Source organism: Oncorhynchus mykiss, chromosome 8, assembly GCF_057628025.1.
Source record: "Oncorhynchus mykiss isolate SJ-2025 chromosome 8, ASM5762802v1, whole genome shotgun sequence".
Taxonomy (NCBI): domain Eukaryota; kingdom Metazoa; phylum Chordata; class Actinopteri; order Salmoniformes; family Salmonidae; genus Oncorhynchus; species Oncorhynchus mykiss.
This window is the reverse complement of record NC_143029.1, coordinates 77,220,765-77,332,112: the sequence shown is the minus strand read 5'-3', so window position 1 is coordinate 77,332,112 and position 111,348 is coordinate 77,220,765. Positions and strand designations below refer to the sequence as shown.

Genomic DNA, 111,348 nt, shown 5'->3' with positions numbered 1-111,348 from the left:
ACCAGGACCAGCTTGCTTAGTTGACTCTTCTCCAGGTTCATCTCTCTGTAGGTGATGGCTTTGTTATGGAAGGTTTGGGAATCGCTTCCTTTAAGTTGGTTGTAGAATTTAACGTCTCTTTTCTGTATTTGGATATCGGCCTAATTCTGCTCTGCATGCATTATTCGGTGTTTTACGTTGTACACACAGGATATTTTTGCATAATTCTGTATGCAGAGTCTCAATTTGGTGTTTGCCCCATTTTGTGAATTCTTGGTTGGTGAGCGGACCCCAGACCTCACAACCATAAAGGGCAATGGGTTCTATAACTGATTCAAGTATTTTTTAGCCAGATCCTAATTGGTATGTCAAATTTTGTGTTCCTTTTTATGGCATAGTAGGCCCTTCTTGCCTTGTCTTTCAGATCGTTGACAAATTTGTGGAAGTTACCTGTGGTGATGATGTTTAGGCCGAGGTATGTTTTGTGTGCTCTGGGGCTATGCTGTCTAAATGGAATTTGTATTTGTGGAGCTGACGACTGGACCTTTTTTGGACAGGCATTTCCTCTGGGAGCTAACATGAGTCTGCAGGTCTCAGCCAAGGTTAGTTTACTCATCACATGAACAACTGTTTACTGAACCACCTCCAACACACTCACTACACCCCAGGGATAATTAACAAGAGCCCCAGTTACTCCTTGTGGTCAATTGTTACACACTTATGGGCCTGATAAAGCAATGTCCTGTGTCTGTCTATCTCTTTGTCTGTCTGGGCCCAAGCCTCAGTAGCAGTGGCAGCTAGAGCGGGGCAGCATGTTATGACTGATGCAGACTGAATGGGGACTGAAATATAACAAAACCGTTTGAAATAGAAACATTGGATTTTCTGCAGTTTAAAATAAAAAATAACAAATACAATTCCACCCATGAGGCCACTAGAGGGTGATTTGGTCATTTGACTGCAGGAAGTACTGAAGTCTCAACAGTACATCAGAGCGAGCATCGTGTATGTGTGTGCGTGTGAATCACAGTGCAGGCAGATCACTGAGATAACTGCATTCATTAACAGCAAGCTCAGCCTGACAAAATGCTTCCTGCTCCTCATGTGAATAGGTTGATTGATTAACAATAGTGTGCAGGATCTTTCCGGCTGAAATAGGTTAGAGGGGTCAAGTGGCAAATAGGGCAGATTTCTGTTTTTCTCAGAGTGCGTTTTCAGACTAGTCATTGAACATTTGGAAGTAAGTGTTCCATGTCATTGCGTTGTTAGATTACACTGGGTTTTGAACGTGCTCTCTCAAACTAAATTTGAGTGCAACTGAAACACACACACACACAAACACCCGCACACACATACGCGCTCAGCCTGATGCAAAACAACTGATTATATAATCAATCTCGGGCTCAAGTAATTCCCACCATACCAATGAATTTTAAATACCACTTTTGCTGTCTCTAAATATGAATTACCTCGCATTCAAATCCAATTATCCTACTTTAGAGAGTCTGCTTGTCAAACCATGCCATTTTAAAAACATGGGATGCTCTTTACTATAATATTACAGAGTCAGACCCAAGTATAGAGATTTGATTGGTCATTCCTTGTTAAAATGACATCTCCCTCTATTCATCAATGTGCTCCTATTGTCCCTGTCCAAGTTATTTTGTCCAACCCCCAGATAAAAACAAGCAATTCTCTATTAACAGTATAAGTCAAGGAACGTCTTTCATCAACGTTACACGGCTGTTGAAGGAGATTATGTCGACTGAAGGCCTAACAAATAGCATATATGACCAGCCAGGTCACTCGAGATCCAAGGTGACATTTGACATTCTTCCACGTCCCTAGGATGTCGGGAGATGCCTTCAAAACCGGTCACTCGCGGTAACAGCGAACGCGGCTTGCTAGGGCGTTGTGGACAAGGATGGTGGATGGGGGTAAACCGCAAGCTTGTTCAATCCCAGCACTAGGCACTATTTTTTTTACCCTACCCCAAACATTAACCCTTACCTTAATCCGTGGTAGAAAAGGTACCCAATTGTCATAGTTGAGTAAAAGTATAGTATACCTTAATAGAAAGTTACTCAAGTAAAAGTGAAAGTCACACAGTAAAATACTAAAAGTGTAAAAGTATTTGGTTTTTATATACTTAAGTATCAAAAGTAAATGTAATTGATAAAATATTCTTAAGTATCAAAAGTAGAAGTAAAAGTATAAAGAATTTTATATTCCTTATATTAATCAAAGCAGACGGCACCATTTTCTTGTTTAAAAAATGTACACATAGCCAGGGGCACACTCCAACGCTCCAACACTCCAACGCTCCAACACTCCAACGCTCCAACACTCCAACGCTCCAACACTCCAACGCTCCAACACTCCAACGCTCCAACGCTCCAACGCTCCAACGCTCCAACACTCCAACGCTCCAACGCTCCAACGCTCCAACGCTCCAACGCTCCAACACTCCAACGCTCCAACACTCCAACACTCCAACGCTCCAACACTCCAACGCTCCAACACTCCAACGCTCCAACGCTCCAACACTCCAACGCTCCAACACTCCAACACTCCAACGCTCCAACACTCCAACGCTCCAACACTCCAACGCTCCAACACTCCAACGCTCCAACAATATTTATAAAAGATGCATTTATGTTTTGTGAGTCCGCCAGATCAGAAGCAGTAGGGATGACCCTACTGTCCTGCTTAGCATTCAAAATGTAACTAAGTACTAAGTACTTTTGGTTGTCAGGAAAATTGTATGGAATAAAAAGTACAATATTTTCTATAGGAATGTAGTGAAGTAAAAGTAAAATTTGTCAAAAATATAAATAGTCAAGTAAAGTACAGATACCCCAAAAAACTACTTTAGTACTTTAAAGTATTTTTACTTAAGTACTTTACACCACTGACCTTAATCATTCGAAATCTACATTTGATGTTTAAACCCCCCATGACAAACGTTGAATACAGAAGTCAAACTGTGTCAAACCATGAGATATTGTTGATATGACATGCTGTGCGATCTGAATGGGTGTGTGTTATCAAGTAATTTTCACTTGAAGGCTTTGACAAGGTTGTACATCTGATGTGCAAAAAGTCCCTTCCCTTGTAGTTTAGAATTCAGTTCATTCATGAAATGATTGCCTCGCCTGGTTCACCAACTACTTCTCTGATAGAGTTTAGTGTGTCAAATCGGAGGGCCTGTTGTCCGGTCCTCTGGCAGTCTATATGGGGGTGCCACAGGGTTCAATTCTCGGGCTGACTCTCTTCTCTGTGTACATCAATGATGTCGCTCTTGCTGCTGGTGATTCTTTAATCCACCTCTACACAGACGACACCATTCTGTATACCTTTGGCCCTTCTTTGGACACTGTGTTAACTAACCTCCAGACGAGCTTCAATGCCATACAACTCTCCTTCCGTGGCCTCCAACTGCTCTTAAATGCAAGTAAAACTAAATGCATGCTCTTCAACCGATCGCTGCCCGCACCTGCCAACCCATCCAGCATCACTACTCTGGGCGGTTCTGACTTAGAATATGTGGACAACAACAAATAACTAGGTGTCTAGTTAGAAGGTAAGGGTTCATGTTTGGGGTAGGGTAAAACTTTTTTTTTAAAACATGAGTGCCTAACGCTGGGATTGAACAAGCTTGCGGTTTACCCCCATCCGCCATCCTTGTCTGTAAACTCTCCTTCCAGACTCACATTAAACATCTCCAATACAAAATTAAATCTAGAATCTGCTTCCTATTTTACAACAAAGCATCCTTCACTCATGCTGCCAAACATACCCTCGTAAAACTGACCATCCTACCGATCCTCGACTTCGGCGATGTCATTTACAAAATACCCTCCAACCCTCTACTCAACAAATTGGATGCAGTCTATTACAGTGCCATCTGTTTTGTCACCAAAGCCCCATATACTACCCACCACTGCAACCTGTATGCTCTCGTTGGCTGGCTCTCGCTTCAAACTCGACGCCAAATCCACTGGTTACAGGTCATCTACAAGTCTCTGCTAGATAAAGCCCCACCTTATCTCAGCTCACTGGTCACCATAGCAGCACCCACCCATAGCATGCGCTCCAGCAGGCATATCTCACTGGTCACACCCAAAGCCAATTCTTCCTTTGGCCTCCTTTCCTTCCAGTTCTCTGCTGCCAATGACTGGAACAAACTGCAAAAATCACTGAATCTGGAGACTCTTACCTCCCTCACTAGCTTTAAGCACCAGCTGTCAGAGCAGCTCACAGATCACTGCACCTGTACATAGCTCATCTGCAAATAGCCCATCCAATCTACCTCATTCCCATACTGTATTTATTTATTTATCTTGCTCCTTTGCACCCCAGTATCTCTACTTGCACATTCATCTTCTGCACATTCTACCATGCCAGTGTTTAACGGCTATATTGTAATTCATTCGCCACCATGGCCTATTTATTGACTTACCTCCCTTATCCTACCTCATTTGTGCATACTGTATATAGACTTTTTCTACTGTATTATTGACTGTATGTTTGTTTATTTAATGTGTCACTCTGTGTTGTTGTATGTGTCGAACTGCTTTGCTTTATCTTGGCCAGGTCGCAGTTGTAAATGAGAACTTGTTCTCAACTGGCCTACCTGGTTAAATAAAGGTGAGATGAAAAATAAAAAAGGGCCATGATGTCCACGGGGGAAAGCAAAATCAGCCAACCATTCTTTATCTTGCAGTTCAGGGAAATCCACATATTTTCCTTTCATTTGCAAAAACGTAGCAATCTCTGACTTCAGGTCCCTCACCCTTTAAAGCACCTTCCCCAAACAGCCATCTCACGTTTGTGTGGTATGCATGACCCAACTGTTTCTTCCAACAGTGAGACAAACTGCCTGTGGTTAACATATTTTGCTCTTATGAAGTTTACCACTTTAGTGACTGTATCCACGTGGTTCATTTTCAGAACACATTAACAGAGCACCTCTTGATGAATGCAGGAACATACTTTTCTGATCTGGGTTCAGCTCAGCTACTTGATGTTGTATCCTTTTCAAAAGGCCAACATTTTGTCCTGTCAAGTTTGGTCACCCATCAGTGGTCACACTGGATAACTTTTCAAAACTCAGTCCCAGCTTTGCCACACACTTATTAACCTCCTATAATAAATATTTCCCTGTGGTTGTGCCCTTCATTGACTGCACTGAAGCAAGCTCCTATGTAATTTAAAAGTCTGGGGTTATGCCTCGTAAGAATATCAACAACTGTACTGTGTCACGTTCATCACTGCTCTCATCCAGGGCCAAGGAGAAATAGGTGAAATCCTTTACCTTGTCTTTCAACTGTTGTTCCATATTCTCTGTGATGTCCTCAACACGCTGTGTCACTGTTCGTCTTGACAGGGAAACATTTTCAAACAGCTCTTCCTTGTCGGGGCAAAGTATTGCTGCAGAGTCAATTAAACATTCTTTGATGAATTTGACCTCAGCGAATGGCTTGATATGTTTAGCAATTTTGTTTGACAGTACATAGCTAGCTCTCGCAATTCTGTTGTTCGCTGAATGCAGTTTTGTGAAAAGTCTCTGCTGGTTTTGCAACTGAGAACGAAACTCTTTCAATGCACTTGCCCTCTTGTCACGCGGGACCAGGTGTGTGAGGAGGAATCAGGCGCAGAGAGTTCCACAGGGAAAAGTGCACTTTAATGTGACACAAAAAGCAAGGCCCACAACACAGTGCGCGGAAATAAACAGACCCCCCCAAAACACAGGGTACCAGGTCTAGAACACGAAAACACCTAAATAACGCACACACAAGAATAATCCCGCACAAAACAAGGGCGGGTAAACGTACTTTAAATAAGGAAGCCCATCAAGCACACAAATAGACACAGGTGCAACTAATAAGACAAAACAAACAGACAACGAAAAAGGGATCGGTGGCGGCTAGTAGGCCGATGACGACGACCGCCGACCACCGCCCGAACAGGGAGCCAACTTCGGCGGAAGTCGTGACACCTCTGCTCAGAAGACATATTCCTATATTTCTCTGCATGCTTCATCTGGAAGTGTCGGGACAAGTTGTAGTCTTTCAATACAGCAATGCTCTCTTTGCACGTTAAGCACACAGCTTTCCCTGATACCTGAATAAAGACATATTTCGATGTCCACTCTATCTGGAACACCCTGCATTCATTGTCTATGTTGTGAGCTTAGAAAAACTTAGCTTTGACATTTTTTTTGCACAATTTCTAGCTAGCTACTATTTGTAACTGTGACGTGTGTCAGCCTGTCCAGTTACTGTCTGTCCTCATACAGTTGTTATTTATACGTGCCTTCAAAATAAATGTCCTACAAACGGTGGGAGTTAAATCATTACACAAAGGCGAGTATTCATTGGGCTTTTAATTTGAATAACAAATATGTTTTTCAAAACTTTACTATCGCAAATTCTTTATGTGATCTAAGCATGATTCCACAGGCCAAATTGAGTCAGGTCGCAGGCTGCATGCAGCCCCCAGGGCCGACCTTACGCTAAAAGGGCATTGTCATACTTTGCGCAATTTCACAGTATTTTTTCAATCTCAGTGTGTAAATATATATAAAACACAGAAAAAATATGTTTTTGGCTGCACTGGGCCTTTAAGATTATGCACAGCATGCAAGTTAGTTAGATGAAGGATCAATGGTATGTCCACTTATATCAGTATTCTTCATGATTGTTTGTATTATTGGTTTGGGAGGCTACTAACTGTGTTGTTCAATGATGGCATAAATGGTTCTCACCTGTCAATCATGTTGTTGTCTTCTCTGTGAGAGAAACACTAACAATATATTTCATGCCCTTCTACCTTCATTACTGTCATTTCATTCCACACACACACTTTACCACTTGATCAGCCCCCTGAATTACGCTCTCTTCATTTTTTTCATCCTCTCCCTCTCTCTGCCAGGCCCCCTACCTAGCCTCTCCTCCCTGTGTGAGGAGTCTGAGTTGCTAAGTGACAATTGCAACGTGATTGGAAATCTAAGATTCTAAGACTCTGCATTTATGACACATCACATTTATGATGCTTTAACTCTTCTGTTTAAAGTGTCTCAAACACACACACAGTGGCTAAAAGGTATCGCCTGTTAGAAGAAAAGTAATTGTGCCACAAACTGTGTAAGCATGTATGTAATCAAAATCGGTTGTGTAATTGCATTGTGTGTGTGTATGTGCTCATCTCACTGCATCAGCCTGAGAGGCAAGGTGTGCCGGGAGGAAAACGTGGTGGCATCGCTGGGGTGATACGTGGGTGCAGGCTTCCCAAGCATTTCCTCTGACGGTAGGAGGGCATGGAGCTGACGCACCGCTGGGCAAGACAACAGGAAGGAGAGGGGTGGGTTTCAGCAGGGCGCTAAACACACCAACATGATGTCCGACAGAGACGCCACCTCCCAGAGTAGAGACTCCTATGTGTCGGGGAAGCAGACGAGTTGAGGTAGGAAAAGGGCAACGGGAGACCCCTTCACGCCTGAATGATTGTTGGCTGATAGGCGAGGCAGCAGAGCTGACGTTGACGAATTCCAGGCTGTATTAAGGCAGCCAGATGATGGCGAAGAAGAGCGTAGAGAGGATCAGGAGCGCTGTGGCCTTCTTGTTGCGGCGGTCTGCAGTCATCGTGCCCCGGCAGCAAATGAGGTTGTTGATGATGAGTCCAGAGTTGAGGGCAATGCAAAGGAGTGGAGCCACGTAGTAGACCAGGAAGGCTGGCACCAGGAAACCCAGCCACAGACTACATACACCCACCGTAAAAATGGATATAGGTGGGGAATAGCCATGGTGACAGAGACTAGCGAGATCACAGAGACTAGCGAGATGCCGGCACCAGAAGAGCAGGAGAGAGGAGAATATATAGCGGAGGTGGGTACAACTGAGTGTAGATGAGTAGTGTAATTCCATAATTCCTATACTTCCACTTCAGTGGGGCTGGTGGGTGTTCTAGCAGGTGGGGCCACTATGCGGTACCTGAACATCGACAAGGTTTCCAGACTAAATATAAAATATAAATACTGTATATGCACTCCGGCCGTCAGGGAGGTGATGAAGCGCGGCAGCACACAGATACGGTCCCCTAGCTCCTAGTCCTGGAAGCTGTCGCTTAGAGGGACGCAGGGCAGGGTAAGCAGGGTGCCCAGGTTGGCCAGGCTCAGGTTGAGGAGCAGCACAGAGCTGGGCTTGGAGCGTCGCCGTGGGTTACACATCAGCACCAGCCACATAAGCAGATGACCCCCGACCCCCACCAGGAAGGAGAGCACTCTGACCAGGAGCAGCACCAGGGAGAAGGAGATGGTGGTGTTGGTGAACATGGTGTTGAAGAGCAGGTTCATTATGGCCGGCATGGTGGTGGGAGACACTGCAGTATAGAGGAGGGGTGATAGGAATGGTGGAAGGAAAGGTTATAGGAGGGGTGGAAGGAAGGGTGATAGGAGGGGTGGAAGGAAGGGTGATAGGAGGGGTGGAAGGAAGGGTGATAGGAGGGGTGGAAGGAAGGGTGATAGGAGGGGTGGAAGGAAGGGTTACATCTCAAGGAGGATCAATGGAAACAGGATGCACCTGAGTCCAATTTCAAGTCTCATAGCAAAGGGTCTGGATAATGATGTAAGTAAGGTATTTCTGATTAGATTTTTTATCTATAAACCTTGCTTTGTCATTATGGGGTATTGTGTGTAGATTGATGAGGAACATTTTTATAAAATCCATTTTAGAATAAGGCTGTAACGTAACAAAATATGGAAAAATGGAAGGTGTCTGAATACTTTCTGAATGCACTGTAGATACAGAATCTTGTTGAGAAATTTCATTTGGAATGGGAAATGTCCTGGAATTAGTCTCTCCGCCTTACAACATCCCAAAAGGTTTGGAGGGCTCTCTTTACCCTTCTTTAAACTCTACTATTAGCCAATCCAGCTGAGGTCACTGGCTATTTGTCTTGACTCTTCATCTGATATGTCTTAGTGGAAAATAAAGGAAGTCAAGTCACATCCAATTAAAATTTAGGACCTTCCTTCTTCTGGGATAAAGCAAAAAAACGTCCTAATCTTTTATGGGATCTATTATAAAAAACTGTTTGGTACCAAATCAATAATTATCTGGGCACAACTTGCAATTTAATGAGTCATCACCTTTTTGGAACAACAATTTTATTTTATCTGGCTTAATGCCCTTTACATTCCCTCATGATCTCAGCAAGGTAGTGAAGGTCATCTTCAACATGCAAGGGCTTCTTTCCTTTCAAGATCTGAAAGTCATATTCTCTCCCTGGTTCTTCCTGTTTTTTGTGTTATGTTTTTTTATTATCTCAGACTCCGTACAGCATTGAAAACCTACGGTGTGCCATGGGACACCAAACCAAACTCCCAATCTTTATTGAATTCACTTTCATGTCCAGTGGTGTCCTCATTGTATGATAGGTTAGTAACTCATAATATAAAACATCTATTTGTTATGGAGAAGGACCTACAAAGTGCAGGGTTTGAATGGGATTGGACCACGATATGGGGCAATATCTTTACCTCTTGTAAGAGACTTGCCTATCAACTTATTAATTTCAAATTTACTCAAAGGTTTTATTTTACCCAGAGCCAAGGCTCAAAACGAAGCTTGTGGATAATGATTTATGTAATACATGTGCCCAATCTGAAGTGGGCAATTAAATGCAAATGTTTTGGAGCTATGTACAGGTCAAGTCTCTTTGGGTTCATTTTGTTATTGTTTTAAATTATATTCTTGGCAGGATCCTACCGGTTTGCCCATCCCTCCTCCTGCTGGATTGTAGCCCTAGCATTTCCTTATCTTATCAAGAGAGGCAGATTGTTATGGCTGCATTAACAGCATGCAAATAAACTATTCTAAGGAGTTGGTTTGAACCGGATATTGCCCTTTGCAGATGTTGGTTGCTTATGTACTTGGACATTGCGCAGCTGGAAAGATCCACTGCCAGACTGCGTGGGGCCAAGCCCAAAACTCTGGTCAATTTGTCACATGCTATCTCCCACTGGCAAGAGCTAATTTAACAACAATGTGAGTTAGCATTACCCTGCTCTGTCTTTTTCTCAGTTTACCTATGCAGATTTGGGTTGGTTGGGAATTCAATTTAAATTGACTTTTTTAATTGGGAAATACTGAAAACTATTTGTTTTCAATCTATTTTGTTTAGTTGTTTTTCATTTGCATGTTGTTTTTACATTTGTTTGTTTGTTTTCCTTTATTGAACTGTACATTGTTCAAACATTAGAAAGGCACACAAATTGATTTGAGGGAAGAATCAGACATTTTTTAATAATTGATATTATTATCACATTTATTATTCATCTATTTATAGTTTTTGTTTGTCTGGTGCAGGTTGGCTGCAACCTATTATAGCATCTCTCAACTGAATCACATCACAACATAGGCCAGTACACATCATCACACAAGCACAAAAAGACATCACATCTGCTCTCAGGGAAAGCAGCAGTGCAGCAGCACAGCACAACACAGACTGTTTAGACTACCCCTCAGCCATAACAGCATTATGTGTCTGAATGAGATTCAGGCTGAGGAAGGGAACAGGAACAAGCTGACCACTGGGAACCGACTGTTACTGTGGTAAACAACCTCCAGTTTTACCTTGTCAGCTTTTGTTGAATGGCGATGTAGGTAATGGTTGCCGTTTTACGGTCTCCGAACAACTTGTGCTATTTTGTGTGTTTTTTTCGCATTATTTGTAACTTATTTTGTACATAATGTTGATGCTACCGTCTTTTATGACTGTAAAGAGATTCTGGATATCAGAACAGCGATTACTCACCTCAAACTGGACAAAGATTATTTCTTTAATGAGTCTGACACGAAGGATATAATCTTGCTCCCAGACACAGCCCAAATCCCTGTCCTTCACACGAAGAAAAGGAAATACAGGGGGCGCAGATTTTGCTGGTGAGTGGGTAACCCGACTCTACCAACCGTTCTATTAGCCAACGTGCAGCTGTATGTCAGCTAATATTTAGGTAATCTTGAGGTATTGCTCGCCTGAGGTAGAGTACCTCATGATAAGCTGTAGACAACACTATCTACCAAGACAGTTATCTATATTTTTCGTAGCCGTATATTTACCATCACAAACCGATGCTGACACTAAGACCGCTCTCAACGAGCTGTATAAGGCCATAAACAAACCAAAAAATGCTCAAGCCGCACTCTTAGTGGCCGGGGGCTTTATTGCAGATAAACTTAAATCGGTTTTACCTAATTTCTATCAGCATGTCACATGTGCAACCAGAGGAAAAAAACTCCAGACCACCTTTCAATGCCATGCAACACTCCTTCCGTGGCCTCCAACTGCTCTTAAACGCTATTAAAACCAAATGTATGCTTTTCAACCGTTCGCTGCCTGCACCCGCACGCCCGACTAGCATCACCACCCTGGATGGTTCTGACCTAGAACATGTGGACATCTATAAGTACCTAGGTGTCTGGCTAGACTGTAAACTCTCCTTCCAGACTCATATCAAACATCTCCAATCTAAAATAAAATCTAGAATCGGCTTTCTATTCCGCAACAAAGCCTCCTTCACTCACGCCGCCAAACTTACCCTAGTAAAACTGACTATCCTACCTATCCTCGACTTCGGCGATGTCATCTACAAAATAGCTTCCAATACTCTACTCAGCAAACTGGATGCAGTTTATCACAGTGCCATCCGTTTTGTTACTAAAGCACCTTATACCACCCACCACTGCGACCTGTATGCTCTAGTCGGCTGGCCCTCGCTACATATTCGTCGCCAGACCCACTGGCTCCAGGTCATCTACAAGTCCATGCTAGGTAAAGCTCCGCCTTATCTCAGTTCACTGGTCACGATGGCAACACCCATCCGTAGCACGCGCTCCAGCAGGTGTATCTCACTGATCATCCCTAAAGCCAACACCTCATTTGGCCGCCTTTCGTTCCAGTTCTCTGCTGCCTGTGACTGGAATGAATTGCAAAAATCGCTGAAGTTGGAGACTTTTATCTCCCTTACCAACTTCAAACATCTGCTATCTGAGCAGCTAACCGATCGCTGCAGCTGTACATAGTCTATCGGTAAATAGCCCACCCAATTTTACCTACCTCATCCCCATACTGTTTATATTTATTTACTTTTCTGCTCTTTTGCACACCAATATACCAATACCTGTACATGACCATCTGATCAATTATTCGCCTACCTCCTCATGCCTTTTGCACACAATGCATATAGACTCTCTTTTTTTTCTACTGTGTTATTGACTTGTTAATTGTTTACTCCATGTGTAACTCTGTGTTGTCTGTTCACACTGCTATGCTTTATCTTGGCCAGGTCGCAGTTGCAAATGAGAACTTGTTCTCAACTAGCCTACCTGGTTAAATAAAGGTGAAATTTAAAAAAATAAAAAAAAATAAAAAATCCACACACAGAGACGTGTACAAAGCTCTCCCTTGCCCTCCATTTGGAAAATTGGACCATAATTCTATCCTCCTGATTCCTGCTTACAAGCAAAAGCTAAAGCAGGAAGCACCAGTGACTCACTCAATAGGGAAGTGGTTAGATGACGCGAATGCTACGCTACAGAACTGTTTTGCTAGCACAGACTGGAATATGTTCCAGGAATCATCCAATGGTATTGAGCAGTAGACCACCTCAGTCACCGGCTTCATCAATAAGTGCATCGATGATGTCATCTCCACAGTGACCGTACATACATATCCAAACCAGAAGCCATAGATTACAGGCAACAACCGCACCGTGCTAAAGGCGAGAGCTGCGGCTGTCAAGGAGAGGGACACTAATCCGGAAGCTTATAAGAAATCGCTATGCCCTCAGATGAACCATCAAACAGGCAAAGCGTCAACACAGGATAAAGATGGAATCCTACTACACCAGCTCTGACGTTCGTTGGATGTGGCAGGGCTTGCAAACTATTACGGACTACAAAGGGAAACCCAGCTGCGTGCTGCCCAGTGACGCGAGCCTACCAGATGAGCTAAATGCCTTTTATGCTCGCTTCTAGGCAAGCAAAACTGAAGCATGCATGAGAGCACCAGCTGTTCCAGACGACTGTGTGATCACGCTCTCCATAGCCGATGTGAGCAAGACCTTTAAACAGGTCAACATTCACAAGGTCGCGGGGCCAGACGGATTACAAGTATGTGTACTCAAAGCATGCGCGGACCAACTGGCAAGTGTCTTCACTGACATTTTCAACCTCTCCCTGACCGAGTCTGTAATACCTACATAATACCCCAAGCCATAAGACTGCTGAACAATTAATCAAATGGCCACCCAGACTATTTTCATTGACCCCCACCCCCTCCACCAACCTGTAACCCCACACATTGACTTGTATCGGTAGAGGGGGTAAATATTTTCTTAATTCCATTTTCTTAAAACTGCATTGCTGGTTAAGGGCTTGTAAGTAAGCATTTCACTGTAAGGTCTACACCTGTGTGACAAATAAAAGTTGATTTAATTTGATGAATGGAACATCAAACATATGGAAACCACGTTTGACTCCATTCCATTTACTCTATTCCAGCCATCCCATAGCTCCTCCTCACCAGCCTCCTCTGCTAGAAATACACTGGACAAAATTATGTGGATAACTGCTCTTCAAGCATCTCATTCCAAAATCATGGGCATTAATATGGAGTTGGTCCCCCCTTTGCTGCTATAACAGCCTCCACTCTTCTGGTAAGGCTTTCCACTAGATTTTGTAACATTGCTGTGGGGACTTGCTTCCATTCAGACACAAGCACATTAGTGAGGTCGGGCACTGATGTTGGGCGATTAGGCCTGGCTCATAGTCAGCATTCTAATTCATCCCAACGCTATTCGATGGGGTTGAGGTCAGGGCTCTGTGCAGGCCAGTCAAGTTCTTCCACACTGATCTCGACAAACCATTTCTGTATGGACCTCACTTTGTGCATGGGGCATTGTCATTCTTAAACAGGAAAGGGCCTTCCCCAAACTGTTTCAACAAAGTTGGAAGCACAGAATCATCTATAATGGCATTGTATGCTGTAGCATTAAGATTTCCCTTCACTGGAACTAAGGGGCCTAGCCCGTACCATGAAAAACAACCCCAGACCATTATTCCCCCTCCAACATACTTTACAGTTGGCACTATGCATTCGAGCAGGTAGCGTTCGCCTTTCATCCCCCAAACCCAGATTCGTCTGACGGACTGCCAGATGGTGAAGCGTGATTCTTCACTCCAAATGAACGTGTTTCCACTGCTCCAGAGTCCAATGGCGGAGCGCTTTACACCACTCCAGCTGATACTTTGCATTGTGCATGGTGACTTTAGGCTTGTGTGCAGTTACTCGGCCAAGAAAACCCATTTCATCAAGCTCCCAAAGAACAGTTCTTGTACGGAAGGACGTTGCTTCCAGAGGCAGTTTGGAAGTCAGTGTTGCAACCAAGGACAGACAATTTTTACGTGCTACGCTCTTCAGCACTCAGCGGTCCTGTTCTGTGAGCTTGTGTGGCCTTCCACTTCGTGGCTGAGCTGTTGTTGCTCATAGACGTTTCTACTTCACAATAACAGCACTTACAGTTGACTGGGACAGCTCTAGCAGGGCAGAAATGTTATGAACTCACTTGTTGGAAAGGTGGCGTCCTATGACAGTGCCACGTTGAAAGTCACTGAGCTCTTCAGTAAGGCCATTCTACAGCCAATGTTTGTCTATGGAGATTGCATGTCTGTGTGCTTTATTTTGTACACCTGTCAGTAATGGGTGTGCCTGAAATAGCTTAATCCACTTATTTGAACAGGTGTCCACATACTTTTGTATATATTCTGTACATTGGGCCTAAATTGATTTGTTCCACATATCGGTACATTGAAATAAAATCCATTCTCCATTATGTACATTTAATAATAATAGTAATAATAATATTACTAGGGTAGCCTAGTGGTTAGTGTTGGACTAATAACCGAAAGGTTGCAAGTTCAAATCCCCGAGCTGACAAGGTACAAATCTGTCGTTCTGCCCCTGAACAGGCAGTTAACCCACTGTTCCTAGGCCGTCATTGAAAATAAGAAATTGTTCTTAACTGACTTGCCTAGTTTAATAAAGGTAAAATAAAAATAAATAAAAATCCCGTAGGCAGACCAATGCATACAGATATGTTATATCTCTAGTTCCCCAGCAAAAAAATTTAAACATTGTCACTAACAGAAAGGGGAACAAATAAAGAGTCACTGACCATAAACAAAACAAACAGGTGGGTTTATATGCTCCCGAGCGGCGCAGCAGTCTAAGCCACTGCATCTCAGTACAAGAGGCATCACTACAATCCCTGGTTTGAACCCAGGCTGTATCACATCAGGTCGTGATTGAGAGTCCTATAGGGCGGCGCACAATTGATCAAGCGTCATCCGGGTTTGGTCGGGGCAGGCCCTCATTGTAAATAAGAACTTGTTATTAACAGACTTGCCTAGTTAAATAAAGGTTAAATAAAATAAATAAACATATAGGAGGGATTCTGAAAGACACTCATGCGGGTGTCCACTGCAAGTTGACTAGAAACCACAACTGGGACCTAAAAGACACACACCATGAGCACCCATTAAATTTGCCAAAGAACAGGAAAACAAAATTAAAACTCACTCCAAACTTAAAGACAGGAAGCAAATCACAAAGTGGAGCAAAACAACAGGGAAGATCAGATAAATGATTGTTTGCCTAAAAATCAAATACGGAGAACAAACTAAAGATGCTAACCCTCCACATCACTCAAGACAACTGGAGCACTGGGCCAGCCACTCTTCAATAGCACCTGGGCCAGCGCAGGTGAAATGCCTAACCAGTAACAAGATGCCAAACCAGCACAGGTGTAACACATACTGACTAACAAGGTGACACCAATCGGTGTGCACGATGTGCTGACGTCCAAACTCTAAATATAAAAGGATAAACCAAAGCCTGTAACTAGTTGAATGTTACAGTACCAGTCAAAAGTTTGGACACACCTACATATTCAAGGGTTTTTCTTTCTTTGACTATTTTCTACATTGTAGAATGATAGTGAGGACATCAAAACTATGAAATAACACATATGGAATCATGTCATCACAAGAAAAGTGTTAATCAAATCAAAATATATTTTATATTATTCAAAGTAGCCACCCTTTGCCTTGATGACAGCTTAGCACACTTTTGGCATTCTATCAACCAGCTTCACCTGGAATGCTTTTCCAACAGTCTTGAAGGAGTTCCCACATATGCTGAGAACTATTTGGCTGCTTTTCCTTCACTCATAAATAGCCCTTACACAGCCTGGAGGTGTGTTGTGTCATTGTTGAAAAATAAATTATAGTCCCACTAAGCGCAAACCAGATGGGATGGGGAATCGCTGCAGAATGCTGTGGTAGCCATGCTGGTTAAGTGGTGCCTTGAATTCTAAATAAATAACTGACAGTGTAACCAGCAAAGCACCCCCACACCATAATATCTCCTCATCCATGCTTCACAGTGTGAACAACACATGTGGAGAGCATCCGTTCATCTCCTCTGCTTCTCACTCTCACAAAAACATGGCGGTTGGAACCAAACATCTAAAATTTAGACTCAGACCAAAGGACAGATTTCCACCGGTCTAATGTCCATGTCTTGTGTTTTTTGGCCTAAGTAAGTCTTTTCAACTTATTGGTGTCCTTTAGTAGTGGTTTCTTGGCAGCAATTTGACCATGAAGGCCTGATTCATGCAGTCTCCTCTGAACAGTTGATGTTGAATGTTGAGATGTGTCTGTTACTTGAACTCGGTAAAGCATTTATTTTGGCTGACATTTCTGAGAGTGGCAACTATAATGAACTTATCCTCTGCAGCAGAGGATCTTCCTGGGTCTTCCTTTCCTGTGGCGGTCCTCATGAGAAAGAGTTTCATCATAGCACTTGACAGTTTTTGCGACTGCACTTGAAGAAATGTTCAAAGTTATTGAAATTTTGCGGATTGTCTGACTTTCTTGTATTAAAGTAATGATTTGGACTGTCATTTCTCTTTGCTTATTTGAGATGTTCTTGCCATAATATTGACTTGGTCTTTAACCAAATAGGGCTATCTTCTGTATACCACCCCTACCTTGTCACAACACAACTGATTGGCTCAAACGCATTAAGAAAGAAAGAAATTCCACAAATGTACTTTTAACAAGGCACACCTGTTAATATAAATGCATTCCAGGTGACTACTTCATGAAGCTGGTTGAGCGAATGCCAAGAGTGTGCAAAGCTGTCATCAAGGCAAAGGGTGGCTACTTTTTGCTTCCTACATGATTCCATTTGTGTTATTTCATAGTTTTGATGTCTTCACTATTAGTAAAAATAAAGAAACACCCTGGAATGAGTAGGTATGTCCAAACTTTTGAATGGTACTGTATATATTGATGTATTGTAGCTGCTGACAAATATACTGAGAATGTGTTTTTATCATATTTAAAATGTTAACCCTCTAAACAAATGTGTGAAACACACAGCAAAAATTAAAGACTGAGTGAAAGTAGGAGAGACAAAAGTGTTAAAATATAGAACAGAGACATGGAACGAGGTGAAAAGAGGGATGAAGAAGGGTGAGGAATACAGATTAATGGAAAACAGACAGCTAAACTAGTTGTGCATAGTTTTAGACACATTGACCTCCGGCTGAACTGAATTACAACAATTTATGGCCACTCTTAAATCACCTCTTGAACTTCACCGTGTTCATCATTTTGTACGTTTAACCAGGATAGTTTATTTAACACTTTTCAGTGATAATCCAAGGGGAATTCACTCTTATTCTATCCCATAACCATCACATGACATTATATAACTATGACTTCAATCATTATAACATACAGTTGAAGTCGGAAGTTTACATACACCTCAGCCAAATACATTAAACTCAGTTTTTCACAAGTCCTGACATTTAATCCTAGTAAAAATTCCCTGTTGTAGGTCAGTTAGGATCACCACTTTATTTCAAGAATGTGAAATGTCAGAATAATAGCAGAGAGAATTATTTATTTCAGCTTTTATTTCTTTCATCACATTCTCAGTGGGTCAGAAGTTTACATACACTCAATTAGTATTTGGTAGCATTGCCTTTAAATAGTTTAAACGTTTTGGCTAGACTTCCACAAGCTTCCCACAATAAGTTGGGTGCATTTTGGCCCATTCCTCCTGACAGAGCTGGTGTAACTGAGTCAGGTTTGTAGGCCTCCTTGCTCGCGCACGCTTTTTCAGTTCTGCCCACAAATGTTCTATAGGATTGAGGTCAGGGATTTGTGATGGCCACTCCAATACCTTGACTTTGTTGTCCTTAAGCCATTTTGCCACAACTGTGGAAGTATGCTTAGGGTCATTGTCCATTTGGAAGACCCATTTGCGACCAAACTTCCTGACTGATGTCTTGAGATGTTGCTTCAATATATCAACATCATTTTCCTGCCACATGATGCCATCTATTTGTGAAGTTCATCTGTGTCTCCTGCAGCAAATCACCCCACGACATGATGCTGCCACCCCCGTGCTTCACGGTTGGGATGGTGTTCTTTGGCTTGCAAGCATCCCCATTTTCCTCCGAACATAGCGATGGTCATTATGGCCAAACAGTTCTATTTTTGTTTTATTCAGACTAGAGGACATTTCTCCAAAAAGTATGATCTTTGTCCCCATGTGCAGTTGCAAACCATAGTCTGGCTTTTTTTATGGCAGTTTTGGAGCAGTGGCTTCTTCCTTGCTGAGTGGCCTTTCAGGTTATGTCGATATAGGACTCGTTTTACTGTGGATATAGATACTTTTGTACCTGTTTCCTCCAGCATCTTCACAAGGTCTTTTGCTGTTGTTCTGGGATTGATTTGCACTTTTTGCACCAAAATACGTTCATCTCTAGGAGACAGAACGCGTCTCATTCCTGAGCGGTATGACGGCTGCATGGTCCCATGGTGTTTATACTTGCGTACTATTGTATGTACAGATGAACATGGTACCTTCAGGCGTTTGGAAATTGCTCCCAAGGATGAACCAGACTTGTGGAGATCTACTATTTTTTCCTGAGGTCTTGGCTGATTTCTTTTGATTTTCCCGTGATGTCAAGCAAAGAGGCAGAAGGAAGGTATGCCTTGAAATACATCCACAGGTACACCTCCAATTGACTCAAATGATGTCAATTAGCCTATTAGAAGCTTCTAAAGCCATGACATCATTTTCTGGAATTTTCCAAGCTGTTTAAAAGCACAGTCAACTTAGTGTATGTAAACTTCTGACCCACTGGAATTGTGATACAGTGAATTATAAGATAATTAATCTGTCTGTAAACAATTGTTGGAAAAATTACATGTGTCATGCACAAAGTAAATGTCCTAACCAACTTGCCAAAACTATAGTTTGTTAACAAGAAATTTGTGGAGTGGTTGTCACGCCCTGACCTTAGAGAGCTGTTTTATTTCTCTATTTGGTTAGGTCAGGGTGTGATGTGGGGTGGGCATTCTATGTTCTATTTTCTATGTTTTGTATTTTTGTTATGGCCGGGTATGGTTCTCAATCAGGGACAGCTGTCTATTGTTGTCTCTGATTGGGAACCATACTTAGGCAGCCCTTTTCCCACCTGGCTTTGTGGGTAGTTAACTTTGTTTGTGGCACTAATGCCTTGTAAGCTTCATGGTTGTTTTTCATTTGTTGATGACATTTTGAAATAAAAAAGTAAAATGGACGCTCACCACGCTACACTTTGGTCTTCTTACAGCAACAGCCGTGACCATGGTTGAAAACCGAGTTTTAATGATTCCAACCTAAGTGTATGTAAATTTCCGACTTCAACTGTAATTGGTGGAACCATACATGAATATAAAGACAAGAGTGTGCATACTGAAATAACAGTAGGACGATTGATAGACTGAAGGACTGTAGCAGAAGGCAGAGAAATCAGGTTGTTTATAGATGTGTCACACTCACCGTGACCAGGGTCCTGCTCAAGGGAAAATCCATCCTTTCACCATCAGAGGCTTTGCTGCATACAAAGAGAGAGAAGAGGGCACACACCTGTGTCCTTCCCTATATTGTCCCTCACTTGCCTCCCACCCTCTCACATACACTGCACGTACACACACACACACACAGTGTATTTCAGAGGTAATGAGCTGAGCCTCAAAGGCAGAGGTCTTAATCTGGTGTACAGTATTTTTCTGTCTGACCACTCAATAAAATTATTATATCAAATCAAACTGTATTTGTCACATGCGCCGAATACAACAGTGAAATGCTTACTTACAAGCCCTTAACAAACAGTGCAGTTGAAGAAAGAGTTAAGAAGAATAAAAAATATCACAATAAAATAATAACAATGCTATATACAGGGGGTACCGGTACTGAGTCAATGTGCGGGTGTACAGGTTAGTCAAGGTAATTTGTACATGTAGGTAGGGGTGAAATGACTATGCATAGATAATAAACAGCGAATAGCAGCAGAGTTCAAAACAAATGGAGGCGGGGTGTCAATGTAAATAATTCGGTGGCCATTTGATTAATTGTTCAAGAGTCTTATGGCTTGGGGTTAGAAGCTGTTACTGAGCCTTTTGGACCTAGACTTGGCACTCCAGTACCGCTTGACGTGCGGTCGCAGAGATAACAGTCTATGACTTGGGAGACTGGAGTCTTTGACATTTTTTTTGGGCTTCCTCTGACACCGCCTAGTGTATAGGTCCTGGATGGCAGGAAGCTTGGCCCCAGTGCTGTACTGGGCCGTACGCACTACCCTCTGTAGCGCCTTACGGTCAATAATGTATTAATTTATAGTTATTAAAGGAGTCCTCCATCTTCATCTCCTATTTTCACGTTGTCCAACTCTTTTCCCCTGTTCTTTCTCTATCTCTTCTCCCTTTTCCCCAAACCCTCCCTCTTCCCCCACATGCTGACATTTATATCTCTCTGTCTATCTCCCATCTCCCTCTCTCTTCCCCGGCATATGTTTCACTTCTGTTATTTTCTCCCTCTGTCCCCCCTCCTGCTGCTGACCTTTCTTTCTCTCAGACTCCCTCCATCTTCCTCCCTCCCTCCCTCCCTCCCTCCCTCCCTCCCTCCCTCCCTCCCTCCCTCCCTCCCTCCCTCCCTCCCTCCCTCCCTCCCTCCCTCCCTCCTCTGTTTGGTCCTCTAACCCAGTGGCAGTCTGACATAAGAAATCCACCTTTTGTTAAGTAAACACTTAACACAACACAAACAAAACATCCAGGTGTGGATGAGAGAGGAAGAGAGTGATAGATAGAGAGGGAAAAATAAGGAACATATTATACAGTAATATACAGTATGCTCACCGTACTGTCAAAAACATCCATTTGATACAGTATATGTCAAGAAACGACATATACTGTGGGAGACAGCAAGGCAAGTGTGTCACCTAAACAATATTTATTTATGTCATAAATTAAAGAACGGAAGTTAAGCTAGCTTCCCCACATGTATGTGTGTCTCAGACAGAAGCACTATGGCACTCTGTGGTACACAGGGTCATTTAAACTCATTATGAGCCTTCCGCTGTTTACACACCATTGTCAAGTGCATCGCCAATATAACCTATCTGCCACTATCACTTTCCTCTGCTGCTCAGGTGTGTGTGTGTGTGTGTGTGTGTGTGTGTGTGTGTGTGTGTGTGTGTGTGTGTGTGTGTGTGTGTGTGTGTGTGTGTGTGTGTGTGTGTGTGTGTGTGTGTGTGTGTGTGTGTGTGTGCAAATCTATGGGTGGTTGTGATTATTAAATGTTTCTACTTAACTTGACAGGAAGCATAATGGTTTAGAATTATAGCTACTATTCTTCACAAAATATCCAAGTGTAAAATGAACACACTCATATCTTCACTGGTTCCCCAAACCTAAATTGAGCTTTGTTCTGGCCTGAAAACTATTTCAATTGAGCTTTTCCATTAAGAATAATGATTTTTCATCAAGGACTAGGCTAAATGTAGCCAGTATCTTATCTCCAATTCTAAATGCTTGCCATGTATTGAGGTATAAATGCCAAAAGCAACTTGTGTGTGGTGAGTACAACTCACATTGATAAAGAGCACCACCAACTGGTGGTGGTCTCCAAAAGTGGCGCTGTATTTTTCCACAATATTCCATCTCCACACGCCTTCCAGCTGTAAGTCACAATCTTATTGATCAGTAAACACAAATCCCAAACTAAGTGACTTTCTGCCAAGCCTGTTAAGGGTCATAACAATAACCAGATAGTGATGCACTGAGACAGAGATTCATTGATAGCAGACCAATAGTGGAAGCCATTGTTTCAACAGATAATGCTTCTACAGAAAAAGTGATGAAATATGGGGCATGCATGTTCTACCCTGATGAACGCATTGACATTTTAATATTAAATCTGTCAAGGTCATACAGAGATTTTATGATTTATTTGTGGCATGTAAGTTATTATTGCATGGCCCTACTGAAGGGAATTCATCTCATGTCTGTGCATCTTGAGGGGACATTCATATCAGGCTTCACTAGAATGACAACTCACTGTTTGAAGACAGATCACTGGAGTGTAAATTAAAGTTCAAGTAGTTTATTTGCCATTTGCAGGTATTAAAAGCAACAGATACATGTACATTGGAATTCTTTGTTGTATCGATATATAATATAGACTATACACTGTGTTCTTCAATTGGTAATTTTGACAAGACATTTATGGTCAAGAACAACTTTGGTCTTGACATGCCTTCAGAAAATTACAAACCCCTTTACTTTTTCCCCATTTTGTTGTGTTACAGCCTCCCCCCTCCCAAAAAAGCAGACATTGAATATCCCTTTGAACATGGTGAAGGTATTAATTACACTTAGGATAGTGTATCAATAAACCCAGTCAATACAAAGACACAGGCGTCCTTCCTAACTCAGTTGCCGTAACGGAAGGAAACTGCTCAGGGATTTCACCATGGTGGCCAATTGTGACTTTAAAACAGTTAGAGTTTAATGGCTGTGATAGGAGAAAACTGAGGATGGATCAACAACATTGTAGTTACTCCACAATAACAACCTAAATGACAGAGTGAAAAGAAGGAAGCCAGTACAGAATACAAATATTCCAAAACATGCATCCTGTTTGCAAAAAGGCACTAAAATAATACTGCAAAACAATGTGTCAAGAACAGAATAGAGCTAAGCACAGGCAAAATCCTAGAGGAAAACCTGCTTCCGTCTGCTTTCCAACAGAACCTGGAAGACAATTTCACCTTTCAGCAGGACAATAACCTAAAACACAAGGCCAAATCTACACTGGAGTTGCTTACCAAGACGGCATTGAATCCTCCTGAGTGGCTTAGTTACAGTTGACTTAAATAAGATTGAAAATGTATGGCAATATTTTGCAAATGGCTGTCTATCAACGATCAACAACCCACTTAACAGAGCTCGAAGAACTTTTAAAAGAATAATCTGCAAATATTGTACAATCCAGGTGTGCAAAGCTCTTAGAGACTTACCCAGAAAAACTTAGCTGTAATCGTTGATAAACGTGATTGTAATACGCATTGACTGAAGGGTGTGAATACGTGTGCCTTGTTTCTATCAAGACTTTAAGTAAAGATCTGGATGTACTCTTACCTCTGCTTGCTGTTTCTCTGAGACAGGGTTCGAGTTCATATAAGCATCAGTGTAACATTATGTATGTATGAACAGTACCAGTCAAAAGTTTGGACACACATACTCCTTCCAGGGTTTTTCTTTATTTTTACTATTTTCTACATCGTAGAATAATAGTGAAGACATCAAAACTATGAAATAACACATATTGAATCATGTAGACACAAAAAAAGTGGGATCGGTGTTTGCGTGTGTGTCCCCTTAAATGGGCAGAAAGCTTAAACTATTATTAATACCAGCTGCACTGTCGAATTTACAGTAGCTATTACAGTGAAAAAATACTATGCTATTGTTTGAGGAGAGTGCACAACAACAACAAAAACTTTATCACTCCTCCCTCCATAATTTAGGATATTCCTGGGAGTATGTAAATTTAAAAAAATGTATTACCATATCATGTTCTCTTTAGTTATGTTTATTTTATTTAACCTTTATTTAAGTAGGCAAGTCAGTTAAGAACAAAATCTTATTTACAATGACGGCCTCGGAACAGTGGGTTAACAACAGATTTTTACCTTGTCAGCTCCGGGATTTGATCCACCTTTCGGATACTGGCCCAACGCTCTAACCACTAGGCTACCTGTCACCCATGAACTTGAAAATGTATCAATTGACCAATTCGGCAAATTTGGGCAGACTTGATACAACATTTTGAACAGTAATGCAAGGGTTCATTGGATCAGTGTAAAACTTTGCACACACACTGCTAAAATCTAGTTGCCAAAATGTAAATTTTGCCTAGACTCCGAAGTGATATACTGGCCTTTCTCTTGCATTTCAAAGATGAAAAAAGTATATCCTACATTAATTTCACATTTCCACAAACTTCGGAATGGTTCCTTTCAATTGGTACCAAGAAAATGCATATCCTTACTTCAGGTCCTGAGCTACAGGCAGTTAGATTTGGGTATGTCATTTTAGGCGAAAATTGAAAAAAAGGGTCCGATCCTTACTTAAACTTCACTAGGGTAGGGGGCACATGAAAGCGTGCCCAAAGTAAACTGCCTGCTTCTCATGCCCAGAAGCTAGGATATGCATATAATTGGTATACAGTGCCTTGCGAAAGTATTCGGCCCCCTTGAACTTTGCGACCTTTTGCCACATTTCAGGCTTCAAACATAAAGATATAAAACTGTATTTTTTTGTGAAGAATCAACAACAAGTGGGACACAATCATGAAGTGGAACGACATTTATTGGATATTTCAAACTTTTTTAACAAATCAAAAACTGAAAAATTGGGCGTGCAAAATTATTCAGCCCCTTTACTTTCAGTGCAGCAAACTCTCTCCAGAAGTTCAGTGAGGATCTCTGAATGATCCAATGTTGACCTAAATGACTAATGATGATAAATACAATCCACCTGTGTGTAATCAAGTCTCCGTATAAATGCACCTGCACTGTGATAGTCTCAGAGGTCCGTTAAAAGCGCAGAGAGCATCATGAAGAACAAGGAACACACCAGGCAGGTCCGAGATACTGTTGTGAAGAAGTTTAAAGCCGGATTTGGATACAAAAAATATTCCCAAGCTTTAAACATAACCAAGGAGCACTGTGCAAGCGATAATATTGAAATGGAAGGAGTATCAGACCACTGCAAATCTACCAAGACCTGGCCGTCCCTCTAAACTTTCAGCTCATACAAGGAGAAGACTGATCAGAGATGCAGCCAAGAGGCCCATGATCACTCTGGATGAACTGCAGAGATCTACAGCTGAGGTGGGAGACTCTGTCCATAAGACAACAATCAGTCAGTCGTATATTGCACAAATCTGGCCTTTATGGAAGAGTGGCAAGAAGAAAGCCATTTCTTAAAGATATCCATAAAAAGTGTAGTTTAAAGTTTGCCACAAGCCACCTGGCGACTTACAGCTGTAATCGCAGCAAAAGGTGGCGCTACAAAGTATTAACTTAAGGGGGCTGAATAATTTTGCACGCCCAATTTTTCAGTTTTTGATTTGTTAAAAAAGTTTGAAATATCCAATAAATGTCGTTCCACTTCATGATTGTGTCCCACTTGTTCTTGATTCTTCACAAAAAAATAAAATTTTATATCTTTATGTTTGAAGCCTGAAATGTGGCAAAGGGTCGCAAAGTTCAAGGGGGCCGAATACTTTCGCAAGGCACTGTATTTGGATAGAAAACACTCTAAAGTTTCCAGGACTGTTAAAATAATGTCTAAGTATAACAGAACTGATTTGACAGGCGAAAACCTCAGAAAAATCCATCCAGGATGTGTTATTTTTTTATGTTTGTGGTTTTCTATTGAATGCCATTACAGTTTCCATTGACTTAGGACTCAAATTACACCTATGGCTTCCATTAGATGTCAACAGTCTTTAGAAATTGTTTCAGGCTTGTATTCTGAAAAATTAGAGAGTAAGACCACTCTGAATGAGTGGATCCTACACTGACCCAGATATTTTTCATGCGGATACTGTTTGGAATTTTCATCTGCCTGTTGTGGCTGCGTTTGAGCCTGTGGATTACTGAACAAAACGCGCAAACAAAACTGAGGTTTTTGGATATAAACAGGGACTTTATCGAACAAAACAAACATTTATTGAGTAAATGGGAGTCTTGTGAGTGCAACCATATGAAGATCATCAAAGGTAAGTGATTCATTTTATCTCTATTTCTGAATTGTGTAACTCCTCTACTTGGCTGGTAACTGTTTGTAATGATTTGCTGGGCGCTGTTCTCAGATAATCGCAAGGTATGCTTTCGCCATAAAGCCTTTTTAAAATCTGACCGTGGTTGGATTAACAGGAAGTTAATCTTTAACTTAATCTTTAAACCGATGTGTAACACTTGTATGTTTCATGAATTTTTATAATGAGTATTTCTGTTTTTGAATTTGGCCCACTGCAATTTCACTGGATGTTGGCTAGGTGGGACGCTAGCGTTTTAAGGTTGGTGTCAAATGGTGACTTGGTCTTCTACCAAATAGGGTAATCTTCTGTATACCAACCCTACCATGTCACAACACAACTGATTGGCTCAAACGCATTAAGGAGGAAAGAAATTGCACAAATTAACTTTTAACAATGCACACATGTTAATTGAAATGCATTCCAGGTGACTACCTCATGAAGCTAGTTGAGAGAATGTCAAGATTGCGCAAACCTGTCATTAAGGCAAAGGTTGGCTACTTTGAAGAATCTATATAAAATATAGTAAAAAAACAATTAACACTTTTTTTGGTTACTACATGATTCCATATGTGTTATTTCATAGTTTTGATGTCTTAACCATTATTCTACAATGTAGAAAATAGTAAAAAGAAAAAACCTTGAATGAGTAGGGGTGCCCAAACTTTTGACTGTATATATATATATACACACACACACACACACACACACACACACACAGTGCATTCGGAAAGTATTCAGACCCCTTAACTTTTTCCACGTTTTGTTACGTTACAGCCTAAATCTAAAATGGATTAAATATATTTTTCCTCGTCAATCTACACACAATACCCCATGATGACAATTTTTTAAATGCATTTTTAATGTAAATGCATTAAAATAAAATGCATAAAAAATGCAAATGAGTAAAAACATGTTTTTCATTTACATAAGTATTATTAAAGTGACTAGTAATCCATTTATTAAAGTGGCCAATGATTTCGAGTCTGTATGTAGGCAGAAGCCTCTCTGTGTTAGTGATGGCTGCTTAACAGTCTGATGGCCTTGAGATAGAAGCTGTTTTTCAGTCTCTTGGTCCCAGTTTTGATGCACCTGTACTGACCTTGCCTTCTGGATGGTAGCGGGGAGAACAGGCAGTGGCTCAGATGGTTGTTGTCCTTGATATTTTTGGCAATCCTGTGACATCGAGTGCTGTAGGTGTCCTGGAGGGCAGGTAGTTTGTCCCCGGTGAAACGTTGTGCAGACCGCACAACCCTCTGGAGAACCCTGTGGTTGCGGGCGATGCAGTTGCCGTACCAGGCAGTGATATAGGCGACAGGATGCTCTCAATTGTGCTGTAAAAGTTTGTGAGGGTTTTAGGTGACAAGCCAAATTTCTTCAGCCTCCTGAGGTTGAAGAGGCGCTGTTGCGCATTCTTCACCACACTGTCTGTGTGGGTGGACCATTTCAGTTTGTCAGTGATGTGTACGCCGAGGAACTTAAACATGTCCACCTTCTCCACTGCTGTCCCGTTAATGTGGATAGGGGGGTGCTCCCTCTGCTCTTTTCTGAAGTTCACAATCATCTCCTTTGTTTTGTTTACGTTGAGTGAGAGGTTGTTTTCCTGACACCAAACTCTGAGTGCCCCCACCTCCTCCATGTAGGCTGTCTTGTTGTTGTTGGTAATCAAGCCCGCTACTGTTGTGTTGTCTGCAAACTTGATGATTGAGTTGGAGGCGTGCATGGACACGCAGTCATGGGTGAACAGAGAGTACAGTAGAGGGCTGAGCACACACCCTTGTGTGGCCCCAGTGTTGAGGACCAGCGAAGTGGAGATATTGTTTCCTACTGTCACCACCTGGAGGCGGCCCGTCAAATATTCCAGGACCCAATTGCACAGGGCAGGGTTGAGACCCAGGGCCTCCAGATTAATGATGAGCTTGGAGGCTACTATGGTGTTGAATGCTGATCTGTAGTCAATTAACAGCATTCTTACATACTGTAGGTATTCTACTTGTCCAGATGAAATAGGGCAGTGTGATGGTGATTGCATCGTCTGTGGACCTATTGGGGCGGTATGCAAATATGTCTCGTGTCTGAGCAATTTCGACTCCACTCTGTCCCTATACCGACATTTCACTTGTTTGATTGCTTTGCGGAGGGAATAACTACACGGTTTATATTCTGCCATATTCCCAGTCATCTTTCCATGGTTAAATGCGGTGGTTCGCACTTTCAGTTTTGCTCGAATGCGCCATCTATCCATGGTTTCTTGTTTGGGTAGGATTTTAAGTAAGTTAGTTTTAAGTTAGTCACAGTGGGTACAACATCTCCAATGCACTTCCTTATAAACCCACTCACCGAATCAGTGTATAAATCAATGTTATTCTCTGAGATGCCAGGAAACATTTCCCAGTCCGGGTGATCAAAACAATCTTGAAGCATGGATTCCGATTGGTCAGACCAGCGTTGAATAGTTCTTGTCATGGGCACATCCTGTTTGAGTTTCTGCCTATAAGATGGTAGTAGCAAAATGGAGTTGTGGTCGGATTTGCCGAAGGGAGGGCGGGGGAGGGCCTTGTATGCATCGCGGAAGTTAGAGTAGCAGTAATCCAGTGTATTGCCCGCACAAGTCCTACAATCAATATGCTGGTATAATTTAGGTAGCCTTGTTTTCAGTTTGCATAGAGTCCAATGAAGTTTCTTGAGGGCTATCGTGGTATCGACCTGAGCGGGGATATACACGGCTGTGACAATCACCTACGAGAATTCTCTTGGGAGATAATATGGTCGGGATTTGGGTACGACACTAAGCTTGAAACACCTGTATTTGGGGAGTTTCTCCCATACTTCTCTGCAGATCCTCTCAAACTCTGTCAGGTTGGATCGGAAGCATCGTTGCACAGCTATTTTCACGTCTCCACAAATATGTTAAATCGGGTTCAAGTCCGGGCTCTGGCTGGGCCACTCAAGGACATTCAGAGACTTGTCCCGAAGCCACTCCTGTGTTGTTTTGACTTTGGGCTTAGGGTCGTTGTCCTGTTGGAAGATGAACCTTCTTCACAGTCTGAAGTCCTGAGCGCTCTGGAGCAGGTTTTCATCAAGGATCTCTCTGTGCTTTGCTCCGTTCATCTTTCCCTCGATCCTGACTAGTCTCCCAGTCCCTACGGCTGAAAAACATCCCCACTGCATGATGCTGCAATCACCATGCTTCACCGTAGGGATTGTGCCAGGTTTCCTCCAGACGTGAAGCTTGGTATTCAGGCCAAAGAGTTCAGTCTTGGTTTCATCAGACCAGAGAATCTTGTTTCTCGTGGTTTGAGAGTCTTTAGGTGCCTTTTAGCAAACTCCAAGCGGGCTGCGATGTGCCTTTTACTGAGGAGTGGCTTCCGTCTGGTCGCTTTACCAGCCCTGATTGGTGGAGTGCTGCAGAGATGGTTGTCCTTCTGGAAGGTTCTCCCATCTCCACAGAGGAACTCTAGAGCTCTTGTAGAGTGACCATCGGATTCTTGGTCACCTCCCTGACCAAGGCCCTGCTAAGTCTGGCCAGCTCTAGGAAGAGTCTTGGTGGTTCCAAACTTCTTCCATTTAAGAATGATGTAGGCCACTGTGTTCTTGGGAACCTTCAATGCTGCAGTGCCTCGACACAATCCTGTCTCTGAGCTCTACGAACAATTCCTTCCACCTCATGGCTTGGTTTTTGCTCTGAAATGTATTGTCAACTGTGGGACCTTATATAGACAGGTGTGTGCCTTTCCAAATCATGTACAATCAATAGAATATTCCACAGGTGGACTCCAATCAAGATGTAGATACATCTCAAGGATGATCAATGGAAACAGGATGGACCTGAAGTCAATTTCAAGTCTCGTAGCAAAAGTAAATTTGCCCTAATTTGCTCCATGGGCGCCGTACTGCTATGACTGACCATTTAAGACAACACATTTCACTGCACCTGTGTGTGACAATAAAACATATATATTTTGTTTTTGCTATGACAATCTAAATATCTTCTGAAAGAAGCCAAAATGCAATTGATTTCATTGTCCCATTATATTGTACTTTTCTGTTCCCCAGGTGGATTTTCGTTACAAGAATACCCTTGATGGTTGTGAGTACTACGATCCCTAAATATGTTTCTCAGGGAACTGTGGGTATTTAACCAGAAATTTGAGTCCCAATTGACAGCAGCACCAATGGGAGGAGTTGGAGGAACAACTGGTGTGAACAGGAAACTGTCATGACCAGAAATGTTCCCAGTGATAGTCCTTTTCAAATGAGGCGAGTTAATAATTCATTTTCTAGTTTGTAGTATTAAAGATGTAGATGTTTGAGTCCAATTGTCCTTGTAGCAGTCAATACAGCTGCTGTTGGATCAGCACAGTAAACAGCATGAGAAATTGGAGACTACTGACACAGGTGGATCTGGGAATAAGATCTGATATGGGTGGACCCAACAGATCTCCAGTCACAGGCGTTCTTCCTTTCATACGGTAACTAACAACATTTAAACTCCCTTTGATGACTTCAGAAACCACTTACCTCATCTGATCAGGTTGCTCCATGATTAATGTTATACTTCTCAGAATAATTAATTATTTAGAAAATATACATTATTTTAGTTGCTTAGGTTACTTTCCTAACTCGCTTGGATTTTTGTTATTTTGGATTCTACCTAATTAATCTGCTGTATATATTACTTATTTTCATGTAATTGAAGTGTTTCCCAGAACTGTCCGAGGTCCAACAACAAGCTTCTCCCTGGACCAGGTTAGTTTTTGCAACGTCATGGGTTGTGCTGACCTGTCACTAAGATCAACTAACTAATATCCATTCAATCTATATGTGAAGAATAATGTCTTAGGTTTCAGGCAACTGAAACATTTGTGTTATGACTTCTTCGATCTATAGGGCTCTTGCACTTTACAATATGGCAACACCTCGATGGCTGGTGTCTACAGGTTTGAGCTAGTTGTGGAAGACTTCCCCAACCAACACATCACCCTGTCTTACGCAGATGACTCTAGGTCCTCCAGGGCTCCACTCTATGCAGGAAGACATCAACGCGCTGCCATCTACCAAGCAATAACCACAGGGACAACCACCATCACCTGACCCACCACCACCTAGCCCACCACCACCACCAAAAATATCTAAATGAGGCAACAAAAAAAAAGGAATAATCGCACCCCCTGTCTTTCCGTGGTCCCTGAGTAACGTGCGCAGGTAGCCTATATTTGCATTGTGTGACCCCCTCAACCCTCTTTTTACGCTGTTGCTACTCTCTGTTTATCATATATGCACATTCATGTACATACTACCTCAATTGGGCCGATCAACCAGTGCTCCCACACATTGGATAACCGGTGCCATCTGCATTGTGTCCCACCCACCACCTGCCAACCCCTCTTTTACGTTACTGCTACTCTCTGTTCATCATATATGCATAGTCACTTTAACCATATCTACATGCACATACTACCTCAATCAGCCTGACTAACCGGTGTCTGTATGTAGCCTCGCTACTGTATATAGCCTGTCTTTTTACTGTTGTTTTATTTCTTTACTTACCTATTATTCACCTAATACCTTTTTTGCACTATTGGTTAGAGCCTGTAAGTAAGCATTTCACTGTAAGGTCTACAACTGTTGTATTCGGCGCATGTGACAAATAAACTTTGATTTGATTTATATGAGCCTTTTGAAGTAGCTTAATTGTTTGACAGTCAGATGAAAACATAATGACTGGTTGTGTTTATGCCACGTTAAAAGGTAGGCTAATATATGTAAAAATTTAAACAACAAATGTTTACTATTAGATCCTTAGAGATCCTATTAAATGAATACGGATTCTATAGGCCTATGTAATTCATAAAAAAGCACGTGCACACATAGGAGGTCCCTGTACCAGGATGAAATGTAATCTACTTTCACCCATGCTTAAATCATTTCAGATCTAGCATCTATCAATCTGAGATGAGATGTGTCCTAGTGGAGGTCGGACGTACAAATGAATGATATGAATAAAACCCAAAAGTACTCGTTACATGTTGAAAGCTTAGCAGGACAAGAAAATGGTCCAATTCATGCACTTACTAAGAGAACATCGCTGGTCATCCCTACCTCCTCATGATTCCTGTAATGACTGTGTCTGCCCTGCCCCTGTGCCATCTCTGGGGCATGCTGATGTGAAGGGCGAGCCACTTTCTTCTCCACCCATGCGGTCGAGAGAAATGCATTCCGATCATATACTGTGACATTTCAAAATGCAATTGAGGGAAAACACTGCTTTGGATGCTTTGTCCACTTGTCCCTGCCGAAGAGAGGGGGCTCTCAGCTTACTGTAGGACATACAAATGGTGGGTATAGATTATTCTATGATCATGAATGATATGAATGACACCCAAAAGTACTCGTTACATGTTGAAAGCTTAGCAGGACAGGGAAATGGTCAAATTCATGCACTTATTAAGAGAACATCCCTGGTCATCCCAACCGCCTCTAATCTGGCTGGCTCACTAAACACAACAACTTTGTTTGTAAATGAGTGTTGGAGTGTGCCCCTGGCTATCCGTAAATAAAAAACAAGAAAATTGTGTCATCTGGTTTGCTTAACATAAGGAATTTGAAATGATTAATAATTTGACTTTTGATAATTAAGTATATGTAAAAGCAAATACTTTTAGACTTTTACTCAAGTATTATTTTACTGGGTGACTTTCACTTTTACTTGAGACATTTTCTATTAAGGTATCTTAACATCTACTCAAGTATGACAATTGGGTACTTTTTCCTCCATTGGTTTTTGATCACATTGTTTTCAATAAGACTGGTATGTTGTGCAATAACAAGATATGTCCACATTCTCCTGTGACAGTCAAAGCCAAAGTGGTTTGCCAAGAGACCACTATGACAGTGGAAGTGGAAAAGTCCTCTATCCCTGGAGTACATGAGGGCCATCTCCGCCTCAGTGATCCCAGTAACTCTGCCTGCGACCTGCAACGCCTCTCCAACAGCATCCACATCATCGGAGTCATCCCCCTCGATGCCTGTGGGACTCAGATAGAGGTAAGACCTCTGAAATGTCAAATATTATAGTGTGATGATATGTGGAAATCTATTTGGGTGTGAGACCCATTCACTCCTGGGTGATTGTCTATGTTATTCATACTGAACCTGGTCCGAGTGCATATTCACCCCAAGGGACAAATTAGGCTGAATCGTTTGATGTTTCTCACTGGGCAGCAGAAGCCCTCCCTTTCACCAAAACCCTACATATTTACCCTTTCTCTGAGGCAACCCTTTCTAAATCATTCAGCCTAATGATATAGAAAGGGTTGCCTCAGAGAAAGGGTCAAGATGTAGGGTTTTGGTGAGGGATGGCTTATGCTGCCCGGTGAGAAACATCAAAGGATACACCAACATGCTTGCTCATAACCCGAAGAGTTGCACAGCAATATAGAAATGATCTACAGTACCAGTCAAAAGTTTGGACACACTTATTCAGGTTTTTCATTATTTTCTACATTGTAGAATAATAGTGAACACATCAAAACTAATAACAAATATGGAATCATATATTAACCAAAAAATGGTTAAACAAATCAACATTTATTTGGGATTCTTCAAAGTAGCCACCCTTTGCCTTGATGACAGCTTTTGGCATTCTCTCAACCAGCTTCATAAGGTAGTCACCTGGAATGCATTTCAATTAAGAGGTGTGCTTTGTTAAAAGTGAATTTGTGGAATTGATTTCCTTAATACGTTTGAGCCAATCAGTTGTGACAAGGTAGGGGTGGTATACAGAAGATAGCCCTATTTGGTAAAAGACCAAGTCCATATTATGGCAAGAACAGCTCAAATAAGCAAAGAGAAACAACAATCCGTCATTAACTTAAGACATGAATCTGATCATCCGGAAAATTTCAAGACTTCAAGTGCAGTCTCAAAAACCATCAAGCGCTATGATGAAACTGGCTGTCATGAGGACCGCCACAGGAAAGTTAGACCCAGAGTTACCTCTGCTACAGAGGATGTTCATTAGATTTAACTGAAAATAAAAATGCTTCACAGAGTTCAAGCAACAGAGACATCTCAACATCAACTGTTCAAAGGAGAATGTGTGAATCAGGCCTTCATGGTTGAATTGCTGCAAAGAAACCACTACTGAAGGATATCAATAAGAAGAAGAGACTTGCTTGGGCCAAGAAACACGAGCAATGAACATTAGACCTGTGGAAATATGTCCTTTAGTCTGATGAGTCCAAATTTGAGGTTTTTGGTTCCAACCGCTGTGTCTTTGTGAGATGCAGAGTAGGTGAACGGATGATCTCTGCATGTGTGGTTCCCATTGCGAAGCATGGAGGAGGAGGCGTGATTGTGTGGGGGTGCTTTGCTGGTGACACTGTTTGATTTATTTAGAATTCAAGGCACACTTAACCAGCATGGCTACCACAGCATTCTGTAGCGATACACCATCCTATCTGGTTTGGGCTTAGTGGGACTATCATTTGTTTTTCAACAGGACAATGACACAACCAGGCTGTGTAAGGGCTATTTGACCAAGAAGGAGAGTGATGGAATGCTGCAACAGATGAGCTGGCCTCCACAATCCCCCGACCTCAACCCAATTGAGATGGTTTGGGATGAATAGGACCACACAGTGAAGGAAAATCAGCCAACAAGTGCTCCGCGTATGTGGGAACTCCTTCAAGACTGTTGGAAAAGCATTCCAGGTGAAGCTGGTTGAGAGAATGCCAATAGTGTGCAAAGCTGTCAAGGCAAAGGGTGGCTACTTTGAAGAATTACTAACTGATTCTATGTGTTATTTCATCGTTTTGATGTCTTCACTATTATTCTACAATGTAGAAAATAGTAAAAATAAAGAAACACCCTTGAATGAGTAGGTGTGTCCAAACCTTTGACTGGTACTGTACATCTTGGGTGTTTTCAAGAGTTCAGTGCTGGCAGTGCCCACAAATGTAGCTATCTAGATGATTTCCCTCTCCATTTCTCTGAATTCAGGAGGATGATGACAACCTCCTCTTCAAGAACAAAATCACCACCTTCGACAACCCCAATGACATCATCACCAGGCACCACCAGGTGGAGATCCAGTTCTACTGCCAGTACGCCAAACGTGGCAATGTGAGCCTGGGCTTCAGCGCACACAGGGACAGCGTCACAGTCGTGGAGAAAGGCTTCGGTATGTTCACCTACCAGTTTGAGTTCTACTAGACGAGTGACTACCCATTAGACGTGGTGGTGAAGCAGATGATCTACATGGACATCGAGGCCACAACCACCGTGAACAACACAGAGATCTTCGTGGAGTCTTGCAGAGTGGCGCCATACGACAACGTCAACTACCACCCCACCTACGCCATCATAGAAAACGGGTGAGACTCAGAACACAAAGGCATCCATCCATCATCGTCATAATGGCACTAGTCACTGTAATATTAACGTTTTATTGAATACGAGATACGCCATTAACAGATTTTTCTGAATGAAAGAAACATGACCATTAATGCTGTAATATCACGTTTTATTTTACCAGGTGCAATGTGGACCTGACTGTTCAAATCTTCTCACCCCGTCACAAGAGACATTTCCGGTTCAGAATGGAAGCTATCAAATTCATCGGACTGCACGACCTGGTAAATAGGAACAGGTTGCTGGATTATTCAAGGGTCATATTTACATTTGACATTTTATTCATGTAGCACTCTTATCCAGAGCTGAAAGTAAGCATTTTGTTGGACAATGTACAACATACCATGCGTATCCCGTACATACGACTAATAAAACTTTAAACTTACAGGAGCAATTAGGGTTAGGCGCGTTGCTCAAGGGCACATTGACAGATATTTTTACCTAGTTTGTTTAGGTATTTGAACCAGCGATCTTTCAGTTACTGTGCCAATGTTTTTAACCACTGGGCTACCCAGTATGATATCATCTCAGTTAAGTGACCTTTGATCTCTCTGGCTGTAGGTGTACATCAGCTGTTCAGTGATTTTGTGTGAGGCTGGGAACCCCAACACCCGGTGCGCCCAGGGCTGCATCAACTCCACCTCACCCCAGTCTGCTGATCACCACCACCGTAAGAGAGATGCCTCCATGCAAATGGCCAAGCATCACATTTCCCAGGGTCCTTTGCGCCTGATAAAGACTTCTGAGAGCGCAGGTAACACTTACCTTGAGGGTAATTAGCTCAGGACAAGCAAAAAATCTAATGTTGTACTTTGAGTTGAAGTTTTAAAGGACCTCTGCAGTCAAGTCCTCAAGATACATCTCTGGATGGGAGGGTATTTTGGTGTGTTTTGGTGAAAAAAGTGTTGACTTGTTTTCTTGTCTTTTCAGTGACCAACATGAACATGGTGTTCATGGCTGGATGTTTTCTAGCAGCCATTGCCATGGTGTGTGGCTTTGTCCTCTACAAGGCCAAAGCATCAGGGGTCAAATATCAGCCCCTGCCAACATTTGAAACTTAGTCAGATGGGAGCTATCCTTTCACATGTAGCCTGCGCTATGTAAATATCTATTTGAGCATGGTAAAGTTTTTAATTACACTTTGGAAGGTGTATCAATACACCCAGTCACTACAAAGTTACGTGTCCTTCCTAACTCTGTTACCGGAGAGAAAGGAAATCGCTCAGGGATTTCAGCATGATGCCAATGTTGACTTTAAAACAGTTGCAGATTTGATTAGCTGTGATAGGAGAAAAAATAAGATGTATCAACAACATTGTACTTAGTCCACAAAAAATAAAAAGATTTCCTGAAGAAGATCTCTGGTTAACTTTTTTAGGATAGGGGACAGCATTCTGAATTTTGGATGAAAAGCGTGCCCAAAGTAAACTGCCTGCTACTCAGGCCCAGAAGCTATGATATGCATATTGGTAGATTTCGATAGAAAACACTTTAAAGTTTCCAAAACTGTTAAAATAATGTCTGTGAGTTTAACAGAACTGAAATGGCATTCGAAAACCTGAGGAAAATCCATCCAGGAAGTGCTATGGGTGTTTTTCCATTGAAAGCCTATCCACCATTTAAAGGGATAGGACCCATATTCTGTTCCCTATGGCTTCCACTAGCTGTGAACAAACTTTAGACATTGTTTCAGGCCTTTATTCTGAAAAATTAGGGAGAATGAGCAGTTTCAATGAGAGGCCAGTGGAAAGTCCCCAAACCTGTTTGGTGCGCAATCCCGAGAGCGCGCCTTTCGTTGTTTTTCTTTTATATTGACGACGCTATTGTCCGGTTGAAATATTATTGATTATTTAGGCTAAAAACAACCTGAGGATTGATTATAAACATCGTTTGACATGTTTCTACGAACTTTACGGATACTATTTGGAATTTACGTCTGCCTCTTGTGACCGCATTTGAGCCATTGGATTACTGAACAAAATGCCCCAACAAAATGTAGGTTTTTGGATATAAAGAGGGACTTTATCAAACAAAACAAACATTGATTGTGTAATTGGGAGTCTTGTGAGTGCAACCATACGAAGTTCATAAAAGGTAAATGATTAATTGTATTTCTATTTCAATCTTTCGTGACTAATCTACTTGGCTGCTAACTGCTTGTAATGTTTTGTGCGCTGAGCGCTGTCCTCAGTGACTGGGTTTGCTTTCCCCGTAAAGCCTTTTTGAAATCTGACACGGCGGCTGGATTAACAACAAGTTAAGCTATTTTGATGTATTACACTTGTGATTTCATGAAAGTTAAATATTTATATTCATTAAATCACAAGTGAAATATAGTGAAACACAGCTTAGCCTTTTGTTAATCACCCTGTCATCTCAGATTGTGAAATTATGCTTTACAGCCAAAGCAAGATAAGCATTTGTGTAAGTTTATCGATAGCCTAGCCTAGCATTATGTCCAGCAAGCAGCAGGAAGCTTGGTCATGAAAATCAGAAAAGCAATCAAATTAAATCGTTTACCTTTGATGAGCTTCGGATGTCTCACGAGACTCCCAGTTAGACAGCAAATGTTCATTTTGTTCCATAAAGATTATTTTTATAGCCGAAAAACCTCATTTTCTTGTTCACGTTTTGTTGAGAAATCCACCGGTCACGACAACGGCAAAACAAATTACAAATTAGATCCATAATATCGACAGAAACATGGCAAACGTTTTTTATAATCAATCCTCAAGGTGTTTTTCAAATATCTATTCGATAATATATCAACCGGGACAGCGCAACAACGCACCCAAAAATGAGAAAATAACTACATTATTGTTTAACTGTGCAACCATTGAAAATAATGTTATATGATGATACATAAGGGTTCAATATTATACATATTTGTAAGTGCATTTACAAATGGTTAATAGCTGGATGTAAATAGTGGCTCACTATTTGACAAGCACTGACAGGCTATCACACTATTTTGACCAATTTGTTATAACCCATTTGATGTTTTATAATGCATTTACAAATGATTAAATTACCATTAATAACATCGTTGCAAACCCTTTATAAACCCTTTACAAATTAATGAATGTTGACTTTTTACACAGCAAATTTAATCCTTGCCTAATTCATTTCTTCTTGGACCCTCTTTCAGTAGAAGGCTACCTCAAGCAAATCGATGCCTCCAATTCTATGAAAAAATCATTTTTACAGACACTGCTCACATATAGTTTGTGTGGCTAACACGGAACCCAAACCGGCTGCGCGCATGCTCCATCGTGCATACATTTATTTTGTCCCCCTACACCAAACGCTATCATGACATGCAGGTTAAAATATCAAAACAAACTCTGAACCAATTACATTAATTTGGGAACAAGTCAAAAAGCATTAAACATTTATGGCAATTTAGCTATTTAGGCTAGCTAATTTGTCCTGGGATATAAACATTGAGTTGTTATTTTACCTGAAATGCACAAGGTCCTCTCCTCTGACAATTAATCCACATATAAAACGGTCAACCGAATCATTTCTAGTCATCTCTCCTACTTCCAGACTTTTTCATCTTTGAACTTATATGGTGATTGGCATCTAAACGTTCAGAGTATTACTACACCGACCGGCAACACAGTTCGTCTTTCAATCACCCACATGGGTATAACCAATGAGGAGATGGCACATGGGTACCTGCTTCTATAAACCAATGAGGAGATGGGAAAGGCAGGACTTGCTGCGAGATCTGCGTCAGAAATCTAACTGATTTCTATTTTAGCCCTTGGCAACGCAGACGCTCGTGAGCAGTGTGGGTGCAATAATTGAATAACATAGGTTTCTAAATTTATTTTGCAACGCTTGCGCACGCGACGCGAGCGGTGTGGTCAGCCTATTACACTTCAGCTCCACTATAAGCGTCCTGTGCATCATTTCAATGTGACGTTCTACCTGCAACACGGAGAGTGTAGAGGACCAGAGGGGAAGAACATCTTTATTCTATTTCCCCTACTGTACTGTACCATATTCATTGATTATGGGTATGTACAATAGCTTTGGTTCAGTTTTTCACAAGTACTCTCAAATTGTTGCTAGTGATCCTCTAATCACACGTTGCTTTTGTTTACATTGTGAACATAGCCAATGTAGATACCGTTTCTGCTAGCTAGTAGCTTATTGACTTCATAAATCTTAGTAAAATAACCAGTGGTGTCGAATTGAGGCCATTTGCAACCAAAATCAACTTTATTTCTCATTATTTACAATTCACAAGATATAATGAACATAAGTATCAGCAGTCAAATTGAACCTCTGCGATTCTTAAGCTTGGACGCGAGTGCAACACGGGCAGCATAGCAGCTTTCATTGATTTCAAAGGAAGCATTCCCTCAACGGCTTATGTCTGGCTGCAATGCTGGATGCCCAATGGCTGTAGTGTAGAAGGGCAGTTCGGCTGCTTTAACACAATTCTGTTATTTTTTCACTAATTGGTATTTTGACCAATCACATCAGCTCTGAAAAGTATCTGATGTGATTGGTCAAAAGACCAATTAGTGTAAAAAAAATAAATAATCAGAATTGGGCTACTTGTCTAAACTCAGCCTGACTAACTTGTTTCGTCCAAGTAATGGTTTCATCACTCAGCTGAAAGTATTTGGCCACCTCTGCTGGCACTACATAGCACTGCTCCAAAACCCATGGATGCAATTTTCCTAGTGGGCCAGATCTCACACACCAAAAAAATATGGAAGAGTTCCCGATGCAGAAGTCAGGTTGGGGTGTTTTTTGTCCCCAAGAGAGAGTGCATCATCAGTTTGGTTCCTTTGGTAAAATCATTTTTTATTGATTGTTTAATCATATATGGATTTTTTGAAAATATACTAATTTCAGTCCTGTAAAATGTATTTAAAACAGATTTAAACAAACTGCAATTATGTTCCATTGATCAACTAATAGATATAATGATAAACAATACATGTCATCGTCTAAATCTTCACTTATCATACACCATAGGAAAAACATCCTTAAAACATCCGATCATATTCATTATAACCTTATTGTAAATAAAAACATGAAGTTACCTGTTACCATGTAATGACTTAGTAATAACAATGGTTAGTGCAGTTAAAAAAAAAACATATATTCAATATTGACATAATACTGGTTTAGAATAAATACCAACTCATTCTTACAGTAGCAGTGTCACAAATTGTCAATGAAAGAAAGACGAGGGAGAATGAGAAATATGATCAAAGATTTTTGTACAACAAGAAGTGCAAGAAATACCAGCATGAGAATACCAGAGGGCCCTCAGACACCTGTGTGTGTGTGTGTCCTCTGTAAAGGAATGAAAGCAAGTGCAACTGAGTATGAGAAAGGGAAAAAATCATGCATGTTTAGCCAATATGAGAGAAATTACTACTGTATATGAGGATAACCACAGTTGGGTCTATGGTGACCAAGTTCATAACTTCCCTTTTCTATCTATCTGTCTCGCGCTCTCTTCACGTCTCACGCTCTCTTCACATCTCCCGACAGCTGTCCTGAACATTGTCTTTGCCTCCTGACGTTTGTTGTCATGACGTCTCACCGTTGCCGGTGCCGGGCTCGGGACATTCAGGACCTAGACAGCACACAGACAGAGTTGAATGTCAGGGTCCTGGTTTGGTCTAATCTAATCTGCCATTAAAAGGATAATTCAACATTTTGGCAAATAGGCCCTTTTTTTCTACTTAGATGCTCCTGTAGACTTCCAATCATTGCGCTAATGCTAGTTAGAAATGGCTCCAGAAATGACATTTAACTTTCTTAATCTGACTCTGGTTAAGTAGAAAAAAGGGCTTAATTGACAAAATGTCAACATTTGAGTCATTTAGCAGACGTTCTTATCCAGAGCGATTTCAGGAGAAATTAGGGTTAAGTGCCTCGTTTAAGGGCACAGACAGATTTTTCTCCTAGTCAGCTCGAGGATTTGAACCAGCAACCTTTCAGTTACTTGCCGAACGCTCTTAACCGCTAGACTACCTGCCGCTAAGAATCTCCCCAAACACTCATCCTGTCTGGAATTTTTCAACTAGATTTGAATGCCCATCATGGCCCAGTATCTGGGACACAGTCAACTAGATGTTAATGGCCCAGTGTTTCCTGACCATGTGACACATTGGGTTAGGGTTAGACTGTCATGACATGTCAATTCTCTTTCACCACTGAGCCATGAAAAGAAGGCTTTGAACAGGCTCGCACACACAAACAAACTACAGAATGACCATTCAGACATACACATGCGGTATGGCACAGAGCGTGGTCCAGAGACACAGATACATACACCCAGTGTCCAGAGATCTGTTTCTGTTCTGGGGGAGTCTGGGTTTTTTCACAGGGGATTCGCGATCTGAGAACCCCCTCTCCAGATCGTTGGGACTGTCCGGTTCCATGCCTGAAGGAAAATGATATGAGACACACACACAGGGCCACACAGAGGGTGACTGGGTCACACAGGGGCATGTTGCAGGAATGTAGCAGTCATGATAAACATCCTAAGAGATCTACTGGAATGTCCATGGCAGAGCAATGGACCAAGTATATAACAGAGACAATGAGACTGCATTCAATGACTGAAATAACAAGCATATAAATGCATAAAATCAGAAACCCAAATTGAAAATCTATCATAAGACAAGCACATTCCTGCAAACATCTGTAGACAAACATGCATGTACAGCACACATTCACACATGCAGTGAACCCGCTAACACACACACACACACACTCGCTCACGGTCACACACATACCTGCGTCACATGAGTTTGCTTTCCTGTTGCGATGTGCCTTCAGTGGAAAACCATTTGTTCCTCCCTCATCTGATTGAATTGTCAAAATGTCAACCTTAGCCATCATCAACAACATTTTCTTAGCCATGAATGATTTGTTGGTCAAGAAAGGAACCAATTATCATTACAATTAATAATAATTTCTTAAAACCATCTTCAATGGTATTTCATCACAGTGGTACCTTGACAACCAGCAGGTGGTAGACCTGCGTCTACCACCGGCTTGGTAGACGCAGGTGGCACAGGAGGCAGGCTTTTCATCTCATTAGTTCCTCCATCTTGAGTGACAGAAGGACCAGACAAATCAAAAGTGGGCTTGGTAGAGGCAGTTGGAACAGGAGGCGGGGTTCTCTCATTGGCTGTTTCCTCAGGTGGAGTGACAGCAGACGGTGTCTTTGGAGAAGTCTTATCTTTACCAGGCTGTGGAGAGAGAATGTACACGTAGTTAGATACAGACTACCGTACACAAACAATGATACAAGCAATTAGGGGACACACACCCACCTTTTCAGGAATGGGAGGACGCTGTCCTTCTGCTCCTCTGTCTTTCTTTTCATTCTTCTCCTCTTCTAACCCGTCTCTATCTATCCATCCTACACCATCTGTTGATTTATCTTAAAAAGGAAGAAAGTGTGAAACAAGTTAAATTGTAATTTTGTTACAACTCTACATCCATGGCACATGCAGCACCCGGAGCCATAAAAGCATCTAGATATTTATGTTGCAGTACCGGAACTCCCCTGCAGGTGTCTCTGTCTCATGCTGGCCAGACTGGGCTTGCTGCTCTGAGAAGGGGGTTCTGATTTCTGTCCACAGGGGGCTCCCTCCTGCCTATCCAACGACTCTGTCACCTTTGTCCCTCTGTCCACCTCCTTCTGTGTGTCTGTCTGAGTGCTGGGCATTGGCAGGTCCTGACTGACTGGCTCTGTCTGTCTGTCAGGCTGTCTGTCAGGCTGTCTGTCTGTCAGAGAAGCGGAGGACATTGCATGTCCATTGGCATGGGTCTCTGTCTGGATGTCTGATGTAGTCGATCTGTCAGTGTCTCTGTCCACTGGTCTGGTCTCAAAGCTACTGTCGGAGTCCTCATCTTCTGCTCCGATACAACTGTACACCATGCTGACCAGGTCTGAAGGCTGGAAGGTGGGAGAGAGAGGGAGAGAGCGAGGGAAAGAGAGAGAGAAAATTGTAAGGCTTAGACTGTGTCGTATGCAGTAGATAACATAGAAAGTAAAAGCATACATGCTGTACTATGATAATGAGTGGAATAAACCAGGAGATGACTAGTCAGGTCAAGTAAAACTCTTGGCCCTATTCATGAGCTAGGGACAGATCTACAGTGGTATGTTCCTACCTGTCTCTGTGTGAGACAGTGGGGGCTGGGGCTGGCCCCCCTCATCCCAGGCAGTGGTACGCTCTGGATGGGCCTGGGGGACGGCATCATCCTCCCATTGGCCCCCACCTCAATCATGGCCTCCACCTTCCCAGGATCCTTAGGGTGCTGAATCATAGAGTACACATTCTCTGAGCCACTACATAGAGAGACAGAGGACAGAGGACAGAGGACAGAGGACAGAGGACAGAGGACAGACAGACAGACAGACAGACAGACAGACAGACAGACAGACAGACAGACAGACAGACAGACAGACAGACAGAGAGAGAGAGAGTTGATCCGTTTATTAAATAGTTGTTGGTAACAATTAATGAACCATTTATAACAAGGACATGTAATCATGTGAATGACTTTTCATGACTCCCTCCGTACTCCGTTTCCTGATTGGAGATGGTGGAATTGCGATTCTTGCGGAACCCAGAGAAGATTGACAGCACACTGCGTCTCTTCTTCCTCCTCAGGGACTGAGCATGATGAAGTGATGACAGCTGACTGGTGGGGAGAGATACAGATATGGGTACCGGGTCAGTCAGAGCACTAGTGTGTGTGTGTGTGTATTGTGTAAATCCTACCTGTCAGTCAGGACTCTCTTGGTGTAGAAATCAGGCAGTCCATCCTCCAGCAGGTTGACTCCTCCGTTCTCTGAACAGTGCTGAGAGGACAAAGATAACAGGCTTCCAATACAGCCAAACAAACACACACACACACACACACACACACACACACACACACACTACAGCCACCAACAACATGTTTCTGTCTTACTGAAACTACTGCAGTGCTGACACAGCCAATTATAATTTACAATGACTGGCTGTAGGACTATTCCCTATATAGATCACTACTTTTGACTAGGTTCCATAAGGCTCTGGTCAAAAGAAGTGCAATATATAGACAAAATGGGTGCCATTTGGGATGCAGCCGAGGAATCTGATAGCCTGCCAATAGAGAGCTCTATTCAGAGCTCAACATGATTCCACATGACTAGATCACTAACCTGTTTTAACCGATTAAGAAACGCTTCTAACAACGACAAAAAACAAAACAAATTGACAAACGTTGCCTCGCGGATTGAAGAATGTCATAAACAATGTGGCATGAAAAAAAAACTGGATGACAAATTTGAGCATAAAAGGAAAGTGGATTTTAACTGTGGTAAATAGAAAATAAAGTAAACCCTGTTTGACTCAGATGCTAGGTCCAGCACCCACCCCTCATCCATACCCCCTATGCACTTGAAGATATGAGAAGGTTGGACAGGTACAGTATTGTAGAAGCAATATGGTAGAAAGTCATAGAGGTTGCTATGAGCAAAGGTGACTCACTGTGTCCAGAGGGACTTGTCCTCGGCTGTGCCTTCGAGGGGGCCGCGGCCTGGCGTGCGTCACGTGGTGCAGTGGTGCACCATGGGTAGGCAATGAGGATAGACACTCCCATGATGCTGAGCGGGACAGGGGGGCAGAGTGAGACAGGGCCGAGGGTGGAGGAGAGGAGGTGGGATCATCTCCCAGACCTGAGAGAGGGAAAGAGGGGTGGGTCAAATCAAATCACTTTGTGGGTAAGGCGGAGTCAGGCGCAGGACACAGAGATGAGTAATAATAGTAACTTTACTAAAAAAATAATAACAAGGAGAACGAAAATCCAAAATCACATAAATGAGACAACTCACAACAATAAACACGCACAAAACCATGATGGCTCCAGAGGGTTAAATAGGGAAATAATGAAAACGTAATGGGAACCAGGTGTGTACAATACAGACAAAACAAATGGAAAAAGAAATGTAGATCGGTGGAGGCTAGAAAGTCGGCGACGTCGACCGCCCCCCGAACAAGGAGAGGCACCAACTTCGGCAGAAGTTGTGACACATGCGCCCTGAATACAACACGTGTAGACTTTACCGTGAAATGCTTACGTACGGGCCCTTTCCCAACAATGCAGACTTAAAAAGTAAAAGAAATGTGCGAAATAAAAAAGGAAATAGTAACACAATAAAATAACAATAGCGAGGCTATATACAAGGAGTACCAGTACCGAGTCAATGTGCAGGGATACGAGGTAGTTGAGGTAAAATGTACATATATGTAGGGGTAAAAGTGACTAGGCAATCAGGATAGATAATGAACAGAGTAGCAGCAGCGTATGTGAAGGGTGTGAAAGTGTGTGTGTGTGTGTGTGTGTGTGTGTGTGTGAGGGTATATAGTGTGAGTAAATAGTCTGGGTAACAACTCGAATAACTGTTCAGCAGTATTATGGCTTGGGGGTATATAGCGTGAGTAAATAGTCTGGGTAACAACTCAAATAACTGTTCAGCAGTATTATGGCTTGGGGGTAGAAGCTGTTCAGGAGCCTTTTTGTCCCAGACTTGGTGCTCCGGTACCGCTTGCAGTGCACCTGCAGAGAGAACAGTCTAAGACTTGGGTGGCTGCAATCTGACAAATTTTAGGTCTTCCTCTAACACTGCCTCCTGGTATAGAGGTCCTGGATGGCACGCACTATCCTCTGTAGCGCCTTGCAGTCAGATACCAAGCAGTTGCTATACTAAGCTGTGATGCAACCAGGCAAGAAGCTTTCAATGGTAGACCTGTCAAATCTTTTCAGCCTCCTGAGGGGGACGAGGCATTTTCATGCCCTCTTCACAACTGTGTTGGTTCGCTTGGACCATGATAGGTCCTTAGTGATGTGGACACCGAGGAACTTGAAGTTCTCAACCCACTCCATTACAGCCCTGTTGATGTGAATGGGGGACATGCTTGGCCCTTCGGTTTTCTGTAGTCCACAATCAGTTCCTTTCTCTTGCTGACGTTGAGGCTGACAGGTCTCTGACCTCTTCCCTATAGGCTGTTTCATCACTGTCGGTGATCAAGCTTACCACTGTTTTGTCGTCGGCAAACTTAATGATGGTGTTGGAGTTGTTTGCGGCTACGCAGTTGTGGGTGAACAGGAAGTACTGGAGGGGACTAAGCATGCACTCCTGAGAGCGTGTGTTGTTGTCTACCCCCCTGTCTACCCACCTGGGGGTGGCCCGTTAGGAAGTCCAGGATCCAGTTGCAGAGGTAGATGTTCAGTCCCAGGTTCCTTAGCTTAGTGATGAGCTTGAAGGGTACTATGGTGTTGAACGCTGAACTGTAGTCAATGAACAGCATTCTCACGTAGGTGTTATTTTCGTCCAGGTAGGAAAGGACAGTGTGAAGGGCAATAGGGATTGCGTCATCTGTGGATCTGTTGGGGCGGTATGCGAATTGGAGTGGGCCCGGGTGATGGGAGCCATGACCAACCTTTTAAAGCATGTCATGGCTACAGATGTGAGTGCTACGAGGCTGTAGTCATTTAGACAAGTTACCTTGTCATTCTTGGGCACAGGGACTATGGAGGTCTGCTTGAAACATGTAGGTATTACAGACTGGATCAGTGAGAGGTTGAAAATGTCAGTGAATACACATGCCGGCTCGTCAGCGTACGCTCCGAGTAGGCATCCTGATAATCCTTCTGGCTCTGCGGCCTTCTGAATGTTAACCTGTCATCTGCTATGGAGAGCGTGATCACAGTCATCCTGAACAGCTGTGCTCTCATGCAAGGTATGGTGTTGCTTGCCTCGAAGTGAGCATAGAAGGCATTTAGCTTGTCTGGTAGGCTTGTGTCACTGGGCAGCCCGTGGCTGGGTTTCCCTTTGTAATTTATGATAGTTTGCAAGCCCCGCTACATCCAATGAACGTCAGAGCTGGTGAAGTAGGATTCTATCTTAGTGCTGTTGATGCTTTTCTTGTTTGATGGTTCGTCGGAAGGCGTAGTGAAGTGTATTATTAAGATTTATTAAGTGTTCGATTTAGTGTCCAGCTTTTTCAAAGCGGCAGCTCTAGCCTTTAGTTCAGATGCGGATGTTGCCTGTATTCCATGGCTTCTGGTTGGGATATGTACGTATGGTCACTGAGGGGACGACGCCATCGATGCACTTACTAATGAAACCAGTGACTGATGTGGTAAACTCCTCAATACCATCGGATGAATCCCGGAACATATTCCAGTCTGTAGCTTAGCATCCGTTTCGTCGGACCAGTTCCATATTGAGGGAGTCACTGGTACTTCCTGTTTGAGTTTTTGCTTGTAAGCAGGAATCAGGTGGATAGAGTTATGGTCATATTTGCCAAATGGAGGGCGAGGGAGAGATTTGTATGGATCTCTGTGTGTGGAGTAAAGGTGATCTAGAGTTTTCGCCTCTGCTGGTAGAAATGAGGTGCAACGGATTTCAGTTTCCCTGCATTAAAATCCCCAACCACTAGGAGCGCCACCTCTGGGTGAGCATTTTCTTGTTTGCTTATGGCCCTGCACAGCTCATTCAGTGCAGTCTTAGTGGCAGCATCGGTTGTGGTGGTAAATATACCACTACAAAAAATATAGATGAAAACTCTCTTGATAAATAGTATGGTATACATCTTATCATGAGGTATTCTAACTTAGGTGAGCAGAACCTCAAGAACCTCGATTTCCTTAATATTATAGATTAGAGACACACCACCCTTGAGTTTGCCCGACGCTGCCATTCTGTCCTGCCGATGTATTGAAAAAACAGCTAGATATCCTTGTTCAGACACGTCTCGGATAAACATACAATATTACAGTCCTTCAGATCATGTTGATAGGATAGTTTCGAACGGAGCTCGTCCAGTTAATTTTCCAGTGATTGTACGTTCACCAATAGAACAGAGGGTAGAAGCAGTTTATCCATTCACCAACATAGTCTCGTCAGGTGTCCTGCACGCCGGCCTCTATAACACCGACTCTTCCTTTTTCGAGTGTCAGGGATTTGGGCCTGGTCCAGAATGAGCTGTATGTCCTTTGCTGCCGACTCATTGAAGTAGAAATCCTCATCCAAATCGAGGTTAGTGATCACTGTTCTGATGTCCAGAAGCTATGTTCGGTCATAGGAAACAATATGTACAAAATAGCGTAACTAGTAAAATAGCTGCTGTTCTCTCCAGCGCCATTCTCGTCAAACTTATGTTAATGCACATATAATGCCCTGTAAAAAAGACTAATATTGATTTAGTTAATCAGGAGAGCTTACTCAGTCTGGTGGACACAGGCCGAATCCTTCGGGTTCTGGCGCTGCGCTTCTGGATGGCAATGGTGTCCTAGTAAGACACAGAGAAAGGAAAGGTGATAAGAGTAATGGAAAAATGCAATCATACACGTACAACCACCCACACACGTACGATGTTCATGCCCAGGCCTTCCTCATCAGGGAAGTCCAGTGTGTCTGTGATTCTGATGGTGTGTCTGCCTGTTCCTCCATCATCCCAACGCTTCACCTGGGACACCTGACGAAGCTGAGACAACAAAGCCATCTACTTGTTAAGACTACATGAACTGGTGTGAGAAAAAGAGTTGACAAAACTGAGACTGCACTAAGTCACTGTTATAGATACACTTGCATATTTTCCAGCCAGATCAAGACTGAGACACAGATAGAGAGAGATAGTGTGCGTGTGTTAGTACCAGGGCTTTGTGAGTGGTGTAGAGTTCCTGAAGGATCTGGTCCACTATGGAGTTGGTCAGATAGGAGACCACAGACAGCTTTACCTCCCTGAGAGAGAGAGAGAGAGAGAAAATACTTCCTTCAAATTCCTTCTTTCTCTTTAGTCTAGACCCTTTTCATCTCCTCTCGCATTTCTTCTTCCCGCACTTACTCCAGGGCTCTGTTGATGTCCTGTGCTGCTCTCTCCATCAGGGCGGTGCGGATGGTGGAGCGAGGGATAGAGACGCGTTCTGAGATGGATGAGAGCGGAGGGTTGAGTCTCTCTGCTGCAGAGGAGGACATGGGACACAACTCCCGACACAGAGACACCATGGAGTCTACTATCACCTAGGAATAAACGGAAGTCAGTCATTATAGCAAACAATATGTTAGTCCCTCATTCAATAAGTCCTGTCTCTGATAAGAATCACAGTACCGTATTTCCTTATCAGCAACCTTGACCAGGTTTCCTGTAAGGGAATACATCTATCCATCTACAGTATCTATTTCTGAATGAATCCATCATGATCCAACTCCAACCATGCAGTGGAGAGGAGTGTTAAGTAGTCTACCTGTAGTTCCTTATCAGCAGCCTTGGTCAGCTCTCCTGCCAGAAAGTCCAGTTTCTGTCTGACAGGCCCATCCACTGAGAGAACATGAACCAGCTCACACAGAGATGGGTATAGCTGAGAGGGCGAGAGAGGAGCTTAAAATATATAAACACACACATAGTATAGCTGAGAGAGACAGAAAGAGTGGTTTAGAATATACACTAACACACACTTACCGCACGAGAGTTTCTGGCCTCCTTCAGGACCTGTCTGGCAGCCTGCAGCTCCTTTCCTTCTTCTGAGCCTCGGAGAACACACACCTGCTGGTGTACGCGTACACACAGCCGCTCCATCACCTGACACACACGCATACACACTGCCGTCAGTCTGTGGAGTTTTGACTTAAAGACTGTCTTCTCGTAAAAATCACAGTGCACACAGTATTTGTACCTGTTCAGCAGTGCTGGTGACCAGGCCCTGGTGTAGACGCAGAGCCTGTTTCTGAGAGAACCTCTGGGTCTGGTTGTTCCTCAGCAGAGCATGCTGGATCTGACAGATGGAGGGAGGGTATGTGATGGAAGAAGAGTGAAAGAGAGATGGTTTTACAAAGTAAACTGAACAGAGGAGAAATAAGTACATATGAGAGATGGATATGAGACACAAGCTGTTGAAAACAGTCATGATGTCATGGTGTGATTAAGTCATGGTGTGATATCACACCCCCAGGTAACCCACCTTGGTCAGTGCTTGGTCAATCTTCTCAGGTGCGCTTCGGTATGCCTGTGTGACATCACTGAGGGGGATAGGCATGTACTGCAGGGTGAAGTTACTGTAAAGAGAGAGTGAGAAAGAGATAAAAGAAGAATCATTAAAAATCCATAACTTTGATATGAATAATTACAGCTACCTTGCCTTTAACTAGTACAGAATGGAAAGGCTTGAGGCAGTAGCGGATAGCGTTCTAATATATTAGCCTCTTTATGTGAATCCTTGTCACTAGAACTCACACAGGCAGCCCTACCGCACAAACAGGTCAGAGTGCTGATGAAATGCTGTGCAATGACAAACGCTTGACTGCAAAGCAAGCTCAAAGTTACATCTGTCTATGGACTTTAATGAGAGTCTCTCGTGTTCAAGTTTGTTTGAGTGAGAGTGTGTGTGTGTGTGTGTGTGTGTGTCTCTCTCTCTCTCTCTCTCTCTCTCTCACTGTTCCAGGCCCCGAGCCACATCTTGGAATCCTGTAGCCGTGGTGTTATTGCGATCCCACGTCACACTCCTTAGAAGGATCAGATGGGAGGAAGAAAAAGAAAGAAAAAAAAGAAAGACAGAAATAGATCAATAATTGACTTCATAACTACGTCTACAGCTCACATACATAACACCTGTCAAATTACAAATTCAGAATTGCAAAACATGAATAACCTTACAAGTGCTAATAAGTTGCAATGTGTTGACTACAGAGTGTACTGCACAGCCGTATAACAAACCACCTCAATATATTGTCACTGTATTACCTACAGCATAGCAACTGTATAATGCTGCTTCTCCCATCCCCTCCCTCATTCTCTCTTACCTGAGTGTAGTGTTGATTTGCAGGGCTTTGCTGAGCATCTTAGCCCCCGCATCCTCCAGGCTGTTCCCACTCAGATCCACCTTGCGTAGGCAAGCATTGCTTCCCAGAGCATTCACCATCACCGTGCCCCGAGAGCGCAGGCGCGAGTCAGCCAGAGAAAGGGACTGCAGGGCCTGAGGACAGAAGGATAGATAGAGGGATAGAGAAAAGGAGAGGGAGAGCAAGAGAGAGATGGGGCAAAAGGGGTTAAGGGCCTAGGCTCTCAAAGTAAAGTTGTGAAATATGCGTGAGTGAGTGAGTGAGTGAGTGAGTGAGTGAGTGAGTGAGTTGACTCAAAACCCGCAGTCCCCGTGGTTATATCTGCAGGGTGGTCATGAAATAGTGTGTATGAAGGGCGGTGGCGGGTTGAATAAAGAGAAGACAATACATAAAAAAATCCATGAATATATAATTATTGTGCAATACAGTGCATTCAGAAAGTATTCAGACCCCTTGACTTTTTCCACATTTTGTTACGTTACAGCCTTATTCTAAAATTGATTAAATTGATTTCCTCATCAATCTACACACAATACCCCATAATGACAAAGCGAAAACAGGTTTTTAGAAATTTCTGCAAATAGAAGAAAAAAAACGTATTTAAATAAAAATTCAGACCCTATTGAGCTCAGGTGCATCCTGTTTCCATTGATCATCCTTGAGATGTTTATACAACTTGATTGGAGTCCAGCTGTGGTAAATTCAATTGATTCGGGAAAGGCACACTACCTGTCTATATAAGATCCCACAGTTGACAGTGCATGTCAGAGCAAAAACCAAGCGATGAGGTCAAAGGAATTCTCTGCAGAGCTCCGAGACAGGAGATGGCACAGATCTGGGGAAGGGTACCAAAACATTTATGCAAAATTGAAGGTCCCCAAGAACACAGTGGCCTCCATCATTCTTAAATGGAAGAAGTTTGGAATCACCAAGACTCTTCCTAGAGCTGGCCACCCGGCCAAACTGAGCAATTGTGGGACAAGGGCCTTGGTCAGTTAGGTGACCAAAAACCTGATGGTCACCCTGACAGAGCTCCAGAGTTCCTCCTTGGAGATGAGAGAACCTTCCAGAAGGACAACCATCTCTGCAGCACTCCACCAATCTGGCCTTTATGGTAGAGTGGCCAGATGGAAGCCACTCCTCAGTAAAAGGCACAACAGCCAAAAGGCCCATAAAGATTAAGACCATGAAAAACAAGATTCTCTGGTCTGATGAAACCAAGATTGAACTCTTTGGCCTGAATGCCAAGCGTCACATCTGGAGGAAACATGTTCTGTGTGCTTAAGATCGTTGCCCTGTTGGAAGGTGAACCTTGGCCCCAGTCTGATGTCCTGAGCGCTCTGGAACAGGTTTTCATCAAGGATCTCTCTGCACTTTGCACCTTTCATCTTTCCCTCGATCCTGACTAGTCTTCCAATCCCTGCTGCTTAAAAACATCCCCACAGCATGCTGCCACTCTAATCAGCACAATACTTTTCAGCTGTGCTAACATAATTGCAAAAGGGTTTTCTAATGATCAATTAGCCTTTTAAAATGATCAACTTGGATTAGCTAACACAACGTGCCATTGGAAGACAGGAGTGATGGTTGCTGATAATGGGCCTCGGTTCACCTATGTAGATATTCCATAAACAAACCAGCTGTTTCCAGCTACAATAGTAATTTACAACATTAACAATGTCTACACTGTATTTCTGATCAAAAATATGAATTTAACATGTAAAGTGTTGGTCCCACGTTGGTCCTACCTCTTTAAATGTATTTGTGACCAACAGAAGCATATCTGTATTGCCAGTCATGTGACATCCATAGATTAGGGCATAATTCATTTATTTCAATTGACTGATTTCCTTATATGAACTGTAACTCAGTTAAATATTTGAAATTGTTGCATGTTGCGTTTATATTTTTGTTCGGTGTATTTAAATTCGAGACTAACATTGCTCATCCTGATATTTCTTAATTCCTTTATTTCTATTTTGGGCATTTGTGTGTATTGTTTTGTATTCTTACAGTAGGTATTACTGCACTGTTGGAGCTAGAAACACAGGTATTTCACTGCACCTGCGATAACATCTGCTAAATATGTGTATGCGACCAATAACATTTTATTTGATCTATAAAAAACAGAAAATCACTCCTCCATCTCTGACTGTCCAGCGTATGTGTTATATTTGCGGGCTAAGGTCGGATGCAGGCCTTAGTTTCTCACTTTATCACATACGGGTGGGTGGTAGCGGATGGGTTATTGGCAATTGCAGGCGGATAAACAAACAGCTGACTGGCGCATCACTAGTGTGTGTGCATATGTGTGTGTGTGTGTCTGTCTGAGTGCTGTACGTTCATGTTATTTTTGCGAGTTATCAGCATCAACAGCAGTAAATAATGGTGTCAGTTCATCATCATACTAGGGTATGGCAGTGTGTGGGTGAGAAGGTTAAACATGTGAGTACATAAATATACCTGTATCGTACGTGTATGAGTGCGTAGGAGAGTTTGTGTGTCTCAGTGTGTGTTCAAATGCATTATACAACTCACACACTCTTCATCTTGTACTAGCTGAACTAGTTTCTGCAGAATTTCATGTAGTACCCTGCAGACAAAGAATTGGCAGTGTAAGACAAAACATCCATCTTCCCAGGGCGTGTTTCTGAGTGCCTGTGGCGAATGGATTACTGTCCCTACCTGCCCTTGATGTTGAAGTTCTTGCCCAGCAGCAGGTGTTTGAGGGAGGGGTGTCTGGAGAAGGCTGGGATGACACCCAGCAGGTCGCCATCCAACCCTGAGATCAAAGACAGAAACACAGAATAATCCATTTTAACTGCCATATGTTAGCCCTGAAAAGGCTCATAAGACTGTTGCATGCGTAAGGGTCACTCTCTCACCGTTGTCTGATATGTCCAAAGTTCCGATGCAGGCCACTCTAGGAAACAGCTCCTGGAGCACCCCGGCACCTGCAGACCTCAGCTGAGTGAGGAAAGGGGACAGAGAGAAGACTAAATCAAATGGAGAGACAGGAAGGCAAGGTAATTCAGACTGTAGCAGACGGGCACTTCACCTCACAGCCGCTGATGTCCAAGTGTAAATCAGTGATGTGAGGATTGCAAGACAGGCCCAGGAAGAGAGCTCTGAAAAATGGAAGAAGGGAGAGAGAAGCGGTCAAGAAACGTCAATGCATAGCAAACTCATTTCATTTTTTCCCCTTAATTGCTGTGACTAATTTTTCATGCATTTTCCTCAAATGAAACCACGTGGCTTTTCTATTCACACACTGAGTGGTTCTGCAGCCGTCTTAAAGGATTTTGGAGAAAAGGAGCTTAGAGATTACTAAACCTACTTTGCCAAGGACCAGTAAGTGCTTAAAGTCAAAAATGCAAGAGTGTGGTAAAGAAAAAACACACCTTCAGGAAGTTTAGATTTACCAACAAACATGATAAGGAATTCATGTAGGGTAGGTAAATAAATGATAAACTAAGTTAGCTGGTCTTGAGTGAGTCATTTTGGCAATTGGCCAGAGAGGAGTCCCTATCTCACCTCAGGGTGTCCAGAGGAAGCTTCATAGAAGACAGGTTGACGTGTGTGAGACTGAAGGCTGAGCTGAAGAACTGCCTGAAGACAGGAAGAGTCTCCCTCACTTTCCTGAAAGATAAAGAGACAGGGAGAGAGGTAGAGAGGGGGAGAGAGAAAACAAATGAGAGAGAGAAAGAAGTGAGAAGAATAGACATTAAGGCTAGGTCACCATTATTGCACAGTCAACTGCAGTAAATGGCAGGCATTCAAATAACTACTAAAGTCAGCACTGTCAACTGTATTTATTTTCAGCAAACTTAACATGTGTAAATATTTGTAGGAACATAGGATTAAACAACTGAGACATAAACTGAACAAGTTCCACAGACGTGTGACTAACAGAAATTGAATAATGTTTGCCTGAACAAGGGTGGGGGAGGGGTAAAAATCAAAAGTAACAGTCAGTATCTGGTGTGGCCACCAGCTGCATTAAGTACTGCAGTGCATCTCCTCCTCATGGACTGCACCAGATTTGCCAGTTCTTGCTGTGAGATGTTACCCCACTCTTCCACCAAGGCACCTGCAAGTTCCCGGACATTTCTGGGTGAAATGGCCCTAGCCCTCACCCACCAATCCAACAGGTCCCAGACGTGCTCAATGGGATTGAGATCCGGGCTCTTCACTGGCCATGACAGAACACTGACATTCCTGTCTTACAGGAAATCACGCACAGAACGAGCAGTATGGCTGGTGGCATTGTCATGCTGGAGGGTCATGTCAGGATGAGCCTGCTGGAAGGGTACCACATGAGGCAGGAGGATGTCTTCCCATAACGCACAGCGTTGAGATGGCCTGCAATGACAACAAGCTCAGTCCGATGATGCTGTGACACACTGCCCCAGACCGTGACGGACCCTCCACCTCCAAATTGATCCCGCTCCAGAGTACAGGCCTCAGTGTAACGCTCATTCCTTTGACGATAAACATGAATCCGACCATCACCTCAGGTGAGACAAAACCGCGACTCGTTAGTGAAGAGCACTTTGTGCCAGTCCTGTCTGGTCCATCGATGGTGGGTTTGTGCCCATAGGCGACGTTGTTGCCAGTGATGTCTGGTGAGGACCTGACTTAAAACAGGCCTACAAGCCCCCAGTCCAACCTCTCTCAGCCTATTGCAGACAGTATGAGCACTGATGGAGGGATTGTGCGTTCCTGGTGTGACTCGGGAAGTTGTTGTTGACATCCTGTACCTATCCCGCAGGTGTGATGTTAGGATGTACCGATCCTGTACAGGTGTTGTTACGCGTGGTCTGCCACTGCGAGGACGATCAGCTGTCCGTTCTGTCTCCCTGTAGCGCTGTCTTAGGCGTCTCACAGTACGGACATTGCAATTTATTGCCGTGGCCACATCTGCAGTCCTCAGGCCTCCTTGCAGCATGCCTAAGGCACATTCACGCAGATGAGCAGGGACCCTGGGCATCTTTCTTTTGGTGTTTTTCAGAGTCAGTAGAAAGGCCTCTTTTGTGTTCTAAGTTTTCATAATCATGACTTTAATTGCCTACTGTGTGTAAGCGGTTAGTTTCTTAACGACCGTTCCACAGGTGCATGTTCATTAATTATTTATGGTTCATTGAACAAGCATGGGAAACCGTGTTTAAACCCTTTACAATGAAGATCTGTGAAGTTATTTGGATTTTTACAAATTATCTTTGAAAGACAGGGTCCTGAAAAAGGGACGTTTATTTTTTTGCTGAGTTTATGATATCAGAGAATGTGAACAACACGAAACAGTTTAACTTACAAAAATAGTTTTGTATCAAACCATCTGCTAACACAACTAGGCGTGAAATCTTTTCCTTGTGGACCCAGACACACACTTCAGCGGCCCATATGTGGTTGTACACCAGAAGAAGAATAAACTATTTCTAAGCATGTTGGAAAAAGTCATCTGAGCCATAGCAGGTAACAGAAGCATCCAGGCATGGTATGTTCCTAAATAACTAACACCCATTTTAGCCTGACCATTCAAATAATTAAACAGAGGAAGTGGAGAGAGGCAGAAAGATATAGAAAGAGATAGCGGACAAGGGGTTTATGGGGGCTCATGCCAGAGCAGGACATTATGATAACAGGTCTGTGTTCCCAACATGTGCTATCCGACCTATAGGCTCATCAGCATAAATCCTGTCAGACGGGGCTGCAGGCAAGAGACTTAGGCTGGCTTTAGTCACATAGAGATGAGCAACAGATACACACAGCACAGAAGGTCCAGGGTAAACACTGAGTGAGACAGACAGACAGACAGACAGACAGACAGACAGACAGACAGACAGACAGACAGACAGACAGACAGACAGACAGACAGACAGACAGACAGACAGACAGACAGACAGACAGACAGACAGACAGACAGACAGACAGACAGACAGACAGACAGACAGACAGACAGACAGACAGACAGACAGACAGACAGACAGACAGACAGACAGACAGACAGACAGACAGACAGACAGACAGACAGACAGACAGACAGACAGACAGACAGACAGACAGACAGACAGACAGACAGACAGACAGACAGACAGACAGACAGACAGACAGACAGACAGACAGACAGACAGACAGACAGACAGACAGACAGACAGACAGACAGACAGACAGACAGACAGACAGACAGACAGACAGACAGACAGACAGACAGACAGACAGACAGACAGACAGACAGACAGACAGACAGACAGACAGACAGACAGACAGACAGACAGACAGACAGACAGACAGACAGACAGACAGACAGACAGACAGACAGACGATAGCGCTGGCTATAAATATTCATGAGTCTTTCCCTCTTATCAGCTCAAACAGATTTATGTCCCGTTTCATGTGGCGCGATCAGAGCTCAGGCAGAACCACCACGGCTCCAGTGACTGCTGCCACACATACAGCTGATTACCATGACCTAGTGAAGGACAGACACACAGAAAGGGAGGGAGGGAGCGGAGAGCGAGTGAGAAAACAATCAAGAGAGAGATGCAATAGAGAAAGAGAGCCATGAGAGGCATGGAGAAAGAGAGAGAGAGAGAGACAGAGAGACAGAGAGACAGAGAGAAAGAGAGCCATGAGAGGCATGGAGAAAGAGATGTATATTAATAGTAGAAAGAGAGAGAGAGAGACAGAGAGAGAGACAGAGAGAGAGAGAGAGAGAGAGAGACAGAGAGAGAGAGAGACATGAGAGGCATGGAGAAAGATATGTATATTAAGAGTAGAAAGAGAGAGAGAGAGAGAGACAGAGAGACAGAGAGAGAGACAGAGAGAGAGAGAGAGAGAGAGACATGAGAGGCATGGAGAAAGAGATGTATATTAATAGTAGAAAGAGAGAGAGAGATAGACAGAGAGAGAGACAGAGAGAGAGAGAGAGAGAGACATGAGAGGCATGGAGAAAGATATGTATATTAATAGTAGAAAGAGAGAGAGAGAGACAGAGAGACAGAGAGAGAGAGAGAGAGAGACATGAGAGGCATGGAGAAAGAGATGTATATTAATAGTAGAAAGAGAGAGAGAGAGACAGAGAGACAGAGAGAGAGAGAGAGAGACAGAGAGAGAGAGAGACAGAGAGACAGAGAGAGAGAGAGACATGAGAGGCATGGAGAAAGAGATGTATATTAAGAGTAGAAAGAGAGGGAGAGAAATAGTAGAGAGAAAAGAGCTGGAGCGAGAGAGGTGAGTGGGTGAGTGAGAAAATAGTGGCGCGAGAGCCTGGGGATTTGAACAATAACTCCCTTCTAAAATTAGTCTCATTTTTCAGAAACTTTTCCATAATGGAGTAATCTGCAGAGCAGCGATGGGGTTGCGGCTCTGCCAGTCCTGAGGGAGGCCAGGTGAGAGATGGATCTGCTGCTCCAGATTATTCTGATCCAAACTAGTTAAACACTGGCTCAGAGACAGAATAGATAGATGAGGAGGCAACTTGTACAGTTGTACACATCTAATTCGGTCTAGGTGGTAGGTACAGGGGTACATGCCCATCTGTGATAGATCGTCTTGTGCTGGAATGTCTACATGGACACTTTCCTTAGGGATGGTAAGCTGTCATGTAAGCTTACTGGTGGTTGCCCCTCAGGGATAAATAAAGATAAGTGAATAGAATTGGCTTAAGGTCCATTCAAGGGGATAGACAGACACCTCACCTGTGAGAGAAGCAGTTCTTGGAGAGATTCAGGTAAGAGAGATCAGCACAACATCCCCTCAGCAGAGCGCCAAATAACTGTTATGGAGAGAAACCAATACATTAGTAATAATTATGTTTACACAACAACAAATACATACAAATATCAGTCATGAAAATAAGCTTTGCAGTTTCATGGTCATTTTCCTAAAAGTCAAGATTACAATCTGTTAGCAAAAATGCAAATGTTCTGAAAAATCTATTAACAATAAAAGAAAATGACAATTTCAAAAAGTCCACCAGACACTCGACAGGGGAGATTACATTGGAGAAAACAAGATATGAAACCAATAACATCGTCACGATAACTCATCCATAAAGAGAGTGTTCTCCTTTCATCCCAAAAAGACACCAGAGGAAGAGGAGTGAGTTGGGAACAAGTAATGACAGAACAGACGCTTTCTGTCTCAGAATACATTCATATTCTATACAAAATTCATGCTCAACATTAGAGGTAAATGATTCCTGTTTTTTAGGGCAGAATGTTCCTCTCAAAGTTATACAGATGAAATGTCATGCTCATACGTTTGTAGAACTACAGAACTGTTATATAGCCCAATTAGCGCATCCACACCTCCACTTCAATTACTACAAAGTCCACCTCATTATGCGTGTTAGTTGGACTATCCTTATCATAGATCAGACAGTGTATGTTAAGCATCTTAACTGTATGATCAAAGCATGAAGCACTCAGAGTGGAGACACTACTAACCGAGTCCACAGCGCAGTCAGTCCCAGAGAGGTCCAAATGAACCAGGCAATTCGTCTGGGCTAGGAAGAGGTACATGTTCTGGAGAGTGATAAACAGAGAGACAGTCAGTGTGTTTGTGTATGTTGCATGTGTGTACTGTACATGTGGAGTTTATGTGTGGTCTCACCGTAGCATCCTCCCCAGACAGAATCCCAGGGTTCTTACTCAGGTCCAGGTGAAGCAGAGAGTTGGTGTAGTCATCACTGGAGCAGAGGGCCTGGGAGAGAGACACCACACCTGAGAGAGACAAATTCATTCATTAAGAAATAGTCTGTTGACATAGAGAAAATACAGAAACTGCAGCAGGGAGGGAAAGAGTCACAGATTAGCACTATTAACCAGAGCCAACCACTAATCACGTAAAACCCACTATCTGAAACCAAATCAGCACTATTAACCAGACAACTATCAGAGCCAACCACTAATCACATAAAACCCACTATCTGAAACCAAATCAGCACTATTAACCAGACAACTATCAGAGCCAACCACTAATCACATAAAACCCACTATCTGAAACCAAATCAGCACTATTAACCAGACAACTATCAGAGCCAACCACTAATCACATAAAACCCACTATCTGAAACCAAATCAGCACTATTAACCAGACAACTATCAGAGCCAACCACTAATCACATAAAACCCACTATCTGAAACCAAATCAGCACTATTAACCAGACAACTATCAGAGCCAACCACTAATCACATAAAACCCACTATCTGAAACCAAATCAGCACTATTAACCAGACAACTATCAGAGCCAACCACTAATCACATAAAACCCACTATCTGAAACCAAATCAGCACTATTAACCAGACAACTATCAGAGCCAACCACTAATCACGTAAAACCCACTATCTGAAACCAAAACACAAATATGTGTATATAATCAGCCCATTACATTAGAGCAGCAAATTAAAATATATTTTTACATCTCTTCATTGCAGAAAATACAGTTTATTCGTAAGAGAAACAAAATAGTAAGAGCAGGTTTAGTAAGCAAGTGAACTCAATGCATCCTAATTTGGTCAAAATGAGGGCAGACATGCAGGGCAAGACTTTGTACTTTCATGTTGGCTTTGAAGCCTGGAACGAAAGTCTACAGTTAGAGCAATGAAGCAAAGAGTGTTAGTAACTTGCCCTGTGTTCTACCAAACTGTTAGTAACTTAGCATTGTGTTCTACCAAACTGTTAGTAACTTGCCCTGTGTTCTACCAAACTGTTAGTAACTTAACCCTGTGTTCTACCAAACTGTTAGTAACTTAACCCTGTGTTCTACCAAACTGTTAGTAACTTAGCCCTGTGCTCTAACAAACTGTTAGTAATTTGCCCTGTGCTCTACCAAACTGTTAGTAACTTAGCCCTGTGTTCTACCAAACTGTTAGTAACTTAGCCCTGTGTTCTACCAAACTGTTAGTAACTTAGCCCTGTGTTCTATCAAACTGTTAGTAACGTAGCCCTGTGCTCTACCAAACTGTTAGTAACTTAGCCCTGTGCTCTACCAAACTGTTAGTAACTTAGCCCTGTGCTCTACCAAACTGTTAGTAACTTAGCCCTGTGCTCTACCAAACTGTTAGTAACTTAGCCCTGTTTTCTACCAAACTGTTAGTAACTTAGCCCTGTGTTCTACCAAACTGTTAGTAACTTGCCCTGTGTTCTACCAAACTGTTAGTAACTTAGCCCTGTGCTCTACCAAACTGTTAGTAACTTGCCCTGTGCTCTACCAAACTGTTAGTAACTTAGCCCTGTGTTCTACCAAACTGTTAGTAATTTGCCCTGTGCTCTACCAAACTGTTAGTCATTTGCCCTGTGCTCTACCAAACTGTTAGTCATTTGCCCTGTGCTCTACCAAACTGTTAGTCATTTGCCCTGTGCTCTACCAAACTGTTAGTAATTTAGCCCTGTGTTCTACCAAACTGTTAGTAATGAACCACATACAGTGGCAGAACTAACTCTGCTCTACCAAACTACTGCCACCATATAGTAGATTATGTTAATCCCTAATTCGCCTAGATTAAAGAGGAAATTAGCAGACAGCAGCCAGGCATGTTGCATTGTGCTGTACTCAGGAGGCAATCCTTCTCCTGTAAATCTATCTAGTTTCAACGTTTATTTGTCACGTGCACAGTGTAAAATAGTACAGTGAAATGTTTTCTTGCAAACTCTTTCCCAACAATGCAGTATTCACTATCAAGGTGAATAAATATATAAAGTCAGCAAAAACGTTCCTTTTTCAGGACCCTGTCTTTCATAGATAAATTATTTGGATTAACAGATCTTCATTGTAAAGGGTTTAAACACGGTTTCCCATGCTTGTTCAATGAAACATAAACAATTAATAAACATGCACCTATGGAACGGTAGATAAGACACTAACCTCTTTCACACAGTAGGCAATTAACGTCATGGTTATGAAAACTTAGAACACTGAAGAGGCCTTTCTACTGACTCTGAAAAACACCAAAAGAAAGATGCCCAGGGTCCCTGCTCATCTGCGTGAACGTGCCTTAGGCATGCTGCAAAGGAGGCATGAGGACTGCAGATGTGGCCACGGCAATAAATTGCAATGTCCGTACTGTGAGATGCCTAAGACAGCGCTACAGGGAGACAGGGCGGACAGATGATCGTCCTCGCAGTGGTAGACCACGTGTAACAACACCTGCACAGGATCGGTACATCCAGACATCACACCTGCGGTACAGGTACAGGATGGCAACAACAACTTCCAGAGTCACACCAGGAACGCACAATCCCTCCATCAATGCTCATACTGTCCGCAATAGGCTGAGAGAGGTTGGACTAAGGGCTTGTAGGCCTGTTGTAAGGCAGGTCCTCACCAGACATTACTGGCAACAACGTGGCCTATGGGCACAAACCCACCGTCGCTGGACCAGACAGGACTGGCAAAAAGTGCTCTTCACTAACAAGTCGCGGTTTTGTCTCACCAGGGGTGATGGTGGACTTGCGTTTATCGTCGAAGGAATGAGAGTTACACCGAGGCCTGTACTCTGGAGCGGGATCAATTTGGAGGTGGAGGGTCCGTCATGGTCTGGGGCGGTGTGTCACAGCATCATCGGACTGAGATTGTTGTCATTGCAGGCAATCTCAACGCTGTGCGTTACAGGGAAAACATCCTCCTACCTCATGTGGTACGCTTCCAGCAGGCTCATCCTGACATGACCCTCCAGCATGACAATGCCACCAGCCATACTGCTCGTTCTGTGCGTGATTTCCTGTAAGACAGGAATGTCAGTGTTCTGCCATGGTCAGCAAAGAGCCAGGTTCTCAATCCCATTGAGCACGTCTGGGACCTGTTGGATCGGAGGGTGAGGGCTAGGGCCATTCCCATTGAAATGCCCGGGAAATTGCAGGTGCCTTGGTGGAAGAGTGGGGTAATATTTCACAGCAAGAACTGGCAAATTTGGTGAAGTCCTTGAGGAGGAGATGCACTGCACTACCTAATGCAGCTGGTCGCCACATCAGATACTGGCTTGTTCAGGGACACATTATTCAATTTATGTTAGTCACATGTCTGTGGAACATGTTCAGTTTATGCCTCAGTTGTTGAATCTTGTTATGTTCATACAAATATTTACACATGTTAATTTTGCTGAAAATAAATGCAGTTGACAGTGAGAGGACGTTTCTTTTTTTGCTGAGTATATATATATAACTAGATTTGAATCATAAATGTGACAAACATAAGAGAACATAAACCTTAGGACCCTGAATGGCTCAAGAGTCCCATGAGTAGGGCCCAGTGTCTTATTTTCCTCCTGATAACTCCAGGCCCTATATGAGGTCATGAGGTTCAGAGAGCAGTGGAGCGGTGACCACCACACGGGGGCACTGTGGCCCAGGGGACAGAGGGAGGACAGAGGGATGAACACACCCTTAGAGGAGAGGGACGTCTTGGAGAGGTTGAGCAGACGAAGGCCTTTGTTGAGGCGACACACCAGTTGGATGAGGTTTGACACTCCTGGAGAGAAACACATATGGGAGTAAGTTGTCAGAGTGAAAGAAACAAACACACACACACACACACAGATCAGAGAAAATCCACACAAAAACACACCCTTAACAACACCATACACTACCGGTCAAAAGTTTTAGAACACCTACTCATTCAAAGGTTTTTCTTTATTTTTTACTATTTTCTACATTGTAGAATAATAGTGAAGACATCAAAAATATGAAATAACACATATGGAATCATGTAGTAACCAAACAAGTGTAAAACAAAAACAGATTCTTCAAAGTAGTGACCCTTTGCCTTGATGACAGCTTTGCCCACTCTTGGCGTTCCCTCAAACAGCTTCATGAGGAAGTCACCTGGAATGCATTTCAATGAACAGGTGTGCCTTCTTAAAAGTTAATTTGTGGAATTTCTGTCCTTCTTAATGCGTTTGAGCCAATCAGTTGTGTTGTGACAAGGTAGGGGAGTATACAGAAGACAGCCCTATTTGGTAAAAGACCAAGTCCATATTATGACAAGAACAGCTCAAATAAGCAAAGAGAAATGACAGTTCATCATTACTTTAAGTCATGAAGTTCAGTCAGTCCGGAAAATGTCAAGAACTTTGAAAGTTTCTTCAAGTGAAGTCTCAAAAACCATCAGGCGCAATGATGAAACTGGCTCTCATGAGGACCGCCACAGACATGGAAGACGCAGAGTTACCTCTGCTGCAGAAGATAAGTTCATTAGACTTAACTGCACCTCAGATTGCAGCCCAAATAAATGCTTCACTGTCACGTTCTGACCTTTATTTCCTTTGTTTTGTCATTATTTAGTATGGTCAGGGCGTGAGTTGGGGTGGGCAGTCTATGTTTGTTTTTCTATGATTTTGGGATTTCTATGATTCGGCCTAGTATGGTTCTCAATCAGAGGCAGGTGTCATTAGCTGTCTCCGATTGAGAATCATACTCAGGTAGCCTGGGTTTCACTGTTTGTTTGTGGGTGGTTGTTTCCCGTCTTTGTGTTTTCTGCACCAGATAGGACTGTTTCCGTTTTGCCATGTTGGTTATTTTGTATTTGAAGTGTTCAGTTTGTATTTATTATTAAATAAGATGGACACTCACCACGCTGCGCTTTGGTCCTCTCCTTCCCAGGAAGAAAGCCGTTACATTCACAGAGTTCAAGTAACAGACACATCTCAATATCAACTGTTCAGAGGAGACTGTGTGAATCAGGCCTTCATGGTCGAGTTGCTGCAAAGAAACCACTACTAAAGGACACCAATATTAAGAAGAGACTTGTTAGGGCCAAGAAACACGAGCAATGGACATTAGACCGGTGGAAATGTGTCCTTTGGTCTGGAGTCCAAATTGGAGATTTTTTGTTCCAACTGCCGTGTCTTTGTGAGACGTGGTGTGGGTGAACAGATGATCTCTGCATGTGTATTTCCCAACGTAAAGCATGGAGGAGGAGGTGTTATGGTGTGGGTGAACGGATGATCTCTGCATGTGTATTTCCCAACGTAAAGCATGGAGGAGGAGGTGTTATGGTGTGGGTGAACGGATGATCTCTGCATGTGTATTTCCCAACGTAAAGCATGGAGGAGGAGGTGTTATGGTGTGGGTGAACGGATGATCTCTGCATGTGTATTTCCCAACGAAAAGCATGGAGGAGGAGGTGTTATGGTGTGGGGGTGCTTTGCTGGTGACACTGTCTGTGATTTATTTAGAAATCAAGGCACACTTAACTAGCATGGCTACCACAGCATTCTGCATCAATACGACATCCCATCTGGTTTGGGCTTAGTGGGACTTGTTTTTTTTATTTGTTTTTGAACCGGACAATGAACCACACACCTCCAGACTGTGTAAGGGCTATTTTACCAAAAAGGAGAGTGATGGAGTGCTGCATCAGATGACCTGGTCGCCACAATCCTGCAACCTCAACCAAATTGAGATGATTTGGGATGAGTCAGACCTCAGAGTCAGACTTTTGCTACATATATGTCGCCAAACCCACTGGCTCCAGGTCATCTATAAGTCTTTGCTAGGTAAAGCTCCAACTTATCTCAGCTCACTGGTCACCATAGCAACACCCACCAGTAGCACGCGCTCCAGCAGGTATATTTCACTGGTCATTCCCAAAGCCAACACCTCTTGTGGCCACCTTTCCTTCCAGTTCTCTGCTGCCAATGACTGAAACAAATTGCAAAAATCACTTAAGTTGGAGACTTATATCTCCCTCACTAACTTTAAGCGTCAGCAGTCAGAGCAGCTTACCGATTGCTGCAGCTGTACACAGCCCATCGGTAAATAGCCCATCCAACCCACTACCTATCTCATCCCCATATTTGTTTTTGTTTTTCTGCTCTTTTGCACACCAGTATTTCTACTTGCACATCCGCATCTGCACATCTCCAGTGTAAATTGCTAAATTGTAATTACTTTGCCACTATTGGCCTATTTATTGCCTTACCTCCTTACTTCATTTGCACACACTGTATACAGATGCTTCTATTGTGTTATTGACTGTACGTTTGTTTATCCCATGTGTTGTTGTTTTTGTCGCACCGCTTTGTTTTATCTTGGCCAGGTCGCAGTTGTAAATGAGAACTTGTTCTCAACTGGCCTACCTGGTTAAATAAAGGTGAAATAAAAAATAAAATAAATAAAAGAGTGAAGGAAAAGCAGCCAAGAAGTGCTCAGCATATGTGGGAACTCCTTCAAGACTGTTGGAAAAGCATTCCAGGTGAAGCTGGTTGAGAGAATGCCAAGAGTGTGCAAAGCTGTCATCAAGGCAAAGGGTAGCTACTTTGAAGAATCTTGTATAACACTTTTTTAGTTACTACATGATTCCTTTATGTGTTATTTCATAGTTTTAAAGTCTTCACTATTATTCTACAATGTAGAAAATAGTAAAATTAAAAGCAAAACCTTTGAATGAGTAGGTGTTCTAAAACTTTGATTGGTAGTGTGTACATGGTCAGCAAAATCAACGCATACACATATGTGCATAATCTACGCACACAAAAAGCTAATCTAGTACATGGCGTCTACAGGCACACAGACACACAGTGATGTGAGTGGGAGTGACAGGTGTCAGAAAGGCACATTCTGATGTACTAATGAGAGTTCTTGGCACGCAGACAACCCTGACTCACAATGGAGGACACACACACACACACACACACACACACACACACACACACAATCTGCAGAGTAAACAGCAAACACTGAAAAAGCTGCACCCAGACTGGCATTCACACACATTACTGATGCTGAAAAAGAGTGAATGAGTAACAGAGTGTCTCTGAGGCTCCTGTACCTTGGTTGTCCAGGGGGTTGTGGGCCAGGTTGAGTGAGTGGATCACAGAGGCAGGGTTTTCAGACAGAGCTGTCGCCATTTTCTGAGGGAAATCTCTAAAATAGTCAATATAGAAAGGATGGATTAAATATTGTTTTGATGCTTGCTGTGATACATTATACGTCAGAGTATGTCTGAGTCATGGTAGAGAAACATCTAAAGTCAGGAGTGAAGTCAGAATGGCAAGACAAGAATAAGACAGATAAAAGATAAAAGAGAGAAATGACATTTCAGGAGGATGGGAGGAGTCTCACGATTTGAGGCCAGCATTCTCCAGAGTGAGTTCTTCCAGACTGCTGGACTTACTGACGGTGTGAAGGACCTGCTCCACCACCTCTGACCCCTGGGGTGACACAGAGAGAGACTGTTACATGAACAGGCCCAGCTCCTGTTCTAACCAACTAGGAAAGAATGAAAACCTGGTAGCCTTGTCTAAACACAGACTGCATATCACATGCAATCAGTAATGTAGAGTGGATAGTTACAATGCGCATGTCTTTGCAGTAGAGTTTGGTGAACCAAGTGTTGTACGCCATGGAAGCAACCATCACCGCCAGGTCCCTGAAATAGACACACACACACAATTTCAGCCTTAGATTTAAAAAAATGAAATAATACATTCCTACAGCCAAACAAAAAAAATTATCCAGCAAAACAATTCATCAGAGAGAGCCCTAGGGATGGATTGAGAAATGATGTATGATTCTGCAGCACACTCTCCCTGTTGGGGTGGTGGGAAAGAGCGAGATAGAGCTAAACTGATAGCGAAGGAAGGAGAGAGGGCAGAGAGGAGGATCGATGGGTTGACTGAGGGAGGCCAGGTCAGTGGATTACTCAGTGTGAGGTTCCACAGAGTCATGTTTTGATCCTAGCCAACGGCCTAAAACCGTTTTATCCTGCCCAACACACCATGTGTCCAGTAGGAAGGAGACAGGGGGATGCAGGGAGATAGACAGACAGGGGGGCAGAGGGAAAGCGAGAGAGACAGAGGGAAAGAGGGGGAGAGAGAGACAGTGGGACAGAAGGAGAGAGACACAGGGACGAAGGGAGAGAGACAGGGAGGGAGATGGGGAAAAAGGGAGAGAGACAGGGAGAGAGACGGGGAAAGAGGGAGAGAGACAGGGAGAGAGACAGGGAAAGAGGGAGAGACAGGGAAAGAGGGAGAGACAGGGAGAGAGACGGGGAAAGAGGGAGAGACAGGGAGAGAGACGGGGAAAGAGGGAGAGAGACAGGGAGAGAGACGGGGAGAGAGGGAGAGAGACAGGGAGAGAGACGGGGAGAGAGACAGGGAGAGAGACAGGGAGAGAGACAGGGAGAGAGACAGGGAGAGAGACAGGGAAAGAGACGGGGAAAGAGACGGGGAAAGAGACGGGGAAAGAGGGAGAGAGACAGGGAGAGAGACGGGGAGAGAGACAGGGAGAGAGACGGGGAGAGAGACAGGGAAAGAGGGAGAGAGACAGGGAGAGAGACGGGGAAAGAGGGGGAGAGACAGGGAGAGAGACGGGGAAAGAGGGGGAGAGAGACAGGGAGAGAGACAGGGAGAGAGACGGGGAAAGAGGGAGAGAGACAGGGAGAGAGACGGGGAAAGAGGGGGAGAGACAGGGAGAGAGACGGGGAAAGAGGGGGAGAGAGACAGGGAGAGAGACAGGGAGAGAGACGGGGAAAGAGGGAGAGAGACAGGGAGAGAGACGGGGAAAGAGGGGGAGAGACAGGGAGAGAGACGGGGAAAGAGGGGGAGAGAGACAGGGAGAGAGACAGGGAGAGAGACGGGGAAAGAGGGAGAGAGACAGGGAGAGAGACGGGGAAAGAGGGGGAGAGACAGGGAGAGAGACGGGGAAAGAGGGGGAGAGAGACAGGGAGAGAGACAGGGAGAGAGACGGGGAAAGAGGGAGAGAGACAGGGAGAGAGACGGGGAAAGAGGGAGAGAGACAGGGAGAGAGACGGGGAAAGAGGGAGAAAGACAGGGAGAGAGACGGGGAAAGAGGGAGAGAGAGACAAGGTGACGGAGGGAAAGCGAGAGAGACAGAGGGACAGAAGGAGAGAGACACAGGGACGAAGGGAGAGAGACAGGGAGGGAGATGGGGGGATAGAGGGAGAGAGACAGGGAGAGAGACAGGGGGACGGAGGGCGAGAGACAGGGGGACGGATGGCGAGAGACAGGGGGACGGAGGGCGAGAGACAGGGGGACGGAGGGCGAGAGACAGGGGGACGGAGGGCGAGAGACAGGGGGACGGAGGGCGAGAGACAGGGGGACGGAGGGCGAGAGACAGGGGGACGGAGGGCGAGAGACAGGGGGACGGAGGGCGAGAGACAGGGGGACGGAGGGCGAGAGACAGGGGGACGGAGGGCGAGAGACAGGGGGACGGAGGGCGAGAGACAGGGGGATGGAGTGCGAGAGACAGGGGGATGGAAGGAAAGAGGCTGAGAGTGAGAGGGAAAGTGGCAGAGAGACAGGGGCATGGAAGGAAAGAGGCTGAGAGTGAGAGGGAAAGTGGCAGTGAGGAAGCAGCAAACAGAGACCAACAGAGAGAAAGTGCAACAGATTAAGAGAGATATAGCTCTTAAAGGGGAATGCACTCAATTACATTAGGGCCCAGTCCAGTGTATGGCTGAGGGCTGTGTTCTCATTTCACATGCCATCATGGAGAGGACTTCCCTCTGGCTGGCCAAATGATGTGTGTGGTATGCGTGTGTGTACACTCCACAACCTCTCCCAGTGCTCCCCACCAGCAGCACCATCTTACCCTTGGTTACTGGCATGATTTCCCTGAATCAACAATTCCATTAAAAGGGTGAGCTTCTCTTCTAGTCCATGTCTATGAGCTCTATCTATCCCCTTGGGGCCTGTAGGGCACGAGAGCATGACAGACTGCCAGCTATAATCCAGAGACACACACACACAGGAACCAGGTTTAGCTCGCTGTGGGGGTGAAGTTTGAACCCCCTGGGTTATTCCTGCAGGGCCAGACAGGCAGCAGAAAGAGAAAGGTGTACACAGGAAGAATTAAATGAAATACAGTAGAAGAGTGCAGCAGTCAGCAGTCAGCAGACAAAGCATGGTGTCGGAGGCTGTAGAAGACAGAAATCAGAAGACATTGGGGGAATGTGAAATGACAGCCCAGAGTGATGCACCACAAATGCCTCCTGGTAGGGAGACAGGGAAGTCGGACAGTCAGAGGGTCAGCCTACAGGACGTGCTGGAACTAGAGCACCTGACAGTCACTTCATAGGACTACAGTCAAGTCTCAAATCACCTGCACATTATTCTCATGTCATATTCACATCTCAGAAATGGTGGTGTATTTGTTATGCTGCCAAGGCAGTTTATACAATTTTAAAGACATTACAATACATTCACAACACACTGTGTTGACAACACACTGTGTGCCCTCAGGCCCCTACTCCACCACTACCACATATCTACAGTAATAAATCCATGTGTATGTATAGTGCGTACGTTATCGTGTGTGTGTGTGTGTGTGTGTGTGTGTTCACAGTCCCCGCTGTTCCATAAGTTACAAAAAAAAATAAAAAAAAAATAAAAAAAAAATGTCAATGTAATTTTATTGCTTGCGTCAGTTACCTGATGTTAGAACAGAACTGGTGGTGTACCTGCTGTCCAGGGTTACAGAACAGGTGGTGTACCTGCTGTCCAGGGTTACAGAACCTTACAGGTGGTGTACCTGCTGTCCAGGGTTACAGAACCTTACAGGTGGTGTACCTGCTGTCCAGGGTTACAGAACCTTACAGGTGGTGTACCTGCTGTCCAGGGTTACAGAACCTTACAGGTGGTGTACCTGCTGTCCAGGGTTACAGAACCTTACAGGTGGTGTACCTGCTGTCCAGGGTTACAGAACCTTACAGGTGGTGTACCTGCTGTCCAGGGTTACAGAACAGGTGGTGTACCTGCTGTCCAGGGTTACAGAACCTTACAGGTGGTGTACCTGATGTCCAGGGTTACAGAACCTTACAGGTGGTGTACCTGCTGTCCAGGGTTACAGAACCTTACAGGTGGTGTACCTGCTGTCCAGGGTTACAGAACCTTACAGGTGGTGTACCTGCTGTCCAGGGTTACAGAACAGGTGGTGAACCTGCTGTCCAGAGTTACAGAACCTTACAGGTGGTGTACCTGCTGTCCAGGGTTACAGAACCTTACAGGTGGTGTACCTGCTGTCAAGGGTTACAGAACAGGTGGTGAACCTGCTGTCCAGGGTTAGGGTTATAGAACAGGTGGTGTAGCTGCTGTCCAGGGTTACAGAACATTACAGGTTGTGTACCTGCTGTCCAGGGTTACAGAACATTACAGGTGGTGTACCTGCTGTCCAGGGTTACAGAGCATTACATACAGGTGGTGTACCTGCTATCCCGGGTTACAGAACAGGTGATGTACCTGCTGTCCAGGCTTACAGAACAGAACAAGTGGTGTACCTGCTGTCCAGGTGGCTGAAGTCCAACAGGTTGAACTCCCTGTTGTCTTGAGAGTGATAGATGGTGTCCACATCCTGAGCGAGAGAGAGAGAAACAGGTTACAAATGCTGTATGATGACGCCAGCGACACCATAATACAACTCCATTAACTTCTTGGTGACAGGGGGCAGTATTTTCACGTCTGGATGAAACGCATGCCCAAATTCAACTGCCTGCTACTCATCCCCAGAAGATAAGATATGCATATCATTAGTAGATTTGGATAGAAAACACTCTGAAGTTTCTAAAACTGTTTGAATCATGTCTGTGAGTATAACAGAACTTATGTAGCAGGAGAAAACCTGAGGAAAACAACTCTTTTAAATGGGATTTCATTGGGATTTCATTGGGAATCTAGATTTCTAAGGGACCTTCTTGCAGTTCCTACCACTTCCACTGGATGTAACCAGTCTTTAGAAATTGGTTGAGGTTTTTCCTTTGTGTAATGAAGAAGTAGCCCTGTTCAAAACGAGGGTCACTTCATGTGTACTGTTTGTTAGAGGCGCGTGACCAGAAAGGTAGCGTCAGTTTGTTTTCTTCCTGTATTGAACACAGATCATCCAGTCTTCAACTTTATCGATTATTTACTTTAAAAAATACCTAAAGTTGTATTACAAAAGTAGTTTGAAATGTTTTGGCAAGGTTTACAGGTAACATTTGAGATATTTTGTAGTCACGTTGCGCAAGTTGGAACCGGTGTTTTTCTGGATCAAACGCGCCAAATAAATGGACATTTTGGATATATATCGACGGAATTAATCTAACAAAAGGACCATTTGTGATGTTTATGGGACATATTGGAGCCAGATAATACCATCGTATGCTTTCGCCGAAAAGCCTTTTTGAAATCTGACATGTTGGCTGGATTCACAACACATGTAGCTTTAATTTGGTATCTTACATGTGTGATTTCATGAAAGTTTGATTTTTATAGTAATTTATTTGAATTTGGCGCTCTGCATTTTCTCTGGCTTTTGGCCAGGTGGGACGCTAGCCCACATATCCCAGAGAGGTTAATTGAGTACTACATCCGGTGGATGTATTGTGGATGTGGTACAGAGTGGTAGTCTATTTTTCTTTTTTTTCTTCAAAATGTTCCCCCTTTTTTTCCCCCAATTTCATGATTACGATCTTGTCTCATCGCTGCAAGCCGCGCTTCTTAACACCTGCTCGCTTACTGTAACCCGGAAGCCAGCTGCACCAATGTGTCAGATGAATTGCTGTTCAACTGACGACCGAAGTCAGCCTGCAGGCGCCCGGCCCACCACAAGGATTCGCTAGAGCTCGATGAACCAAGCAATAGTTACGGTATGGAATACAGATGCCGCCCCCCCCGGCCAAACCCTCCCCAAACCCGGAAGATGCTGGTCCAATTGTGCGCCGCCATATGAGACTCCCAGTCACTTCCGGTTGTGACACAGCCTGGGATCGAACCCAAGGCTATAGTGACGCCGCAACACTACGATGCCTTAGAACACTGGCCACTTGGGAGGCCCTCAGAGTGGTATTCTTACCCACTGCACTTCCTCCTTACAGCCGATGCCATTATAGTCACACAGAGCTGCGTAGGTCTCAGAGAAACCGCCTGAGAGAGAGAAAGTGAGGAGAGGAAAAGGAGAAGGGGCAAGAGATGAAAGAGAAACAGAGCGAGGGGGGGAAGTAAATATTGAGGTGAGATTAAAGACAACAGCATGAAAGAACTTCAGTTAAAATAGATTAAAATCATAACTGATCAGATACAGTCATAGATTCATTAATTTATGAATGACTACAATTATGCTCCAGGTGAATTTAAAATGTGTCACTGACTGAACAGATTGAGTGAGTGAGTGAGTGAGTGAGTGAGTGAGTGAGTGACTGACTGACTGACTGACTTACTGACTAGCAGAGTGATGACTCTGACTGATTGACTGAGTAGGCGGCTCACCACAAGTTTTCTGAGTCTCTACAGATGATTCAGAGTTTGGTGAAAACTTTTGGACTCCATCAGAGACGTCCCCCTCTGTTCGACAGATGGCCGGACTGAAAGAGAGAGAGAGTTGAGGGAGAGAAGAAAAAGAAAGATATTACTCAGTCAGTGAAAATATGGATATAGTACTTATTACGCATGTTTGTGACATGACTGTACTACTACATTAAATGCACAGTATCCTTAACCAAGTTGTATAGTAGATCCAACCCTATTGTCTGGTGTTATCTCTGACCCTAATCATCCTTAGTTCAATAACCCTAACTAACCTTTAATCCATTACTTTAACTTACTCTAGCTCCTTTAACTACAGTTTCTCTGGATCCTGTTAAATGATCTGATCTGCTGGAAAACAGTAATTTTGGAAGTGATATACTGTGCTGTGGATGAGCCTCTCAGAGGTCAATACCCAGAACACAGCCAATCCCTTTTTGTGACTAACTTTGTATTGTTACAAAAAAAATGTTTTTGAGGGGTTCAGAACACACACAGGCAATACTATTCAAAAAGTACATACATAAAGAAACTAAAAACAGTAGGAAAATAAAATAACCATTATTTGTCCTAACTGTCCCATCTCCCAATCTCAGCAGGTGCAACCCATTCCTATTCCTCCCTCTCTCCACACCTCGGGCTCATGTTGTGGAAATATCTATGTATAAAACAAAACATCATGGGTAACTCATCTTATGTTTATATAATTGTTTGTGGGACCACGGCACACATGAATAGAATCAGCCTGCATAGAGTACATCGATATTCTATACTGATATTCAAAATACAATTTATAAATTCAATCACACAAGCTATAGAGAGCTCTATTGAAAGAATGTCAAGGAGGTTTTGTAGCCATTGAGTTATGCTGAACTTATGTGGAGGCTTCCATCTGGTCACTAATACTATTTTTGTCGCAGTCAGTCCAGACAACCATACTCGTTTCTGGGGTACTGTGAGAGTCAGTGAAGAGTCATCATTCAACAATAATATAATGTAGAGATGGAGAATGGCAGCACCAACTATGCTCGACACAGACCTGGCAACCTGTGACCAGAAGGTCTTCACACTGGGGCAGTCCCACATCATGTGACCAGGAGGTCTTCACACTGGGGCAGTCCCACATCATGTGACCAGGAGGTCTTCACACTGGGGCAGTCCTACATCATGTGACCAGAAGGTCTTCACACTGGGGCAGTCCCACATCATGTGACCAGGAGGTCTTCACACTGGGGCAGTCCTACATCATGTGACCAGAAGGTCTTCACACTGGGGCAGTCCCACATCATGTGACCAGGAGGTCTTCACACTGGGGCAGTCCCACATCATGTGACCAGGAGGTCTTCACACTGGGGCAGTCCTACATCATGTGACCAGAAGGTCTTCACACTGGGACAGTCAGACATCATGTGACCAGGAGGTCTTCACACTGGGGCAGTCCCACATCATGTGACCAGGAGGTATTCACACTGGGGCAGTCCCACATCATGTGACCAGGAGGTCTTCACACTGGGGCAGTCCCACATCATGTGACCAGGAGGTCTTCACACTGGGGCAGTCCCACATCATGTGACCAGGAGGTCTTCACACTGGGGCAGTCAGACATCATGTGACCAGGAGGTCTTCACACTGGGGCAGTCAGACATCATGTGACCAGGATGTCTTCACACTGGGGCAGTCCCACATCATGTGACCAGGACGTTCACACACTGGGGCAGTCCCACATCATGTGACCAGGAGGTCTTCACACTGGGGCAGTCAGACATCATGTGACCAGGAGGTCTTCACACTGGGGCAGTCAGACATCATGTGACCAGGAGGACTTCACACAGGAGGAGTCCCACATCATGTGACCAGAAGGTCTTCACACCGGGGCAGTCCCACATCATGTCCCACATCACGTTTGCGGAGTCAAATAAAATCGGCGAATTCATTTATAGTGTATTTGTTGATTATTAACATTTCGGAGAACACTGGGACATAGTTCCAGACTCTTTTCCAATCTGTATTTTGTTTGTAGTCTTTAACATCTGTATTCCATACTGTAACTATTCACATTGGGTTACAGAGGTCACTCTTCTTACAGACAACATACCAAGGTCGGTAGTACTAGGGGATAGTAAGTCATAAGTAGGACCCTGTTGGGTACAAACTTCTAAACTTGAAATATGAAATATCCTTATTCATGTTACCATATTAGAACTGAGGGTATGGAAATCTACCGAGTGCAGAAAGTACATTCTATCAGAACATGTTATTGTTAAATCTCAGGTATCCTATGGAGAGGAGAAGAGCCCCAGTCTGGTTTCTGTCAACCCGGTAAGGTAGGACAGCCGTGAGTTGGGGAGGGGTGAAGAATTTGGGTCGAGGTCAGGTCAGATGAAGTGAGAAAGAACAAGCATCACTAAAGTCCTGTCTAGCAACATATGTATTGGCTGTCCAGATGTGCAAGGAGGAGACTCAGCATAGGAGGAAGGTATAAATATATGTGTTTGTGTAAATATGTTTTTGTCTTATGCAGCTGTGTGACCCAGTTGGTGAATAAACTTAGTTTGAGCTTTAGTGGTCGTCTGTGAGTTTTACTCTGTTCATTTAGAATCTAACAACCCAACGTTTCTTTTTTTCAGGTCACATGGTCCAGAAAAACTCTTGGCCCTTGCTATGAGTAATAAAATAAAACAAGGTAGACTTACGCATACATAGAGTTGTTGAATATTCTTGAGAGGGCATAGTTGACATGGCTCATCATATGATCAAGGTGGTCTTGTGACTGCAGTCTCAAGGAGTGGGTTGACTTGTCTGTGTCTATTACAACCTGAAAGGGGGAGTTGACATCATTGAGATGAGACTTCAGTGACCAGCAGAGTAAAGGAAATGATCATTTCAGAAGACAAAAATCAGCATAGCTGAAACAAATTTATCCTGATTAACAAACAACCTTGGGAATATAGTTGTGACTGAAACCTTTGAAGAGTTTTGATAAACAAATACAGTATTTATGGAAACAGTGAAATGAGGCAGATGGTTGGTTTAGGAAATACAATAGTTTCTCACCTGATGATCTGGATAAGTGTTCATTGCCCGAATCTCCAGGAAGTTGAAAGTAACCTCCATCTGAAATCCGATTGATAGTTATTATAGTGATCAATATGACCAAATTCCCTTTACTGACATATTATTTGGATAATCTTCCACACAAACATTATCCTCACAAGCATCATCATGCTCAAAAAAAAAAACCACTATTAGTCTATTAAAAGTCAAATGGTGAAATACCTTGGAGGGGACTTTGACAGAAAATAGAAAGAGTCGCCATGTTGCCAGAACCTGAAAAGAAAACCAGATGTATTTAGCTGTCAGCCGGAAAGAAATAGAAATAAAACATCGCAACAAATAAAGCATTAACACCAATAAAGAGGACCAATCATTGTCTGATCATTCAAACATCACACTTCTCTGTCATGTCTAGACATCACTTCCTAGGGTTATTTTTAAAAACATTGTGATGGTGACATTTCATTACTTAACATAGTTATTTTCAAATAGATTTTACTGTCAATGTGTCATAGCTTGAATTGATTTAGGAGTAGAGAGTTGAGGAGACATAGGGGGAAACAGGAGAAAAAGGCGAAAGAGTCCATTATCAAATTAAATCATCACTTAGTGGTTTGCGGGAGTGAAAGTGTGCATATATTCACAGTTCTGTCTGCAGAAGTAATTTATCTCATTCATAATTCAAACTACAAATTAGCATACTCCATCCACGCCTTTATTACACACACCCTGCATCACTCACTACATCTAAGTCTATACTTCTTTGCCCTCTCCTTCCCAGGTCTAAACCCAATTCCAGTCAGTTCTCCTTTTCTTTAACACCTCTCCTCTCTTGCCCCCTGCCATCCCTCCATTTACTTCTCCATCACCATGGAAATATGTTCAGTATTCCATCGGACTATCTTCTTAATCTTCCCATCTCACCAGTCACCTTTCTGTGTATTGTGCCCTCCCTCCCTCCCTGGCCCGACCCCCGCTCACTCCCCTTTCTTATTCGCTAGGAGATTTCAATTCTTTTTCTGCTCTGTCGCTTTCAATTCCTCAAGGCCTCTCTGTGCTGAATCGTTAATGGAACCCCACCGCGCGACGTAAAGAGAGAGGAGGAGAGAAAGGGAGAGAGGGCGAAAAAGAGAGAGATGGCGGCACCAGATTTCCCATTAATAAAGTCCTCAGATTGAGCATCTCTTCACCCTATTCTTAGCTAAGTTAGCACGTTGGCAGTGGATCAAGCTGTATCTGATGAGACGGCCAGGCAGCCAGGAAGCAGACCCTGAGGTCTGTCAGAGGAGAGACAGGCAGCCTCACCAAACCCCTTTGAAACAAGGCCTTCTGAGAGCCCCTATTACAGAGATTGTAACTCATGTCAGAATGCTCTGACAAGTGTGGAAAACTCGGTTATATAAACCTGATCAGAGAACAGCGGAGGAGGAGAGAACACTGTGATGATGACTGAATCGCTCAGCGGGAGAGGGACCGGGGGAGAAAAAGAGACAGAGATGCAGATCTCTCATCAAAGCCTTTGTCAGACACAAAAGATCAGCGCGTAAACACGGGCATCAATAATGTAGGCCTTTTGGTGGGCTTTGATTTGATTGACTGGGAGGTTGAACATAGCCCGCCATGGATTTCGCCTGCTCACATATCATTCAACATCTATTGAGATATCATTATTAAAACAAATCAATGGATTGGTTTTGGGGTTTGTTTAGAAAATATATGTCAATCAAGATCAGGGTAAACATTTTGGGTATAAAATTCAATGTTCCCTCTAAGCTGCGGACGTGTGAGGATGTGCACTTCCTTCAATACTGCGGCGCAGAAGAAATGCCATTCCAGAGACTCAAGAACTTCCCTGAGTTCGACCCATTAGTTTGCACTATATAGATTGCTTTTCAAATCAGTGCAGATCAGAGCGCAGAGTAGCGCGTGTGCACATTTGTTGATATTCTTTGTGAGCTATTAGCCCAGGTATATTTAAGTATAGGACAGCAATGGGGAGAACCTGCTTCCTACAAGAGCACAAAAGCTGTAGGCTACATTTCAAGCTGTCTTTGAAAAGCCAGTCAGGTAAAAAGCTGGTCTTAATTAAAGAGGCAATGTTGTATTTTGAGAAAGACTTGAATATGCAAATAAGCCAATAGGCGGAGGGGTTGCCTACAATGTCTAATTCTCTGTATGGTAATAATGAATTTTATTTTGTCAAGTGGTTTCTTGCATCATACAACACAATACAATTTACATTAACTTATTTGGCCCATAGTGTTGCAGACCAAGTAAAACAATAATTAATGTCAAGCCCTTCATAACGGAAAAACGTTTTTAAAAGTCTCATGCAATGTAGGCCTGCATTGAACACCACGTATAGGCTACTGTAGGCTATATCATAGAAATCAAAATCTATTTCACGTGAAAATGTTATGTGATTTGCTCCATTGGTTATGTTGGTAGGCCTACATTTTGCTCCAATAGCCACAATAACCTATTGGCTACTGTCTAAAACTGTGTTCACAGTAAATTCTCACAATGTTCAAGTTATCGCTCACAATACTTAAAATTTGCTCAGTGCCCCCCAAAATGAGGGAACATTGATTAGAATGTAATATGAGCATTGGAGAAATACAATTTTTTTTGTAAAAAAACATGTTCCAACAAGACTTTATGAATGACTGCCAATAGAAGGCCATCTGTTGTGACCTATCCACTAAGGCTTGGGATGGAATAGTCACTTCTGATTCTGTGTACATTATTCAAAAAGCAGGATTGCTATTTTCTGACCCAGGTGTGTGGAATTTGCACTTGATTTAGGATCTCCCACACCATACGCAGAATGAACAACTCATTTGTTTCGTACTTTCAAGGTATGCCGAAGTGAAAATCTAGTTTAGTGGACCTAATCAGAGACAGCGGTCAGAGCAGACTTTAGGAAACAACTGTCCAGTCACAACCTTGGAGAGAGGGAAAAGATAACTTTGCCCTACTGCCTGTGAAATCTCATCAGTCCTCTCAGACATATAGAGGACTTTCCTAGCTGCTCTGATATGACCAATCAGAATCCTAATAGCCCAGAGGAGAGGACTTTAACCGAGCTGGATAAGTGCTGTTGGCACCCCTTACCAGGTCCAGCAGTCACCCATAACCCACCTCACCGTTGCAGGGCAGAACATCCCTTTATCATCTACAATCTCTAATCTGGGCGTTAAACTGAACTCCTCTCTGACCTTCGTTGATCACATCAAACATCTGTGCAAAGCGTCATTCTTTCACCGTAAAAGGAAAATTCTACCCAAAAACTGTTTTGGTATTCGTTTCATTCGTCCATTGTTGATATAGTCACAAAATATGTTTTGTATGCCTTGGTCTCCTCAAGGCTGGACTACTGCAATGCCATCTTCACCAGGACCCTGGCAGGAGTCTCCAGATGATCCATTACATTCAGAACGGCGCTGCCAGGATCCTGATTACATTTGTTCATTACAGTATTTTAGCAAACACTCTTACTTAGAGGAACAATCTGGGTTAAGTGCCTTGCTCAAGGACACAACGGCAGATTTCTCACCATGTCGGCTCAGGGATTTGAACAAACAACCTTTCGGTTACATGGTAGGCTACCTATCGCCTCCTGATAATGTTTACACACTCTTAACACCCCCGTCCTGGCATTCCTGCACTGGTTCCCCATCTCAGAATCAAGTTCAAAACCATCCTGCTGACATTCCAGTGCATCCATTTCAGTGCACCCATTCCCCACCCACAACCTCAGATTGAGCAATAGCCTGCTCCTCCACGCCCCCAGGACCAAGCTTTGCTCCATGGGGGATCAGGCTTTCTGCTTGACCTGAATGCACCACAGACCCTAGGCTCCTTTAAAATGGCATAAAAAGCCTGTTATAGCGGTGTTCCTTGTTCCTTGTAGCGTCAGCTTGTTATGTGTCAGTAGCCCTGACTAGTTGTTTCCTTTCTCTACATCTTGTTTTAATTTATTGTAATGTACTCACTGTAGCATTGAGATCGTTTTTCAATGAAAAATGCATTATAAATTCACTGTATTATTAATATAATTTTTTTGTGCTGCAATGTGTCACTTTTTGAGCGACCCGACCAAATTCACACAGAAAGATCATTCATTCTAATTGAAAGCAAGACTAAGAAGTGGTAGATCTGTTCTGTGTGCGCTATTTCTATGCTTCCCATTCTTAAGTTTCGTTTTAACGTCTTTTAGTTTCAGTTTTGTATACCAGCTTCAATCAGCTGAAAAGACAATATGTTTGGGTATTGAAAAGATATTGCACAGTGGTTTAGATGGTACAATGATTCTCTGAACTGCTTGTTTTGCCACCTACTGTATACTGAAATTAGGCGAACTGTTAGAATTTTTGCAACCAGGAAATGGCAGATTTCTGCATATTACACCTTAAACTACATGTAGTTGAACTAGTAATTTAACTACATTTTGCAGTAGCTTGGTAGTAGTTTAACTAAATTACATTAAATGGTAGAGTTTTTAGACTATTACGGAAACTACTTCAGTTTATTTTAGTAAATACTTTAAGACTTATTTTTCTTAACTGCATTGTTGGTTAAGGGCTTGTAAGTAAGCATTTCACTGTAAGGTCTACACCTGTTGTATTCAGCATGACAAATACCATTTGATTTGATTTGAAAATATGGGTGAAGTAGACAAGAACTTTCTTTCGATTTTTGGCATCAGATCAGCCTAGTTTTCACTTGAAACAAGCTTACACACTGTTAACATCCGACTCCCGAGTGAACGGTTCTTTCAAATGTATTTATAAAGCCCTTTATACATCAGCAGATGTCACGAAGTGCTTACAGAAACCCAGCCAAAAACCCCAAACAGCAAGTAATGCAGATGTAGAAGCACAGTGGCTGGTAAAAACTACCCAGAAAAGGCAGGAAAATAGGAAGAAGTCTAGAGAGGAACCAGGCTGTGATGGGTGGCCAGTCATCATATGGCTGTGCCAGGTGGAGATAATAAAGAGTGCAAGGCCAGATCGTTCTTCAAGATGTTCAAACGTTCAACGATGACCAGCAGGGTCAAATAATAATCAGTGGTTGTAGAGGGTGCAACAGGTCAGCACCTCAGGAGTAAATGTCAGTTGGTTTTCATCGTCAAGCATTCAGAGGTTGAGAGAGCAGGTGTGTGTGTGTATATATGTATGTAAATAAGTGAGAGAGAGGGAGAGTCAAAACAGCATGTCCAGGACAAGGTAGCACATCCGGTGAACAGGTCAGGGTTCCATAGCCACAGGCAGAACAGTTGAAACTGGAGCAGCAGCACAACCAGGTGGACTGGGGACAGCCAGGAGTTTTCAGTCATCCATTTGTATCCATTTTTAGAGCAAAACAGAAAACACAATCGTGTCCGTGAGTGTCTCCTTTCCATTGAATGCTCATAACAGCTTGCAGGCCAAACAGTTGGGACGCTACATTTTTCGGGATGTCTCATGGCCTGACAAACACCGCTGTAGTTTGGCCACGTTCCATCAGAAGGCCAACATAGTCGGATGGGGTGGATTGAGACAAAGCCTATACAAAAAAAATTAAACTGACAGATTTTGATGGTGATTTTGTATTATGTTACTTAGATTGACACACGGGTGCGTCAATAGACTTAAGTAAACTATATTTTCTTAAAGAGCAACTTCCCCTAAAAAAAACAACTATTCCCTTTGAAAAAAAAAACAGTTTTTGGCATCAATATGAGTCAGAATCATTTATTCTAGTGTCAAAATACTGCAAAGTGTAAATAAGATCATTTTGGTCATAAAGTCAGTCTTGTCTAAAGCAGAGTTTGGAACCTCAGTGCGTCACAACGAGTAAATTAAGGATGGGTATGAATTACAATTGTCAACAAATCATACCCCATTTTGAAAAACTCTACTTGCAAATCACCCCTCCGCTTCCCTTCATTGAATGGGGTTCCGTTGTTTAATCGTCCCAACGTGGTCAAAGGAGCATGGCCGTTTTAGACTGAAAAGCCAGCCAGTTGGTGTGCATGCCCTGCTGAAGGACCATATGTGAAATAGGTGGTTGGAGTGCATTGGTCCCCAGTGGTGGTGAGTATACCGGTAGCTAGACCATATATATTTTGATCATCATTACCATCGCTAGCATAGCTGACGTTAGCTAGCAACTAACTAGCTAGCCTAACTAGCCTACCTCAATACAAATCAAATCATTTTATTTGTCACGTGTGCCGAATACAAAACCGGTGTAGACCTTACAGTGAAATGCTTACTTACAAGCCCTTAACACTTGTTTTTTTTCTTAACTGCATTGTTGGTTAAGTATTTACTAAATAAACTGAAGTAAAACAATAAATAAACTATAAAAATAAAGAGCAACAATAAAATAACAGTAACGAGGCTATATACAGGGAGTACTTTTCACTATGTTAATTATGTTAGCATTGTGGCGTAACTACAATGTTGTTGTTCCATCAGTTTATCACAGCTATTAAACTCTGTTTTAAAGGCACCATTAGCCTCATGGTGAATTCCCTGAGCGGTTTCCTTCCTCTCTGGTAACGGAGTTAGGCAGGACGCCTGTATCTTTGTAGTGACTAGGTGCATAGATAGATACACCATCCAAAGTGTAATTAATAACTTCACCATGTTCAATGTCTGCTATTCTACCACTAGTTGCCCTTCTTTGCAAGTCATTGGAAAACCTCCCTGGTCTTTGTGGTTGAAATATACTGCTCGACTGAGGGACCTTACAGATAATTCATTTTATGTGTGGGGTACAGAAATTAGGTAGTCATTCACAAATCATGTTAAACACAGAGGGAGTCCTTGCACATTTTTACTTCCTGAATTGATTTAGGCTTGCCATAAAAAAAGGGATTGAATACTTATTGACTCAAGACATTTCAGCTTTTCATTTAAATTTGTAAAAAAAATAATAATAATAATATTTCACTTTGACATAATGGGTTAGTGTATAGGCCAGTGAATTTAAAAAAAATTGTAATTATCCATTTAAATCTCAACAACATTTGGAAAAAGCCAAGGGATATGAACACTTTCTGAAGGCACTGTATATGTAAGATATCACCTATCCCTAACTGCCCTTGGTAATAGAACAGTGACTGTATGTGTGTGTGTTCACAGATGCAGAGAGACCAGGCACTCAACACAGACACAATGAGGGGATCACTACTAATATAGTACAGCTGTCTAGTAATAGCAACACCCTTTTTTCACTGATGAACTCTACCTCAACTGCTTATTTCTACAGATTGACGGGAGATGCTTTTGCCAGACGGCAGCCTGGGTCTTTTGATGGGGAGACCATCACTTGGGTAGGTTTGATCTGACCTGTTCAAATTCTTCAAGAGATATATACACACACACACACACACACACACACACAATATAGGTTTGAGTGTCAGATCCCTAACTGCCATTCGTAACAGAACAGTGACTGTGTAGATGTGTTCACAGAAACATGTTTGGAGCCAGCACATGGAGACTTGCAAGAGGATGTGATGAAGTCCAGACTGACTTGATACGGATGTTTCAGAATGGAAAGATACCTGGCACTCGACATTCAAATGTTAGACAACTTTTCCATGTGTTGTCTTTTTTTTTTTTTTTTTTTTTACATGATTGAATCTAAAGGTATCAGTATGTGGGGAGGGAGAAACCCTGTGTATTCTGCACCAGGATCAGGGGTCCCCTGTTGCATACAGGACACCACACAGGAAGGTAGGACCACTGACATGTTTGTCAAGGTAGCCTTACTACCACCAGACAAAATGCCGATAGGCTCAGTATCTGAATCTGGGAATGACAATGAAAGGTGCACATTATTATATTAGGAGAACACCACTTCTATGGTATTATGTAAATGGTTGTTTATTCTACATGGACCTGTTAATACATTTGAAAGTTATCAAAACACTTACTTTAGAATGTCTACATAAATTCAGCAATTGCATTCTCAAATAAAATGTTATTTGTCACATACATGGTTAGCAGATGTTAATGCGAGTGTAGCGAAACGCTTGTGCTTCTAGTTCCGACGATGCAGTAATAGCTAATAAGTAATCTAACAATTTCACAACTACTAACAAGTGTAAAGGAATGAATAAGAATATGTACATAAAAATATATGGATGAGCGATGGTCGAACGGCATAGGCAAGATGCAGTAGATGGTATAGAGTACAGTATATACACACACGAGAGGAGTAGTTTAGGGTATGTAAACATTGTATAAAGTGCCATTGTTTAAAGTGACACATTTATTACATCCAATGTTTTATTATTAAAGTGGCTAGAGATTTGAGTCAGTATGTTGGCAGCAGCCACTCAATGTTAGTGACGGCTGTTTAACAGTCTGATGGCCTTGAGACAGAGACTGAAAAATAGCGGGTGGCGCAGTTGCCATACCAGGCGATGATACAGCCCGACAGGATGCTCTCAATTGTGCATCTGTAAAAGTTTGAGGGTTTTAGATGCCAAGCCAAATTTCTTCAGCACCCCGAGGTTGAAGAGGCGCGGTTGCACCTTCTTCACCACACTGTCTGTGTGGGTGGACCATTTCAGACTGTCAGAAATGTGTACGCCGAGGAAATTGAAGCTTTCCAAATCAAATCAAATTTTATTTGTCACATACACATGGTTAGCAGATGTTAATGCGAGTGTAGCGAAATGCTTGTGCTTCTAGTTCCGACAATGCAGTAATAACCAACAAGTAATCTAGCTAACAATTCCAAAACTACTACCTTATAGACACAAGTGTAAGGGGATAAAGAATATGTACATAAAAATATATGAATGAGTGATGGTACAGAGCGGCATAGGCAAGATACAGTAGATGGTATTGAGTGCAGTATATACGTATGAGATGAGTATGTAAACAAAGTGGCATAGTTAAAGTGGCTAGTGATACATGTATTACATAAAGATGCAGTAGATGATACAGGGTACAGTATATACATATACATATGAGATGAATAATGTAGGGTATGTAACATTATATTAGGTAGCATTGTTTATAGTGGCTAGTGATATATTTTACATCATTTCCCATCAATTCCCATTATTAAAGTGGCTGGAGTTGAGTCAGTGTGTTGGCAGCAGCCACTCAATGTTAGTGGTGGCTGTTTAACAGTCTGATGGCCTTGAGATGTCAGAAAAACAGCACTCGCCTTCTGGATGATAGCGGGGTGAACAGGCAGTGGCTCGGGTGGTTGTTGTCCTTGATGATCTTTATGGCCTTCCTGTGACATCGGGTGGTGTAGGTGTCCTGGAGGGCAGGTAGTTTGCCCCCGGTGATGCGTTGTGCAGACCTCACTACCCTCTGGAGAGCCTTACAGTTGTGGGCGGAGCAGTTGCCGTACCAGGCGGTGATACAGCCCGACAGGATGCTCTCGATTGTGCATCTGTAGAAGTTTGTGAGTGCTTTAGGTGACAAGCCAAATTTCTTCAGCCTCCTGCTGCTCCTGCTGCTGCGCCTTCTTCACGATGCTGTCTGTGTGGGTGGACCAATTTAGTTTGTCTGTGATGTGTACGCCGAGGAACTTAACTTACTACCCTCTCCACTACTGTTCCATCGATGTGGATAGGGGGGTGTTCCCTCTGCTGTTTCCTGAAGTCCACAATCATCTGCTTAGTTTTGTTGACGTTGAGTGTGAGGTTATTTTCCTGACACCACACTCCGAGGGCCCTCACCTCCTCCCTGTAGGCCGCCTCGTCGTTGTTGGTAATCAAGCCTACCACTTATGATCACACCACGTCACGTTAACCATGAAACATACACCCCCGCCCCTCTTCTTACCAGAAAGATGTTTGTTTCTGTCTGCGCGATGCGTGGAGAAACCAGCTAGCTGCACCGATTCCGATAGCGTCTCTCCAGTGAGCCATGTTTCCGTGAAGCAAAGAACGTTAGTCTCTGATGTCCCTCTGGAATACTACCCTTGCTCGGATTTCATCAACCTTGTTGTCAAGAGACTGGACATTGGCGAGAAGAATGCTAGGGAGTGGTGCACGATGTGCCCGTCTCCGGAGTCTGACCAGAAGACCGCTCCGTTTCCCCCTTTTACGAAGTCGTTTTTTTGGGTCGCCGGCTGGGATCCATTCCGTTGTCCTGGGTGAAAGGCAGAACACAGGATCCGCTTCGCGAAAGTCATATTCTTGGTCGTACTGATGGTGAGTTGACGCTGCTCTTATGTTCAGTAGTTCTTCGACTGTATGTAATGAAACCTAAGATGACCTGGGATACCAATGTAAGAAATAACACGTAAAAAAAACAAAAAACTGCATAGTTTCGATGTGGATATGAGGGTGCTCCCTCTGCGGTTTCCTGAAGTCCACAATCATCGCCTTCATTTTGTTGATGTTGAGTGAGAGGTTATTTTCCTGGCACCACACTCCCAGGGCCCTCACCTCCTCCTTGTAGGCTGTCTTGTCATTGTTGGTAATCAGGCATGCTACTGTTATGTCATCTGCAAACTTGATTTAGTTGGAGGTGTGCGAGGTCATGTAGTCATGGGTGAACAGGGAGTACAGGAGAGGGCTGAGCATGCACCCTTGTGGGGCCTCTGTGTTAAGGATCAGCGAAGTGGAGGTGTTGTTTCCTACCTTCACCACCTGGGGTCAGCCCATCAGGAAATTCAGGACCCAGTTGCACAGGGCGGGGTTGAGACCCAGAGCCCCAAGCTTATTGATGAACTTGGAGGGTACTATGGTGTTGAATGCTGAGCTATAGTCAATGAACAGCATTCTTACATAGGTATTCCTCTTGTCCAGATGGGATAAGGCAGTGCGATGGCATCGTCTGTGGATCTATTGGGGCGGTAAGCAAATTGAAGTGGGTCTAGGGTGTCAGGTAAGGTAGAGGTGATGTGATCCTTGACTAGTCTCTCAAAAGCACTTCACAATGACAGAAGTGAGTGCTACATGGCAATAGTCATTTAGTCTAGTTACCTTTGCTTTCTTGGGTACAGGAACAATGGTGGACATCTTTAAGCATGTGGGGTCAGCAGACTGGGATAGGGATTGATTGAATATGTCCGTAAACACTCCAGTCAGCTGGTCTGCACATGCTGAGGACGCGGCTAGGGATGCCGTCTGGGCCGAGTGTAGCTTAGCGTCTTCCATTGTGAAGTAATTGGTTGCTTGGTAAACTTTTCAGAGTAGCTTCCCTAACACTGCTTATAAAATGCCTCATGAGCTTAGTTCAACTGTCGTACCCCATCAGAACCCAAAATATAAGCTTCTAAAAGTTAGTGAACAATGTAAACAAACTGTATAGCCTCACAAGGTGGTTAAAACTATATTTTTTGAGGAATGAGTTACTCTTCTCCAGGCCCATCCCTCAGCTTTTAACCAAAACTGAGTCAGGGCATTGACTTTGTTCTCATTTAAATTAAGGATCTAGCTATAACCTGGCTGTCTGAGACATACAGGGAGAATTTTAAAGTGATGGGTGCTACAGAGGTGCCCTTCCAGCAATAATTGCACAAAGTCAAGAGCTCTCAGTTCAAATAGCCAGGCAGAGCCAGCGTGGGTATGTGTGGAGGGAGCAGGGCTGGGAGGGAAGGAGGGGGCTGGCTTATGTTAATCATAAACCATTAAGCTTTGAGCCGGCACTTCAAAACGGAACCTGCCATTCAAAAGCTGTCTCTGAGCAGCAACGCGTCACAACTCTGCCTCCGGAACACTGAGAAGTCACGGAGTGTGGGAGTTCTGGCCACTGTGATCTGGGATCCCATCTCTCTGGCTCTGCCGAAGACAACTTAAGGACGTGCACACACACAATCCTCAAGAGACATTCTGCTTTCACCCAGGTGAACCCAGCATCAAAAAGGACAAAACCTTCCATCTTCCATGGCAGAGAGCCTGACAGAGTGAGGCCGCAGCTGCCCCAGGTCCTGCTCTATAAGCAGCCTTTAAATAAGACAGAGACGGAGAGAGAGAGATAGAGGCGGCAAATGAGGGAGAAAATGCACAGCTTAAAACAATTAAAACACATCTTGGTGCAGATTTTGCTCACACAAAAGGCTGCACAACTCTAAATCAAAGAAATGTGCAACTGAGCCCTGTGGAACCTCGAAGGGCTATGGGAGAGTGGAGGGGGAGAGAGGAGGAGGAGAGGGAGAACTGAGCCCTGTGGAACCTCGAAGGGCTATGGGAGAGTGGAGGGGGAGAGAGGAGGAGGAGAGGGAGAACTGAGCCCTGTGGAACCTCGAAGGGCTATGGGAGAGTGGAGGGGGAGAGAGGAGGAGGAGAGGGAGAACTGAGCCCTGTGGAACCTCGAAGGGCTATGGGAGAGTGGAGGGGGAGAGAGGAGGAGGAGAGGGAGAACTGAGCCCTGTGGAACCTCGAAGGGCTATGGGAGAGTGGAGGGGGCGAGAGGAGGAGGAGAGGGAGAACTGAGCCCTGTGGAACCTCGAAGGGCTATGGGAGAGTGGAGGGGGCGAGAGGAGGAGGAGAAATAGGATGTGGCCGCTGTCAGAACAGAAGCCCTCCAGATAAGAGCACTCCAATCTTAGCAAGCTGTACCCAATGGGAGAACAGAGAGAAGGTCAACAGTCACAATACATATGCCTTCCCAACGGGTACAGGGGTACAGAGACCAATACATCTCTCTCCATAGACAGAGTCATATCCCTGTAATAAGACATCTATCATCAGATCAATCATACCACCATTAGATGCCTGCCGTCTAGAGACATTGAGCCATACCTCAACAGGTACTCGAACAATGATGTGCATCTGCCAATTCATTAGGATGTGCTAATACATATTGAAGCATGGTATTCTGCTGTGTTTAAGAAAAACAGTCATCTTTTGCTCCTGCAGTTGAATTTCTCTACATGTAGCCTAATCTCTCATGGAAGTGGACAGATCCCTCTTGGTAGCTACAGGAGAAGCTACCAATCTAATCTCATGATGACGACTGAAAAGGAATGTGGAAATCTAGGTGGAGCCAAAACATCCCAATGCGTTTGGGGTGTCACACTGGCAATCACAGCCCAGAACTAGGGCCATTATTAGTGTGGATAGAGGGAGCGGGGAACCAATGGAGGGTGAAATGGAGCGACAGATAAAGATAACTAATGGACGCCAACGGGGCGACAAAAAGGCAGCAAAACATCAGACTTCTCCCTCTCCTCTCATCACCCCTTTTCTCCTGGTGCCCCCCTCGACTCCCATCACCCCTCCCCTCAGTCTTTGTAGATGTTTTGTTCCCTCTGTGTGTATGTTCCAGTTTGTATGTGCATGACAGGGTGTGTTGTGTGTCTGGGAGCATGTTGGTACTCTTTGTAACATTGCCTTTGGCACAGTAAGGATGTCTTGCTGAGCATACCATGTGTCAGAATGAAACGCACTGAGAATGGTTGTGTGTGTGTGGCACAGCATGACGGCTGGTACAGTACACACACAGACAGCTGGATGCCAGCACGGCCCCAGAGAGAGAGAAAGGGCATAAAGAGAAAGAAACAGTGAGAAAGACTGGACGGTAGGACAAACAGTAGATTCTCTGTAGTAGAGGTCAACCAATTAATCGGAATGGCCGGTTAATTAGGTCCGATTTCAAGTTTTCATAACAATCGGAAATTAATATTTTTGGGCGCCGATAGCTTTTGGAACAAAGTGTTTGTCCATTAACAAACTTTTACATATGTACAATACACATGTAGGTCTATGCCTGGTTCTGCTGTATTTACTTGCCATCATTTCGTAAGTATTTTGAGAAGTTTGTATCAGTAAAACCCATTTAGACTAACATTCTCATAAGGCCTAATTGAGTTCTGCCAAATAAAGGAGGGAAGGAGAAAAGCAAGAGAGTAGAGGGGGAATGGTGACGGGAGCGTAATAGAGATGGACAGAGAGGGGAAGAAAGGGAAACAAAGACTAGTCAGACAAAAATAGAGGGAGGAGTGGTAATGACAGCTAGTGAGATGGAGGTAGAAAGGAAAGAAAACTGCACAAATGAGAAGGGGGGGGTGAAGGGTTGAGAAAGTGGGGGAGAACAAGAATAACAGAGACAAAGACAGAAAATTCTCAAATGTCGTGTGTCTTCTCTCCAGCACCAGTTAAAAACTCAGCAGGCAAAGGAAATGAGCTCATGGCCTCTTCACTCATTCACCACCCTTTTGCCCAGTGTGTGTCATTAGTAACTGATACGGGTGACTAATTGAAGTCTCAATTGCAGCGGTGTGTATTGGCTTGCACAAGCTGCTGGGACACCTCTCAGTACACTTACACAACCAGTGGCATGGGCACACACACCTCTGGCGTTGGAGGCACACTGCCACTTTTAATAAAGGTTGAAAAGATGGACTCAATTACCCCATGGTGTCCAGTTGGCTCCTTACGCCTTGATCACACCGACATTGCGCAAAATAGTATGCAGCATCATTTGAATGTGTGCAACAAAAGTTCAACATTAACCTTCTGCCAGCATTTCTGTCAAGCCTTCTATGCACAGTTTGACGCATATCTTCGTTAAGTCCAAAGTATTCACCACACAGAACACACTGCAACTGCCCCTGCAACGCAATGCTGCAACGCAAACACAGCGTTCCATTGGAACTGAATTTACTTCTGGTGAACCAAAATGCAATGACGCTGTCAGTGTGATCGAGGTGTTAGGGGGTGTGTGGACCCAAACATTTTTAGATTATTATTATTTTTTACATTTAGCTTTTTCAGTCAGTGTCTCTGGATGAAGAGGAAAGACCCCAGCTGGGCCCCGAAGTGAGAGGGCCAGGAGGTATGCGGTCAACAATGCTTGACTCAGGGAGGAGGATGCCCCTGCCATGCATAGTCCCATGGGATGTTGGCTATCATCAACAAGGCAACTCCTATGACTAATTGGGAATGGGACGCAAGCGTAGGATTGATCACCCTGTCGCTGGCCGCCTTTGGGGAGGGTGTATAGTGTGAAAGGCCGAAACACCCTAGGAACCAAAGGTACACTACTGATGATGCGCTCCCCAAATTTCACCAGGCTCACTGTTCATTAACTCTTGGAAGTGCTTGCACAAAGGATAGTAACATCTCATCCTGTGTTCTTGGAATCTAAAAATGGATTGAACTGTAATTGAAAGTTTGAAATGCACTGCATTGACTTGAGGTATAAAGTACAGAATTCTCCCAGTAGAGTTTGATTGTGAAGGGGCCTCACCAGTATCCGGTCCTCTGATTTGCCATTCTTGGTGTCCTGCTTCACAGCTCGCACAAATTTGATGGATTGTTTATCAGTGAGCCTCCTGATGCTCTCTGTGGATAGAAGGCATCAAAGAAAAGTCAATCCTGCAGGTAAATTATTCTCACAAACTCTTATACACAACATTAAACACACCACCACCTTGTCACACAACAAGAGGAAACAAAACCACGAAACTTAGCCCGAGGGAGGGAACTGTTATGATTCTGAATAGTGGAGGTAAGGTATGGGACAACAAGACAGAGCGACATGTCAGAGAGCGAAATGTAATATGAAAGAAGTCTTATCAAATAGTTGATATATCATCATAATATTTCTAAAACTGTCATATCCAAAAGAAACCCTAATCAATCAAACACACACATCCTTCTCAAACCCAGTCAGAATCTACCCAGTCTCCCACTGGATAGACCCAGTCTCCCACTGGATAGACCCAGTCTCCCACTGGATAGACCCAGTCTCCCACTGGATAGACCCAGTCTCCCACTGGATAGCAATATTCTTCATTCTCACTTGTCACATTCAATCACATTCATGAACCCGGGTCTTCCCAATACTCACATAACCCGAGAGCTCTACAAGCAGAGAAGTGGGGGATGGGGATAGAAGGAGAGATGAGGAAGGATCAGAGAAAGACCAGCAGAGAGTTAATGCAGCTGTAATCAACGTTAATCTCAGTAAAATCCAATCACTTAAAGCCCTTAACACTGGACATTCCCACAGACGGCCGGACACAGCATATGCTGCACCACCATTAGAGAGCGAAGTAGGGAATGGGAGAGAGAGATGGGAGAGGAGGAGTTAAAACCCTGCCTTGATTGTCTAATGGACCTGCTCAACACACAACCCGTCCTTCCTCACTCCCTGTACTTCTAGCTGTGACTGGTCATTACAACAGACAGATGCAGGTGGAGGGGGACAGAAACAAACAAGGGATTAATTTGCCATCACGATAATTAACAGTGAGAGACCAATGGGGTCAGTCGATGTGTGTGTGTCAGACAATTCCAATGTGAATGTGATTGTGCTCGTCACAAGTGGGTATAAATATAACTCTCCCTGTCACTCTGTGTTATGAGCAGTGTTGTGCTGAGCGCTGCACACCATCAGGGAACTATAGACTAGCTCATCAGTGGAGAGGACCAGCCCCTCAATGCAGAAACTTACGCTTCACACAAAAATGCTTATTCCTTCAGACCCCCCCCCCCCCCCCACACACACACACACCACTTCAAAGCACCCGCAGACGCACGCACAAGGGCCTTACCCACAAAGCGCAGGCACGAATTTGCAGAAATGCACACAAACCAAATCGCTGCTGAACGAAATGGGGATGAATGAACCGTTTACAGTATGATTGTTTATCGTGTCAGGTTATCGTTCCCGAAGTAGGCTTACACCGCCATTAGCCTGCCCTATGAGTGCATGTCATTTACCTGCGGCAGCGGCACTAACGCTTAAGATCACACAAGCGCAAATAGATGCCAGAGAGTGACATTTTCAATAAAATAACCATTCGAATTCATAAGAGCCATAAGCTGCGTAACATGCGTACTAATTACATTCTGCCAAATAAACGCGGTCTGTCAGCTACAGCATGTATCGAGTTTGACAGTGTTTTTTAAAATAGCAGTTTTGAGTTTACCTGTAATTTCCCTGCTGACGTTAATGAAAACTGCAGCGGTGGTCTCTTTAGAGGCCATAGTGCGCTCCGACTCCGGCTCCGACTCCCCTCTTCTCTTCACTTACTCACTCCCCCTCTCTCCGCTTCTTATAATCAAGGGAGAGAGCCGCTAATGCGTTTCCACTGGCAATCCGAGAGTAGCGCGGGCGACTCCAGAGAGAGAGATGCGTCAGTTATTTTTTTAAAGGTCCAATGCAGCCCTTTTTTATCTCAATATCAAATCATTTCTGGGTAACAATTACTTTACTGTGATTGTTTTAATTTCGCAAGCAATAATTGTGCTCCTACTGTCTGGGAGTGGTCTAAGTGGGGAGGGGAAAACTGAAAAGTATTGGCAAAGAGGTTTGGTGTTACGGTTCTGTCGAAAGAGAGGAGGACCAAAATGCAGCGTGGTTATCTTTATACATCTTTAATAAAGATGTTAACGAACAATACAAAAACAATAAGCGTAACGTGAAAAACCGAAACAGCCCTATCTGGTGCAAACAAACACAGAGACCTAAAGAATATGGCTGCCTAAATATGGTTCCCAATCAGAGACAACGATAACCACCTGCCTCTGATTGAGAACCACTCTAGGCAACCATAGACTTACCTAGACTACTATACTAAACACAACCCCATCAATCTACAAAAACCCTAGACAAGACAAACACATAATTCACCTATGTCACACCCTGGCCTAAACCAAAATAATAAAGAGAAGACAGAATACTAAGACCAGGGCGTGACAGTACCCCCCCCCCCCCCAACGGTGCGGACTCCCGGCCGCACACCTAAACCCATAGGGGAGGGTCTGGGTGGGCGTCTGTCCACGGTGGCGGCTCTGGCGCTGGACGTGGACCCCACTCCAATTTAGTCTTGGTCCATCTTCTTAGCGTCCTTAGATTGGCGACCCTCGCCGCCGACCTTGGCCTAGTAACCCTAACAAAGGGCCCCACTGGACTGAGGGACAGCTCGGGACTGAGGGGTAGCTCAGGACTGAGGGGTAGCTCAGGCAGGTTGACGGCTCTGGCAGATCCTGGCTGAACGGCGACTCCGGTGGCTCCATGCTGACGGGAGGCTCCGGCGGCTCCATGCTGACGGGAGGCTCCGGCGGCGCTGGACAGGCGGGAGGCTCCGGCGGCGCTGGACAGGCGGGAGGCTCCGGCGGCGCTGGACAGGCGGGAGGCTCCGGCGGCGCTGGACAGGCGGGAGGCTCCGGACACCGGAGGGCTGGTGCGTGGAGGTGGTACTGGATGGACCGGACAGGCGCACTGGAGCTCTTGAGCACAGAGCCTGCCCAACCTTACCTGGTTGAATGCTCCCGGTCACCCTGCCAGTGCGGCGAGGTGGAATAGCCTGCACTGGGCTATGCAGGCGAACCGGGGACACCGTGCGCAAGGCTGGTGCCATGTAAGCCGGCCCAAGGAGACACACTGAAGACCAGATGCGTAGCGCCGGCTTCATGACACTTGGCTCGATGCCCACTCTAGCCCGGCCGATACGAGGAGCTGGTATGTACCGCACCGGGCTATGCACCCGCACTGGAGACACCGTGCACTCCACAGCATAACACGGTGCCTGCCCGGTCTCTCTAGCCCCCCGGTAAGCACAGGAAGTTGGCGCAGGTCTCCTACCTGGCTTCGCCATACTCCCTGTGTGCCACCCCCCAATAAATGTTTGGGGCTGACTCTCGGGCTTCCATCCGCATCACCGTGCTGCCTCCTCATACCAGCGGCTCTCTGCCTTCGCCGCCTCCAGCTCTTCTTTGGGGCGGCGATATTCTCCTGGCTGTGCCCAGGGTCCTTTACCATCCAAGATTTCCTCCCATGTCCAGAAATCTGGATTTCGCTGCTCCTGCTGCCGCTGCCTGTCACCACACCGCTTGGTCCTGTTGTGGTGGGTGATTCTGTTATGGTTTTCTTTTGTCAAAAGAGAGGAGGACCAAAATGCAGCGTGGTTATCTTTATACATCTTTAATAAAGATGATAACGAACAATAAAAAAACAATAAACGTGACAAACCGAAACAGCCTGATCTTGTGCAAACAAACACAGAGACAGGAACAATCACCCACAAGAGACCTAAAGAATATGGCTGCCTAAATATGGTTCCCAATCAGAGACAGCGATAACCACCTGCCTCTGATTGAGAACCACTCTAGGCAACCATAGACTTACCTAGACTACTATACTAAACACAACCCCATCAATCTACAAAACCCCTAGACAAGACAAACACATAATTCACCCATGTCACACCCTGGCCTAACCAAAATAATAAAGATTGCCTCTTATCCGCTTGCCCCTGAGTCAATACATGTTAGAATTACATTTGCCAGTGACTACAGCTGTGACTCTTTCAGAGTAAGTCTCTAAGGGCTTTCCACACCTGGATTGTGCAACATTTGCCCATTATTCTTTTCAAAATTCTTCAAGCTATGTCAAATTGGTTGTTGATCAACCATTTACAGGTCTTCCCATAGATTTTCAAGCAGATTTAAGTCAAAACTGTAACTCGGCCACTCAGGAACATTCACTGTGTTTTTGGTAAGCAACTCCAGTGTAGATTTGGCCTTGTGTTTTAAGTTATTGGCCCGCTGAAAGGTGATTTCATCTCCCAGTGTCTGTTGGAAAGCAGACTGAACCAGGTTTTCCTCTAGGATTTTGCCTGTGTTGAGCTCCATTCCATTTCTTATTTGTCCTGAAAAACTCACCAGTCCTTAACTATTACAAGCATAACATGATGCAGCCACCACTATTTTTCTATGGAGAGTGGTACTCAGAAATGTGTTGAATTGGATTTGCTCCAAACATAACACTTTGTATTCAGGACAAAAATGTAATTGCTTTGAAACATTTTTTGCTGTATTACTTTAGTGCCTTGTTTTGGAATATTTTTGTAATATTTTGTACAGGCTTTCTTCTTAACACTCTGTCAATTAGGTTAGTATTGTGGAGTAACTACAATGTTGTTGATCTATCCTCAGTTTTCCCCTAACACAGCCATTAAACGCTGTAACTGTTTTAAAGTCACCATTGGCCTCATGGTAAAATCCCTGAGCGGTTTCCTTTCTCTCTGGCAACTGAGTTAGGAAGGACGCCTGTAGGGACTGGGTGTATTAATACACCATCCAAAGTGTAATTAATAACGTCACCATGCTCAAAGGGATATGCCATGTCTGCTTTTTTAATACCCATCTACCAATAGGTGCACTTCTTTGAGAGGCATTGGAAAACCTCCCTTGTCTTTGTGGTTGAATGTGTGTTTGACATTCCGTACATGCAACTCATTATGTGACTTGTAAAGCACATTTTTACTTTGAACTTATTTAGGCTTGCCATAGCAAAGGGGTTGACTCAAGACATTTCAGCTTTTTATTTTTAACAAATCTGTAAAAAACCTGAAAAACATAATTCCACTTTGATAATATGGGGTATTTTGTGTAGGCCAGTGACAAACATCTCAATTTAATCTATTTTAAATTCAGGCTGTAACACAACAAAATGTGGAAAAAGTTAAGAGGAGTGAATACCTTCTGTCAGCAGTGTACGTAGACACACAGTTCGGGTTTAGCTGGAGTGTGTGAGAGGTTGAGTGTGTGTTTGTGGAGGGCACAGACGCAGCTGGTTCTGGTGTCATCCCGAACACTGGCCCTGAACATGTGTGTGTGTCTGTGTATGCATGTATGAGAGGAGACCTTTGTGTCTGTGTCTCTCAAATATGTCACTGGAGTAAAAGACCCCAGTGGGGAGAATAACAGCAGAGAGAGAAGGGGGAGGGAGGGAGTGAGGGAAGGAGAATGAGGAAGAGGAGAGAGGGACAGTGAAAACTGAAGGTCTATTAAAAGGTTTAGGGTCTCTTAATAGTCATAATAGTCTAAGTGTCTCCATCCCCTTGTCTCCTCTCCTTCTGGAATGTTATTTCCCTGTCCAGTTGTTCAACACTAGTGCAGATGGCCACTGTAGACTGTCACACCCTGATCGGTTTCACCGGTCTTTGTGCTTGTCTCCACCCCCATCCAGGTGTCGCCCATATTCCCCATTACTCCCAGGATATTTATACCTGTGCTCTCTGTTTGTCTGTTGCCAGTTCATTTTGTTTTTCCCGTGCTCCTGTCTTCCCAGTTTTGACCATTCTGCCTGCCCTGCCCTGAGCCTGCCTGCTGTTCGGTACTTTGTTACACCACCCAGGATTACTGACCTCTGCCTGCCCTGACCCTGCCTATCGTTCTGTACCTTTTGGACTCTGCTCTAGATTACTGACCTCTGCCTGCCCTTGACCTGTCGTTTGCCTGCCCCCAGTTTTTGTAATAAACTTTTGTTTCTTCAAAACTGTCTGGGTCTTCTCCTGAGCCTTGACAGTAGACTATTGAGATGGGCCCTTGAGAGGTTAACTGAGGTGACAGACAGGCCGGCATGGGGTCCAGGTTTCACAGGGTTAAAGACTTCAGCTGTTCACACAGACTTGAAAGTAAGATCTCAACCTTTAATCATGAATATTGCCTCTCAAAGATAAGAGCAGATAGGTCCTTAGGTCCTTGGTGTACTCTCAACTACTTCTCTGTCTGTACGGATCTATGCATTTATGAACTTCCCCAGTAAAATGGCTCGGACATGGCATTTCCAATCAAATGTACAGTTTACTGTTCTTTTGACCGCCATGCATGGTCCTATAGATTGTATAATTAGTCAGAAAGCGAGAGGCACAAAATGTCAAAAAAACATTTTCAATCAGCGCATTTTCAATTACACAGTGGTGCTTAGCTAAAGACGTTTTACGAACTGTATCCATTTCATCCTTCTGTGCCTTGATATTTTCCTGACAGTCTATAGTACACCAGGATGTGTGAAAGTAGGATAAGACAAGTAATGCTTCATATGCTAATAGGCCTTCCAGTGCTTATGGTGTGCTGCCCTCCTCTGGTGACAGGGTAAAATCACATCCATTTCTTCTATTCCTTATCACATAGATGAAAGTTGGCTGATTCTGACATGTGTTGCATATAGTAAATTCTATAATTATGTTCACTGTGCTGTACACATTCTTCACCATGGAAAGCCTGGTTTGTCACTGCGTTTGAGTACACATGTCAAAGCAAATCCAATCAAAGTTTATTTGTCACGTACACTGATTAGCAGATGTTAAAGCAGCAAAATGGTTATTAGCAAATTACTGCAAAGTTGACTAGGAACTAGAAACGGGGGGCGTGTCTGTCGGCGCCATCTTATATAAAATCAGTGATGAGGGGGCCTCTGGGAGCTTACACCATTATAAAACCTCCACCCCAGGCAACATGGGCTAGGGCCAAAATACTCTTCAACTGGCTGAGGGGTCTAGATGGGTGACCTTCACATCAAGGGTCATGTTGTGACCCGACAGATGCACAGCTAAATATGCAGCTGGTCAGTCATACAAGCCCACAGAGAATTAAGTGTGTGTCTATCCCAGACTAACCCCTCCGAATGTCAGACAGTGGGAGAGATGGACAATATGGAAGGAAACAAGGATTTAGGCCTATTAGTGCCACCCTGTTACCAAAGAGTATGTTTATTTGTCCATCATACTATTGAGACTGCATAAGTCTTGATGATAAATGTTGATCTGTAAGAAAAAAAGTGTCAAGTGGGATTGTAAAAATGCATTTGTAGAGCAATTACAGTAGGTTTATTGATGGTGATACAGCCTATTAACCTGGTGGAACCAGCCTGCCCTCTTCGTTCACCATTGTTTGAAGTGAAATAGATCCACCAGGCTAATCCACGGCGCTTGCAACGCCAGGGTTGTTGGTTAGATTCCCACGGGGGACCAGTACAAAAAATGTATACACTCACTACTGTAAGTCGCTCTGGATAAGAGCGTCTGCTAAATGATTCAAATATAAAAGGCTCGGAAGAAACTCAGATTTGTACATTAATCAATTAATAACAGAAAAGTTACAGAAAGCTTTTATTCACCCAGTCAAGTTCCAATTCTAGCGACAGTTATTGCTTTCACAATAAGAAAGAAACAGCATAATAAAACCCTCAATGTTAAGGTAGTGCATCTTGAACAACAAGAGAGCATACCGGTAGGTCACAGGACATCTAAATATTCAGCAACAAAAAGAACAAGAGGCCACTTAGCAGAACACAAGAGACTCTAAAACTAGCACAGGAATAACACATACTGGGCTTGATGAGCAAAAGAAAAACGCTGAGCTCTCAGAGAATATTGATATATCACACTAGGATAAACACACTTGTAAAGCCATTTGCTGTTAGGTCTTTGGGTACACAAGCCTTTCATCATCTTTTGTGGCACACAAGGAAAGGGCAAGATGTCATCAATGTTTCACCTGGAAGGCACTGTGGGGACGAGGCTACCCAGTTTCAGAGAGCTCACTCTAAACCCTGCATAGAGGGGTTGTGTGAAGGTGGCCTCGAACGTGTAGAGGTGGACCATGGTGCTGTCTGGAACCTGGGCCTTGTAGGAGATCAGACCAGCTGGGTAGTCCACAAACACACCAACCTTCATATCACCATGTTTCTTGACCATGGGCAGTTTAGTCTCCATGGGACATTTCTATGACGAAGAAGATTACATTATTATCAGTCCAATGTACACTGGAGTCCAATGGAATCTTGTCTTCTGCTTTATTCCAGACAGCCATACTATAGTGCTTGTTGAGCAAATGCCTTGGTCAAGGGTACAACAGGTGATGGCATCTAGGACAGTGAGGACAGTGATGCACTCCGGTTGCAGGCCCAATCCAAACCAGATGTGTTTTCCCTCAGTTGCTGGTCCGCTTCACTAACCTCTAGGACACATTGCGTATGATTCTCTGCTGGGCCATGGTGGACCTAACTGTAGATCAAAGTCGGTCGTAAGCACCAGACATTGCTGTTACGTTCAAAGCGATCGTTGAAAGGGTCTTCTTTCTGATGATGCTGGGGCAGCAAACAACAATAAAGGCCAGGACATAGAGGGTTTCTACCTCCCAGTGATAGTGTCCATCCTTCCGAACCTCTTTACACAGGACCTGGGGGTCAGGGTGGGCTGGGGCTTCTTGCAGTGTTGGACTGAACTGTCGTCTGTCAGAACGAGGTTGTAGTTGGACGTGTTGGGGGTCAAGGGGCAGGGTGGTGGCATCTGGAGGTTAAAAGAGAGAACAAAAATAATGGCTTTATTATGCACATGGGGATAACAACAAACTTGATTAGGTGAAAGTTTCAGTCACAGCTGCCGGGTTTGACGTGTGGTCAAGTAATAACAAATCAGATTTATCAGCTTCTGTGAGAAAGCCATGAATTCATTTGGAAATCCAAGTAAAACTTACAACGCAAGAAATCCGCTCTGGTCGTTGGCAGAACACCAGCTCTTCTATTTCCTTTGCTGTAGGCGGGAAGTTGTTGAAAATAGTGAAATAAATGATAAACTAACAAAGGGTTAAAAAGCAAATATGCTATTCCATCACAATCCCCAAAGAAAATTCCAGAATCCATGAAAATACATTTGACTTAATTCCAATGGTAGTCCTGTGAATGCAGTTTGGTTGGCAAGAGTGCACCTATCCTTACCTCTTTCAGAGAAGCAATCCTTTTTCTTGCAGTCATCAGCCAATCTCTCAAAGAGACTGGATGAATTTCATCCATCTTGGTTTGCCGCCCTCTCATCGCAGCCATTAAAGAGTTGGTGGTTTTCTTGCAATTTGCCACTGCTTCCTTTTATGACACACACACAGAAAATGGAGGAACACGCATCACCAGTGGTGGAAAAAGTACCTAATTGTCAAACTTGAGTAAAAGCAAAGATAACTTAATAGAAAATGACTCGTAAAAGTCACCCAGTAAAACACTACTTGAGTAAAAGTATTTGGTTCTCAATATGCTTAAGTATCAAAAGTAAATGTAATTGCTCAAATATTTTACTTTACTTGGCAAGCCATTTAAGAACAAATTCTTATTTACAATGACGGCCTACCAAAAGGCCTCCTGTGGGGATGGGGGATTCATTTTTGTTTTATATAGGACAAAAACACCATGACACTACATAAAGAGAGACCCAAGACAACATAGCATCGCAGCAACACATGACAACACAGCATGATAGCAACACCACATGACAACAAGTTAGCAACAACATGGTAGCGGCATAAAACATGTCACAAACACAATTGGGCACAGACAACAGCACAAAGGCAAGAAGGTAGAGACAACAATACATCACACAAAGCAGCCACAACCGTCAGCAAGTGTCCATGATTGAGTCTTTGAATGAAGAGATGGAGATAAGTGTCCAGTTAGTGGTTTTTTTTCAGTTTTGATATGTGCTGAGAGGAGGACAGTGTACCGTCTAGCCATACTCCCAAGAACTTGAGGTGACTATGAGGTGCACCTGCTAGTAGTAAGCATGAGATCTCTTCAACTTCAGCTCTCCATTCTGTATCTTCAGGTAAGGGCAGTCAACATAACTTTATACATTTGGGCACTTGACCTCTAAGAGTCCAAAGTGTGGTCTCACACTGGGATCAAATATGATTCCATCTGGAGAGGATCCTAACCACGGAGCATCTGGGTGCACTACGAAGCCACACGGAAAGAAGTTAACATTCTTCAGTGTGCAGTACTCCTGTACAGCCACTGGCTCCATGGCTAGCCCCCTCTTCATCTCCATGGTTTGCATACACAGAACACTTCCTGCAACACAGAAGCAGTGGCTTTGACCCACTATCACTGGTATGGAGTGCTTTAACACCATCTGTGAAGATAAGTGTGATGGAAGACTGAAGTGAGAATGAATAACAATAAACATAGTAGTGTCTAGTCTTCTTAACTAGGGGCTAATTTAACTATACAGGAATACATTGTGTTTCATTAACAAAACTACCAAACACTGCATCAACAGATCTTAACCCAATAACCTGTTAAGTGGGCAATTCTAAATTGGGATTGGGACCCATCCTTAATATCTATCTACTGATAAGATTAAACGTGGATACTGTCTCCATCACATTTTGACCATGATGACAGTGTCTCACAGGAGCTGTTTAACAAGGTCCCTATTAGCTATCTATAACTTTTCCCTACTCTCATGCTGTGCGGCTTTTTACACTTCCTCATGGACCTGTGGCAGGCAGGCCTCACGGTGATCTCCCCTGTCAATGTATATTTGTTAGATACTGTGTAGAAGACGTGAATAACAATTGTTTTAGCTAGCAAATATAGCTAGCAAGAATAACTTAACCAAGCTAACGAAAATACACACATTCTCAGGTAGATTCTGTAAAAGTTACGTCATTTTACGAAGTAACTAGCTAGCTACAGTTAATAGTTAAATTAGCTAGCTAATGATTGTAGCTAGCTAACGTTATATCTGTCACTGACTTGGTACTCACCTTCATAGTTGTCTATGTAGCTTCCTATATACATATTGAACCCCTTTTCATTCTTGCTAGCTGGAGTCTCGGAGGCTGATGTAACAATTCGATGTACAATATTAATTTGAGGCAAGTCCCGAAGACACCTAGTAAAAAAACTGCGACATAGTGGTAGTAACGTTATATCGTCGATAACAACTAGACTGACCGGAAATTGCCAAACCGATAGGAATTGTGTTTAGAACTTTCGATCATGGAATGTGCATAAGGCCTATTGTGATGGACGCTGTAGGAGAGAGGAATAACACCGTGGGAGAGACAAAAATTGAGTAAAAAACACCCTAAATATGTTTAGAACTACAACTGAACTTTCTTCTGTTGATTCTTTTTTTTTTTATGTAACAATTCCAACCCTGCTCCTTTATCCGGGCTTGGGACCGACAAAAGTGACTCAAAAGAGACACTCCGTTTTTATTTAATTTTTTAGTTTTTTAGTTTAGTTTTCTTAATTTGCTTTGGTTTTTAACCTTATGGTACACTTAGTAGCCTACAACAAGTCACAGTAAAACATGAACATTTTTAACCATAACATAAAAATAAAAAATAAAAATAGTATACAATCTACATTAACAATCTAAATGGACCAAAAAGAGACAATAGAAAAAGCTGGCAATGGCAATGTGAGAAATTATGGTAACTAGTCTGGCCTTTTTTTTCCAGACCCCCCTTCACACACACACAGGCTGTGCTAACTCACAGAAAGAGTGGGTCATCGTCATTTTGGTCAAGGCTCTCTATGGCAGGTTCAGTAACTGAGGGAGCTGACTTAAATGAGTAAGCAGCTGATGTGCCAAAAAGCTGCAAAACATTATCAGGCAGCTGGTGCGCATAGCAAGCCTCACCAGACAGTTTCAGTCCATATCGAATGTACAGGATGGAGTTAAGGGTCTGTAAGGACATCCGATTTCTAAGTTTGCTTTTTACCACACTCCTCTGTCTGAATACTCTCTCGACTTCAGCATTCGAGTGTGGCAAGGACAACACAGACAGCTGCCATGGCAAGTTCTTGAAACAGGTTGATATCAGCTGCATTCCTGAACTTCCAAATCTCACTCCAGAAGCCCAGTGTGTTTTTTGTCTCGTTCCATTTACTAAGATGGATGGCACGCCATTGCTGGATAATCTTGTCTATCTCTGCAGGGGAGTAGCCAAGGAGCTTGGCTATTTTTTCTATTTCTCCAGGACTCTTATTGTGCTTTAGAGTTTCCTCCACAGTGAAAACTGACATGTAATGCAATGCTTCGATGTTGTCCGGCAGTCTCACCCTCAACTCATTAGTGAGGGAGATGGTGAAGGCTACACACCGCTTCGATGTTGTCTGGCAGTCTCACCCTCAACTCATTAGTGAGGGAGATGGTGAAGGCTACACACCGCTTCGATGTTGTCTGGCAGTCTCACCCTCAACTCATTAGTGAGGGAGATGGTGAAGGCTACACACCGCTTCGATGTTGTCCGGCAGTCTCACCCTCAACTCATTAGTGAGGGAGATGGTGAAGGCTACACACCGCTTCGATGTTGTCTGGCAGTCTCACCCTCAACTCATTAGTGAGGGAGATGGTGACGGCTACACACCACTTTCAGACATTGTTTTCATCCTCAGGTACAAGGTGGAGCTCAGCTGCCTTTGACTCAAAAAGGTAACCAAGGTACGGTTTGGGACTGATGAATCCATCTATTGCCCCTTTGAGTACATCGACATTTTCCAGTGGATTCAGCACCCTGCTGCTCACAGACTTGATCAGGCTAACCAAGCTGTCAAGTAGCTTAAGAAGAGGCCGCCCTTAACCAGCGCAGTGGTTAAGGGCGCTGTACTGCAGCACCAGCTGTGCCATCAGAGTCCCTGGGTTCGCGCCCAGGCTCTGTCGTAACCGGCCGCGACCGGGAGGTCCGTGGGGCGACGCACAATTGGCCTAGCGTCGTCCAGGTTAGGGAGGGATTGGTCGGTAGGGATCTCCTTGTCTCATCGCGCACCAGCGACTCCTGTGGCGGGCCGGGCGCAGTGCGCGCTAGCCAAGGTTGCCAGGTGCATGGTGTAGCCTTCGACACATTGGTGTGGCTGGCTTCCGGGTTGGATGCGCCCTGTGTTAAGAAGCAGTACGGCTGGTTGGGTTGCGTATCGGAGGACGCATGACATTCAACCTTCGTCTCTCCCGAGCCCGTATGGGAGTTGTAGCAATGAGACAAGATAGTAGCTACTACAACAATTGGATACCACGAAATTGGGGAGAAAAAAGGGGTAAAAAAAATATATTAAAAAAAGTAGCTTAAGAAGGTCTACTTGCTCTCCCTCAAAAGCCTTGATGGCCAACTGTACCTCACCCAGCACGGACTTCAAAAAAGTCAGATACAATATGTTTTGAGGATCACTGTACATGGAGTATAAAACCTCAGCCATGTAGCAGTGTTCACTGGTTCAATGGAGAGCCAAAGTGTGGCACATCCCTTGGTTATCTGTAAAGGTTTCTCCCCACAGTTGATGGTCTCATATATGACCTTGTAGGCCTCCCTGCACTTTGGAGACACTGAAAACCAGTTAAGATAAGATAAGTCTCTCGTACCAAGTACTCCACACCACAGGGGATGGTGTCATTGGAAGCATGACTTACAGCAAGCTGCAGAGAGTGGCACACACAGCAAATAGGAACCAGACATTTGAGGCCATACTCCTCCTTCAGCATTTTATGGACCCCATTGTTAATCACCGTCATAACAGAGGCATTGTCAGTCCCTATCCCCAGGAGTTTCTCTTTTTTAAGACAACACTTCTCGAGGAAAGCCACAACAGCACGGGCTATAGATTTGGCATCTCCTCCCTCAAACTCAACAAGCCCCAGAAATGTTGATACAATTTTCTGCTTGGTGTCACTAAAGTACCTTATCACAACCCCCAGGTACTTAGAAACACTTACATCCGTGGACTCATCGAGGAGGAGGCTGAAACGCTGGTCACCCACATCTGCAAACAACTTTTTCAGAAAGTATGGTCCTAGAACACCATTAATCATGTCTGTGCACTTTGTCCTGTGCATTTTGAAGGGGGTAGCAGCAGTGGAGTCTGAGAAAGCAGCTCTACATGCTTTTCCAAATGTGATCACATGCCAGCATGGAACAGTGTTCAGAGAGGGATTGCAGCTTGGTTTGGGTGGAACTGTTATAAGGCTTTGCCTTTTGAGTATGTTTTTGAGTTGTCATGTGTTTTTTTACATCACTTGGCGTAGAAATCAGCCTTACAATACAGGCAGTATGCCTGTGTATCATCTCCAATAAACGGCTTCAACCAGCCTTTGAATTCAGGGTTTGATTCCCACTCTTTTCTGTATTTTTGAGTGTACAGTTTAGACTGAGGCATGATGAGCTAGCCAGCTAGATGTTTCGCTTATCTCACAGAGAGGCACACACACAGTGGACAAGGTGAGTAAGTGACTGAGGCTGTGTGAGTCAAATGCAGTGATTTATTTTTGTGCAGTGATTTATATTAGACAAAGAACATTTTACATTTACATCCCACCCTGAATGTAAGCCAAGCCCTGACTGCAGCTGGGAGGGACTGCTGCGCGAGGACTGGGCTGCCTGTGAGACAGGCGTGGGGCCCACGGCAGCACCCACTGCTCGTTGGTAAGAGTAAGAACAATACGTGCTTTCACGTCAGAGTCTCCAAAAGTCTCCAATAACACAAGAAAAAGTTGCTAGATTTGTTGCTAGTCCATTTAAAAAAAATGTGTCGCTAGTGGGGTCACAATACTCGCTAAATATAGCAACTAAGTCGCTAAGTTGGCAACACTGGGGCTGGGACACGTTTGAACCTTTTTGGGATAGGGGACAGCATTTTCACTTTTGGATGAATAGCGTGCCCAGAGTGAACTGCCTCCTACTCTGTCTCAGATGCTAATATATGCATATTATTCATAGTATTGGATACAAAACACTCTGAAGTTTCTAAAACTGTTTGAATGATGTCTGTGAGTACAACAGAACTCATATGGCAGGTGAAAACCTGAGAAAAATCCAACCAGGAAGTGGGACTTCTGAGGTTTGTAGTTTTTCAAAGCTTGGCCTACCGAATACACATTGAGATATGGATGAGGTTGCACTTCCCAGGGCTTCCGCTAGATGTCAACCGTCTTTAGAAACTGGTTTGAGGATTCTACTATAAAGGAAGGACTCATGAGACCTCTTTGAGTCAGTGGTCTGGCAGAGAGCCTTGGTCTCATGACGCGCGCTCCCGACAGAGTTACTTCTCGTTCCAGTGCTTCTCTGATGACAAAGGAATTCTCCGGTTGGAACAATTTTGATGTTTTATGTTAAAAACATCCTAACGATTGATTCCATACATCGTTTGACATGTTTCTAAAGGACTGTAACGGAACTTTTCGAGTTTTTGTCTGGATGAAGTGCCTGCGCACTCATGATGATGGGCTGAACACGCTAACAACAAGTAGCTATTTGGACATAAATTATGGAACTTTATGGAACAAATCAGTCATTTATTGTCGAACTGGGATTCCTGGGAGTGCCTTTTGATGAAGATAATCAAAGGTAAGTGAATATTTATGGTGTTGTTTCTAACTTTGTTGATTCCAAAATGTCGGATATTCCTCTGGCTGTTTTGGGTTCTGAGCGCCGTTCTCAGATTATACTTTTTCCGTAAAGTTTGTTTTTATATCTGTCACAGCGGTTGCATTAAGGAGAAGTCTATCTTTAATTCTGTGAATAACACTTGTATATTTATCAATGTTTATTATGAGTATTTCTGTAAAATCACTGGATGTTTTGGAATCAAACATTACTGCATGTAAGGCGCCAATGTAAACTGAGATTTTTGGATATAAATATGCAGCTTATCGAACAAAACATACATGTATTGTGTAACATGATGTCCTATGAGTGTCATTTGATGAAGATCATCATAGGTTAATGATTAATTTTATCTATAATTCTGCTTTTTGTGACTCCTATCTTTGGCTGGAAAAATGGCTGTGTGTTTTTTCGACTTGGCTATGACCTAAATCATATGTTGTGTTTTAGCATTTTTGAAATCGGAAACGATGAGTAGATTAACAAGATGTTTATCTTTCATTTGCTGTATTGGACTTGTTAATGTGTGAAAGTTACATATTTAAAAAAAAAAAAAATTGAATTTCGCGCACTGCGTTTTCAGCGGGATGTTGTCGAGGGGTTCCGCTAGCAAGCCTCTCATTTTACAGTGGGTCTGTCATGTTGTCTTGTCTCTGTCCTTTCCCTTCACCCTGTCTCCCTCTGCTGGTCGTTGTTATGTTACCTTTTCTCCCCCTCTTTTCCCCAGCTGTGCCTTGTCTCCTCCTAATTACCCATTCACCCCGTTCCCCACCTGTTCCCTTTTTTCCCTCTGATTAGGTCCCTATATCTGTCTCTGTTTCTGCTCCTGTCCTTGTCGGATTCTTGTTTGTTTGTTTATGTGTCTCATGCCTGAACCAGACTATCATCGTGTGTGCTGCAACCTTGTCCTGTCCTGTCGGAATCTACCTGTCCATCTGAGCCCACGTATGTTCGTCATTAAAGTACTCTGTTTGTTAATTCGCTTTTGGGTCCTCATTCACGCACCATAACAGAAGAATCCGACCAAGAATGGACCCAGCGACTTCGGATCCTCTCCACTCAGCCGTCGAGATCCAGGGAGCGATGCTAGGCAGACACAAGCAGGAATTGTCTGCTGCTCGACATGCCGTTGAGACCCTGGCCACCCAAGTCTCCAACCTCACAGAACAGGTTCACCATCTCCGCCTCGATCCACCGGCCACTTCCAGGGCTTTCGAATCTCCGGAGCCCAGAATCAATAACCCGCCGTGTTACTCTGGGGAGCCCACTGAATGCCGCTCGTTCCTCACCCAGTGTGATATTGTGTTTTCTCTCCAGCCCAACACTTACTCCAGGAGCACTGCTCGTGTCGCCTACGTCATATCTCTCCTTATTGGACGGGCTCGTGAGTGGGGCACGGCAATCTGGGAGGCAAGGGCTGAGTGTATTAACCAGTATCAAGACTTTAAGGAGGAGATGATACGGGTTTTTGATCGATCTGTTTTTGGGGAGGAGGCTTCCAGGGCCCTGTCTTCCCTATGTCAAGGCAATCGATCCATAACAGACTACTCTATTGAGTTTCGCACTCTTGCTGTCTCCAGTGGCTGGAACGAGCCGGCCTTGCTCGCTCGTCTTCTGGAGGGTTTCCGCGCAGAGGTAAAGGATGAGATTCTCTCCCGGGAGGTTCCTTCCAGCGTGGATTCCTTGATTGAACTCGCTATTCGCATTGAGCGACGGGTTGATCTTCGTCACCGAGCTCGTGGAAAGGAGCTCGCGCTCTCCGTCGCCTCCCTCTCCGCATCACTACCATCTTCCTCTGCCGGCTCGGGTGCTGAGCCCATGCAGCTGGGAGGTATCCGCATCTCGACTAAGGAGAGGGAACGGAGAATCACCAACCGCCTCTGTCTCTATTGCGGTTCCGCTGGTCATTTTGCCACTTCATGTCCAGTAAAAGGCCAGAGCTCGTCAGTAAGCGGAGGGCTACTGGTGAGCGCTACTACTCCTGTCTCTCCTTCAAGATCCTGCACTACCTTGTCGGTCCATCTACGCTGGACCGGTTCGTCAGCTTCCTGCAGTGCCTTAATAGACTCTGGGGCGGAGGGCTGTTTTATGGACGAGACCTGGGCTCGGGAACATGACATTCCTCTCAGACAGTTAAAGGAGCCCACGGCCTTGTTCGCCCTGGATGGTAGTCCTCTCCCCAGGATTCAGCGTGAGACGCTACCTTTAACCCTCACTGTTTCTGGTAATCATAGTGAAACCATTTCTTTTTTAATTTTTCGTTCACCTTTTACACCTGTTGTTTTGGGCCATCCCTGGCTAGTTTGTCATAATCCTTCCATTAATTGGTCTAGTAATTCTATCCTCTCCTGGAACGTCTCTTGTCATGTGAAATGTTTAATGTCTGCTATCCCTCCTGTTTCCTCTGTCTCTTCTTCACAGGAGGAGCCTGGTGATTTGACAGGGGTGCCGGAGGAATATCACGATCTGCGCACGGTGTTCAGTCGGTCCAGGGCCACCTCTCTTCCTCCACACCGGTCGTATGATTGTAGTATTGATCTCCTTCCGGGAACCACCCCCCCCCGGGGTAGACTATACTCTCTGTCGGCTCCCGAACGTAAGGCTCTCGAAGATTATTTGTCTGTAGCTCTTGACGCCGGTACCATAGTCCCCTCCTCCTCTCCCGCCGGAGCGGGGTTTTTTTTTGTCAAGAAGAAGGACGGGTCTCTGCGCCCCTGCATAGATTATCGAGGGCTGAATGACATAACAGTGAAGAATCGTTATCCGCTTCCTCTTATGTCTTCAGCCTTCGAGATCCTGCAGGGAGCCAGGTTTTTCACTAAGTTGGACCTTCGTAACGCTTACCATCTCGTGCGCATCAGGGAGGGGGACGAGTGGAAGACGGCGTTTAACACTCCGTTAGGGCACTTTGAATACCGGGTTCTTCCTTTCGGCCTCGCTAACGCTCCAGCTGTCTTTCAGGCATTAGTCAATGATGTCCTGAGAGACATGCTGAACATCTTTGTTTTCGTTTACCTTGACGATATCCTGATTTTTTCACCGTCACTCCAGATTCATGTTCAGCACGTTCGACGTGTCCTCCAGCGCCTTTTAGAGAATTGTCTTTTCGTGAAGGCTGAGAAGTGCACTTTTCATGCCTCCTCCGTCACATTTCTCGGTTCTGTTATTTCCGCTGAAGGCATTAAGATGGATCCCGCTAAGGTCCAAGCTGTCATTGATTGGCCCGTCCCTAAGTCACGCGTCGAGCTGCAGCGCTTTCTCGGCTTCGCGAACTTCTATCGTCGTTTCATCCGTAATTTCGGTCAGGTGGCAGCTCCTCTCACAGCCCTTACTTCTGTCAAGACGTGCTTTAAGTGGTCCGTTTCCGCCCAGGGAGCTTTTGATCTCCTCAAGAGTCGTTTTACATCCGCTCCTATCCTTGTTACACCTGACGTCTCTAGACAGTTCGTTGTCGAGGTTGACGCGTCAGAGGTGGGAGTGGGAGCCATCCTTTCTCAGCGCTCCCTCTCTGACGACAAGGTCCACCCATGCGCGTATTTTTCTCATCGCCTGTCGCCGTCGGAACGTAACTATGATGTGGGTAACCGCGAACTGCTCGCCATCCGGTTAGCCCTAGGCG

At 43.8% G+C, this 111,348-nt stretch overlaps 2 protein-coding genes, 2 long non-coding RNA genes and 1 pseudogene across 10 annotated transcripts; 1 reads left to right on the top strand and 4 right to left on the bottom strand.

Annotated features, from left to right (window-relative positions):
- Nucleotides 1-7,116: 7,116 nt before the first annotated feature.
- LOC149982130 (uncharacterized) lies at nt 7,117-12,409 on the bottom strand. Its single transcript, XR_016482636.1, has one exon. It is a non-coding gene; the product is annotated as an uncharacterized LOC149982130 (long non-coding RNA).
- On the bottom strand, nt 7,190-7,907 carry LOC149982131 (uncharacterized; annotated as a pseudogene).
- Nucleotides 12,410-33,046: 20,637 nt separating the features above from the next.
- On the top strand, nt 33,047-37,034 carry LOC110530622 (CUB and zona pellucida-like domain-containing protein 1). The gene is given in 5 exon segments (XM_090182666.1): nt 33,047-33,318; nt 35,275-35,648; nt 35,810-35,909; nt 36,247-36,439; nt 36,616-37,034. Coding segments are annotated over 5 exon segments (1,032 nt in total). The 5' UTR covers nt 33,047-33,084; the 3' UTR covers nt 36,747-37,034.
- A 2,848-nt stretch (nt 37,035-39,882) lies between these two features.
- On the bottom strand, nt 39,883-94,255 carry LOC110530620 (capping protein, Arp2/3 and myosin-I linker protein 3). 2 transcript variants are annotated; one of them, XM_036986261.2, is made up of 40 exons: nt 93,716-94,255; nt 92,029-92,123; nt 77,087-77,137; nt 76,865-76,924; nt 76,504-76,625; nt 73,775-73,869; nt 73,362-73,432; nt 71,809-71,882; nt 67,866-67,941; nt 67,635-67,723; nt 67,342-67,436; nt 63,955-64,041; nt 60,185-60,294; nt 60,019-60,096; nt 59,269-59,345; nt 55,106-55,210; nt 54,630-54,699; nt 54,457-54,538; nt 54,257-54,353; nt 54,110-54,164; nt 51,533-51,705; nt 51,167-51,235; nt 50,695-50,788; nt 50,410-50,508; nt 50,196-50,315; nt 49,981-50,094; nt 49,581-49,756; nt 49,390-49,477; nt 49,107-49,220; nt 48,959-49,025; nt 45,219-45,406; nt 44,466-44,545; nt 44,266-44,385; nt 43,852-44,029; nt 43,231-43,633; nt 43,005-43,114; nt 42,683-42,920; nt 42,462-42,530; nt 41,996-42,106; nt 39,883-41,293 (listed from the first exon to the last, which is right to left on the bottom strand). In XM_036986261.2, exons 1-40 carry the CDS (start codon nt 93,771-93,773, stop codon nt 41,247-41,249), a joined length of 4,305 nt encoding a protein of 1,434 aa, XP_036842156.2. In that variant the 5' UTR covers nt 93,774-94,255; the 3' UTR covers nt 39,883-41,246. The 2 variants fall into 2 exon arrangements, with proteins under 2 accessions (XP_036842156.2, XP_036842157.2); XM_036986262.2 differs by lacking the exon at nt 41,996-42,106.
- A 6,486-nt stretch (nt 94,256-100,741) lies between these two features.
- Nucleotides 100,742-103,523, bottom strand: LOC149982129 (uncharacterized). Of its 6 annotated transcripts, none has more exons than XR_016482630.1 (5): nt 103,113-103,523; nt 101,940-102,475; nt 101,296-101,439; nt 101,055-101,110; nt 100,742-100,867 (listed from the first exon to the last, which is right to left on the bottom strand). It is a non-coding gene; the product is annotated as an uncharacterized LOC149982129 (long non-coding RNA). The 6 variants fall into 6 exon arrangements; XR_016482632.1 differs by having other exon boundaries at nt 102,068-102,475; XR_016482631.1 differs by having other exon boundaries at nt 101,940-102,414; nt 103,113-103,412.
- Nucleotides 103,524-111,348: the final 7,825 nt, after the last annotated feature.

Bases quoted from the DNA above. Each gene is read 5' to 3' on its own strand.
- LOC110530620 (XM_036986261.2), bottom strand. From the start codon at position 93,773: ATGGCCTCTAAAGAGACCACCGCTGCAGTTTTCATTAACGTCAGCAGG. The intron at 54,700-55,105 runs GTGAGATAGGGA...TCCATTTTTCAG, and splicing joins CTTCCTCTGGACACCCTGAG to AGCTCTCTTCCTGGGCCTGT. The intron at 43,634-43,851 runs GTAGGAACATAC...CCCACCTTCCAG, and splicing joins ACTGTCTCACACAGAGACAG to CCTTCAGACCTGGTCAGCAT.